This window comes from Pleurodeles waltl, chromosome 4_2, assembly GCF_031143425.1.
Source record: "Pleurodeles waltl isolate 20211129_DDA chromosome 4_2, aPleWal1.hap1.20221129, whole genome shotgun sequence".
Lineage (NCBI taxonomy): Eukaryota > Metazoa > Chordata > Amphibia > Caudata > Salamandridae > Pleurodeles > Pleurodeles waltl.
In genome coordinates, this window is record NC_090443.1 from 503,255,753 (window position 1) to 503,399,931 (window position 144,179).

The window sequence follows — 144,179 nt, forward strand, 5'->3', positions numbered from 1 at the left end:
CCTTCCCTGGCACTGATAGGGGTCTCCCCCACCCCCCACTACCCACCCGAGTCCTCCCCCCACACCCTTCACCCCCCTGCCATCCCCCAGAGGTGGTACGAACCCCCTCCCCACCCCCACCCCGACATGCACATACATGCACCCCGACATGCACACACCCCCAACATGCACATATACACACCCCCTACACACACATACACAACGGGGACACATACCCGCACACATACATGCAGACATGCGCACCTGCCGAACAGCACACATTACCCATAGACACAGCAGCACCCCCCGCCCGCATACACGCACTCACACACCCCCTCTACACACTCACACGCACACCCCCATGCACGCCCACATCACACAACACCCCCCCTCCCCCTCCCCTCACGGACGGTCAACTTACCTTGTGCGTTGGTCCTCCGGGAGGCGACGGGAGCCATGGGGAGGTGACCGCCAACAGAACACCGCCAACAGAAGACCGCCACACAGATATGTGGGTCGTAATTCTGTGGGCGGTGTTCTGCTGGCGTGGCGGTGGAGGTTGACCAGTCTCCACTTTTCCGCCGACCGCCAGTGTGGCTGCTGGCGGTTTCCCGGCGGAACGCTCCCAGCGGTCGGAATGCGCACAGCGGCGTACCGCAGCGGTCGGCGGTCTTCACCGCGGCGGTAACTCGGCGGTCTCGCGAAAAGACCGCCAAGGTCAGAATGAGGGCCTTAATGTTTAAAAGGAAGGTTTAGGCCTGTCAAAAGGGGTTATTCTGACATGTTTAAAACTGCACAGACAGGCTACAATGGTAGGCTGGGAGACAGTGCCAGTGCAGTAGATGGCACTGTGAGTGCTGCAGTCCTTTGTTAGCATTTAATTTACACACCCTGAGTACACGTGCACCGTATACTATGTAGTTATAGACAAATCAAATACACCAATCAGGTTCATACCGATTTTACCATGTTAAAAGGAGGAACACAAGCATTTTACCACTGGTCCATAGAGGTAAAGTGCACAGAGTTCTATTATAGCTGTCAAAACTGGGTTCAGCAAAAAGACAAAAACAAATTGGCCTGACCCCGAAAAAAGGCATATTTCCAACATGAACCCTTCATTGAAACCTCTCTTCAAGTCTCTCAATGCTTTCTTATCTGGATACAAATGTAACCACTTTCTTAACACATTCAGCTTAACAGTCATAACTGTGTTTTCTAGGCACTTCTCTGTCCCTGTCTTCCTGTGTCCCACCTTGTCCACTTCCGCAATGAGAAACTGGGTGCCTATCATTAAACATTTGGGGCCGTATTTATACTTTTTTTAGCGCCGCATTTGCGCCGCTTTTTGACGCAAAACGGCGCAAACCTACAAAATACAATGGTATTTTGCAAGTTTGCGCCGTTTTTGCGTAAAAAAACGACGCAAATGCGGCGCAAAAAAAGTATAAATACGGGCCTTCATACTTTTGACAGAATTTGCATGTGAATAGATAACATACTCCCTTGTTGTAATTACAGTATGTGCCAATAAATTATTTTCCCCGTCTGACTCCCTCACTCCTCCCTCACTGTGATGAGACACCCTGAAAAAAAACTGTATGGGCAGTGAAAACCCACTCACTGTTCAGTGTGTCGCACATGGAGTGTCATGTGTTGGAGACAAAACTAGCTGTCTGTAGACAGGTCGCCTCGACCGCGTCCAGTGAGTCTCCCAACTGGCGCCGTTCGCGCGTATCTCTTGCCTCGCTCCAGCGTTCCCATGGTAAAATGGGAACGCCAGCAGACGCTGCGGGCCCGGACTTCCGGGACCCACCAAGAAAAGAAACAACGGACTGGAAGGAGGCGGAGTTGGAGACGGCATCGACGAAGATGGAGGAAACGAAGATGCCGAACGCCAAGGAAGGAGAAGAAGCGCCGACCCCGGAAAAGGAGTTTTACACCCCTGAAACAGCTTCGGAGACCTGCGAGGCAGTTCCTCTTCGAAGCGGAGTTCTTACCGGCTGCCAATCCCGCCACGACCCTGGAGGGTCGTGGCTAAGTCAGGTACGGTCCTTCTTGGGACGGAAGACTTACAAAAGAAATAGCAGTGCACAAGGAAGGAGAGGCGGGGAGAAGAGGGAGGGGTCGGAGGGGACCCTGGTCGGAAGGGAACAGCCGGGCACGATTGGGGAGCACTCTGGGCACAGCTCTGAATGGTAAGAATAAGAGCGTGCTGTAAAGGTACCTAAGGCCCACAACCCTGACTGGGCACTTCCTTTTCTACCCCCTCACCACTAAAACCCGAGCACCTTCCCTCCTTGCATGCCGACCCCTAAGGCAAACCCACAAAATACCCCACAGCCGACTTACCTGTGGTCTCCTCTGTGTCTTTTTTTTCGGTATCCGAGGGAGACCAGATAAATCAACGTCCACCAAATCCAATAAGAGAAAAGAATACCCGACAATTAAAGGACAAGAAGACTCAGCAAGACCTACAGACAAGAACAATTCCTCTACACTCTTATGAACTGTACTAGATTTAAAATAAAGACAAATTACTCACCGTACCGAAGCCTTCGACTCCTCTGTACCGCCAGTAGCCTATCACACTGTCTAAATCGTGACACGCTTTGCTGGGTTTACGCTCTTCTGTGGCTAAAATTGCTCATTGTATCTCAGCCATGCAAGCACTCCAAAGATAATGATAATGCTGGTATTCTGAACTCACCTATATATTTTCTTAAACCTACAATCTTCTCACATGTAATATTTGCGTAGATAGCGAATGCTGCTGCCCAAGTGTTTTTGTTTGCGGGACTTGAAGTTGACTTGCTAATTTCTCTCTCTTCTGCCTTTGATCCTTATTTGCACCTTGGTTCAAGCAACTTGAACAGGTCAATGTACTTATTCCCCAAATGTTTTCTGTCATGCAAGTCAGACCCTCCAGAACATCTCCCATTTTCAAATCCCAAAGGATCATCCGCCACCCCTTCCTCGTCATTCTCATCCTTGTTTTTCTTTCCTTTGTCCACTTCCCCTATGCTCTGGTCCATCCTTGTCCCTTTGTCTATTACGTCCTGTGTGTCTGTCTGTCAACTCTTTGTCTCCTTCTCTTCCCCCGCCATCTCCTGCTTCCTCTTCCCTCCTGTAAGACCTGCCAGCCTTGGTGTGGTCTTCTCTCAAACTTTTTGCCTATTCCTCTCCTGTAACTGATATTTATTTTTTGTTAACTTTTGGGCTCTGTGCACTTTATCACTGATAACCAGAGCTAAAATGTTTGTGCTCACTCCTTAAAACATGATAAATCGGCCTATATCTGTTTGTCACATTTAATTTACTAATACGTCCCTAGTAAAATGGTACAACACCTAACCATTGCTTGGACATTAAATGCTACTAATGGACCTGCAGCACTTTTGTGCCACCTACATAAGTAGCCCTTCTCAAGCCTGTTATAGCAGCCTGTGTGCAGTTTTAAACTGCCAATTCGACCAAACCAAAAAAAACTTTGGCCACGTCTAAACCTTCCTTTTGACATACAAGAACGTTACCCTAAAGTAGGCCCTAGAAAGTCCGTAGAGCAGGGTGCAGTTTATGGAAAAAGGTTGGACATCTACTTTCAAGTTTTATATGTCCTGGTAGTGAAAAACTTCCAAATTCGTTTTTCACTACTGTGAGGTCTACCTCACCCATAGAATAACATTTGGCTACCTTATTACATTTTGAAGTGATAACGTTTCTTCAGGAACAAGAAGAAATGCCACATTTAGTTTAAAAAGAATCGTAAAGTAAAATTTTCAATAATGGTAAAGTCAGATTGTAAGTCACATTTCTGAAATTTCACTTTTAGAAAAGTTGGCATTTTCTTGTCCTAACTATTTGGTGCCTGCAGCCTGTGCCTTGGTCATATGACTGTAATTAGAGTGCCAGGTGGCCTTTGTGTATTCCTCTCAGACAGTAAGAAAAAGGGGGACCACATGTTGGCAGGATGGTTCACCCTGCCAGAATGGAGGGGGTGAAGCTGTTCCCTGCTGCAGCACATTCACAAATAATTTGACAATATATGTTGTCACCCTAGACCTCTTGAAGCCTGGACAGGGGAGGAAAGAAATTCCAGAACCAGATGTGGGAGGAAGGTTAGAACTTTCTTCCACTTTAAAGGCTGGCACCAGGTAAAAATATTGGGCAGACAGACCAACTTTTCATTATACTCCTAGACATGCGGAGGACATTCAGAAGACCTGGCATGTACTCAAGAGAACTGCTCTGCTGCTTGAGGTCTGCCTTATACCCTCAGAGGATTGCCCTGCACCTTGAGGCTTGCCTTGCTACTTGAACCCAGGACTAGCACAGTGACTCCAAAGTCAGCTGGCTGACCTCCTGTTCTGAGCTACAGGGACACAGCAGGTTCCAAAGGCCTCCCTACAACTGCCCAGCTGACCTGCTCCAACTGGACCTCTGGACCTGCCTGGGCCCTGCTGGACACTGCTGGAGTGAGTCCCTGTTCCCAGTGAGGTGCTGTCCTGGATCATGGAACCTTGGCAGGCATCAGAGTGCTCACCTCTGTAAAGAAAAGTAGAAATCCAGAATTTTTGAATCTCCACGACTGGAAACGGTCTCGTTCGCAAAGAGACTTGCGACAACTGGCAATGCGAAGCTCCAGTGAACCTGACTCTTTGAAGTAAGAGAGACCACCCGTGACAACTGGCAATGCAAGATCTGCACTTCGCGCTACAGCAGGTGACAACCAACGTGAAGTTCCAGCAACAACCATTTGCGACGCTCGACCGGACTTCACACTAGAGAGAGGAAAGTCTGCACCACCTGACCTGCTTGATCATCCGCAACAATCCCCCTGAACCACACAGCCTCCTCCATTGTGAACTGGGCTCTTTGGACTGGATTTTGAGAAGTTAGTTCTTTCTGCTGGACTAATCTGGTCCCTGTCCCTGTATTCGACCTTTGCTCCATCATGGTTGGCCTGAACTTGTGACTTTTCCCTAGTCTAGCACAACCAGATAACCACAAGGGGCGTTTTGAGCCTTTAGGGGTTACACTTGCTTAAACCTTTGGAATTCAATATCTGCGGTTCAACTTATTGGATGTTTCTGGTTCTGGTGTTAAAATATTTATTAAATACTGGTTTATTTTTCTAAATTGGTGTGTGATTTTTCTTGTGTTGTGTTTTCACTTTGTTACTGTTAGAGTGCTTCATAAATACCTCACACGTTGGCCCTAAATTAAGTCTGATGGTTTTTGTGCCAAGATACCTGAGGGTAAATCAATTAATTTGTTAATTAATGTTAATTTAGTGACTTTTTGTAGTTCTCCCTGACAGAGATTGTTGCTCCCCCCTCAACTAAAAACCCAATTCCCTACTCCTCCCTTCTCCTGTAGGGTACCCTTGTGTTCCCTTATAAACTTCCTTAAAGTATTTTAAATTATTTTCCCAAGATTCAAAGAATGTTGTCCCTTCCCTTTGTGCCTCCCCACCTAGTGGCGGCTGGTGATAGTGAGCATGATGGGCTGCCCCCTTGATTCACGTGAAAAGAGGAGAAGAAGGGATGGGAGGCAGGAGGAGCTCAGCCTTAGACTGGGTGTTCTATATTGAAATAGGTTGGAGGTTATGTTTTTCTTGGGTGGGAATGCAACTACTCAGACTCGGAGGAGAACTCTCCTGGCCGTTGATAATCATGCCAGGGCACTTACGTCAGCCGGGGGACATGGCCTTCTTTCACTGCTTTTAATTTTGTCTGCCCTGGGGTGAGGACGGTGTGCCTGGTGCAGAGTCAGCAGAGCATATGCCAAGCATAGACAGGAAGGGAGAGGGCAGGAGGCAGATTCAAAGTTGGGGTGGGTCGATTCTGTGGGTCATGTATGATTGCTGGGATCCGCCCATGACTATGTGCTAATGCTTGAATATACGAAGGGAATGGCAGGTTTCAAAGATTGGGGAGAATGTGAATTCTGTTTTGCAGGTGGGACTGCACTTTTTAATCCTAGCTTGGGCTGACAATCACTTGGCATGCACAGCCAGTGAGTATTTTCAGCTGTGATTATGGCCCTCATTATGACATCGGCGGTCAGCTGATCGCCACGCTGGCGATGGCAGTAGTACCATCGCCAGACTGGTGGTGAAGACCGCCAAATTATGACCATGGCGGTGATCCCTCCCATAGACAGTCAATGTACCACCCGAACTGCCAGTGCAGTCCGTCCACTGACCAAGGCGGTAGGCATCTTCAGGCTGGTGGAAGTCAATGACCCGCCCACCATATTATGACACAGCAGACTGCCAGGATTTCCGGGGCGGGACCACTGCCACCAAAAGCCTGAGAGAAACACATCATATTAAAGGAGACACTCACTTCCAGGTACACAGAGGACTCCGTGGCCACCATGGAACACGAACTGGAAGTACTGCCGATGCTGTACCACGCGTTGGCAGTCCAGGAGCCGCAAGGCTGATGAAGACGACAACGGTGAGTACAGCCGCCTAGGACACAAGGGAGGGGGAGAGAGTGACACGCACAACCCACACCATACACATACCACACACTGAGAACCACCTGTAGAGTTAACATCAACATAACCCAGGAGCAAAGAAAGTCAGGACACGTACCTCTGGTCCAACCACTCCAGTCCATTGTCAATGAATAGCCACAGGGCAACGTCCAAGGCTCAACTTGACTCCTGACAGCCCAAGTCACTCCACTGGGTAGGGGCATCATGATGATGGTAGGCAGGCACCTCAGGGGGCGGGGATGGAGGGATGCGGGGGTTTCTTGGGAGGGGGGTCCTTGGACTTAGGCTTGGGAGGGGGCAGGTCCTTACTCTTTTGTTTAGGGGGCCCAGCAGTGGACTTGGAGCAGGGGGCGGAGTAGTATTCTTGTGTCCCTTACTGCTAGGTTTTGCTGCAGGGGGAGGGACATGAGAGGACTGGAAGCTGGAGGTACTGGAGTGGGGGAGAGGGATCTTACTCTTACGGGGGGAGGGAGGAGGTCAAGGTGGGAAAGGAAAGGTTTCTTAGGTCCCATGGTGCAAGTTGTGGGAGGAGGTTTGGGAGTGGAGGTAGAGGGAGTAGTTGTAGGAGGAGTAGTTGTGCTGGACTTGGGTGCAGGTGCACGGACAGTGTGCGTGCGTGAGGTGGATGGCTGTTGAGTGTATGAGTGGGAGCGTTTATGTGTTATTGGAGGGGCGGACAGGGTGGGAGAGGACAAACTGACCTGTGTTTGTATGTTGTGGTGTCTGCAAGTGAGGTGGGTGTGCTGCATGAGGTTGTGATGGTGACTGCGCATGTTGTGTATGGGGTGCTAGTATGCGTTTCTGCTGTTGTGGTGACTATGTGCAAGGCTGTACAGGTGGCAGGATCTGGGACTGATGATGGAGTGCATGCAGGTGTGAGTGTTGATGTGTCTGTGAGGGAGGATGAAGAGGGGGAGACAGAGGAGGCAGTGGCTGTTGTTGTATGTGCTTCTGTGTGTTGGCTGTGTGTGTGCTTGTGGAGTGAAGTGCGGTGCCTGTGTTTGTCTGTGCGAGTCCTGCCTGTTGTTTTGGGTGCATGTTTTTCAGTTTGTGTACGTGGAGTGGGTTGGGGAGAGTGCTTTGGGACTGGGAACAGGTAGTTGGAGGGGGGGTGGAAGAACCAGGGACACTGGCTGCCGTCAAAGAGGAGGCCAGAGCCTGAAACAATCTCTGTGGGGCAGCCAAGCCACCATGAATGCCCTCCAGGTCGGCATTGCATTACTGCATCTGGGATGCCAGCTCCTGGATGACATTCACTATGGTTGACTGTCCTACAGAGGTGGATCTCAGGAGGTCAATAGCCTCCTCAGTAAGGGCATCAGGGCTGACTGGGGCAGGACCTGAGGTGCCTGGGGCGAAGGAGACGCCCACTCTCCTGGGTGAGCGAGCATGGGTAACTGGGTGGGGGGTACTGGGAGGGTGGTGCTGGTACAGGAGTAGCGGAAGATCTTGTAGATTGGGTGGTCCCAGAGGGGTCCGCCACCACCAGGGAGCTTCCTTTGGAGGAGAAATCTCAGTCAGATGCCATTGCTCCAGTCTCCCCCGTCATGCTCCCCTCGCCCTCCAACCCACTGGTCCCCTCGGTGTCAGTGGACTCAGCTTCCAGGGTCCCTTGGGCTGCAGCTCCCCCACTCACCGGTGCCCCTGCTCCTTTGCCAAATTATGCTAATGCACACAAGAACAGGATGGGAAAAGGAGAGAGGGTGGGGGAGAAAGAAAGAGAGCACGGGGTCAATCACAGCAACAACAACACACATGGCATACACATCACAATCACTCACTGGGACTAACACTGTGCAGTATGGACCACAAAGCCAAACCATTACCTTGGTACAACAGCAGTAAAGAACCCAAACACCACAATCAGCACACCTACTGGGACTCACTAAGCCATGTCTGCCATGGTATGCCAGCTACTTACCAATACCAAATATACCTACCTCCCTACATTGCTAAAAAGCACCACACAAGAATAGCTAAACCAGGGGTCAGGGTCCAACAGGCACCCCTCCCTCATTGGGAGGCCTTCCCCAGATGGGCCTCTGCGGTCTTCCATGCCCAGCGTCTCAGGTCCTCCCACTGTTTCCTGCAGTGGGTTCTCCACCGGCTATGAACCACCAGGGACCGCACGCCCTTGGTGATGGCATGCCACAACCCTTTCTTCTGATGGGCGCTGACCTGCAGAGGAGGCACAGACAGAAGGAAACTAGGAACTCAACACTCCATTCTGTAACAGAAATGACTTACATACTGCATAGAACCCACATTAATCACACACATGACCCGTACCTCTGCATATACATTGCATGCAGCCATCCCCCCCAAATGACACACTGCCAGCACACACATACATCTTCATGCAGCTATGTTGCATCCAACGTACCCATGATGTACTCACCTGTTGGTCTGGAGGCCCATACAACTGCCCATACATGGTAGGACCCTATCCACAAGCTTCTCCAACTCCTTGGATGTGAAGGCTGGGGCCCCTTCCCCTGTAGCACACACTATCGCAGGTTCCAGACACAGGACACAGCAGCACACACAGTGGAGATGCTGAACAATAAAGACCAGCAATCAAGTGAAGTGGTACAGAGAAAATGGCGGTCACGTCCACGGCGGTGAACACCATCACCGCCGGTGTTGATCATCATTGGTTCCTGTACTCCATAGAGCTCCATGTTAGCCAATGAGGAGTTGCACGGCGGTGCAGACCACCTTCTGCAATGACGCCGAATGCCGGCAGAGTGAGGTTACTTCCACCTGACTCTGCATACAGGACGGGCGGTTGTTATTTCCTTATGCTGGTACTTATATGGGATACATTTATGTGCGTCATAGGTGTCGATTGTACACTCCAAGACAATTCCAGTCTTCTACATACAAAAATGCTCTGTGTACTGTGACATTGTGTGTCACACACATCTCATGTTTGGTTTACTTAGATATCTACCACTGCGGAGAAGGAGGCAAGAACCTGTGTACAGACTCCTAGTGGACTTGGCTACACTGGAGGACCGGCACATCATACTCACCTATCGTCTGGACAGGGCCACAATTACTGAGTTGTTTCAACAATTGGAGCCAGATCTGATTCCTGCTATCCGTAGCATTACAGCAATACCCCCTGTAGTACAGGTACTTAGTGATCCACTTCCTGGCAAATGGTTCATTCCAGGTGACAGTGAGCTTGGCTGCAAGAATGTCACAGCCAATGTTTTCAGTTGTGCTTGAAAGGGTTTGGGCTGCCTTGCTCAAACACATGAGCAACTACATCTCATTCCCCCAGAATGAAGATTTGCCCACTGTGAAGGCTGGATTCTATGCCATGGGACACATACTACATGTGACTGGGACCACTGACGGGATACTTATTGCCTTGGTCCCTCCAAGGGCAAATGAGCAGGTCTACAGGAATAGGAAGAGTTCCCACTCTCTAATGTCCAGATCGTGTGCCTTACTAATCAATACATCTCCCACGTCACTGCCACGTTTCCCGGATCTGTGCATGATGCCTATGTATTGAAGAATAGCAGCGTCCCACAGGTGATGGCACGACTACATAGGCAGAGAGTGTGACTCATAGGTGAGCTTGAGTCTTCACACAGTGTATGTCAGTGTATGCCAACTGGAGTTATACTTCATGCCATTGTACATGAGTAATGTGTGTCCCTCACCACTTCGAGGTGACTCTGGTTCCCAAACCTGTCTTGGCTGTTGACCCCAGTGAGGGATTCGAGAACAGGGGCAGAAATTCAGTACAATGAAGCACACTACTAGGAGGGTTGTTGAACGCACATTTGGTCTACTGGAAGCCAGGTTCCAGTGCCTCCATTTAACAGGTGGATAGCTATGCCACACCCCTAACAAGGTCTGCCAGATAGCAGTGGCTTGTTGAATGCTGCACAATTTGGCCCTCAGACGCCATGTGCTCTACCTGCAGGAGGAAGGGGAAGACAATGCAACTGTGGACACTGAAGACAGTGATGAGGAAGAGGAGGATGTGGACAACATGACCCATATCATACAGCAGTACTTCCAATGACACTCAGGTAAGACTGTAATTCTGTTCATATCTCCATTTCAGTTATGTGCAGTGTGCCAGCCTTGTTGTGCCAATCACTACCTTTACATTTCAATTGACTGTCACTTATGCCTTCCCTTTTTGCAGATGTTGCTGTGGTCATAACTGTGTACTGATGTGATGACTGCAGGCTGCTTAAACATATTTGTTGGATGGATTCACACATCACAGGACATTTGCACAGGATAATACAGTTCAATACATTGCAAATTTCTGTATGATAAAGCACAAATACTCCAGTTATGTTCAAGGGTGTTTATTGAAGTGACAAAAAGAAAGGGATAGTGCAATAGAGTGAGGTGATGGTGGACTAAAACTTCAGTGTAGTGGCCCAGATGGTTTGTAGCACAGGTCCAGTGTCCATGGGGCCATAGAAAAAGGAGCAATGGCAGTCCAAAGTTAACAAGATGACTCAGTGGCACACAAGGGGGACATTTTGGAGGGGCTCATTTCCTGGTGGTGGTCTTGGTCTTGGCAACAGTCTCTGGTGTCTGTCTCGGTCGCAGAGAATGTTTGCAGGGTGGTTCACCTTCTGCAGGGGGATGGGTGCTGTTGGCCTCTAGGTGGTGTTGCAGTTCCTCCTGTCCACTAGCTGCAGCAGGTGTTGATGGCTGCTGAGTGGACTGGCTTGTGGAAGTGGATCACTGGTGTGCTCTGTTCCTCCGCACGGTGTTGGCCATGTCACCCAGCACCCCTACAATCGAGGACATGTTGGCAATTAGGCCCTGCAACTGCTGCATGACCTCCTGGTGGTGCACCCCCTGCAGTCGCTGGTTCTCCTGCATGATGGTGATCATCTGGCCCATCCCGTCCTGGGATTTTTGGTATGCCCCCAGGACATGAGTGAGTGTCTCCTGGGCAGTCGGTTCCCTGGGCCTAGCCTCTCCCTGGCACACAGCTGACCTCTCACTGTCCCTGGCCCCCTGTGCCTCTGTCCCCTTAACAGTGAGCCCACTCCCACTTACACCAGGACTTTCACTGTCTTGCCTGTGTGGTGTTGACTCGGGTCCCTGTACAGGTGGGCACATTATTGTTCGACGTGTCCTGGGGGCAGGGGTTTGGTGATGTTGGCTGGCTGCTGTAATGTTGGAGTGGGAGGGGGGCCCTGGCTGTGGGATGTGGAAGCTGATTGACCAGTGGTCCCAGATGAGCCTAGGAGTTCATCTGGCTCGGTCCATCCAGAGTTACTTTCATCCCTGAGGGCATCTTCTGGTGGAGGACTGGGTTTCTGTGGCACCTGCTCGCTGCTGACACTGGCTGGGGTACGTGTGGAGATGTAAGTGAATGGTTAGGGTCATTGTCTGTCACATATTCCGCATTTCTGGCTTTTCCTATGGGTTTGGTGATGTCCTCCCACCTTTGGTTATTGTTTGGTGATGGATTTTGGGATTGGTATTGCTGCATGCTGGCCATGCATTGCTGTTGTGTGTGCATGCAGAGCTGGGAGGGGTGTGTTTGCAGTGGGTAGGGCATGCAGGGGTACACAATTGAGGGTGGTTATTGGTGTGGTGCAGTGTATGGGATGGAGTGGGGTGTTGGGAGTCAGGAGGAGGGGGTGACATGCCTTGCAGGTATCGGTGGAGGTGGGTTAGTAATGGTGACTTACCAATGTCCAGCCTTCCAGTGACACCAGTGAGGCCCTCAGGATACAGGATTGCCAAGACTTGCTACTCCTATGCCGTCAACAGTGGGGGAGGAGGTAGGGGTGCACCGACAGTCCTCATGATGGCGAACTGGTGCCTTGATGCAATGGAACGCACCCTCCCCTGTAGGTCGTTCCACCTATTTCAAATGTAGTCCCTTGTGCGTGGATATTGTCCCTCAGAGTTCACCCTGTCCATGAGCCTCTGCCATAGCTCCATCTTCCTGGCAATGGAGATCTGCTGGACCTGTGCACCAAACAGCTGTAGCTGTACCCTGACGATTTTTTCCACCATCACCCGCACCTCCTCATCAGTGAAACTGGGGTACTTTTGTGGGGACATGCCTATTGTGTAGCGTGTGTGTTGTGCAGAGGGTGTTCGGTGTTGAGGTAGGGTGTGTGATCTGTGATGTGTGACAGTTGTATAGGCAGAAGTGGTGTGTGTGAGCAGTTCTCTAAGGGTTTGGCCTGGCAAGGTGTAGCAGTCTCTTCATGTTCGCAAAGGATTGTGGGTTGTGTGGGGGTGTGTTTTCTAGTGATGTTGGTGGGTATGAACGGTGTGTGTATATGTGCCCAGTGTGGGTTTTTTAATCTGCCCAATGTTGGCTTCTAGTGCTGTTGGGTGCCCAATTCCGTCACAGTGGTGTGCACCACCAATGGCTGACCTCAGTTGAATGTCGTGCTGTGATGATTCGTGGGTCACAATTTGGAGGGTGGTGTATTGCTGACGTAGCAGGGAGGGTGGTGGGTCCGACAGTTTTTCGCCTTGGTTGGGTCTGACAGAATTGTGGTTGTGGCTGGTTTCTGTCAGTTTTGTGTTTGTGTGTCATTATCTGGCAGGTGGATTACAGCCTCTGCGACGGTCTGTTGACGTCCGTCACCACGGTGGTCTTCCGAAAAGACTGCAAATGTCATAATGACCACCTATGTGTCAGGTATTTTCTTAATCCATGATGTAGATTCGTGCACAAGCAGTGCTACAACTGAGCTGTGTCAAGGTAACTGGTACCAGTTAGCCCTCTATTTCTGTGGTGCACAGCAGGCTGCCTTCCCTCTAATGGATTACAGCATGGAGCATGACACCAGGGCAGATACTGCTCTTTTAACCACTGCAAGTCACAGAGCAGAGTCTAGCATTGTGCACTGTGCTGCATATAGTTAGACAAAGGGAAGAGAATCTACCATGCAGGAGGGCCAGGTCTGAATGGCGCTGATGTGTGTGACAGTGTGAGAGTGTGTATGTATATATGAGTGAGTGTGTTTCTGACCCTCTGTGTGTATACTGGGACTGATGGATTAATTAACAAGGAAAGAGTGCCTCTAATAAAGTCCCTAAAATTCAATTACATGAGTGTAGTAAGAGGATTTGGCCTAGGGCCAAAGTTTCCGCCCTTTGGAACTGGGGGAACAAGATTTGAGTTTCGGCATTGGCTCAACATCCTATGATTCCTGGCAAAATCACTTATTCTCCCTGTGCCTGAAAAGACATGAATCTGACTTTGTGTAATGTAACTAATACCCACCTAAAGCACTCCAGAGCATTCAGGTAGAGTACATGCTATATAAAATGAAAAATTAGAAGAGCAAAATACCTTACCAAAGATATGTTTTTCTTATCCCATGTACATAAAGTACGTGGCATGAGTTAAACAATGACCTAATGTGACAATCAGGTGGAGATTGAACTACCCAATGCCCCTTTGTGGCCTCCCAAAATTTTGCATTAAAGTAGTTGTCAGGTCTACACTGCACAGCATCAGCACAGTGTGCAAGTTCCCACACGTAGAAATTCGAAGCATTCCACCAGCAAAGGACGTGAGAGATCCTTGTATTAGTCACCAGTACATGCCCAAACCATTAAATGACAAGTATTTCAGAACAACAATATGTTTTGATTAGAGCTGGCATTGTCGGATTGTGCTTTAAAGCGCACTGATTTCTTTTTTCTAACAACACCAGTTTAACTTGTGTACCCTGGCATTGCCAAACTGTTCCTAGTAGCCTCATGACCCAATTTCCTAGTAGCAGAGCCCTCACAATCACTTAATTCCAATGTCCATGGCACTATTTGCCATCATCTCAATAATTGTCCTCTAGCAACACGTACAAAAAATACAGTGCCTAAAAAACATGAACAGGCTTAAAGTAATCAGACAATTGTGAAATAATACTGGTGGGAAAAATATGAAGTGAATGAAAGTACAAATATCACTGTGAAAACGGCATATATACGAAGTATTCTTACATGTCCCTGCCTAGCGAATGCAGAGACCATACGCTTTACTATTTTTACATTACTCTCTGAAGTAGTTGCATCACTCTGCATAGAAGTTGTAAGCTATAATTTTCTGTTTATTAAAACAAATTCCTTTTACCACAAAGGCTTGTTAGTTACTTGCATGCATTTGTTAAATACACCTGAATCAGTCTAGCAATATGTCTCAACTACTGTACTGCATGTTGAAGTTAGGTGAATTAGTGTACAAGTCTAAATGCAGTTCATCATTTATTTTATAATATTTAATATAGTACTGATAATTTGACTTCCCCAGCCCTGCCAAGCGCCACACATCAGGCGTTGCATTAAGGCCAATGAATTTTAGTTGGTGTCCCCACATCACTGCTCTAAATTGTGTTGTCACGCATGTTTAGCTCCCCTACAGCACTGCCTAAGGTGCTTTTCTCACCTGCAGCAAGGGCCCTCAACTTCTCTTTAAAAGTGTCCGAGGCAGTGTGAGCCAGGCTCAGAGAGAATACTGTGGTGGCCATGGAAACCTGATCTTGAGGTTTCGCATACTACAATGTATTAAACAGTGTTTCAAGAAAGACACACAGCCACCTGTCCGAGTAGCATTCAGCACTAAAAAAGTTTCTAGCTAACGCATCAAAGATTTTCAATTCTATTAAGGACATGGAGCCGAGGATTATGCTTCTCCTTTGCTGTTTATTACACAAAACGCACAGCAGCCAATGAAAATAAGCTTTTAACTTGGACTACATTTGCCAAAAAATTCAACATGACATCACTTTCCTTGCACCAATCACGGCTCATATCAGCATATAAAACATGTTAGTGTCATATTTTGTCCTTTTTCTTTGACTAGGCGGCTAAACACATTTCGACATCCATTTTCTGTTGACTGGATATCACCATAACTGGATAACCACCACCTAACCAAGTAGCAAGAGCTCAGAACTGGAGTCATTTAAGGACCAACTGGTTCCAGAAGACCTTGCAGACCTGGAGGAAAACTCCATCAAATACCCACTCTTCTTAATGGACTCTGAAAGAAAACAGAGAAAGGCATCTGTTTATTAAAACAAATTCCTTTTTCCACAAAGGCTTGTTAGTTACTTGCATGTATTTGTTAAATAAACCTGAATCAGTCTAGCAATATACCTCAACTACTGTACTGCATGTTGAAGTTGGGTGAATTAGTGTACAAGTCTAAATGCAGTTCATAATTTATTTTATAATATTTAATATAGTACTGATAATTTGACTTCCCCAGCCCTGCCAAGGGCCACACATCAGGCGTTGCATTTAGGCCAATGAATTTTAGTTGGTGTCCCCGCATCACTGCTCTAAATTGTGTTGTCACGCATGTTTAGCTCCCATGCAGCACTGCCTAAGGTGCTTTTCTCACCTGCAGCAAGGGCCCTCAACTTCTCTTTAATAGTGTCCGAGGCAGTGTGAGCCAGGCTCAGAGAGAATACTGTGGTGGCCATGGAAACCTGATCTTGAGGTTTCGCATACTACAATGTATTAAACAGTGTTTCAAGAAAGACACTCAGCCATCTGTCCGAGTAGCATTCAGCATTAAAAAGGTTTCTAGCTAATGCATCAAAGATTTTCAATTCTATTAAGGACATGGAGGCGAGGATTATGCTTCTCCTTTGCTGTTTATTACACAAAACGCACAGCAGCCAATGAAAATAAACTTTTAACTTGGACTACATTTGCCAAAAAATTCAACATGACATCACTTTCCTTGCACCAATCACGGCTCATATCAGCATATAAAACATGTCAGCGTCATATTTTGTCCTTTGCCTAGGCAGCTAAATAAATTTCGACATCCATTTTCTGTTGACTGGATATCCCCATAACTGGATAACCTCCACCTAACCAAGTAGCAAGAGCTCAGAACTGGAGTTATTTAAGGACCAAGTGGTTCCAGAAGACCTTGCAGACCTGGAGGAAAACTCCTACATCAATTACCCACTCTTCTGATTGGACTCTGAAAGAAAACAGAGAAAGGCATCGTAACACCCATGACATCACAATCAAAGGCCATCATAAAATTCAATATCAAATACAGAAGGGTGGGAAAATCATCAGCCACATTGCCATTAACAATATAATTACATGAAACTGTATATTGTGACAAAATAGGGTGGGATAATCCTCGCCTCCGTGTCCTTAATAGAATTGAAAATTCTTGAAGCGTTAGCTGGAAAAACTTTTATTCTATGGCAGAACTTTAGGCTTTGGATTATGTTTGTTCAAAGCTGTTGTAACACTTCTGATGCTACGTATAATATTGGTTTGTAATAAAATGTCTTAAAAGTATAGTCAGCAGGCTAATATGCTGCTTTCATGATATCTTGAAGGTGAGAACCTAAGGTAAAAGATTTTGAAGCCATGGCTCCTCTGAGTGGGCTCTGAATTTGGAAGTATCTATGCCAGCTTCGGAAAGAATCCATTTCACCCTACGAGCCAAAGTAGTGAAAGACAGAGGATGGAATGGTTTCTGGAATGCAATCAGGAGCTGGCAGCCATTGAGTTGATGATATTCTCTGGTATGATCCTTGTATTCTTTCAGGCAAGGAACAACAAATAATTTGGGTCTTCTGTAAAACATGGATAAGTGATTTGTCTAGAGAGAATTTTTGTCCTTCTTGATATCGAAAAAGTTACTCCATCAGGAGAAAAAACTCTGCCTGAGATGTCTAAGGCCTTGACATCAGACACCTTTCTGCAGGACAATAAGCATGAAAGAGTAATCAGTTTACCTAAAAATTGTTTCCTGAACAGGTCTGAATTGGCCGGTCATCTCAGAAGGAATTTGAAAATGATGTTAACATCCTATAGATTGGAATATTTCAGAAAAGGAGGATTTATTAAATGAATGGCTCTACTTACCAAAGGGTGTTTGCCAATTGTTTCCCCCCAATAAGGGAATGCCCTGCTGAAATTCCAGACTGCTGTTTATTGATGGAAAAATATCACAAGCCATTGGAAGCCATTTCTGCTAAGAAATTAATGACAGAGATAACTGAGGCTTATCATTTGTGGGTTGAGTCCAACCAGGAGCCAAATATGAAAGTAATAGATTGTCTGGTGGTGACCAATGTTGCCAGGCCATGTGTTGAATCTTGCCCTGAAGAAGAAATGGATGTGAAAAACCCACTAGGTGAATCAGAAGATTTTGAAATGAGGGACTCTGGACTGGAAAATCTTGAGTCTTTAGACATCTCCACGACTACAGGGAACCAAGGCTGTGCTCTCCATAGGTGCGTGATTTAGAATCAATTACACCCATTGTCGGAGTGTCTGGGACAGACCATTAGGATCATCAGAAAAATAGGAAAGGTGAAATGAAGGGGACCGCTCCGGTGCTGAAGAAAGGCGCCAACTGATCAGGTCTCAAAGAGAAGGACCATCCCAGCGACTGCTGAAGTGTTGTCCATTCTACGCACGACACAACAACTGGATTGAGGGGCTAATGTTTTGATTGCAAATGACCAGGCTAAAAGCTCTAAACAATTTATGTGTAAATCTGCCTCTTCTCAGAACCACCGACTTCCGGTGGAGATGTTGCCAAATGTGGCTCTGCCATTCCAGGCTGTCATGTGATCCAGCCACCATTGGAGCTGGGTTCTAGTCTCTGGAGTGAGAGCGAATAATTCTGAGTATACTACGCCTCTCTGGAAATGGTTGACTTTCAGGAAGACTGTTTGGCTAGAGGAAGCCAATAGTCCTTTTACCCTGACGAAGACTCTCAGAGGGACTTTGTCATTGTGGAGGGTGGACCAAATCTCTTTATAGACTGTGCTCAATGTCTGGAAGGGAAGGGACAGAAGGGAAGTAGAGGTGTTGATCTGGAATATGACAAATTCTATATGACGGGTGGAGGAAAGAACAGACTTCTTTGCATTGATGAGGAAACCCAGGACCTGTAGGAGCTGGATAGTCCAGTCCAGGTGTCATAGAAGGCTCTGTTTGTCCTGGACCATGAGGAGAATGTCATCTAGATGGATGATCAAATGTACATCTTGGGATTGGAAATTCTATGCCATCGGGTGCGTGACTCTGGTGAAGCACCCCAGAACAGAAGAGAGTCCAAAGGGGGGACCTTGGAGTGGAATGATTGATCGTTCCACACAAATTGAAAGAACTTCTGATGTGGAGGAAAAATTCAGAATAGAGAGATATGCGTCATTCAAGTCAAGGCCAACCATCCAGTCGCCTTCTCTAATATCTATGATGAGATGAATCCCTTCCATTTTGAAATAACGATAAAGAATCCAGCTGTTGAATTCTTTCAGATTGTTCACCAAGGAGGTGTTGCCTACTCTTTTGGTTATCACAAAAATAATGCTGCAGAATCCTGAAGGATTCAGATGAGGACAGGTTGCATCTTTCTTTAGAAGTTGATTTATTTCTTGTTTGATAAAGGACTGACCTAGGTGGGAAAATGGATAGGAGGAGGAAGAAGGGTTTGGTGAGGAACCCCCTAGAAACTACATCTTGAATCCCATCACTGTCTCCAAAACCCAAGGATTAGATTTCGGAGAGGACCAGTGGGTCAGAAACAGATGGGTCCTGCCCCCCAATACAACAGAGGAGGGCTGAATCAAGCTTACCTTGGGTATTTGCTCCCGTGTTGTAATTGCCCTGGGAGCAGAAGGATCCCCTGACATAACAGGGTCGGTCACCACACTCTCTGGCAGGATAGAATGTGTCTTGAGCTTCTGTGGAATGGCCATGGCCTCTGGCTGCATAGAAGCATTGGGGGCTGTGAGTTGTAGCTCGGCCGGATGGTCGCCCTTAGAAACGGCCAGCCCTGGCAAAAAGGCATTGGTGGAAAACCTTGTGGAGAGATGTCTGGGCTTTGTCAAGAGCTGTGGAGGTGTGGATTAATTTCTCCAAATCCTTAACAAATTAGTCCCCAAAAAGCATACCCTTGGCCAAAGGTCCTGGCTTGGCATTTGCAAGCTCTGTGAGTTTAGGGTCGATGTGCACAAGTACTGAGCGTAAGCACTCCACCGATAGTGCGCAATTGGCATTACCCAATAGGCATAGTGCACACTGAGCCCACCTGCCAAGGTAGCAGGATAAACAGGAGTGTCAGTCTCTTTTGCGGAAAACAGCAATGTCAAGGATTTTGCAAAGTGGCCACCAAAGGTCCAGGACTTTGTCTTGATAGGTCTTCCAGGACCCGTTGATCCCTTTCTTGCGGTCCTTGAGGAAGTAGCCAAGTTGGGTTTGAGATACAGGGTATCTGCTACTCTCTCTGGGATATCAGGGTGGGAGCACTCAGAGTGGAGCTGGCTACAGACCTCCTTGTCAAAACTTTTACGGAGCTGGTGACCGACTTCCTTGTTAAAACCTTTTCGGAGCCGGTCATGTACATAGTCAGTTACTGTAGGAAGGGGAGTCCAGCCTGATGAGCAGGGAGGGACAATGGTGTCTGGATCAAAATCTAAGCAGCGCTTGGCACAGAGGGAGTAAAGGGGGAGAAAATAATTGGTCATATTGGCTGTCACGATGGTATTTGGGGCGATGATAGGAGTCATTGTTTAAATCGGAGGGAGGGGACTGAGTGTTGTCCTTGTTGTTGTCGAGGGGGGTCACAAGGAAGTGGACGGACCACTTGTTGACGGCTATGGAGCAGAACAGGCATGATCTGGAGACTCTGAGCAATCATTATGAGTCTGGCAGTCTTCAGACCGCCAGACCCACGGTGGAGGTTGGACAGCTGCGTTCGTGGCGGTCAGACCACCACATTATGACTGTGGCAGAGCTGCCACAGTCCGGCCGCCGACACCGCCTGCCTGCAGCCTGGCAGTACCGGCGGTTGTAGTCCACCAGGGGATGCTGGGGGTTACAAGCCCCTATACCACCAGCCTTTCCATGGTGGTTACACCACCATGGAAAGCTTGGTGGAATGGGGGCATCTGGGGACCCTTGGGGCCCTCTGCAGTGCCCACGCACTTGGCATGGACAGTGTAGGGGCCCCCATGTACAGCCCTGTTGCGCATTTTACTGCCCGAATGTGTGATGAGTGCTGTTGCACCCGCCGCACCGCCACATTGGCGCTTGCTCCATTAGGAACCGCCATCAATGTTAAGGCCCTGGGGTGAACTCCTAATTAGGCTGGCGGTGTTTAGGCCGCACAGGCGGCCTGATGGAGGAACGAGTTTGGCGGGCGGCAGAGGCCGTCCGCCAAACTCGTAATGAGGCCCAAAGTTTTGACATGCGGGCCAAGGTCACAGCATGGGGCTGATCAGTTATCTGTGAAGGGCCACTGACACGAAAGAGAGGATGTGTTGGGGGGTTCTGGGCCACAAGGTGGAACAGACAAAGCATATATCTTTAGCACATGGACGATTGGTTGAAGAGCGACTGTCAGTGCCCTGTTTACTGATTGGGTAACTGATGCATCTAATGCCTCTTGTGTCATGACAATTTTTCAATTGTTTATTTTTTCCTTTATTATTATTCTTTATTAGTATTTTCGGTTTTTATTATTATTTCCCATTTAGAGTCTTTTTTCTCGTTATTCAACCTGGCAACTGTGACTGCAATCTTCAGATTGTATTTCCCGTCACTGTGCTTTAACAAGCCTTCCTTTTTCCCTCATTGCAAATAGAAGAAGTTATTTTCCTGTCGATGAGGGTTTCATATGTTTAACACTTTGCCGAGTGTTCCGATCCTTGCCGGAACCACATACACAGAGTCTCATGTCTGTTTTCTATGTTTACCCTTTGTTGGGATACTAGAGGGCGGAACCAGGAAGTGCTAGTCGGCTGCCCCGACTGGCGAATTCCTGTGCAACCTTCCCCTCTTCTACCACGTCCTGCCCGCGTTCATTCCTCGGAGTTTGACAACGCAGACAGGTTACACAGTGCAGCAGTTGACTATGATGGCGCTCCAGTGAGTATTTCTCTCCTCTGTACGAGGTATTCTGTTGGTCTTTTTAAAATGATGATGGCATTGTACCAGCCCTAGGCTATTCATTTAGCTTGGCCTGATTAGGACCCGTGTTGTGTGGTACTTTTTTGGTCCCCCTCCTTACATTTTGTACTGATCATATATAGATATTGTGCAAGACCAGAATAGATGCAGTTTATGTAACCTATTCTCCTTTTGTTCACTATGTGCCGCTCTGTTTGGATAGGACTCCCTGATAATATCTACTATTAAGTATTTTAAGTTCCATGTCTTTTTATCATATCATCCCAACATATTTTCATTTAGTTCCTCTGCCATATATATGATTTATTTGGAAAGTTTCTTCTCAATACACCATTATAGATATCCTGACTGATGATGGACATATGTCCTTTCGGAGGTCGTTCCTTCCCGAACCATGGTGAGTAAGCAAGTATTTTATTGAGCTATTTCGAAGAGTGTTGTTGTGGTATTGCACTTCCAGCTATCTTTATGTCATCTTTTATTATTTCTCAAGTGATTTACAATTCTTTTGGCACACATGTGTTTTGTGTTTCTGTTTTTACAGGTTACCAGTAGTTTTTGTGTTAATAAAAACAGAACTGTAGTGAGTAAAAAAATTGTTTTACTCCTTATAAAGTTTTTGATTGAACAAATTATATACATATATGTGATGTTCTGGAGAATTATTACTGTTTAGTCCTGATGAAGCGCCGTGAGATCCTTGTGGACAAGTTTTAGGTGCGAAACATGTTGACTTTTTTCAAGAGGCAGAAGTCATTGTACTTTACACTATGAGTATAGAAAGTGCGGGACCATTATTTCCCCTTCACTTTTTTTCTGTGTTTTTAACCTTGACCGGGTCCTCATTTATTTATTAAATATCTTCTTATATTGAGGAGGTACCCGAGCCAATTTTAATCCTTATTCTCTCCAGTTGTCTCTTAGTAACCTAACATTTTTTAGGGTACTGAGATAACTAAAAAACTTTTTGGCTTGTTGGTCCCATGTAGGACCCTGTCAGACATTGCAGTGCCAGTCTGGTGTGGAGCAGAGCCCGATGATGATGCATGACGGCTATTGCTTCTGAATGAGCGTGTGCCTGTGAGAGGGGTCGAATATAACTCTTACATGTTGGAACAGTGCACCCAGTAACTTTTCATATTGTATATTGGGAGAACGTGCACTGGACCAGTCTATATCCCAGTCCCCCCCCCTTTTTTTTTTTTCTACGTATCTAATGCATCAACAATAGCTCCTGCCAGGAGTAGGACATCCTCATGTTGATCATAAGGCAGGTTAGTTGATTCATTGCATTCTGTACTTTTGGTTGTGTGGATCACCAGCACAGGAGAAAGTGTTGCAGTTGTGTCCAGAGCCTCTCAGGATAACATATATAGCCTCAGTACTTGCCCAGGTGATGGAGGCTAGGGAAGACGATCAAGCTCAACTGCAGCTTATTTGTATAGGCAGGAGCCAGCTCAAATCTGCTGAGCATGAGTGTGCGTGTTCACTGGGCTGATACAAGTCGAAAAAGAGCCTGCTGTGAGTAGGACACGCACTTGGGCTAGCGAGCTGAAAAGAGGACAAGTGGGGTCCTCGTGCAAACACACTCTGTCTCCATGCCTCCCAGCACCCCTGTTGGGTGCTGAAAACATGGTGTATATTCAAGGATAATATTCGCATACACTAGGCAAATTAAATTAAATAACAAATATTCAAAATACTCAACATCCAACTTTGTGCAATATATACACAATGGGAGCACTTAACTGTTGCGAAAGCAGCAAAGAAAGGACAAAATATGGCGCCAACTTGTTATATATGGTGATAAGTGCCATGACTGGTGCAAGAAACATAATGGGTCTGATTACGACCTTGGCGGATGGGATACTCCGTCACAAACGTGACGGATATCCCATCCGCCTTATTACAAGTTCCATTATATCCTATGGAACATGTAAAACGGTGGGCAGGATCTTCATCACGTTTGTGAAGGAGTATCCCATCAGCCAAAGTCAGAATAGGGCCCAATGTCATGTTGAATGTTTTGGGAAATGAGTTAAAAGTTTATTTTCATTGGCTGCTGCGAGTGTTGGTAATAAACAGCAAACAAGAAGACGCTTAATCCAAAGCCTCCTGTCTTGCCACAGAATCAAAGAGCAGGCTAAAAATAAAAATAAATTATTTCCGGTTAGGGGCTGTCGGAAAAATGCAATTGCTCTTGTATCTTTACTTGGGCAAAGGAGCTCCTTTCTCCTGTCTTGTTTGCTGTGTGAAATGGGCAGTAAAAAGAAGAGATTGATAACTGATATGGTCTTAACTGCTTTGTTCTCACTATAAAATATCATTCAACGTCTCACACATAAAACATTAAAATGTAATTGAAAAGAACTTGAGGATTTTGGAAATCCGAAACATAGCGAAAGTGAAAACTTGGCAGCTAAACTTCCCCTTTGCACAGCGATTAGTTTACATCAAAACTTGTGTAGTGGGTTTATGCTAATGTAAAGTCACTCTGAAAACCTTTGCCTGCCTGTTGAATGCAAAACAGTATGCTTTGGCAGCGATATATTTGCCCTGCTTACATATATTACTACAAATCAAAATCGCTCAGTGGAACCTGACTAAAATGTATTTGTTGTGCCTCTGCACCATCGCGGCTTGGTGCCACAGGCTTACATTTACCTCTCCTACTAATTGTAAATCAGTGTCAAATGCCGTCATTTTCTTTAATGTGATTTACCTTTTCAAGCTTAAGATTTTTATTTAAATTGTGTACCAAAATAATCCCCTGCCACTTTCAACCTCTCATGTGTCTCGCTCGCAACTTAAAAGTCGAAAACAAATTTTATGCCAAACCACGTTCAAGAGTTCCCAGCCACTACTGCTCCCACTTTCAATCGACAGTGATTCATGAATCAATCTTTCCCTAGGAACGCCATCAGAATTTGGAAGTCCTTTCCTCCAACCCTCTGCTTGACCACATGCCAGGCTACCTTCAAGAAAATAGCAAAGCTCTTCTCTTCCAAAGACGCTTGGATTAAAATCCCCTTGCCTTTACTTGTTATCCTATATAATCTTTGACTTGTCTCTTTTGCATCTCAAAGTTACCCAGCAACAGACTGCTAGGGAACTTTATCTAAGTACAGTTTATCTCTCTCTTACTCTGATTTCATGCTTTTCATTCTCTTAGGTTGCATCTCTAATGTATTCTCGATGTGATTGTTTGGTAACTGTTTTCGTGTAAAGCACTCTCAGTCCCCTTGGCCCAAGTCCAGGTGTTATCACAAAAATAAATATAGAGAAATAAATAAAAATGTTCTGCCACTCAAACCGTCACATTTACACTCTCTCTCCCTCCCTGTCTTTATCTACTGTCTCTTCAAGGCCTTTGTCAAAGGTGCCTTTTCCCTTCCACCATTCACCCTCATACTCCCTCATGCTCACTCTCCCTTCAGTTCTATGTGCCTCATTATGGCAACGCTCTCCATTGCTTTTCACATCCTCTCCACTGCATTCCTTCCATATTGCATCACAGCTGTTGTTACTTTCCTTCACCCCTCCTCTCGCCCTGAGCTAATTAGGCCCCAGCCACAACTCTCCGTCCTCTTACTCTCCTGCTCCCAGTCTCTCTTTCACTTGTCTATTTTGCGCAACCACTTCTGTCAATTTCCTTCATTTCTGAAGCAGAGGTAATCTCGCCTTTGCTCCTCGTTTTGCTCTCTTCCACCGTTTCGCTCTCCATCTCCTCCTCCTCCTATTCCTTCTCTGCTCCTCTCCCTTCCTGCTTATTCTCACTCTCCCTGTGACTTGAATGCCATCACTGCTGATCTCAAACCCCTGTGTTCTCCTTTGTCTCTCCTTCACAAACCCTCAACCCTGTCAAGTCCCCATCGCTCTTCCTTCCATAGCTCCTCCTTTCATGCTCGACCAATTGCAGGGTGACACACATCCCTTTTCTATGTCCTCAGCACTTCAACACCCTTGGACCTGCTCTTTCAGTTGTCATGTCTGCTGTGGAGCCCATTCTGCTCCCATGCACTCCTACTCGCTATGGGGACACCCCATCCCTCTCCCATTCTCTCCCTCCAGTGCTACTCTCTGATCCATTCCTCCGGGCGCTCTAGGGCTCAGTAGCTACTGGACTCTATCCGATTAACCACTTTATATAGGTTTTGTACAGGGGTTATTGTGGGTGCAACTGCTAGAGACGTCCCTGGTGTCTTCTTACTTGCCTTTTATTTGTCCTGTGAAATAGGTAGACTCGATCTCACCTAAGTGGGTGAGGTCCTCTTTGTTGTTGCTAAAGAAGGCCTACTGTCCCTGGGCTTGCACTGTCTCCTTCACGTCTTGGTGGAGTCTACCTGTGTTAGACCTATCAGCTCTTGGCTTGGTTTCCCATGTCTTTTGGCTTCTATCGTTTTTGATCCTGTGCTGAATTTCGCTTTTGCTGGCTTTAGGACTCTCAAACCATTACCACTGCTGACCAGTGCTAAAGTGCAAGTGCTCTCTTTCTAAATTGTATTGGTAATTGGTTTATCCATGATTGGCATATTTGATTTACTGGTAGGTCCCTAGTATAGTGAACCAGGTGTGCCCATGGCCTGTAAATCAAATGCTACTAGTGGACCCGCAGCACTGAATGTGCCACCCACATTAGTAGCCCTGCAAAAATGGCTCAGGTCTGTCATTGCAGTGCTTGTGTGTGCAGTTTTAACCTGCCACTTCGACATGGCTAGTGCACCAACTTGCCAGGAGCAAACTGCAACTTTTACTACATGTAAGTCGCATAAGGCAGCCCCATGGACATGGTGCTGTGTATTTAAAAGGTAGGACATGTACTGGTGTGTTTTACCTGTCCTGATAGTGAAATACTGCTAAATTCGGTTTTCAGCATTGCAAAGACAACCTCTCCTATAGGTTAACATGGAGATTGCCTTTAAAGATGTTTAAGTGTAATTTCCCATTGGGAGCAGATTGAAATGTGGTGTTTGGGGTCTCTGAAATCACAATTTAAAAATACATCTTTTGGTGAAGTTGTTTTTTTTAATTGTAAGTTTGAAAATGCCAGCATTAGAAAGTGGCCATTTTCTTGTTTAACCATTCTGTGCCTCTGCCTGTCTGCTGAATGCATGTCTGGGTCACGATGACAGTTGGGCTGTTTGTGTATTCACTTTAGGCAGTCACACCAAGTGAGCTGAGGTGTGCCTGCATATCCTGATAGCCCATTTCCAGAATAATGGGTCTTCCTGAGTTAGAGTGGTGGGAGGCGCTGACACCTGCACCTGAATAGGGCTGTGCCTGTCCTCACACAAAGCAGTCTCCAACCCCCTGGAGTGAGTCTGGGGCTAGAGCAGGGTCTTGTGCACTGCAAAGACTTCTCTCTAAAGTTTGCCTAGTTCAAAAACAGAAACGGGTATAAGTACTGGGCCTCTAACCCCACAGAATGACAATCCTTGAGGACTGAGGACATTCTGCCAGGAAGAAGAGCTGGATGCTGTAGGAGGGATTGCCACTCTGCCTGTTGCTTTGCTGTACTGAATGCAAAAACAACAGAAGATGGACGGAATGCAGAACAAATCAAACATTCACCCCCAGTCACAGATCTGAGTTTAATCCATCAGTTTTTTTGCTTGCCATGCCATTCCAGCACAGACCCAGCCATATGCAAATCATTCTTGACCCTGTTCCCTATGGGAACAGTCCAGCCCGAGCTGCCAGGTCAGGTCCTCCCTGGTCCAGAAACAAGCATCCAGGGACCGGTTTCAGGGTATCACCCTTTATCAGCCAGGCTAGCTTGAATCTGGTGGCATGGCAAGCACAGGACCCACGTCTGGGCATACCCTTCCCACTTGGGGCGACAAATGCAAAAAACAACAGAAGATGGACGGGATGCAGAACAAATCAAACATTCACCCCCAGTAACAGATCTGGGTTTAATCCATCAGTTTTTTTGCTTGCCAGGCCAATCCAGCTCAAACCCAGCCATATGCAAATCAGTCTTGACCCTGTTCCCTATGGGAACAGTCCAGCCCGAACTGCCAGGCCAGGTCCTCCCTGGACCAGAAACAACCATCCTGGGACCGGTTTCAGGGTATCACCCTTTATCAGCCAGGCTAGCTTGAATCTGGTGGCATGGCAAGCACGGGACCCACCTCTGGGCATACCCTTCCCACTTGGGGCAACAAATGCAAAAACAACAGAAGATGGACGGAATGCAGAACAAATCAAACATTCACCCCCAGTCACAGATCTGTGTTTAATCCATCAGTTTTTTTGCTTGCCATGCCATTCCAGCACAGACCCAGCCATATGCAAATCATTCTTGACCCTGTTCCCTATGGGAACAGTCCAGCCCGAACTGCCAGGTCAGGTCCTCCCTGGTCCAGAAACAAGCATCCAGGGACCGGTTTTAGGGTATCACCCTTCATCAGCCAGGCTAGCTTGAATCTGGTGGCATGGCAAGCACAGGACCCACGTCTGGGCATACCCTTCCCACTTGGGGCGCCAAATTCAAAAACAACAGAAGATGGACGGGATGCAGAACAAATCAAACATTCACCCCCAGTAACAGATCTGGGTTTAATCCATCAGTTTTTTTGCTTGCCATGCCATTCCAGCACAGACCCAGCCATATGCAAATCATTCTTGACCCTGTTCCCTATGGGAACAGTCCAGCCCGAACTGCCGGGTCAGGTCCTCCCTGGTCCAGAAACAAGCATCCAGGGACCGGTTTCAGGGTATCACCCTTCATCAGCCAGGCTAGCTTGAATCTGGTGGCATGGCAAGCACAGGACCCACGTCTGGGCATACCCTTCCCACTTGGGGCGACAAATGCAAAAACAACAGAAGATGGATGGGATGCAGAACAAATCAAACATTCACCCCCAGCAACAGATCTGGGTTTAATCCATCAGTTTTTTTTGCTTGCCATGCCAATCCAGCTCAAACCCAGCCATATGCAAATCAGTCTTGACCCTGTTCCCTATGGGAACAGTCCAGCACGAACTGCCAGGCCAGGTCCTCCCTGAACCAGAAACAAACATCCTGGGACCGGTTTCAGGGTATCACCCTTTATCAGCCAGGCTAGCTTGAATCTGGTGGCATGGCAAGCACGGGACCCACATCTGGGCATACCCTTCCCAACGAAATGCAGAACAAATCAAACATTCACCCCCAGTCACAGATCTGGGTTTAATCCATCAGTTTTTTTGCTTGCTATGCCATTCCAGCACAGACCCAGCCATATGCAAATCATTCTTGACCCTGTTCCCTATGGGAACAGTCCAGCCCGAACTGCCAGGTCAGGTCCTCCCTGGTCCACAAACAAGCATCCAGGGACCGGTTTCAGGGTATCACCCTTCATCAGCCAGGCTAGCTTGAATCTGGTGGCATGGCAAGCACAGGACCCACGTCTGGGCATACCCTTCCCACTTGGGGCGACAAACGCAAAAACAACAGAAGATGGACGGAATGCAGAACAAATCAAACATTCACCCCCAGTAACAGATCTGGGTTTAATCCATCAGTTTTTTTGCTTGCCAGGCCAATCCAGCTCAAACCCAGCCATATGCAAATCAGTCTTGACCCTGTTCCCTATGGGAACAGTCCAGCCCGAACTGCCAGGCCAGGTCTTCCCTGGACCAGAAACAAACATCCTGGGACCGGTTTCAGGGTATCACCCTTTATCAGCCAGGCTAGCTTGAATCTGGTGGCATGGCAAGCACGGGACCCACCTCTGGGCATACCCTTCCCACTTGGGGCAACAAATGCAAAAACAACAGAAGATGGACGGAATGCAGAACAAATCAAACATTCACCCCCAGTCACAGATCTGTGTTTAATCCATCAGTTTTTTTGCTTGCCATGCCATTCCAGCACAGACCCAGCCATATGCAAATCATTCTTGACCCTGTTCCCTATGGGAACAGTCCAGCCCGAACTGCCAGGTCAGGTCCTCCCTGGTCCAGAAACAAGCATCCAGGGACCGGTTTCAGGGTATCACCCTTCATCAGCCAGGCTAGCTTGAATCTGGTGGCATGGCAAGCACAGGACCCACGTCTGGGCATACCCTTCCCACTTGGGGCGACAAATGCAAAAACAACAGAAGATGGACGGGATGCAGAACAAATCAAACATTCACCCCCAGTAACAGATCTGGGTTTAATCCATCCGTTTTTTTGCTTGCCATGCCAATCCAGCTCAAACCCAGCCATATGCAAATCAGTCTTGACCCTGTTCCCTATGTGAACAGTCCAGCCCGAACTGCCAGGCCAGGTCCTCCCTGGACCAGAAACAAACATCCTGGGGCCGGTTTCAGGGTATCACCCTTTATCAGCCAGGCTAGCTTGAATCTGGTGGCATGGCAAGCACGGGACCCACGTCTGGGCATACCCTTCCCACTTGGGGCAACAAATGCAAAAACAACAGAAGATGGACGGAATGCAGAACAAATCAAACATTCACCCCCAGTCACAGATCTGGGTTTAATCCATCCGTTTTTTTGCTTGCCATGCCATTCCAGCACAGACCCAGCCATATGCAAATCATTCTTGACCCTGTTCCCTATGGGAACAGTCCAGCCCGAACTGCCAGGTCAGGTCCTCCCTGGTCCAGAAACAAGCATCCAGGGACCGGTTTTAGGGTATCACCCTTCATCAGCCAGGCTAGCTTGAATCTGGTGGCATGGCAAGCACAGGACCCACGTCTGGGCATACCCTTCCCACTTGGGGCGCCAAATTCAAAAACAACAGAAGATGGACAGGATGCAGAACAAATCAAACATTCACCCCCAGTAACAGATCTGGGTTTAATCCATCAGTTTTTTTGCTTGCCATGCCAATCCAGCTCAAACCCAGCCATATGCAAATCAGTCTTGACCCTGTTCCCTATGGGAACAGTCCAGCCCGAACTGCCAGGCCAGGACCTCCCTGGACCAGAAACAAACATCCTGGGACCGGTTTCAGGGTATCACCCTTTATCAGCCAGGCTAGATTGAATCTGGTGGCATGGCAAGCACGGGACCCACGTCTGGGCATACCCTTCCCACTTGGGGCAACAAATGCAAAAACAACAGAAGATGGACGGAATGCAGAACAAATCAAACATTCACCCCCAGTCACAGATCTGGGTTTAATCCATCAGTTTTTTTGCTTGCCATGCCATTCCAGCTCATACCCAGCCATGGAACAGGGTCAAGACTGATTTGCATATGGCTGGGTCCAAACTGGGGTGGCATGGTGAGCACAAGAACGATGGATTAAACCCAGATCTGTGACTGGGGCGAGCGTTTGCATTGTTCAGCACTCCGTCCATCATCCTTTTATGTTGCTAAAGCTTTGCTGTGCTGGCCTGCTGCTTGCAGCTTCTGTCCTGGGAGTGAAAGGACTGGACTTTGTTTTATACATCCAGCTTCCAAAGGTTCTCCAAGGGCTTGGAGTGACGTGTGCTGAGGGTTCTATGGATTGTTTTTGTGCAGGAAAGTATTCCAAGTGTTCCTGTGCCTTTGCCTCTGCACTCATGATGCTGCATTACAGAAATGGAAGGAGAGGCAAAAGAGTTGTTAGGTGCTGTGCTGATTGTGCATGCTGATTGTGCACCACATAGAGGTAGCATACAATCTCTCTGCTCACCAAAGATTCCACTTTGAGGAGATGAAAGTGGTCTCATGGACTGCTCACACATAACTCTGCAGGGAGCTCAGTCACTCAATGCTCCTTCGTGAGTGTTCTCTAACCCATTGAAAACTCTTGCACTGAAAAGCTTAAAACAGTTGGTCTATCCTTTGTGAATGCATTGCTCCGAGAACTGGCCCAAGTTTGTAGCTGTACTGGGGCAGCATATTAATATGGTCCTTGGTGTGCCAAGACAAAGTTGGGGCTGCCAGCTTATTTTGCAAAAATGACAATGGGGTAACCGTGTGTCCCACAGAACCTAGTATTAGAAAATATGAAACTACAATGGGTTCCATCGAGGGAATATGATATACTTTGTGTATATAATTTAGACACATCAATTGCCTTTGTTAATTATCATTCAAATACTGAGATTTTCAGAAAAGTGATTTCAGCAAGAATCTTCTTAAAAAGTAACATAAAAGTGAGGTGATCATGCAGTGTGATCAAGTGACTTTAAACAACACAACAAAAATAACATAAAGCAATACCAATCAATATAGTACCCGTTTTGCTACTTGAACAAATGCTGACCAGGCGAATGTCAACATGGCACAATGTCTTCATCTTTTCAATGTTGGGAGGTAAAAAATGATAGGTAGGGAAAGCCACGCTAGGTGCGGTAATTCTTAAAAGCCCCAAAGAGATTCTAGAAGGTCGGTCGCCCCCTGTCCTTTCTAAGCTTTACAGCAACACGAATCAATCGTTGTTGCTCCTATATGTGCTTCTCATAGCTTGGTCCACGTTTTTCCCCCCATCCTGGCTGGGAGGGGTCCACGCTATACGACTAGGCACTTATAATGTGCCCTTCAACTAGGATCTGTACTGGGATCTTAAGTTGTGTTAAAGTTCATATGACTCCAGACTGTATATGGTTTTAGTCCTAAAACAACCCTTTTTGATGTTTTTGAAAAAGCAGGGCTAGGATCGGTCGAAACGTCGACGACACATATATGTTGTGTCCCGCATTTATTCTAAACACAGAGAAAAGCATTCATAATTAATATAATGGGCCGTTGAGAGAGGATCAAGGAACAAAACGGGAAGTATATTGATTCACTGTTTATGTTATTTTTCTTGTGTTGTTTAAAGTCACGTGATCACGCTGCACGCTCACCTCACTTTTATGTCACTTAAGACAGCCTTGCTGAAATTACGTTTCTGAAAGCCTTGCTATAGGAATGATAACATACGAGGGAAATCAGACTCTAATGTTGTTGTGTTATCCATTTAAGGATATGTCTAAATTATGTAGACAAAGTATATAATATTCTGCCGACCGAACCGATTATAGTTTTATATTTCCTTATTTCGCAAGGAATAGCGCTGCTGAGGTTTCTCCCTCAGAAAGAAGCTCGTGTAAACCCTTCGTTGGCATGCATCTTCACTCTAAGTTGAGTTCTAAGTGGGAGCGAAGAGCACACTTACAAATCATCAAGTTATTTAATGGAAATAGTGCGGCAGCATAGTCAACATGATAACAAACATATAACACAGAGAAAAAGCTGCTATTTTCGAAATATAAGGAAACTGCAAAAAAAATCCCACCAGTTTCAAGTTATTTCATTCTGCCTTTACCAAGTCCCTTCGAGTTGACATTTCAGATCAGGTCTGGCAGCATTTTGCGTCCTCCTTGTCGCGCGCTGCTCCGTAGTTCCCTTCCGGCGCCGTGCTTCTAACTTCCTGCACGCGCCCACTTCTTGGCGTATTCCCCTTATTGCTTCTGCAATCTCTGCTCAGGCTCAAAAGCAATACTTTGGCGTAGCGCCAAGTGAAAAGTTGCAATTGTTCATTGGGTTTCGCAAGACGGTGACGAAATAGAAAGTGAGACTGGGGATAGTGAGAGAGAGCAATATTGACAGAACAACACTTTCCATTCCAGTCCCTGCTACGCTACGTAGCAGACACGTGTGGGTGTTTTTCTGCTATATAGCGGCCGGCTCTTTCCAGGGATGCTCAGAGTTTCTCCAAGCTTTCTTCTTCTGCTGGATGGATCCGGGCAATGCTCGCGATTGCTCCTAAACCTTTTCGCTGCACCGTGGCAGCCAGTGGGACTCCCAATCTCTAGTTAAGAATTGAGGGCTTCTACACCACTATAGCTCCTTGGATTTCTTTCTTGGCTACATTGCTGCAGTTCTTTATATTTTTCCCTCTCTTTTGTTACTGTGGCACCTTCAACTTCAGTGTTCACCACACTGAAGCTGCTCTGTGGACTCCTAGTCCAATCTATCAGCATAACCAAACCCGCTCCTAAGTGTACAGCGTGTTTTAGGGTAATTTACTCCCCACATTGCTGTAGCTCTTTCTATTCCTCCACAAATTACATTGTTGTAAATCTTGTCCACTCCTTTGTGAATTGCATTGTTGTGCTGCCTTTCAGCCCTCAACCATTTCCATTGTGCTTCATTTAATTTTTTCAGGTACTTGCTTTTTTCAGTCATTTGCATTATTTTGGCTTCTCCATTCTTTAGTCAGTTGTGTTGTTTCGACTTCATTCCCTCAGTCACTTGTATTGTTGTGGCTTCTTAAACCTCCATTGCTCCAGTCACATCACCTCTTGGTCCACTGCACAGTTTTTGCTCTACCATTCACAACTTTGTACTTTGTACAGGTGTGCGTGCTTGCCCATCCATTGCATTACTGTGGCTCCATCCGCTCCAAAGTCAATTGTATTGTGGCTCATTGGCCACCTTGATCAATTGTGTTGCTGTGACTCATTGGCCACCTTGAGCCATTGTATTGTTTTGCACATTGGTCACTGTAATCCACTGCACGCAGCGCTCCTCTGACTCTCCGTCAGTCGCATGTCTGTGGCTCCTTGCCACCTCTAACCATTGAATTTCTTTTGACGTCTGGAACTCCTCTGTTGACTGATCGTGGCTGCTTTCAAGGAGCCTGGTTGTGCTCCAGGCTGGAGTTCTTTAGCATCCAGTCCAGTACAACCCCTGAATCTGTACTCCTCCCAGTCACTGGGACTTCGAAAGAAGCACAGCTTCCAGATCTTGGCGTGTCTTCAACCATAGAAGATGAGCAGTTCAGAATCGGAGGCAAAGTCCACGGAGACCGAGATCTTTATTGGTCACCCCACTGTGCCAAAGACAGTGCCTGGACACAGATGTCGGATGTTGCTCCTCTCCGCCCTTGTGTCTATGGTCGTGGCCTTGCTGGTATCAATATGTTCCAGCCTCCTTCTGCTTCCAAGGTACAAGGTGAGTGATGCATTTTCATTATATTTTTTTCCCTTACGATGGTAAACTTATTTTTCCTGAAATAAATATTTCTTGTCACTGACCTAATTGCCTGCTTACCACCAGCTATTGTTTAAAATTGAAATCTGCTGTTGAGGTAACCAAAACGTTTGTAAAACAGATCAGATGGTGGCGTTTCTGCTTGTAATCAACTTAAATCAAGTGCCCCTAAAGCAGAGGTCTCCAAACTTTTTAATGCAGCGCCCCCCCCCAGTTGAAAAATACAAATCATTGGGCCCCCCTCAGAATTTTTCACAATTATTTTATAAACATGGCAATGGTTAAATATGTCTAAACCTATTTAAACATTGCAGTTAAGTACTGTTACCTTTTTAAAACTGCAATAACACGCTTCTGCTTAAAAAAAGCCTATTATCTGTATAATATTTATTTTGGCCAGAGTCTGGGGCCCCCTCTGGGATCACTCGAGGCCCCACTAGGGGGGCCCGCCCCCCAGTTTGTAGACTTCTGCCCTAAAGTGACGGGGGCCATTGCTCTTTCCCTTATACTTCATATTGAGTTACCCGCCCTAGAGTAGAAAGGTGGAAAGACATGCACAGAATTAGTCCAACCCTGCTAGTTTTGAGTAGTCCAAGCAAAGCCCCCTGAGAACGAGCCTGTGGACACCCACAGCAGTGCAGCAGTGATTGTGCTTCAGTGGGCCTGTGGGTCAGGAGCGGCGGGTCCATGGGCACAAGAATGAAGTGTGCACATTTTGGTCACTAGATTTAGAGAGACAAAAACAAGAGCATGGCGCACCTTATTATAAGCGGCGTCGCAAGTGTGCCATGGGCCATAATGCAAACAGAGAAAATGGGACTGAAGGTTTCGTTGTGAAATGCAGCCATCATTTGGGTGGCATGGGTCCCTCACAGCCCCTGCTGCAGAAATGAGAGATTGTGTAATGATGACCAGAAGTGCTGCTTCCCGGTTGGTAAAGTTCACCATTTGTGGTAGACTAGTCATTGCTTAACCAAACAATCAAACAAAGGCTCTTTTCTAAATTTAAGAACTGAATCTTAATGTGTGGCAAGATGTTATTTCAAATTCTTGGCGCGTAGCCCGAGATGGCCTACGTCCAGGGTTTGTTTGGAAGCCCTCTTGTTATTATAAATATATTTCACGTATTCTGATTATTAGTCTTCACTGGTGAAGTTCAAGCTGGAGGTCAGCTGTGAAGCGCACTGATAGATCTGCGTTTTTGCTGCATTCCGGGACCAGAATAGCACGAGGGCTGTGATGCTTTGGCGGAGGTGTCGCCTGTGTGTGTAACGGGAATGACGCGCATTGGCAGAGTTGTGTGTGTGTGGATGGCCCGTCTAGGGTGCACGGCCAGAGCTCGGTTTGTGAGAGACTCGACTGAGGATCATTTGCATAACTGAGCGCATGTATGGCGTAATTGGGGTGCATTAGCAAAGCTGAGTATGTGTGTAAGACTGAGGTACATTAGTTGAGCCATGTATGTTCATGGCTGGGTAGAAGTGCACTGGCAGAGCTGACTGTGTGCATGACAGGGCAGAGGTGCACTGACAAAGCTACATTTGTGCATGACTGGATTAAAGCGCATTGGCAGAGCTGAGTGCGCGAGTACCAGTAATGGAGCAGTAGTAGTAGGCGCTGCAGGTCTGGGCTGAGGTGAATTGTCAGAGGTTTGGTACAGGTCCCATAGTACATCACAGGGTGATGAAGTAAGGTTTTGAGGTGCATTAGAACAGTTCAAGTGGCACTGGACTACAAGAACTAAAAGCCAAAGAAAAATAAACTGGCTGAGCAGCTCACACCAGACATTTGAGCACGCGAAGCTGTCGGCTCACTCACATAAATTATGTTTACTTTCAGCAGTGACGCGTCTCGCAGACTGTGTTAGCTTGGCCCCATCACGCCCATTGACTCGGCTGTCAGCGATCATATGGTTGTTGGGTGGATACTTCCCGCTCGTTTTGGTGGGCGTGTACAGTCTTAAGGGGCATGAACTTTAGTCAGTAAATCACTGAACCTTGGGTAGGAGCCAGCTGTCAGCGAGTGCTCCATTCACGGAGGGGAAGGGAGCGGTGGCAGTAAACATGGCTGCGGAGGCGTTGCAACACTAACTACCGCAGGTGCCCACGCTGTGGAAGAGATAGCCACATTATACAGCCTCTCTGCGCTTGGCTGCTAAATTGATGTCAACGGAAGTGGTTGCCATGAGCTGTTTTTAAATCTGATGCAAAGCTTTTTGGAGTCTCAAGGAAAATGATGTTTTGATGTTTGGGCACTCCAGTGCTCTCTCGTCCGTAGCCGCCAGCTGCTATTTTAGATGTAAGTGGGGACACAAATAGATAGCATACTTACTACTTTTTTCAGAGGATGAGGAAACGTGAGTAGAGAAGGCTCAGAACAGAAAAGGGAGGAGGGGAGAGATACTTCCAAAGTTTAGCTGTATTGATAGAAAATCAACGACCACCAGATCTTTAATTGCAAAATCTAGGAATAACCATAAGGTTAACAGAACAGGAGCTCATACTTCTTTCTGGAATGTGATCTTGACGAAACTTCTTAATGAGGCTTGTGGAGATGGGCATAGCACTAGCTCCCTGGCACCCTGAAAATGAAGCCGAAACATTGCCTTTTCCAAAATGCCAAAATGATACTGCAGAATGAGTACGCCGAGACGTTTGGTCCTGTGTGTATTGGACTAACCAAAAAAGGCTTTTGATGGTTCAGTTCTGTCCAGTTCCCCGGGGTTGCATCCTCGAGTCTTCCTGAGACTTATCATGGTGTGTAAAATTTCAGGCAATCGCACCAACCAAGGGAAAGGCCACAACTCCCCCCCCCCCACCAAGGAGTATCATTTCTACCATTGACTGTAGTGGAGCTTCGTATAATAATTAACAAAGAGCTTCAACGCCTTGTCAGTGTATTAGCACTATGTAAATGTAATATCAATTTAAACGTATGACATTGTGGGAAACTGCCCCCTTGTTGCAGTAACCCCCCCTACACTTTTTTGCATGGTTCCTGGATGCAACTTGGACTAGAGTGCACTGGGATCCTGCTAACCAGGTCCCCAGTGCCACAGTTCTTTCCCTAAAATTGCAAGACTGACATGGCACAGAGCCTGTGTCCCCTGTCCACTACACACTTTATGCAATATAAGTAGGTCACCCCTTTCTGGCAGGCCTTTCAACCCTAAGGAAGGGTGCACTATACTGCATGTGCCCAGATTTTAGAGGGCCTAGCACCATCTAACTACACATTAGTATTTTTTTTTTTTACAGTAATGGGGTGTTAGATGGGCAAAAACGCCACACCATATTTACAAAGTGGTGCAAAGCATGCATTGCACCACTTTGTAACCCCTTGCTGTGCCAGGCATGATGTGTGCAAAAGTAGCGTTTCCCTGTTAGGTGGGGTGCAAAAATAGCACAAAGAAATCTAAGTGGTTTCTGTGCGTCATTTTTTTCCGGCATTTTTAATGCATGCTCAGAGCAGGCATTAAAAGGGGGGCATGCCATTGTTTTCAATGACCCCTATGTACTGTTCATGGTTAGAAGCAAAATTCTGGTGCTAACCTTGAACACTACATCAATTGTGTCAGAAATTCTGATGCTATTGCCCCCTACTCTGCATCATGGCGCGCCATATTTTAAATACAGCACACACATGGTGGAGGTAGGGGGCGTAAGGGGCCGCAAGAAAAGCGTTCCTACATGTAATGTAGCATCACTTTTCTTAAATCTGGCCCTGAATTTGTAAGATTTAAGGTTCAAAATAGCATCTCCTCAGCTTTGGAAAATGGCCACCTGGATATGGCACCACAACCAAGGGTCCAGGAATGGATGGAGACCTTTTGGGGGTTCAAGACTCACTCAGGCTGGGTCGAGGTGCAGGTTTAAGATGGTGAGTGCCTGTTATGTCCCTGTGGCTTGGAAAAAGAAACAAGCTTGGTGTCACTTCTGAAGTACTGGGTGTAGAGTGTGATGCAGGCAGAGCGCTACAGCAAGGCTGGCCTCTGAAAGTTCCAAGCAGCCTTCATGCAGCAAAGCAGGCCTTCCAGGTATTGCAGCAGCCTGGCAGAGTGCACAGCAGGTCACAGCATCAGGCAGTCCTCTGAGAGTCCTTCTGCAGGCCCAGTAGTGAACTGAATAGTGGGTCAGAGAGCCCTATTTTTATACCCGGATGCCCTACTAGGACATGTAAAATTAAAAAGTACATGCCCTACCTTTTAATTACACAGCACTCTGCCCTATTGGCTACCTAGGGCGTACCTTAGGGGTGACTTTTATGTAATAAAAGGGGAGTTTAAGGCTCGACAAGGGGTTTTAAATGCCAAGTCAACATGGCAGTGGGATACTGCCTTCAGGGTGCAATGGCAGGCCTGGGCCAAGTTTTAAAGTGCCACTTAAGTGGGTGACACAATCAGTGCTGTAGGCCCACTGGTAGCATTTAAGTTACATGCCCTGGGTATGCGGTATACCACACTACAAGGGACTTACTAGTAAATTAAATAGGCCAGTCAGGTAAATGCCTTAGAACCATGTTTAGGGGAGTGAGCACATGCACGTTAGCACTTGTTTGCAGTGGTAAAGTGCACAGAGTTCTAAGGCCAACAGACTTAAAATACAAAAAAGATGGAGGCAAGCAGGCAAAAAGTTTGAGGGAGGACCACCCTAACTAAGGCTGACAGGTATAACAAATACCCATGGCAAACAGTTTGGGAACACTAAGGTAAGTGGCTTTTTTCAACTTCTGCTAAGTTAGATTAGTTGAATAAACACATCTGACAACCCTGATTCTCCACTAAATGTCAAACCTCAAAAGAATAATGAGGCAGAGCGGATGGTGTGAGTGACAACCTCACACCAAATGTCTGGATGTGAGGTAACCACAACTCATCTGTAGTTTCACAGTACCAGGAAGGCCATACTGCTACATTAGAGTGTGCTTCAGGGACTCTATAGTTATCTCAGAACTGGGAGCCCGGCCACTAGACAGAAAAGAAGAGCAGAATGTAGTCAAGATCAGATGGGACATCTGCAGCAACTGATTTAATGGGTCATTGTATAGGAAAGAGAAGAACAATGTGAGAGAATTCATAAATTCAGATAATCTACCCATAAGTACTGGAAAGTATTGCATGCCTGGGGAGTGGTCTCAGCACAGATGCCAGAAACAGAAGAAGCACAGTCAACTGATTGAATAAGCAGCACTCTCCCACCTTGGCAAACTCTGCCTGTGCGATGGTCCATCATTAGTGCTTTTGGAGGGCAGGTAGGGGCCGGGTCCCTTGGAATGTTGGTCCCTGAACAATTGCCCACTCTGTCCATGTCTTAAAATAGCTCGGCAGTCGGGCTATGCCTGAACCAGTGGTCTTGCCTGAAGCAGTGGCCCGTCTCATCCCTAAGTGCCAAAGAGCGTACAGAACCTTCAAAATATTTGAAATGCAAATAACACACCAAACAAAATTTAAGAACATAATAAAGACTTAAAATGTATAAAGTGTTTCTTTAACACATGGAAGTGTTTCATTTTAGTATATCACAACAATGCATTGACATTAATTTGAATTGGAAGCTTCTAAACATGAACTTTAAAACATCTATTAACCATCCTCCTGACAAAGCCATGAGTGAACAAAGCATACAAATTGTGAGGTGTCCATCTTGAGCTGCATTACTTGAATGTCCTCTCAAATGTCATCATCAAGTAAACTAGACATAATGTGATGGGTCACTCGAAGCACGACATGAGTCTGTATTATGTCATGGAGATTTTATTCATCCAATACAAAATTCCTTTTCCTGCTCTGACAATGCGGGACGTACGCATAGAATTATGACTTACCATGGTTGTAGTTGTCTACTGAATGATAGCATATCCTATGCTTCAAACACCAAACCTACTGGATTCTAAATTGTCCTGGATATTGGAAATTGTCAGCATTCTTGGAATTTGTTTTATACTTGTACATTGGCCTTGAGAAAGTCATATTGATGAAACACGTGTCGGCTGTTGTGTCATTGGACTGGCTGTTGTTTCCATTGGATTTATTTTGTATTGGATGAATACAGTCCTCATGACGTAATACATACTCATGTCGTGCTTCGAGTGACCCATTACATTAAGGATTGGCCCTTTTGAAGTATTGTGGTGTGCCTTGGTACATATCTTCTGATTGACATGTGCTGGTTGATTCTCAACTGACACAATTCAATCAACCAAACAATTTATAAAGCGCGCTACTCACCTGTTAGGGTCTCAAGGCGCTGGGGGGGGGAGCTAATGGTCGAAAAGCCATGTCTTGAGGCGTTTTCTCAAGGCCAGAAGGTCTTGGGTCTGGCGTAGTTGGAGCGGTAGGGAGTTCCAGGTCTTTGCGGCGAGGTAGGAGAAGGATCTTCCTCCGGTGGTGGAGAGGTGAATGCTGGGGACGGAGGCGAGGGCGAGGCTGGCGGAGCGGACCGGAGCTGGCGGCCGGGGTTGTGGAAGGTGAGTCTGTCGTTGAGATAGGCCGGGCCTGTGTTGTGGAGGGCTTTGTGTGAGTAGTTTGAAGGTGATCCTCTTCGATATTGGTAGCCAGTGTAGTCGTCTGAGATGGGCTGAGATGTGGTTGCGGCGTGGGACTTGCACCTGAAGTGGTTGGGTGCTGTACCAGTTGGGCACCCTTGGTTGTATTATCTGCAAAAAGTGGACATTATCTTTAAATATATACATAGGAGGTGTGAACCATTAGCATAGCCACTGTGTATTTGTAATACAAGTAAACTAGACATATGAAGTTAGTTGATTTGACTTAAATCATACAGTTCAGTCATGCGGGTGAGCTGGAATTCGAACCCACTTTTTCCGGTCACAGATAGTGCAATTAAACAACTGACTGGATTACTTTATTTTTCTCAAGCCTCATTTAGCAACCAGGGGACAGTGTTTTTGTACAATTCTGTCAGATGAACAGTACACTGTGTTAAGTAAATACAGATCATAGGTTACTTTGACATAATGTCTAAAAAAAGGTGCGTAGTGAAAGTGAGGGACTGCAAGACACCATATGAAAACATCACTGGCTTTTCAGTGGTCAAAGGGCATTAAGAAACATATGGATATTATCATCCTGTAGGCCTGATACTATCATCCTCAGTGAGTGTGGATGTGGAATCAAAGACATGGCTTAAAAGAGAAAAATATTCTGTGGCTATTTTTTTATCTTTCACAATCAGGTAACTACATATCAAATAATGCACACCTCGAATGAAAAAGAAATGCACTTTGAAAAAGCCAGTGGGAAATAAACTATTTTGATGGAAACTCTGTTGGTTAATGTGATCCTTGCAGATGCATGTGTGAGCAACCAAAAGCCCATAAAACGCAATTGTGTTTGGTGCAGCAGGGAATAGTGACCTGTGTATTTCTATGGCTAGTAGACCCCTGTTTGTCACAGAAAGCACTGTGAACTGTGAAAGCCATTATTTTATATTTGCATTACACACAGTATGAGATAGTCTGCCACAAATGTAGACATAAAAGTAGATTAAAGACAAAAAAATGTTTTCAAAATGTAGAGTTTAGTAATATGCAGATTGGACCAACTGCAAACAGTTTTACAATTGCCCATTAAAAGCAGGCACACCACAACCCAACTTGAAACCCCCTCACAATACCTCTCAAAAATAATAATTGTTGTCTTCAGAACGCCTAAAGTGTCCCCAACAATTAATGCCACCTCTAGGGACTCCCAAGCAGCCTTTACATTTATTTATAAATTAACCTGCTGCACAAATCCACATTTCTTTTCAGGCAGCCAGCACCTTGACAAGAAGGCTTGTTTATTGATTGTGTGTCTGCCCCTCCCTCTGGATCACAGCCTAGTAGGCCTCACTTAGCACAAAGTCTAAAATTACAGACTAATGCCATAATTTGAACTCCATCACGGACAACAGACATTAGGGTTAATTCAGGAAAGTCCTTGAACATGATTGACGGGCAGTCATCATAGGTTCCCCTGCAGTTGCCTACGTTGTTATAATAGAATGAGCTCCATCATAGGGCCTGATTACGAGTGGCCCAAGATTAATGCAGTAATAATCCCATGCAATAAAAATCCTACACTGAGGTGTTCAGAATTTTCCAGATGAAATAATTATCACGTTTCCAGTTTCCAGATTTTAGTGCCCACCACACCAAAATACACACATTACAGTAAATATTGTTTACCCTTTTAAATTTCAGCTGGTGTGACACGCCAGAATTTAATGAAGGATGAGGTCTTTAATATACCCAGTAATTACTTAGAATTCTGCCCACTGCACAAACAGTTGTTTGCAATTGTGCTAGCAAAATCCATCCACTCATTAACAGGACTTTAGCCTAAAAAAAATAGAGAAGAAAGGTTTTTGTACAGAGTACACCCAGAACTGAATATTTCCAAAGTGCTCTCACATGTTTTGTTCAAGAAAAAGGAAACGGCTTTGTGTTGATTCTTGGAGAAGCTAAATTACTACACTGTGTATAAACAAAATATATTACTTATTAAACTAGGCTAAGACACAAAAACAGCTTTTCTACAAAATTCTACAAAGTTTAGTTATAAGAAGGCAGAGCATTCTCTTTTTACGCTATTACAAGACTTCCCTTGACTTAGAAAGGGAATCTATTTTCACAATGGTGCAAGCCCTTGTCTCAAATAAGGACATTAGCCGTAATATAAAAATAAAGGGGTTTCGGAGATCCCACAGAATTACAGGTCTTCACTAAACTAGAAGTGAAGTCCAGAGTTCGGATACAGCCAGCCTTTCATACAAGCTGCCATGCATCAGTATGGGCTTTTTAATACATTTTGATGATGCTCCCGGAGAGACTGGATTGCCTAATAGTTCAGATGTGCTGATTGGGCTTTTTTGCATTTTCAGGTCCCGCTTGAAACAGTGCATGCGCTGTCTCTAACGAGATCTTTTGTTAACTAAAAGGGGTCATAGAGCCCGATCATTACCATTGGTTGGCTTCATCTCACTCTTATTTCCTTGCGTTTGTTTATTAGTTAGCGCATGCTAGTTTCACTTTCTGTTTGTGTGGTTGTCCCTTGGATGGAGTATGGACCAAGTACTGATTAATTTCTTTATTAGTGTCCTTTAATAGCTCAGATTGAGATACTTTTTTTTTATTGGTCGTTCCCCCATCGTCATTATTTCCTCATTATCATAGCTTCCCCTCCGGTATTGCTTTCCTGTCCCCCCTCTCACGTCATTGCTTGTTGTTGCCCCCTTCCTTTGTGGAACTTGAGGGGTCATCATGAACAGAACATGGAGGGGTCGCCCTCGGGACGCACACAGGATTCCCATGCCAGGGTACTGTGCTCAGGGGGCCGCCTGGAGCTCAGGGTTCCCCACCCCTGCACCACAAGGGCTGTGAGGGCCTTTGTTATACCACTGTGCCCCCCTCTCTGGCATTCTTGTTTTTTGTTGCTGCTGTCCTTCTCACCTTGTTGCTAGTAGCCTGTCACTCACACCCTGATGCTTGCTGCCACTTCCTCCTACCCCCTCGCTCCCTGATGCTTGTTGTCCCGTCTGTACTCTCCCCTCGCTCCAAGGTTGTTGCTTTTTGCTGACATCCCTCCCACACACCACCCACTCCATTGCATTGTGTTGTTGTCCACCCCACCCCTTTGCTTGTTCCCAAATACCCCACCCCATTACACGTAGCCATGTTGCTCTCGCCCAATTGCTTGTTGCCCTGTTCATCCTGAGCCCTGTTGCTTGCCCTGTCCCATTGCCTTTTGCCCCGCATCTCCTGCCTTGCACCCTGTTGCCCCGTCCCTTCCCCTCCTGCTCCGTTGGTTGTTGCCTTGTTTGTTGCTTGCTGCCCCATTATTCCCACCCTGTCGCTAGCTGCGCTGCTGTGCAACATGGCTAAATTGACAAAGTCAATAGCTTCCCATGGCTAGAGCTGCATCACAGTTGAAAGTAAAAAAAAAAAAAAAAACAAGCATTTGCAATGCACTAGGGTCTCGCATTTGTCCGAGTTACAGCTATTACCAGTTGTAATCTCTCAACCTGATTTTTCTTGCCACGTTAAAAGAAAAAAACAGCGCGATCGCGCTGCTACAGTTCACTTGTAATAATACCTATCGGCAAATACTCACTCACATAGCACTTTGGAATTTATGACCCAGGAGATTGTGTGAGCAAATCGGTGCCGTTTGTTTCATGTACTGTGCCACATGAGTTCTAAATCTGCACCCAGAAAGGGACACAGAGTATACAATCAAGTGACAATTGACTGGAAAGCCTGGTTCAAGTCCCTGTAAAGCTGTACAATTCCAAGGAAATCTTGGAACACAAGCAGGAAATGAATTAAACAAAGAAACACAGTGGTAATAAAAGAAAAATAACAGCAAGCAGATAGAATGTTAAATCCAGAGCGGAGTGCGGAACACAAGAAATTCTGCAAAAATAAGGCTGGTGATGAACGAAAGCATACAATGTGAGTTTGTTGGTAATGTTCTTTAAGGGAATGTATTTTCCGTCTTAATTTTATTTTCTCTTTGCAAACATTCCAAATGAAGGCAAACACATTGTATAAATAGTATGCCAACACACGCATTATTTTCAATGAGAAAACATAAATAAGATAGAAAAGATATGCAACGGTCAAGAAAGAAAACGAACAGCAGACTGATAAAGTACGAATTATGAAAGGGAGCTTGGAACATGAGCAGGAAACAAAGTAAACAAAAAAATGCGCCGGTAAAATGAAAGAAAGAGGCAGCCGCCATAATTAAAGATAAAGCGCGGGGTGACGCGCTGCAACAATGAAATATTCTTACAACTTTAAAAGTGTCAGTCATTGCTAGAATGTGCTTACTAATTGGATCACTGATGAAAAATGTTACATGTTTAACCATAATGACTCTTTGCACTTGTTCTAATGGCGCTGTGGAAATCCGTCTTAAAAGGTACTTTTAAACATTATTTCCGGGCGTGGTGTAACGTAAGCTGCTTGAAACAAGCGGGCAGCATCACAAGTCCGCACCCATTTGGATTCATGCCTGTACTGCGCTAACGTTCATGATGCGGCCCGAGATCAACAAGTAATTAAACCAGCCGTGCTGTGCACAATGAAAGAAAGGTGTGGCTGCCTTAATTAAAGATAAAGTGCGGCAAGCTGTGCTGCAACAATAACAAATGCTTGCTGTGCTGCAACAATTACAAACTAAACAAGCAAGATCGCGCTGTGAACTAAATGTAATAAACAAGCGAGATCTTGCTGTGAACTAAATAGAATAAACAAGCGAGATCGCGCTGTGAACTAAATATAACAAGGGAGATCACGCTGCGAACTAAATATAATAAACAAGCGAGATCGCGCTGTGAACTAAATATAAAAAGTTGTCCCCAAACCTGATGGGAAACAGCAAGCCTTGCATGTTTTCTGTACTTGGTTGCTGCGCTCGAGGAAGGCTAACCACCGGAAAAGGCATGACGTATGCGTGCCTTCCACTAATCAAAGCAAGCAGATTCTAACATGCAAGCCAACGAACCAATGAAAGACACTGATGTGACGTCCACGGGGCTCCGAGCCCTTTCCTAATTCCTAAAGCGTCTCGCTAGCGATATGCAGGCGCGAGCGCATGCGATGCAGGCTCGACCCTAAAAATGGTATGACGCAGCCAGTGTTGACTGCGTCGTGGCGCTTTTTTTACTTTCACTGTAAACCAGGCTGAAAATCATTAACTAATTAAGAGGGTACTGGCAGCTGCTAACACGTTGTGCTTAAAACATTTGCTAGCCGTACAACGTTATTCTAGACGAAATGCGCTGTAACTGTTTTCGCACTGCATTTAGGGCTATAAAAATGTTTGAACTCGCCTTAATATCCCCCAAGTTTTACCCACGTTGTGGAATCCTCGGTTGGCCATGTTAGGGGGTGTAAGTCATCACCAGGTGTATTGAGTGTACTGTTATTGTATAGTTATCATAAAATTACTTGCTGCCATGGTCCATGGAGGTCGCTGTAAACAGAAGGATTACTTGGACGACCCTACGTGTTCCAACCCATGACATACAAATACACTCAGATATCTGTAGCTGATGGATCAATTCACAGTAATTTTTAATCCTCCATGAGAAGAGTCAAACTCCATGCCCATTCAATCTTTGGACATTAAAGATTTGCCAGCTTCAGGAGACCTGCTGATATTTACACTGTAAGACAGTGATAGCATGCTGCGGTACTCTCAATGGACACAACCCTGGCATGAGTCATTTTCCCTCTTCTGTGGGGCTGTCGTCCATTGCACATGGATGGCCAAATCAAAATCCCTTAACTGTGTTTTATGGGCTCAGTGATGGTGGTTTTGGAGTCTGTACAGGCAGAAAGCACCATGAACGAATTCGCCTCTAAGCGGGCAATCTCAGTAAATTATGAGGCTTATTACTCATTTGTAAGCACAGTAGGCAGTAGCACTTGTCAAACCGTAGCAGTATTTAAAGAGCAGTTGCGTGGGGTTATGGATTCAGGCCCATAGTTATACTTTTTGCCGCAAAACAGCGCAAATGCAGTTTTGCAGCAAAAAGTATATCACCAGCTTGTGTCGTTCCAGGGCGCCAGCCGGGCGCCAAATTTATGGAATGACGGTAAATGATGCTAGGCTGGTTAGAGGCAAAAAAAAATCCATTAACCAGCCTAGTGTCATTTCCTGATGCAAAACCATCCATACCACATGACTCCTGTCTAATGAAAGACAGGAGTCATGCCCACCACCCCAATGACCAGCACAGGGGACCAGGGTCCCCTGGGCATGGCCATTGCTCCCAGTGCCATGCAGGGGGGCCCATGTCAGGGCCTACAATGGCACTTATTTTTTTTAATTTTAAATACTTACCTATACTCACCCTACTTACCTGGGATGGGGTCCCCATGCACTGGTGTCCCTCTGGTGTGGGTGGGGTTGTTCCTGGGGCTTGGGGTGGGCACCTGTGGGCCCATTCCATGGTGTTTAACTATGGAAATAGGTCCACAGGTCCCCTAACGCCTGGTCTGACCCAGGAGTTAAATCATGGTGCAAAGCAAGCTGTGCATCATTATTTAGTCCCTCCTGAGAGGATAAATATGGGGCTACGGGGTTAGCACAATTTTTTAGATGGGAACGCCTAAACTGCATCTCTTTGACGCAAGGTAGGTACACGCATCCAAAAATGGTGCTAACTCCAACATTTTGACGCTAGATGTTTCTAGCGTCAAAATATAAATATGAAGTTAAGTTTGCGGCAAAAAAAATTGGCACAAACATAGTATAAATATGCCCCTCTGTCCCTCCAAGAACATTCTGATTCATTGGGTGGCAAATGAAGCTTGGGCCTACTTGCTCAAGAGATGGGGCAATGTTAATTACACGTTTGAGATTACTGATTAGCAAAGTACTATTCTTGGTAGAGTGATTATTTACCGCTGGCAGCATTTCTGACAAAGTAAAAAGTCTGTAATCTGTTGTCATGTTTCTACTCAGGGTGTGTAAGAGCCCTGACGCCATTGTGCTTCTCTTTTCAGACCCGCCCCGTCTGCCTGGCCCGATCCGTTCCTATGTCCGGTAAGTCCTTGCACATAATTTACATTCTTTTCACTGTTAATCATGTTGATACAATAGATTTACTTTTTGTTCATGTAGATAATGCCTCCAGCTACGTAGATCAATTCTAGTGATATAGTGTATCAAAGAACTTAAAATTCAATGTGGATACAGATGTATGTCATTAGGTATGCAGGCAAATATGTAAGTAGTATACTGTAAAAACTGTATTTGTATTAGAGTACATATGCAGAGGAATATTCAATAGGTATTTTAAAGTGTAGATACAGATGTATGTCCTATAATTGAATACGTAATAAGTGCACTGTAATATAGATACCGTTATGCTACATTGATCATACTGTAACATATCGTAGTTGTACTAGAGTACACCTAAAGATGTAGGTCGTTAGGTCATATCCCTTAATACACTGTCATTCTACAGTAGTGCAAAAGCAAATATATGTGATACACTTAAAATACTCTGCACTTATACAAGTGTACTGATACAGAGGCCTGTCCTGTATTGTAATACACAGTAGTGGTACTGGGAAGCAGAGAAAGATGTAGGCAATATACTTGGTACCCTGTAAATATCCAGTGGGGGATAAAAAGCTGCATGTTTTATACTTTCATACATATGGGATAATGTACTTCCAACTGCAGGGCTTTAAGTGGGCCGGGTCCTGCCGGTGGTCAGCACCAGCAGTTCTAAATAGCAGGTGTCGAAACGGGTCCCTTTCGGGCTCTCCATTTTTATCCTCACCTCCAGGGTGAAAAATGATCTCATCTCGCCAGCAGTGCCACTATTCATGACTTTGATGTAACTTCAAGAAACTCCTTACAGTTCTTTCAGTCTCCTCATTCTAGAACTGAGGCAATTATGAAAGGACAGGAAGAAGAAGCAAAATATGAGTCGGGAGGCATTTTATGCTATGTACAGATTTTTAGCTTAGGTGTTTTTAAGGCACGCCCTAATTACATCGACAAGTCTCTTTGAAATATCCGCCCCATCCCCTCAGTTTTTTCATCCTTCCTAAACCCTGTCCAAATGCGTCCGGGGTGGTATATGACCATATAGGCATGAGATATACGTAGTACATTATATAGGGCTTTTAATAGCACTAACATTAATCAAGTGCCCAAGTGCGAGTGTACATTTTTGGACAACACTTTATTAGTTTTATTATAAGCACACAATACTCACACCCATCACAAGACCCCGGAGAATATCGTTATACATAACCCACTTCTCCCCTTGGATCACCCACAGGTACAGTCCCCAGTCCGTAATGCTCCCACCATTTTCTAATGTTGCCACCATTTGCCCCATATCTTCTGGTTCTTCCTGGGGCAGTTTTGGCTAAATAAATTGTTCATCTAATTTTTCGGAGCAGTCCATACAAGCCCTCCATTCCTTCATTGTTGTGACTTCTGGTGAAATCCAGTGTTTAGCCGCATTCTCTTCGTGATTAATGTGCCCAGTCCCACTAGGGTTCAGTCCCCCTTGGAACTCTCATGTCATCTACCAGACCAAGCAACACAAATCCTGGTTCTGCCTCAAGGCTCTAGCCCACAACCGCTAAGAAGGCCTTGAATATAGAGAGCCAGTACTTCTGGATGTTGAGACACTTCCAAACCATGTGATAAAAATCACCCCTCCCACATCTACTGCGGGCAGGGTCGGGACGTTTGTGGACTCTCCACAAGTGCTTGGGTGTGTAGTATGTACAATGCAGGTGATTCCATTGAACAAGATGCAGCTGAGCTAAAATGGCTAAGGGTTGGGTGCCATGCAGCCCTCCCTTCACTCCTTCTCGTCCAACAGATCCAGCCACACCACCCAAGCCCCCTTAAGTGCATCACTGTACATGGAGAGTGATTCACCAGTGTTCTGTAGGTCTGGGAGCTGCCTCTCTTGGGTAATGAGCCCATCAGTAACTGCGTTCTAAGGGAATATATTCCGGAGGTCTAGCTAGTGCCTCCCTATATCCTGCAGCACATGATGGAGTTGGGGGTATAAAAAAGTGTGATTTGTTGAGTAAGTAATTGTGGAAAAATTCCAGTCGGACCTAAGTGTTTTCACACACAAAATAAACGAAATATGTAAAAATAAATATAGGTAAATACAGATAGAACTGGCTGAAAAGTAAATACCATAACAACGGGAGTCCTACTTATAATACACATGGTTGGGTGGATGTTAATCCATATAATTCATACTGGCATTAGGCAATGGTGTGTGGGAGCTGGCAGGGCAGCCTTGTGAGATCTGTCTTTTTTGGGCCAGCGGCTTTGCCATACCAGGTCTCTCTGAGATGGGCAGTGGTTCTGCCATGCTCAACCGCTCCGTGTAAGCCTGCGGCACCCCCGTCTGGGGCCTTTCTCTGGATTCTGTGGAACCTGGGGCACTGCCACGCAAGCGCTCTCTGTGAGTGCCCAAGGCAGCACCGTATGAGGCCTCTCACTATGAGTCTTGTGCCGCTATCCACGGCCCCTCCGTGCAGTATTCGGCGCTGCTCTAAGAGGCCTTTTAGAGAGGTCCTGCTGCCTCATCAGTGTGCAGCCTCACAATGCATGCTGCTGTGCGTACTTTCATGGGCTCATTACTCCTGTTGTTGAGGATGCGTTGGGGAGATAGAGGAGATAGCATTGCAATGGACACATGTGCGACCACGTCCCTAGTCACTTTTAATGAGTTATTACAGGCAACTAGTGGCCTTTTCTTATTTCAGGTGCATTCTGATTTCAAAACACACTGATGGTAAGAAAACAATTCACATCTTTTAATAAGGAGATTACTGTTGCCTATGAATTTAACATTAGTTATACCTGAGTGCAGATACAGATGTAGGTCTTGTACTGTAATACACTGCACAGTAGTGCAGATGCAGATGCATGCCTTCTACTTCAAAACACTTGTTACACAGGAGTTCAGATACTGGAGAATGTTCCATACCTAATTACACTGTAATCATACACCAGTGCATGTAATTACCCAGGAGTGAAGCAGTTTTCTATCGGTGAGGGAGTATACAATTCCAATCTAATTGAAAGTAAAAACATATACATTCTAGCGGCTGAACTAAACCGGCTCGAAACACAAGCAAATTCAGACATGTTTGGGATTTAAACCTTCAAGAGTCTACCAGGTTTAACTCTGTTTTAAAAAACTTGTAATCTCATACAACGTTTGGTTTGTTAGACCCCTCATTAGGAATGGTGGAGCCTTTTCCTGGGTTTTATATGAAATTGAATTTACTCCAACTATCAATTCATCTTTTCATAGGGAAATTGTAATTTGTAATTCAGTAAGTGATTCGGGGTAGTCCTCAATTGGGCCTTAAGAACAACGTGTATGCTGGACCCACTATCAAGCACTTAAACCATTCCCATCTTCCCTTTATGACTTTTGACACTGTATCCAATTTGATGTCAGTTTGGATTTATAATTTCAACCATTACAATTAACGGACATAATTGTGACCCTGTGCATCTACTAGATAAAAGCTCTTAAGGGATCGAATGATTACATAATTTAACCTTCTTAATCACACAGTTATTCACAGCACAAATTAGTTTTTCTCAATGCACTCTCGGTGCCCACAAGCTCTACCTCTTCCCTTCCCTCCGTAAGACTACCCTGTAGGAAGCTGGCCTGGTGTGTGGTGGGTACCTAAGGTACTTACACCTGATACCAGGTCCAGTTATCCCTTATTAGTGAAATGTAGTCAGTGTCCAAAAGCCAGACTCTGTAGAGGTAGCTGTGGTGAGCAGCCAAGGCTTATCTAGGAGACATGCAAAGCTCATGCAATATCACTGTAGTCACACAGCACTGACACACATGAAATAAAACACTCAATGTTACATAAAAAGGTACTTTATTTTAGTGACACAATTATCAAAAAGTACTAGAGAGGCAACCCTCCAATAGGAGGTAAGTAACACACTACATATGTACACTAGTACAGAAATAGGCTTAAATAGCTATAGAAAACAGTGCAATAGCAAATAGGCAATACTGACCCTAGGGGGAGCCTAAACCGTATACTAACAAAATGGAATGCAAATGCAGGACCTCCACCTAGGCAAGTGGAATGTGTAGAGTGGAGCTGGAGGTACCTGGAAACCCCAAAAGTAAGTACCACAGTGCCCCCTAGCGACCAGGAAGAAATGAGTATGTTACTGGATTTTCCCGCAAACTACCTAAAAGGAAGGAAAAGAAGAAAATGCAACACCCAGACAAGACTGCAAGAACCAGTGATGAATTCCTGAAGAGGAAGACCTGTGGAAGAAGGGGACCAAGTCCAGAAGTCACAGAAGAGTCCAGTGGAGGCAGGAGCCACTACCCACCCAACTGTGGTTGCAGGAGTTGGTCGACAATAGGACAAAGACGGTCAGAAATGCAGCCCTGGATCAGGCAAAGAGTTTCTGGAGGATGCAGTCTACATCCCACGCCGGATGGATGATTGCAGTCAGTCAGTGGCATGGAAAAGCCACCAACAAGCCGTGGTAAAGGCAGAAGTTGCTGTGAACAGAAGTGAAGCTGCCAGAGACCAGCAAGGTCCAGGAGGACTCAACCCATGGGGGAGTCTTAGGGAGGCTCTCAGCAAGGCAGAGACTCTACAGAAGAAAAGGAAGCCCCCACAGGAGACCCACTGAAAGAGGAACCAGGAGTCGTAGAGGAGCCCACGCAGCACAACTGGAGAAGGGTCCCACACCGTAGGAGAAGCAGACAGAGGGCTGTGTGTCGCAGGAAGGAGTGGTGTGGGTTGGGGCTATAGGTAGCCTGAAGGTCCCTTGGAGGAAGTGCTAACACGCCTTGTAGCTGCAAGAGACACAGTGCACGGGGTACTGTCCTGCATGGGAAGGCAAGGGCTTACCTCCACCAAAGTTGGACAGCTGGCAGAGAGGACCAAGGGGACTACTCCAGCCCACCGCCAATGATGCAGGATTCATGTGGCTCAGGATGAGAGGAGATCCACGCAGCCGGTCGTCGTTGCAGTTGGTGCCTGCAGATGCAGTGACTCCTTCACTCCAAGGGAGATTCCTTCGTCCTTCTCAAACAGACTGAAGACTTGCCACCCTCAGAGGATGAACAGCCAGGGACATGCTGCAGAAGCTGGAAGGAGCCGTGGAAACAATGTTGCAAGCAGAGTCTTCATTGTGGATGCAGATTGTCGGTTCCTGGAGGGTCCAGTCGTGGTTTCAGTGGCTAGAATTTGAAGTAGAGTTTGCAGAGGAGTCCTACTGGAATCTTGCAAGCCGAATCTGAGGACTCACCCAAGAGAGAGACCCTTAATATCCCTGAAAGTGTGATTGGTCACCTAGCCAGGTGAGCACCTATCAGGAAAGGGGTTCTCATGTCACCTGCCTGACCTGGCCACTCAGATGCTCCCAGAGGTCCCTGCCAACCTTGGATTCAAGATGGCAGAACCCAGGGACCCTCTGGAGGAGCTCTGGGCACCACCCCTTGGGTGGTGATGGACAGGGTAGTGGTCACTCCTCTTTCCATTGTCCAGTTTCGTGCCAGAGCAAGGACTGGAGGTCCCTGAACTGGTGTAGACTGGTTTATGCACAAAAGGCACAAAATGTGCCCTTTAAAGCATACTGGTGGCTTGAGGAGGCTACATCTCCCAAGCCATGTAACACCAATTTCCAAAGGTAGAAGGTGCTACCGCCCACTCCAAAAGGAAATCCTTTGTTCTGCCTTCTTGGGCTTGAGTTTTTCAAGCAGCAGGAGGACAGAAACCTGTCTGAGGGTGGCAGCAGCTTGGGCTGCCTGGAAAACCCCAGAAAGCTTGTAGGAGCAATGCTGGGGGACCTCTAGGGAGCCACCAGAGTGCATGGAATCATACTTCCAAGACTGGCAACAGTATTGGGGTATGATTCGGATATGTTTGATACCAAACATGCCTAGGTTTGGAGTTACCATTATGTAGCTGGACATAGGTAGTGACCTATTTCCAGTACATGCATAAAACACACATACAATGGCGTCCCCACATCCACGAAGTCCAGGAAAATGGAACTGGAGTTTGTGGGGACAGCTCTGCTAGTGCAGGGGTGCCCTCACACACTGGTACTTGCACCCTTCCCTCTGGGCTAGGAGGCCCTACCATAGGGGTGATGTACAGTGACCTGGTGCAGTGACCTGTAGTGAAAAGGGTGCATGCACCCTTTCACGCAGGCTGCAATGGCAGGCCTGCAGATACTCTTTGCATGGGCTTCCCATGGGTGGCATAATACATGCTGCAGCCCATGGGGATCCCCTGATACCCCAATGCCCTGGGTACCTTGGTACCATATACTAGGGGGCACCAGTATACCCAATGTGGGATGCAAGTGGGTCAGGTAACCAAGTTTGAAGGTAGAGAGCATAATCACTGAGGTCCTGGTTAGCAGGATCTCAGTGAACGTAGTGAAACACACTGACAACAGCCAGAAAATAGGGGTAACTATGCTAAGAAAGAGGGTACTTTCCTACACATCTCCAAAGCCTCTGTGACCACTTTGGAAGTGATGTTGTTAGCCAACACTGCTTCATGAATGTACTTCTGTAGGTGCAGTTTTGTTCATCCTGATTCTGGACGCCACCTGGCTAGCAAAATCTGCTCTGATTATTGTAGTTGAAAAACTATTGTTGTTGTATTCAATTTTAGTCTGGCTGGTTGGAATAAAGTGACATGAATAACAATCTTTTGAAACTGCGAGATTAGCTGTTTTAAAACCCATCTCTTTTTACCCGCTTCCGCGGACATCTCTGAAAATACATATAGGGTATATATTTATTCCCTATTTGAGAAGATCTCTTGCCAATAGCCTCCTGCAAGATCTGATCTTTAACTCAATAATCTGCAAAATTGTCTTAGTTTGAGTTGAGGGGCCTAATCTTATGGCGGGCACCCGATGTGCTCAAGTGAACATAAAGTCTTCAGGGAAGTTGTGACGTACATGGACTTTCTTTGACCAGCTTAGTAATGAGTTTAATCATGATTGTTCACTTCCATCTGAAACGCCTATGAACTTGAAGTTTGACCTCCTGTAGTGATTTTCCAACTATCCACATTCACTCCACAGCCAGGAGACCTCTTTTGATAATTTTACCGCCTCAGCTGAAAAGTTCCTTTGTTGATCCTAAGAATCTAAAACCCTCAGTTCAAGATCAGACGGTTTAACATCCATATGAATAATTTTGCCATCAATTTGCTTAATTTTAGTTTGTAGTAGAGTGGTTGTTTTCATTCGCACATTTTTTAAATCTCTGTTACTTCATTTAGAATTAGGTGACGCATTTGAAATGGTCTGTCAACTTTTAATGCTTCCTGCAGTTGTATCTCCTGTTTTGTCTGAAAGGATTGACTGAGAAATGCTGCCATTTGATTTAGTACTATGAAGCGTCTTCTTAGTCATTGAAGTAATTTGTTCTACATGATCCTCCGTAGAGCGTATGGAGAGTAGGAAAGTGGCAGGACATTGAGATCTCCTTCAAGCCAGTTTTAATATTCCTACAATTATCTATGGAGTAGTTCTTACTTTTGAAGTCCTTTAGTGTTTTGGGGGTTTTGCTTTGACTTATAGGCTTGATTTAAATCCTTAGACAGGTTTTAAGCTTTCCTGTCTTTTTCTTTGTCTTTTTGATTCTGGCGGAGGTGAACTGCAACTTGGCGTTTACAATCTGTAGGAAGTTTTTCACAGTTCTGCAACATTTCAATTTGGATTTCTTTTTTAATGCGTTTGGGGTCTTAAAATAAATATATTCTTTGGGCTTTGTCCCCAGTTCCAGAGGCAGGCTGTATCTCCTGTTATTGAACTGAGGGTACAAATCTGGCCTCATTGACCATTTATAATAATGTAAAGGTGGAGGAGAAATTGCAAATGAAAATTATAACTATAATTTTAGAATTTTAAATGTTTGTGTCGTTTAAACTTGGTTTGTATAGGGAAAATACGTTTTCCTAACTATAACTAATCATTACCCTTTGGTTCTTTCATTACATTTCAATGTTTTTAAAATTTTTAATAAATATGTGTTTCAAATCATAGAGCCTAGTGTCGCAAGTGGACAATTGTTATGTGGAGTGTTGTACAGTACAGTGGAGTTGAGTGTTGTAAAGTCTATTGTCATAGACTGAAGTATTGTAGATGGGAATCGAGTGTAGCAGAGTATAGTAAAATGTTATATAGTGTAGTGACATGGCGCCTCATATAGTGGAGTCAAGTATCGTACTCTGGAGCAGTGAGTGGTACCGTGGAAGGGCATGTTGAACAGTAGAGTAGGGTGTGGTAGACTGTCAAAAAGTGGAGTAGAGTGTTTTAGAGTGGAGTAAGGTGAAGTAGAGTGTCATAAAGTGAAGTATTGTCAAGTGGCATGGCACGTCATAGAGTAGAGCGGAGGAGAGTATCGCAGAGAGGAGTGCTCTGTCATCAAGTGGAGTATCATGGAGAGAAGTTGGGTGGTGTGTCATCGGCTGTCATACAGTGTAGTACAGTGGCATGGAGTAGATAGGCATAGAGTAGATAGGCATAGAGTGCAGTAGAGCGTCATAGAGTGGCACAGCTTATAGAACAGTGTTGTAGATTGGAGGTTTATTCAATGGAGTGGCGTGTTGGACTGTACAGCGGAGTATAGTACTGTGGTGTAGAGTGGGATAAAGTGTAGTAGAGTGGATTATAGTTGAGTGGAGTACATATCATAGAGTGGAGTGGCGTGTTGTAAACTATACCGGCGTGGAGTGCAGTAGAGTGGCGTAGCATACAGTTGAGAAAAGTGTCATAAATTGGAGTACTGTGTCGTACAGTAGAGTTTAGTGGGGTCTCATACAGTACTGGAAAATTATTTAGACTCGAATAGAGTAGAATGGCATACAGTGTAGTTGATTTTTGTTGAGTGGAGTGGTGTACAGTACAATGTTGTAGAGTGTGGGACAGTGGATTAGCCTACAGTGTTATAGAGTACAATGACATGAAGTGGTGTACAGTGAAGTTGTGGAGTACAGTAGAGTACTTTGTCAGAGTAGAGTGGAGTAAAGTGGGGTACAGTGGCATATAGTCTGACAGTCTATCACTACCATCAATGTTCACTGTTCACAGCTCCCTGTAGGCTTTGGCAGGAGATATTCCAATCCTCAGGTCTTGTCTGTCATGAGCACTCATCAGCAAGGCTTTTGTGTGGACAATAGAGGCTGCTTACTTAGGACGGCCTTCCAATCTGTGATGTACCCAGTCCTTCAGGGTAGGCCGTGCCCTATTGGAGTAATTGAAGCCCCTGTTATAGCATTGAACACAGCTCTCTGTCAAATTGTGCTTGCCACTTGCTTCCAGATCCATTTATTTCAAATTAAGAAATCTCTATAACATCTTCAGCAGTATAGCAGTGGCGTAACATTAGCCCCATAGCCCCCCTGGTACTGGGGGGGCCTCAGGTTCCAGGGTTCCCCAACTGCAGCATGCAGTCATGCACCGTGCAATGGCTGGTACTGTGCACAGGCTCCTGACTAGTTTGGAAGGGTGGAGGGGGCCCTCCATGTGCTTTGCAGGGGGGGGGCTCAAGTTTCGTTATGCCACTGCAGTATAGACGTCCTGCGGTCATTCAGAACCTGACTGCAGAGGAAAGGAGGATTTAAACATGGTCTATGGTCTAGAATGCATGGTCTGCAGTCTAGGTTGCAGAAAAGAACTGCATGGTGCAAAAAGAACAGAGGTTATCCCTTGTCTTATAAAAGAGTTAAAACCTTCTTATATTCTGTTGGTTGGCTCATCTTAATTGCCTTTCCCAACTTTAGACAAATAGTTGCAGCTGACTGGACATTGATTTTGTTGTGTGTGATTACTCTGTCATGTTGTATCTGATTTGCAAACCTGCTATTACCTCCTGGAATTAAGGCTTGAGATTTTAGTACAAAAGATGTACTTGATTATCCAATTGGAATTTGAAGTAGATGAAGTTTTAAGTTGGAGAGAGCTAAAATAAACAAGCATTTGCAATGCAATAGGTCTCGCATTTGCTCGAGTTACAGCTATTAGAGTTGTAAACTCCTAACGGGACTTTTCTTGCCACATAGGTTGAAAATCAAAAGTAAAGCGGTTTCACATAAGCGAGCCGATTCACAGCCCCCTGGCCGCCATGAGCATCAGCGATAAGGAGAGACACAAAAGGAAAAAGAAGTTCGCTCGCAGTCAAACTTATCGGCAAAAGTGTAATTAGCCATGTAACAGAGTCGATAGCCAAGGCGGTAACAAAACCTCCCCAAGGAGGGACAAACATAAACCATTTACCAATGTCATCAAAGCATTTTTGAAGGGCAAGCCCCTGAACCAGTGACTGTGATGGGCGGGCGGTGGGCGTTGTTAAAAGCCGAAATACATACCAACACGTCGGAAAAGCAGCACGCATGCGCTGCTATGCTCGACCTAAAATTGAGCGCTCTCCCACCTAAATCAGTGTTGGCACATATGAAGAACAACAACAGATTCTGCACAGTATCCACTGGCTTTCCCACGGCCTAGATCAAAGACCTCACAGTATCAAGCATTCACAGGAAAACCATAAAAAACATTCCTGTGGTTTAACCGCGGCCGCTCCTGTGCAAGGACAGTTGAAGGTTGCCATTCCAGCATTCATCTTCATCTCTGAGGACATTTCTTGCAATGTGATTTCCACATATGAATGCGCCTTAGGACTGTTGCCTGCATTGCCAGTGATGTAAACTTGGCACTGACATTAGGTGCTTACCTATGAAACCTGGGCTGTGGAATCTTATAAAGCCGCTTGGCTCACACGTCAGGATACAAAAACTCTTAAATGGAAGCATATCATGGCGTGATTCTGTAAAGAAGCAGGGGAAGAGCCAAGCTAGATATAACACTCGAGTAGCATTTGAACAACACTAAAGTTAGACTGTAACCTGCTTTATCGTGGACTTTCGCCGAATTACACTTAAAGTGCTTAGCATATGCTTGCCGATTTTTTTCCAGGTTGTATGTGAACTAGAATCTCGCAGGTCGTGTCTCATCTACCTGTAATATGTCCAGATACTTTCTTAGCTTGATTCTTGCCTGTCGCCAGGGTCGGGCACCACCTCCCCCAGGCCCGCTTCCGCTTTCTGCTTCAGTTGTGCTGACCTGGAGGGAAGAGGGATTTCACCTGTTCCTTCTCCTCTTTATGCCGTTCTTATACTTCATATTCTGCATCCTCGGAAGTTGGTCGGAGAAGGCCCACATTCAAAATTCTCCTCCTTCATTTTGTCTACTGGCTTTCCACCTCAGCACCTATTTGCAAAGTCATTGTGCCTCACCCTTCCTTCTTTATTGTTTGTTCTTTGCCGCTTAATTCCCCACATACTACTTGTGATTCTTCGCCAACCCTGCCCTCTGCCCCTTTGTCATGATTCTCGAAAAAAAGACTGCAACCCTAAAATATGTACTTGCATTTCCTTTTTTTTTTTCTTAATTTAGATTTATTTGTATAGTAGATGATGTGCATCATCCTTCAACTACTTTTATTGTAGGCAATGTAAGAAGATTTAGTGTAGGATTAAAAATACTTGGTAAATGGCATTTTACTCCCTTTACTTACTGTTTTCTCAGTTTGTTAAAAAAAGCTTTTATCAAAACCTTATTTATCACTCTGGTTTTGAATTTGTTTAAATATTTTTAGACCACATATACCCAAGCTGGACTAATGCGCAAGGCCTAGCAATACTGAACCCTTGGACTTTTCATTCGATGCTCAGAATGCTGAGACTGCAGAAATATACTCTAGTATAGTTGCTTTGCTCTGTAGTCGTATAATCGTAGGACCAGTTTTTCAAATCTGTGCATGTAACCAGCACTTAAAAAGAGCCCAAATATTGTTTAAATTCTTGATTGACTGCACGATTTAAAAAATGACACGAGTTTAACAGCCATGATCCATTTTGTCGGATCTTCAAACACTTTCATCATCCATTTTTTAAACATTTCACATCTTGACAATAGTATCTTACAGAACAACAAGTACTTTTCTTCAAGTACATTCTTGCATTCTGTCATGTTATCCGTGCCAAACATTAAAAGGACGTTTCTTACGTTGATGTATTGACATAGTATATTTGACATCAGTATACTAATGCCAAAATGCATACAGTGCGGGTTAGGAAGTATAACATTTGTGGATCATTAACAGCTGATGAATCACATTTGGTTTCCTCAATCTGTTTCAACCACCTGGGTTTCCACCACAAAAAGCTTACAATGCACAACCTAAGATGAAACTTCACTATATTCATCAAAGGGTCTATTTATAAAGGTAAATATATACTGTTATCTTTATTCATGTGTATAATTACGACTACACATAGGTCTAACTCTACAATTTTTGCTATTCACCATTTCCTAGTGTAAGTTTTCACTTAGGTGTAGACTTTCATATCTCCTCCTCAAATTAGGGGGTGGAGTCTCCTATAATAGGATTCACGAGTGTAAGTAACTTTGCACATGGATGTCTTCACCACTGTGGCAGAGATGTCCCTATGTTGAAAATATAGGGAAACTTATTAATGTTTATTATCTTTTAGAAAAATAATCTAAATTCTTTACGGTGAAATATAAGTGAGAATTAATTGTAAATATGTGTTTTAAGCTAGAACTAATAAACACAGGATCACATGTACTCAAAGCAGCGTTGCAGAAATCCGTTTTATTTAATGCAAAGTACTTTTAATCAGCAAATCATCTTCAATTCATTGTCAGCAGAAAGAAAACCACCCTACACATTTCGGCACATCCGGCACCTAAATCACGCCACCCGCACACACACATATATATATGTGTGTGTGTTATTTTATTTTCATTATTTCCTCGCCTCTGTTGTTTCCTATGAAAGAGTTATGCAGTACTAGTAAGACTTACTAGTTTTGACATATTTAAGGCTGTAGTAACTTTAGAAGTGTTGTTTGTGAATAGCAATGGGCTTACACTTTTGTGGTTGTGCATTTGTATTACTCTGTCCATCCCTACACTGTTGTTCAGCGAACATCTGTACATACAGATGCTTCTTCGTTAAAACAAAAAAAATGAAAAAAGTATATTCATCCCTAAACCCGACCTTACATCTCCCTGAACTACTCCCACTTAGTAGTAAGTATTCCCCATTTTCCAGACACTCATGGAATAATCGTGGCTCAGAAGACACTAGCTTGCCTCTGCCTAGGAAAAACAGAATGTTGTTAATTTAGGGCCAATTAGAAGGAATTAACGATTTGGGATTAGTGCAGGACAACTGGCAGAACAAAGGGCAGCCTTGAAAAAATCTTCATTTTAGTTGAAGATCCCAGAGAGGGTCTGTCCTGCTCATCCCCTGTACCCTCCTAGTCAGGTTTGCTCCAGTCATACCTGGGAAAAGAACCAGTTTTGATCCTGCCAGGTGGAAGGAGAGTTATTCTAAATAGGAAACTGATTAGGTAGCTGTAGAAACGCCTACATGGTGGCAGAAGGACTCTGTCAGCCAGGCAAAGAGGAAGTGCTGCAAAAGGAGATGGGCCAAGGGCAAGAACATAGCTTGAAATTGGTAAGGAAAATTTCTCAGTAACTAGCTATTACACAGTATAAGACTGTCACCTGACAACCCCCTCCGTAGATGTTTCTGGGACCTTGGAACACTCCAGGTGAAGAAAATGGCCCTACTGAAAAAAGTAGACTCGACTCCTGCTGGAAGAAGAAGATTCAATAGCTCCTGATGCCCTGGAACTCAGGGAATGGAACTGCTCATGGAGGGTCAAGTAGTTGGCCTTCTATTTGCCTTCTCCACAGACACAAAAAGCAGGACACCTGAATCCATGATGGCCCAGCCTACCACAGAACACTGGACTCTGGCTGGCTGTAGAGAGATCTAGTGCCCAGAAGCCCACCATAAGGTCCTGGGGTTGAAGGTATGAACAGAAAGAACTTTTATTAGCAGTTGGAGAAAAGTGGAATTTAGTCATTTTTCCTCCTCTGGAGGATCAGGAGAGAGTGCTGAAACTTACCCAAGCAGGGCACATGCAAGGCAGGCAATAAAACCAGGTTTATCCACTCAGAGCTTTTAGCTGCTGCAAAAAGTAATTCAGCCGAACCTTCCAATGAAGGTATTCATCCTTCTGGAGTCCTGATCAGCTACAGCTTCCAGCCTTGTTCCCCTGGAGAATTTGACAACTACAAAATTCACTGAGTCCAAAGGTAAAAACTTGAACTGGAGAAGGTGACAAATCTATCCGCTGCAGTTAGCAATCCAGCTTTGTCCTACTCCAAGCTTTTGGTGCCATAATCAATAGCTTCAATGGGAGCTTGATGACATCATATCTGAGTTCAAGGGTCTATGCCATCCTCAGCCTGGGACCCTGTCTATGGATAGATTTTGATTTCCAATTCAGAGACATTGGCCCTCATTACAAGTTCAGGAGTAAATTCTGCTCCTTGTGCAAATGCTTGTTTGCACTGGGATCGGAATTAAAAGATGTGTGATAATTATCTCACACTTTTCCTCTGGCAGATTTTGCCAGGTCAGAACTGCCAAACTGTATTGGGGGAGGCCTGAAAAAAAGGCAAAACATGCAGAAATTGATGTGCTAAATAACAACTTTCCATGTTATGCCTCATTTACAAGTTGCAAACTTTGAATAGGAGGTATTTACGACACATGGTAATTACCTCACCCTATTCCACCTATTTCCTAATGAGGGCCTAGGTCAGAAGTTGAATATTTTGACTTTGATCATCCGCTTAATGTATCCAATCTCTGCTCCATTGCGGTCAGACGGAAATCGCACCAAGGCCCTGGCCAACCACAAATTACTGTTTTTCATTGGTGTGTGCTTTTTGTCTTTAAAGCTTTAAAATTCATATCTCCACTTCTTATACATTTTTGGTGTCTGTTTCCTCATAAAAAAATGTTCTTTGTTTTACTAAATTGGTTAGGGAATTTTATTGAGTTGAGCTCTTGTTTTAATTTTTGTTGATACTTCTTGAAATTAACATGCACTTCTCTGGCGATTGCCAGCTGCTTGATTCCTAGCTGCCAGGGGATGAGCAGAGATACTCCATGAACTGTGATTTAACCAGATTTTTATTATTAAATTGGTAGGCTTCCTGTCAAACCAAATTAATAGCCATATTTATGTCAAAGTCCTGATCTCATGAGTGTCAAATCCTGTTATTACACCCTGCATTCTGTTTTAATGACTGGCACACACGTGACGAGAGCGCAAACATACACATGGATAAACTGGCCCACACAAATAGATGATCATGAAACACAAACAGTCACGGGAACATACATAAGCACAAATAACCCACCCAAAGGCACACAAAGTTGCTGTCTAAACATAAGCACAGACAGCCACACAGAAAGTATTACCAACACACACACACAAACATACACATACACACACACACACGAACAAAAACACAGGCACACACAAACCAACACACAAATATGTAAAGCTACTGTACCAGAATAAAAGTATATGCCTCATGTGCACTGCACAATTTTACCTCTAAAACACCAAGGCGCAGCTCTAGCTCTGAGAGAGCCGTTAGTGAAGAAGGACGGGGAATTTCAGGTGAGGATCTCCCTGCTTCGATGCCTTTCCTTGCGCAATAGGGCACGGAGCACAGGAAGGCTGGAAGGTCATTGCACCTTAGTTGGCTATAATTCCGTAGCAGTGGGCAGCAGCGCACCAGGGGCAACGAATCTGGGGTGTGTATACATTTATCAGGGTCAAAGTTAGAGCGTTGCTGCCCTCGGTGAAGTGCCCCCTCCACCACAGTATGTAACTTTGCTGTTTTATATGGCCGTCATCTGGGCTATTTTTATTTTTGTGTAGAGTACTGACACAGCCAGGGCATGATCGCCAAGGTGTATGATCCCGCATGAGGAGGATTTGAACTTGGGAAGGTTCAGTACAATGCAGAGTGCAGTTTTATGTAGTAACCGCAAACAACTAAACAGCTGCAAGGGATAAGGAAGTAGTTGTGCCCTCCTCTTCTCATCCCAATTCCCTGTCACTTTGCCGAAGCACGATTACCAGATGATGAAATAAGGTCAGGCACTTGCCTTGTCACTCCACCATCTCCATGATGCTTCTGATGGCTATCCATCTAATCCATCCGAGGTTGGAATTCCTGCATTGTCGAAGTTGACAGCCATCTTACACAGGGATCAGAAGTCCTGCTTAACTACCGGCTCTGAGGAGCAAAGGAAAATTATGCTCCAAGACAGCAGAATGCAGCACTATGCATGTGTGATGGATGTGCAAAACTAGCTAACTACATCACTATAGAGCTGCTTCGGCACTATGGACAAGGTCATCCTCATACACTATTTACTCCCTACAGGTAACAACTGTATGCCACTCTAACATTTACTGACTTCTTTGGGACTGAATGTCCTTGTGAGGATTGAAGGTTATGCATCCGTACCGCCTTTCATGTTTGTCACCTCTGTTTCCTCCGGAGTGTATTCTAAAACCTGTGAGTCCGTTTGTAATGCTGCATGTTTTGTTGTGACATTCACCCAAAGGCATAAGGCATGTCTGCAGTGTGGTAGTCACATTGCCATAGACCTGCTTTGGCACTGTGACCCAGACCACCTTCATAGACTATTCCCGACTGGTCCCATTCTATCCCGCACCAACATTTAAAGGCTTGTGTAGAAATGAGTGCCCTTGTTGGGAATCTAAGGCTGTGCGTTTCTGCCGCCACTGACGTTTGTGGCATGCGTTTCCTCTCAAGTGTATTTTACAACCTGTGACTCCTCAGAAAGTGCTCCATGTTTTGTTGTAGAGCTCTCCAAAAAGCATTTGTCTCTCTTCGTAGGGATGTCTCTAAAGTTTGGCGTGAGCTGCATAAAATGAACAAGGACCTTGCACCCCAGGTTAGCACCTCTGGGTTTGGCAGATCCAATCCACAAACATTGAAATCATGAAGCAGTTGGGTCCTGCAATGATCATTCCAGAACTGAAAGTGTGATGACCCTGCTTCATCCCTGAACCATCTTGCTCCAACTTTGGCTTTGTAATAGGCAATATATGCCACCGTCTAGCATGAGGGAGACACTGAGGAAAGTCCACTTCGACTGTAGGTCTTATGGTACTGTCCAATCGGCTGCAGATGGTATCCTTGAATGTAGAACCATTGAAATGAATCATTTAACCCTTACAGTTCCAGAATTATCACATTTTAAATCAAAATTAGATCGTAATGTTAAATCTTGTGTGCCCAGTTCCAACAAATGAGTTATGTTTGTCAGGATGGATTATCACTTTTAGAGAGTTACTTTGTGACTAATAACTTAAGGCCTTATTCAGCCCTTGGCCATAGGATCATAGTGCCACCACAAGGGAGGGCCTCATAACCACCACCACCTTGGCTGAGGCTGTCCATCATATTTAGAGATCCTCACCTGCCTGGTGGAGATCTCATTGCTGTGAAGAAAGCTGCTGCCACAATAGCTCATTTTACAGCAGTGAAGTTTGTTGACCCCGCATGCAGCTCAGCAAACTTTTCTGCTTTTATGAAACAAACTCCAAAAGCTCCAGTTTGTTTCTTGAAAAAAAAAGAATGGTAAAATACACAGAGAGCTTTTTCCTTAAGCATGGGGGCCTTTAATGATTTTTCCTGCCTGTGTCTATAATGCATTATATGGAGAACGGGGGGAGAAATAAATAAGTGACAGTCGTCCCACACTAAGGCCCTCATTATGAACATGGCGGGTTGTCCCGCCATGCCGGCATTGGCAGCTGAAACCGCCAGCCAGCATGGCGGAACAACCCGCCGCATAATGGACCGGATGAGGGCCGCCATCGGCAGCCCTCACTCATTGCCAGGCTTCCGCCGTCAGGCAGCCTAATGTTAATGATAATGTTCCCATTTCCACCAGCCTTTTCCTGGCGGGTTCACCCACCAGGGAAAGGCTGGCAGAGGGGGTGTCCCTGCACTGCCCATGCACTTTGCATGGGCAGTACAGGGGCCCTGGTGCAGTGCCCCGTCGCGCAGGTCACGCGATGGATGCAGCTGCACCTGTTGCACAGAGGCATTGACGGTGGCTCCAATGTCCCGGCCGGGCCTTTCTGTGAGCTGGTGAGTGGAAACAATGTTTCCACCTGCCGGCCCACAGAAATGTTCATAATTTGGCCGGCGGGGTTCTGGGGTCGCTGGCGGTCAGTGCTGGGTCAAGGCTTCCCCCCAGTGGAACTAGTGGATACTCTTCTTGCAGTTACAAAGCAGTTTCCTCAACACTCAACAGAATGTGGGTTTGGCTGTGCAGGTGGAATGCCATTGTACGCCATTCCTTCCACTGTGGCAAAACGTATGCAAGCCCCTTAGTGACAAATTATTCCATGTCATTCAGTAAAGCATACAAATTCAGGTCTAGATGATTAGTGGACAACCCTAGATCTGGTACATGAATACTATCGTTTAGAGCTTATAGAAGACAATCAATTAGGTTGGAAGTTGTTGTCTGTTGAAAAATTGATCTTTGCTTACACTATAATGCAAGGATTAACCCTCTTCAGAAAGCACTGGGTTTGCTGAAATCTATTCCTATGTGTTGAGTCTGGATAAAACAATCACTGAGATACTCAGTGTAACAGCAATCTTATGTTGGTATGATATCCAGCAGGCAACTCATGACACTTTGATGCGGATTCTGACAAGAAACTGTGATATTGGCATTTTTCTACCAGGATCTGAGAAACTGATCTCCAATCTTGATCTCCAAAACGTATTTATCACTGATTTTGTGTCCGTGATAATTTTCCTTAAATGATTCTAAACTAGATAAACATGTCAGACCGGAATTACTTTAGCTTTTTAAAGTCATCCAATTATAGATCAGATTTGTTATTATATGCTTATTTTATGATAATATTCAAGCCGTCATACAGATTATATATATATATATATATATATATATATATATATATATGTATATGTATATATATATATATATATATATATATATATATATATATATATATACACACACACACACACACACACACATATATATTGATGGGAAAAAAATGTTGCTTTTATATATGGTTGCAATTTTTTGCAGAGTTTTATTTCTGGTTTTTAGACTTTGGAAACGGCGGTACTGCCGTCCATTGCACAGTGAATGTGCTCTGACTCCTAAAACATGTACAAATTAGCTAATCCTTAATTGCTTAATTTACAACTCCTCTAAGGCCACAGAATATAGGCGGTCATTCTGACCCTGGCGGTCAGTGTTAAAGCGGCGGCCAACCCGCCAACAGGCTGGCGGTCCAAAAAATTGAATTCTGACCCTGGCGGGAACCGCCAACCCAGGCCGCCGCTTTAACACTCCGACCGCCACGGCGGCACAAACAAACAGCGCGGTGGTCACCGCCAACAGCCAGGCGGCAGACAATGTACCGCCCACACTATCACAACTCACCAATCCGCCACCTTTTCCGGGGCGGGAGCCCCGCCGATAAAAACACGGCGGAAACAGACTACGAACAGGAAAACGCTCACCTATACACACTCCACGAGGACGGAGAACAGCATGGAACCCGAATTAAACATCCTACCAGCTATTGTCTACCTGCTCATCTACCACGAGTACAAACGCCGGCGCAGACGACAACGGTGAGTACTGCACCTACGACACAGGGGAGGGGGGAGGACGAAAGCTTACGTGCACACACATATGCGACCCCCCCCCAACTATCTACACACCAATGCAGAGCACCAAGTCACAGTGACACCACCCAAACCCCCCGGAATAATCCAAAGACATAATTAAAGTGAGAATCAAAATTTATGTATAAAAGAGGGTCATTGAAGTCATGGTAAAATAGCAATATGAATTCAATAAAATCAAGTAAGAACCTTGCGAAACCGATAAACATAGGCAATAAGTCCTGCACAGTCACTTAAATTTCCACTGTCCGTGGGCCAAAGTGTATCAACACATGGGCAAAGCCCACACAGGAGACCTGAGTCCGTTGGAGAGAACACTGCTGGGGCATCAGATGACAAAACTACAGGCTCCTCAGGGGGAAGGGAATGGGGTGCACCTCAGCCACATGAGTCCACGACGCCAGATCCACGAAGGGTCCACCATGGCCACTGTGCCATCCTGGGGAGTGCAAAGCCACAGTCTCACAAGTCTCTACAGTGGGTGGTCTGCCCACTGTGCCATCCTGGGGAGTGCAAAGCCACAGTCTCACAAGTCTCTACAGTGGGTGGTCTGCCCACTCTGCCATCCTGGGGAGTGCAAAGCCACAGTCTCACAAGTCTCTACAGTGGGTGGTCTGCCCACTCTGCCATCCTGGGGAGTGCAGAGACACAGGCCATCAGGTGGATTACAGACTCCACAGGTAATGGAGGAGGCAGGGTGCCCCGAGTGCAGCGTGAACACTAGCTCGACACAGAACCAGCACTGTCAATGGGCCAGCGGTGCTTGACAGGAAGGGCCCAGCGGAGCGGTGCTTGAGACGGCGGGGCCCAGAGGAGCGGTGCTTGACAGGAAGGGCCCAGCGGAGCGGTGCTTGAGACTGCGAGGCTCAGCGGAGCGGTGCTTGAGACGGCGAGGCCCAGCGGAGCGGTGCTTGACAGGAAGGGCCCAGCGGAGCGGTGCTTGAGACGACGAGGCCCAGCGGAGCGGTGCCTTTCTGCCCGGCGGGGCCCTCTTCAGCGGTGCCTTTCTGCCCGTCGGGGCCCTCTTCAGCGGTGCCTTGCTGCACGGCGGGGCCCTCTTCAGCGGTCCTTGTCCAGTCAATCAAGGGAGCCAGACCTGGCCAGGACTCCCTGCTTAGTCGCCCTCCGACCGTGCAGTTGCTGGACCCTTCTGTGACGGAGTCCTGGGCCCGTGGGTGTCCTCCCTCATACCCGGGATGGGGCTTGTGGGTCCCTCCTGGTCCGCGCCCCTGCTGGCTGTCTTCTCCGCCCTGCTGCCCTTGCCCTCCTTCGATGAGGCTCTCTGGCCTTTGCCTCCCCTGGATGTTGTGGCAGGTGACGGCCCAGGACTTTGCTCCTTGGGGGCAGCCGTGTCAGTCTTCTCGTGGGGGCCCTTGATTTTACGGGTCCTCTTTCCAGAGGGGGGGCTGGCTGTCCCCTTGCTGCTGGCCGATGTATCAGTGCTGGGAAAGGGTGGACTCCAAAACCCGTGCACAATGCTGACACTTGAAGCAGGGCTGGTGGTGGCTGAGGTGCTCTTGGGACTCTTAGCAGATGGAGGGGGTGGGTCAGTTGGGGCAAAGAGGTTAAGTTTGGAGAGGTAAAGTTTTTTAGGACCAATGTAAAGGGTAGGTGTAGTGGGTATGGGAATGGAGGAAGAGGATGTGTTTGTAGGAGGTGTGCTGTCTTTGGGTGCAGGTGCTTGTGACGGAGGCTGGCGTGAGGTGGATGGCTGTTGGGTGGGTGGCTGTCTGCGTTTGTGTGTCTTGGAAGAGGGGGTGACAGACACAGTGGGAGAGGACACAGGGGACGTGTAAATGGCAGTGGGGGTGGTGACTGCACGTGTGCGGACTGTACTGGAGGGTGTGCTGGTTATGGAAGTACTGGCTGATGGTGGTGTGCATGCAGGTGTGAGTGGAGACGTCACAGGGAGGGAGGAGGGAGACGAGGAGGAGGGGGACACAGGGGTGGTAGTGACAGTTGGCATGTCTGCATCTGGGTGTTGCTTGGGTGAATGCTTGTGTGATCTGTGGTGCTTATGTCTGGATGAACTGCCCTTGGGTGTTGAGGTGTGTGCAGGCTGGTCTGATGGTGTGGATGGGATAGGCTGAGGAACAGGAGACAGAGACAGGGTGGAGGCAGTCAGAAGAGGGAGGCTGGAAACAGGGACAATGGCTGCCGTCAGTGCTGAGGCCAGAGCATTGAACGATCGTTGATGGGCAGCCTGACCCGCATGAATGCCCTCCAGGTATGCATTGCTCCGATGCACCTCCCTCTCTACCCCCTGGATGGCATTCAAAAGGGTAGACTGCCCAACAATGATGGTCTGTAGGAGGTCAATGACCTCCTCACTGAGGGCAGCAGGGGTAACAGGGGCAGGGCCTGAGGTGCCTGGGGCGAAGGAGATGCCCGCCTTCTTGGGCGAGCGGGCACGGAGTGAAGGCTGAGGGGCTGCTGGGAGGGCGGAGCTGGTGCGCTGGGTGGCGGCTGTACCTGTAGAGGCGGGGGGCCCGGATGTTGCCGCCACCGCTAGGGAGATCCCTTCCGAGGACGTGTCGGTGTCGCTGGTGTCACCACGGGTCCCCGTTGTGGTGCTCCCCTCGCCCTCCGTATCACTGGTGACCTCGGTGTCTGTACCATGGCCCACCGGGGCCTTGTGACTTGCAGCTCCCTCGTGCTACGATGCCAATTCTCCTCCGCCTGATGATGCTATTGCACACATGCACAAGAAGATAAAGAAAAAGGGTGGGGGGAGAAATAAAAACAGGTTGAGTGCATGCATTGACAACACCGTTGGCGGAGAGGACAGACACAGGAGCCTCATGCACTACGCCGCGCAATCGGGGTACACTACTCAGTACTTGTGACTAGGCCAACAGGTCTATGGACAACAAATGCGCACATGGGTGATGCTGGACCATGGATTGCCGTACTTGGCACCCTACAGAGGTGGGGGGCGGGGGCACAGGGCCATGCCTAAAGGAGGGGACTACACTACAGAAAGCGCCCTGGCCTAATGTCACCCACAGCCCTCCTCCCCCACCCAGACGCCTCCACTGCGTGTAAAGATAGCAGAATGTGCTGGTACTCACCCCCTTGTGTCTGCTGTGATGTCCTCACGCGCCCATCCAAATCGGGGTAGGCCACCACCAGGATCCGGGACATCAGGGGGGTCAAGGTACGACTGGCACCCCTCCTACGTTGGGAGGCCATCCCCAGCAGTGACTCTGCGGTCTTCCTGGTCCCGCGGCGGATGTCCTCCCACCTCTTTCGGCAGTGGGTGCCCCGTCTGTTGTGGACCCCCAGGTCCCGGACTTCCTTGGCGATGGCACGCCAAATGTCGACTTTCTGATGGGCGCTGACCTATTTGACATGTATAGGGTGGGAAAGAAAATTTCAACATTTTCTGCATGTTAGATGTGATTGCCCCCCCCTCCCCAACCCTGCCATGTGGCACATGCTCTCATCTGTCGTGCCTTGCACTCCTCATTCGCTCCCCACCCCTCCATCTTACATCCACCATACACAACCCAGGCATAGCCCATTCAACGTGCACCCAGTGGACTTACCTGTTGGTCTGGAGGACCGTAGAGTAGCGCATACTGGGGCAGGACCCCATCCACAAGTTTCTCCAACTCTTCTGAAGTGAAGGCAGGGGCCCTTTCCCCAGTCGCAGCAGCCATTGTCTCTTCCAGACCGAGGTCACAGCAGCACTTGCAGTATAGGTCCTCTCCTGTGGATGATCAGGTCTCGAGTGATTAATCAGATAGAAAATGGCGGTCACGCCCGCAGCGGTGCGTACCGCGGCGGAGCGTACCGCGCCCGCCGGCGCACATCGTCATTGGCTCCTGAGACCCATAGGGTTCAATGTTAACCAATGCTGCTTTGCGCCGCGGTCTTCGACCGCCTACCGCCACGGTGTGCCATGCCAGCGCAGTGACCTCACATCCCCCTGTCACACTTCACAGGTCAGGCAGCCGCCATTTCAAGGGCCCTCATATCTTAATTTCTACTGCGTCACACAGGCCTAGGCCTTGCATTGCCACTCATACAAGCCTTTCAATGCATAGCGATTCGTGTACTGTGCAAGCTGTGTGAACGAACCTGTGGGTTGCTTGACTCTGTGCTCCATGTTGTCCTTCCTAGGCACCGTCCGCTGGGACTTGCGAGGAGAAGGATGAATCCTCCCGTGTACCGACCGCTGGTGGACCTGTCGACAATGGAAGAACGACATATTGTACTTCGATACCGACTTGACCGAGCCACTATACATGAACTGTGTGCCCAGCTGGAGCCTGACCTGATGTCCCCCATCCGCCAACCCACAGGGATTCCCCCTCTGGTGCAGGTTCTGTCAGTACTCCATTTTTTGGCAAGTGGGTCTTTTCAGACAACAGTGGCCATGTCATCAGGGATGTCTCAGCCTATGTTTTCTAAGGTTTTGTCCAGAGTGTTGTCTGCCCTGATGAAATACATGCGGAGATACATTGTTTTCCCTGAGGAGGGTGATTTGGCCACTGTGAAGGGTGATTTCTATGCCCTTGGACATATCCCCAACATCATTGGTGCCATTGATGGGACCCATGTGGCTTTAGTACCCCCAAAAGACAATGAGCAGGTGTACAGAAATAGAAAAAATTACCATTCGATGAATGTCCAGGTGGTCTGTTTGGCTGACCAGTACATCTCCCATCTAAATGCCAAGTTCCCGGGGTCAGTGCATGACGCGTATGTCATGCGAAATAGCAGCATCCCTTATGTGATGGAACAGCTACAGAGACACCGTGTGTGGCTAATAGGTGACTCTGGTTACCCCAACCTGCCTTGGCTATTGACCCCAGTGAGGAACCCCCGGACCAGGGCAGAGGAACGGTACAATGAGGCACATGGCCGAACTAGGAGGATTATAGAACGGACCTTCGGGGTCCTGAAGGCCAGGTTTAGGTGCCTCCATATGACTGGTGGATCCCTAATGTACTCACCAAAGAAGGTGTGCCAGATCATCGTGGCCTGCTGTATGCTTCACAACCTGGCTTTGCAACGCCAGGTGCCTTTCCTGCAGGAGGATGGTCCAGATGGTGGTGTTGTAGCAGCTGTGGAGCCTGTGGAGAGTGAAGAGGAGGAAGACGACGGGGACGACACGGACAACAGGGACACAGTTATACAACATTATTTTCAGTAGCACACAGGTAAGAATCACCCACGCCATTTTACATTTACTTCTGGCCTCCTGCATCTCTACTTTCTGTGTTTCCCCCCAGTTCCTTTTCACTGATTTTTGACTTTCCCTTTCCTTTTCCGAGCTGTATGACCCACAGCGTGACCTCTGCTTTGTTTGCCCATGGACTAATGCTTATTGACACTGGTATGTTGTCATCACAATGTAAATGAACATTATTGCACCGTTATGTGTAATACATTTGTAAAGAATACAAGCAGACTCCTGACATTTGAAGTGCAATTGGGGATTTATTTAAAGTGCTGCGTATAGATCCATGATAGTAAAACGGTGATGGGTGGGGGTGGAGTAATGTCCATGGCAGAGTCCAGTTCTAAGTAGCACAGGTGCATTGCCCATATGCCTGTGGAAGGATGGAGCAGGGGCAGTTCAAGGTTGGACAGGGTGACAATGTGGGACAGTGGGATGACATCAGGGGGTATCTTATGCTGGCGGGGGTCTTGGCATCCTACTCTGTCTTCTTGTGTGATCTCAGGTTCCGCTTGCGGGGTGGTTGATCTTCAGCAGGAGGTGGGGTTCTGGTGGCCTGTCGTGGTGTGGGGGCCTCCTGTCCACTAGCGCCGGCGGAGGTGGTAGGCTGTTCGTCGTCCGGGCTGGTGACAGGGGCCCTTTGGGGTGCCACATGGTCCCGCAATGTGGTGACTATCTGGTTGAGGGCCAGGACGATGGTCCCCATTGCGGTACCGATGTTCCTGAGTTCGTCTCTGAACCCCATGTACCGTTCCTCCTGCTGTGCCTGGATCTCCTGGAACCTGGCCAGTACCGTCGCCATCGTCTCCTGGGAGTGGTGGTATGCTCCCATGATGGTGGTGAGGGCCTCTTGGAGAGTGGGTTCCCTGGGCCGTTCAACCCCCTCTCGCACAGCAGCCCTCCCAGTTGCCCTGTTTCCCCGGGCCTCTGTCCCCTGGACGGTGTGCCCACTACCACTGCCCCCAGGTCCCTGTTGTTGTTGGGGTGGTGGGTCAGCCTGGGTGCCCTGTAGTGGCGGACACACCGCTGATTGACGCGTCCGCGAGACAGAGGCTTGGGCCCGCTGGGTGGGAGCTGTGCTGGTATTCCCAGAGGAGGTTGGGTCTGCTGTGGCCAGTGTCTGTGTGTGGAGAACCGACTGTCCAGAGGTCCCTGATGGTCCGGGCTGGTCATCAGGTTCTAGGTCGACAGAGCTGCTGTCATCACTGGGGGCCTGTTCTGGGGGCGGGATGGACAAATCTGGACCCTCCTGGCCGGTGTGTTGGCGTTCGGGCCCTGCAGGGGTAAAAGAGTATGGTTATTGCTTCTGTGTGTGCCATGGCGTGCGATTTGTGGGTGCCCTTGTCCCCCAGTGCTGGCATTCCCTTGTGGGAGGAGTTGTGAGGGTGGTTTGTGAGGGGGGATGGGTATGTGCAGTGGTCATGCTTAGGTGATGGGTGTCCATGGTTTGTGGTGGCATTCAGGGATTGGGGTTGTGTTGGGTGGGTTGTGCTGGTGAGACATTGGCAGGGAGGATGTGTGCTGGGGGTTGGGGGTGAGGGCGGGGTGTGGGTTGGCATGCTGGTGGGTGGGGGGGGGTGAAGTAGTTGAGATTAGACTTACCAGAGTCCATTCCTCCGCCTACTCCAGCGAGGCCCTCAGGATGCAGGATGTTCAAGACCTCTTGCTCCCATGCTGTGAATTCGGGTGGAGTGGGTGGGGGTCCGCCGCCAGTCTTCTGCACAGCGATGTTGTGTCTTGACACCATCGACCGCACCTTCCCCCGTAGGTCGTTCCAGCGCTTTCGGATGTCTTCCCGGTTTCTGGGATGCTGTCCCACAGCGTTGACCCTGTCGACGATCCTTTGCCATAGCTCCGCCTTCCTAGCTATTGTGGTGTGCTGCACCTGTGTGCCGAATAGCTGGGGCTCTACCCTTATTATTTTCTCCACCATGACCCTGAGTTCTTGGTCCGAGAACCTGGGGTGTCTTTGGGGTGCCATGGGGTGGTGTGGGGTGGTGTTTGTGGTGATGAGTGTGGTGTGTGTGTGGTGGTGTGTGGTGTTTTGTGCGTGGATGTAGTGTGGGTGATGATGTTGTGTTCCTGTGTGTGTTGGGTTTTTCGATAGCTGTGCTCTCTCTCTCTCTCTCTCTTGCCTTCTCTCCGAAATTCTAGTAGTGGGGGTTTGTGGGTGATGTGGGTGTGTGTTTTATAGTTGATTGGATGTGTGGGAGTGGTGTATGTATGTGTATCAGGTGTGCGTATTTCGAATTGTCCAATGTGGCTGTGTTTTGTAAAGGTGTGTGTATTTTGACCGCAGCGGTGTGTACCGCCAATGGAATACCGCGGTTGAATGACCGCCGCGTGGATTCGTGGGTCGTAATGGCATGGGTGTGTTTGTGTTGGCGTGACGGTGGAGGTTTGGCCATCTCCAGTTTATCGCTGACCGCTGATGAGGCGGCCTTCCGTGGATGTCGGGTTTTTGGCGGTTTGTCAGTTGTGGGTCAGAATGCCCGTGGCGGTTTACCGTGGCCGCGGCGGTAGAATGGCGGACTTCTGACCGGCGGTAAGGGACTTTTACCGCCGAGGTCAGAATGACCCCCATAGTGTAGAAACTTCACCCATAACATGGAAAGGTAATGACACCTGTGGACTGCAGCACGTGTTATGCCATCCACTAGAGCAATGGTTCCCAAACTGTGCGCCGCAGCACCCCAGTGCACTGCCAAAACCAGCCAGGGGCGCCGTAGTCGCAGTGTCTGAGCAAAGTCCATTCCGCAGCATTAGGTGATCAACCACCCACTGTTCAACCTCCTCGGGTAAGTCTCTTACTACACTGTACAAAGTGCATTCCACAACGATTGCACAAAGGTGTCCAGGTGTTTCAAATGAGCTGTGCAGAGTAACAGTACTCATTACAAAGCCTCAGTCTTTGGAGGCTAGCTCCGGGGTCTGTCTATATGGGAAGAGGGAAGCTGAGACATTCTTCAGAACTGCATCTGCAGACCATGGCTGTACAGGCCAGAGATTCCGTGTTTAAAAACGCAACCCATACAATTGAGGAAAAAATAGTTCTGATGGTCATGGCAACTGGTAGAATTGGCTTTTACAAGGCACCGAGACCTGCAGCCTTTTTTGGAAAATACTTTATAACTGCATAGGCATACACACATGATTTTTGTTTCCTATTGTAAACCATGAATACTTCTCTTCAGTTTTTTGTAGTGGATGACCATTTGGCAAAACTGAGAAGCGTTTACGTTCACTGGAAAATATATACATGGCTTGATGGCATACATAGCTGTCTGCTTACATATTGCTATACACTTTATTTTGAAGAATTGGCATGGAGTGGACTTTAACACCATCCAGAGTTTTACCCATTAATCACAGGCTACATGAAATCATTCCACTTTCTAGGAAGTCTTTATATTGGAGAGCATGATGGGCCAGTTTACATCTGAAAAGTAACTTGAATCATCACGGTTCATCAATTTCAGTTTATCTCCCCTGTCCATGTGCAGAAAAAAACAATTTTGCTGCTCCCCAGCCATTACCATAGTAAATAACATGGGTGCACGCCGCTCATGAGTACAGATTTTATGAAAGCCTTTGGCACTTTGACGCCAGTCCTGTTGGCTTTGCAATTGTTTCTGTTTTCTACATGGGTATAACTAATAGTGCCGTGGTTTTCGTATTACATGGGGTTCTTTGTTATGCTAATTAACAAAGTACACTGTTCCAGAACAAACACGACAACACCCAAAAATTTCAGGTGTTTCAGGTATGGGTAAATTCAGAAGCAGAGTCCCTCATGTATCATAATTGGGCTTGCTCCACGTCAGACTGGTGCTGCAATGTCTGATGGGACCCTTGGCAGGGCCTCTTTGCCTGAATTTCGAGAAAAAACAAAAAGCTGAAAAAGACTGGTGAGAAAGAAAAGTGTTAAAATTGGCTCTAACTCTCCCATGAGAACCAATTTTATTAGAACAAGGAAGTGTAGGTCAAGATTAAAAATAGAATTAGAGTAATGGAGGTAATGGACCTATACTCTAAAAAATGAGTGGCTCTAAAAGTTATTACTTATTCCACTCCAATAAGTCAACATGTTTTGCACCTTGCTATGTCCATACAGATCAATTGGTGCTTCTTAGGGACTAGATAAATTCTTCTCCAGGAGTTATAAGATAATTCATACGTTAAAAGGCAAAATAATATGAAAAAAAACAACATCTATGTGAGACTCTACTCACACCAGTTCCTGTTGGTTTTCTGAAGAACTGAGCCATACCTATGGGAGGATAGAAATAACAGAGAAAAAAATAACTTAACTCATATCACAACCCTATTCGGAGAATTACACAATTAGTGTTTATCAGTGGGACAACAAAAGAAGTGGTGATCATGGCCATACTGGCAATAGTAAGAAAGGAAAAAATATTGATAGGTGTATATATAAAAAAATGCTTACCTGCCTAAACTTAGGTCAGGTTTAATTTGAAAGCTCGGACTCTCAATCTCTTGTTGGGTCTATATTTACATAGTAAAAACAGAACTTGCATAGCATAATAGTCAAAACATGAATTCTTATAAAGTAGAATGTCTTTGGAAATACATAAAAACAGTACTATCAAGTATCACAAAACCAAGGAGTCATAAAAAATATATATATAGAGGGAAAGTGAGGGGAATCCATGGGAAGCATAAACTCGTGCCCACCTGCAGATCCAATTATAAACTCACTCGAACCCTACTACCTGGTCAAAAAAATGGTTACTGAATGATGCTTTACTTTTTTCTTTGTGCTTTTCACCTTAAATCTTTAACATTTCAAACCTCTGGTTCCCCTACTAGATTTTTGTCATTTTGATACACTTTTGGTTATTAAGCTTCACTCAATTTTTATAAATTTTTATATTCGAGTTGGATTTTTATTGTGTTGTGTGTTCGACTTTGTAGCTGTTTTGATACTTCTAAATGCTTAACACGTTCTCTCTAAATTAAGCCAGTGTGATTTGTGCAATAGCTAGCATAGTTGAGCACAGGTTTAACTTACTGAAACATTTGTCTGGACCTAACAGGTTAGTGACTTTATCACTTGTGGTGGTCCCTAAGTAATAAATCACTTTCCTAAAGCTGGTTAGATTGAGGTAGCTCTTATTTCATAAAATGTGTTGCAGGAATGATTGTTTTGTGCATGAAGGCACACCTTCCTGCACAAAAACAATCAATGGAAGTGTTTTACACCTTTCTGTGTGCTGCATTCTGCAGCACACATAAAAAGAGGAAAAACGAGGAGAAATAAGGATATTTCTCTAGGTTGTGCCTTCCTTAGGCTTTAGACACATTTCCAGGTTCACGAAATCTTGTAAATCTGGGAATGCGTCAAATCCATGGATGTTTCATGGGAATACCCACTGCAACACCCATAGAAGGCCTCTTTGATGTAAATTAAGGCAACTCAGTGACTTGTGCTTCTTTGCCTTACTCCAAATCTAAAAAGCTATGGAAAGCAACGCAAAGTGGCTTAGGGGGTCATTCTGACCCCGGCGGTCTGAGACCGCCGGGGCCAGGGTCGGCGGGAGCTCTGCCGACAGACCGGCGGTGCCCCGCAGGGCATTCTGACCGCGGCGGTTCGGCCGCGGTCAGATGCGGGAAACCTGCGGTCTCCCGCCGGTCTCCCGCCGGTTTCCCGCCGGTTTCCCGCCGGTTTCCCGCTGCCCTGCAGAATCCTCCATGGCGGCGGAGCGCGCTCCGCCGCCATGGGGATTCTGACACCCCCTGCCGCCATCCTGTTCCTGGCGGGACTCCCGCCAGGAACAGGATGGCGGTAGGGGGTGCCGCGGGGCCCCTGGGGGCCCCTGCAGTGCCCATGCCAATGGCATGGGCACTGCAGGGGCCCCCGTAAGAGGGCCCCGCAAAGTATTTCAGTGTCTGCTATGCAGACACTGAAATACGCGACGGGTGCCACTGCACCCGTCGCACCTTCCCACTACGCCGGCTCAATTCTGAGCCGGCGTCCTCGTGGGAAGGTTGATTTGCCCTGGGCTGGCGGGCGGCCTTTTGGCGGCCGCCCGCCAGCCCAGGGCAAATCCCAAAATACCCTCAGCGGTCTTTCGACTGCGGAGCGGTATTTTGGTGGGGGAACTTCGGCGGGCAGCCTCCGCCGCCCGCCGAAGTTAGAATCACCCCCTTAGTCTGGCCTTGTAGATATGGGCCTTCAGCCTGCGCTGCTGGTGAATGACAAAAAGTGATGCACCAGCAGCGCAAGTCGCTTGTAAAAAAAGCCCCTTGGAGATCTCTTGACCACCTATATCATCTGTCTAAAACTGTGTCCCCCCATACTCCAGTCACTGCCCACCACAGACTAGGTGGCCTCTTTTAGTGGACATCAAAACTTACTTTGGACGATTGATTCTTGGCACTCTTAAACCATCACCATTGTGGGTGGAAATGCACAGTGTTTCTATTAGAAATGTTCCTTAAATTCTTCAAATAAATACGAATATAACCCCTAGTTCCCGTAGATAGATGTTATGGAGGTTCACTGTTGGTGAATCACCGTTGCCTGTGATAATCCATCTGCCCACCTAAATGTGATCATGATAGAATTCCAAAGGAAAATGCCTTTTAGTTAATGTCTGCCCTCTAGTCCACGGCCCCCCCTATAACCCTGGAGCCCCTTCACACTCCCAGAAGAGAAGTCTCCGCACATAAATAAATTTTCCTTCCACTTGGTTGGCTGCTCTTATACTCCCTATAAACTAAACGCATTGTAGGCAAGTCTAAAAGGAAACGTAATATTACAATACTTGAAGGGCATAGCAAAGTAGTACCCAAGTACATTATTTCTCACCAGCAGCAAATCATCTGTGTGTCTATCAGAAATCTGTGTGTCACTCCGGCTGAGTAGGTTAATAATGTCTCTATAACTGTGGCAAATGTTGGATTTCCTACCCTTGTGTTCTTCTCATAGATTTTGTGAGCAAATATTGTTATGTGAATGCAACGTCTGAGAGGTTGCCGAGACAAGGCAAGCTTTTGTACGCAAGAGAGTTGTGTAAAGTGAAAAAGCGTACATTTTGAAGCACAGTGTATTGTGTGAGACGGATCCCAATATATATCTTCTCTGTTCTGTTTGGTAAGTGGAAGTTCCTTAACTTGATGTGGGTCTGTTCTGGTGTCTCACCCCACAACCAAGAATTTATATGGGTACACTACAACAAAATAGAACAGTAAGACCTATCAGGTCCACATGTGTATGAGTGCATGTTCCATAGCACATCTTCAAGTCATCATCACTGATGTGGATTTTGACCCTTTTATAAACATTGACTGAACATTGAGTTGAGGAGTGATTCGAAGAATGGTGTCCCGCAGTTGGGGGAGAGCAAAGGGGTGAGTTTATTGTTAGCTGTGAAAGTTAGCTGTGAAAGTTATCTCTTCATAGATCAGGTGAAGGGGAGAGAGGCAGTGTTTGTAGGTAGAAATGCTGAATGGCTGCTGGGGAGTAGTGGTATGGACTTGGAGTGTGGATTTTATAAACTTTCTTTGAAGAATTATGTTTTCGTGGGTTACCTTGGTATTTAGGGAGAAACTAAGGGGGTTATTACAACTTTGGAGGAGGTGTTAATCTGTCCCAAATGTGACGGATATACCACCAGCCGTATTACGAGTTCCATAGGATATAATGGACTCGTAATACGGCTGGTGGTATATCCGTCTCTTTACCGTCACTTTTGGGACGGATTAACACCTCCTCCAAAGTTGTAATAACCCCCTAAATACCTGCATATATGCAGATGTAGGCAAGTTGTATTCCACGAGAATAAAGAAGAATCCAAACGTATATGACTCTTATATTTTCAACTATTTATGCGTAAGTTATGAGGTCATAACGCAAGTCCATTTTCTCTTTACAGCTGACAAAAATTCTTGGAATTGGACCATGGAGAACTGCAACGACCACTTTCGAATAGGTGACCAGAAATTGGAGATCCTCAAGCAAGGGGTCTACGTCATCTACATACACGTGACCCACAAGCCCATGGGAAATGGGCCATACAATGATACGTTTACAGTTCAGCTCAGAAAGGAAAGCAATGGAGGAAAAGGGATCTTGCACAAAATGACAGAGTATGTCAATGGCATCAAATGTGATTCATGCCAGCCTTATATATCAATGGCTCACCCCTACCAGCTGCAGAAAGGTGAACGTCTATATTTGGAATTCAACGCTTTGAGTAATATAGATATAGATATGACTTTTTGGGGGGTTTATGAACTTGCGCCAATCACAGTCTCTTTGAGCGCTCTATTCCAGGAATCAGCGTGAGCTGTGTGGTGCACATTGACTCATCACTTTTTGGGTGCTTCTGAATATGAAGTACGTTTTGCACTATTGCAGATGTGCAGTTAAGACTTCGGCCTATAGAACTATAAAACTGTTCACCCACCCTCATTACCTTTCCTTGGATATTTTCTCAGTGCGGGGAAAGAAAGGTGCTTCATCTTCTACATGAAGTTAAGAGATGCGTGAATAACAAGGTGCTTGAGTAATTCGGTTGTGATTATTAAGTTACAATCCAGTGGTTCCCGTGTTGATTTCAATGAGAGAACAAATGCTAAAATGGCGGGACGAATAAAGCACATCGCCCGTGCCAAATACGTGTCACAGTGAGGACGCTATTGACATCAGTCTCGTCAGTCGCCCCTACGATCCCAAATATTGGCATTGGAAATGAAGGGGTGCATCTTTTTCGTGTTAAACACAAACATATCTCCTCTAATGGCTAGATATAAGTCTCCTCTCCTAACATACTCTTAGTTTTATGACTGGCACTGATGCTGTTTTGGCCCAGCGCAATGAGATTTTAGCTCAGGGCAAAAAAAAATGCATTTGGGCCTTCGCTGATTTGGTGGTCAAATTGAACTTACAGCAGCCATGATGAGTCTGACTATAAGTAGGTGTCTACCTACTGGCTTCTGAGAGTAGCAACCCACAGTTACAAATAGCCAGTGAAGGATTTCCCTTAGCTTACCCATCCGAAGCGGTGTGATTTCGATGAGCTATAACCTCTGTCCGGACAACTAAAGTAACTCCCTAAAAACTGTAAAATAATTTAATTGTATATATTTATTTATTATTATTTTCCATTTGTTATTAGAGTACCAAACCTCCTAAACACTCAGACCTGCTGTCAAGTACTACACTTTTGTCGTGCTCTGTCTCCTTCCCAAATGGGTGGGAGTTACCTGCCCCGTAGGCAGAAGGGGGAAGTGCTTTTTTTAAAAGATGGTGTCAGTTTTATACTTTTAACACATGGCCTGTGCTGTCCTCCTAAACTTGTGCCAGGCCTTGGCCTTTATCAATGTCAATAACCATCTCATCTTGGTAGTACCCAATACTGATGTTTTTTGACTACCTGAACAGAGCATTTTTCTTTATAGAGATGTAGTGGTGGATTGTACAGGTTAGTCCGTCTTTTACGTCTCAAGGCCCATTGCCATTAAGCCCCACATGGGCCACACGAAGAATCGAAGTTCCTTTCGCCACATATAGGATAAAACGTGCAGCTTCATTTTGTAAATGTACAGTTTCAGCAGAGGTGAGGAAGGCTGCTACACTGTTGTAATGGGTGCTCCAGGAATTCGGTTTTGCCTATGTAAATACTTAAGGAATGGTTGGTGGATCCGTTCGTATAGGCTTGGATTAAGATGTGGTTCTTGCATGGAACAAGCCTTAGTTTGTGAAGCAAAAACGTTAATTACTGTTCCAGGCGAATTGAATTGACTAATGCTATCTCTGATTTACTTTAGATGCTTTATTTGTGAATGCACAATTTTTCAACTTGGCATGCGTTTGGTTTGGTTTCCTGTTTGCTGCGTTCATATACTCCAAATTGCTTTACCTGAAAAGTTCCCCTCTAAGATGCAATGGCAGGTTTCCAGAAAAGGTGCCTCTGTCTACCTGATTCCTCGCTGAGTTTCTTGATTGAAAAGTCACTCCAAAATTGCTTTGGCCAGATTGCTGTGTAAATATGCGGCCATCTTTGGCTAGTGAATGTATCTGCAGCTAACTGTGCCCTGGCCAGTGCTCCTTCTACACTGCATTACGGTACTTCATATATCTCCCATTCACTAATTTTACATCCTCATATTGAACAATGTATTTAAAATTGTCCAAAATAAGGCCGAGAGACCAGCATCGCAAATATGTCATTGGAAGAGTGCTACTCCGAACTCATTTATATGATTTTATTTAACATTGTAAGTCTGATGAGTTGAGAATGAAATGTACCTGTTGCAGTTACATCTTTGGCAAGACCGTGGATCCTGTGTGTTTCTCCCAAAGATTTTGTCAGAAACCTGCAGAACATTTCGGATGAAGCTCCGGGCACAAATGAGGAACAATCCAAGACTCTTACTCGGAATTTCTGACCCCCAGGTAATTCCTTATTTCTAAGGGGTCCTACTTGTGATCCCTGGTAATTCTAGCCTCTGGGTAGCTCTGATAAGGGTAACTCCTAGGTTCTCAAAGTGGGAACCTCAGAATGAAACTTTTTTTACTTAACCATGCATAAGACATTCTCTGATAGGCTACTTGTCACAAAATCAGATGCTAGCATATTAGCCCAAAAAGCATGAATTGTCTTTTTCGTTTTTTTGGTCGAGACAATGGCCACGACACATCCTAGAAGACGATGAAAAGAATAACTTTGCACAAAACAATAATGGATGATGTCAGTGTGCTTGAATATGTGTATATAATGTACAGTTCTTATAATAATAATAAAGTTATATGGATACTATTAATAATACTATTAATATACTATGTAATGTAAATTCAAATGTCAGACACAGTTACTTAGCTGGAGTTATGTAAGGGGTTAAATAAACGTATTGACAACACTGGAGTGTGTGCCTAGTTTAACAATGAAACTGTGGACTGACTGTATTGTGAGGTATTCAAAAGAAAGACAACAGAAGAGCAAGCGCTGCTATCATAAATGAACTCAGCGGGTCTGAACATTGACTGTTGTCATTGTAACAACATGTGATGTGGTGAAAGTTGGACTTGTATTCAACAAATGAAATATACAAAACCGCAAACACCCACATGCAGCATGGAGGCAATGTTGGCGCCTGTGTAGTTACAGTGATACTGACTGGCAGGTAAAGCCCATTGTTTTTCTAGTGCATCTGGCCCTGATATAGGTGGGGATCGGCTAATTGTAATTCCTGTAAGAAGTTTTAAAATGTTCCTGGAGCTCAGTTTCCTTTCTATATATTATCATCATTGATGTAAATCCGTTCGTTAGTTTTTCTGTCGTTTTTAAAAGAATGTGGGGGTTATTCCAACTTTGGAGGAGTGGTAATCCGTCCCAAAAGTGACGGTAAAGTGACGGATATACCACCAGCCGTATTACGAGTTCCATAGGATATAATGGACTCGTAATACGGCTGGTGGTAAATCCGTCACTTTTCCGTCACTTTTGGGACGGATTAACACCTCCTCCAAAGTTGGAATAACCCCCTCTGTATATATGGTTGGCATAGTGCCTGAAGTCTGCAGCTGGCTGCAGACATCACAATTTTATGAATCAACTTGGAATCTGATCGTCCGTCCAAAGCTGTACATTTTGCACATGCCATTTTCATGCTGCGTGGCGTCATTGAACAGCAGCAAAGTTTCAAAACATCGATCTGGAAACAGCGTTTGGGGGTCATTCTAACCCTGGCGGTCCAAGACCGCCAGGGCTAAAATGACGGGGGCACCGCCAACAGGCTGGCGGTGCCCCGCTGGGCATTCTGACCGCGGCGGTTTGACCGCGGTCAGAAGTGGAAAACCGGCAGTCTCCCGCCGGTTTTCCGCTGCCCATTTGAATCCCCCATGGCGGCGCAGCTCGCTGCGCCGCCATGGGGGGATTCTGATAGCCCATACCGCCATCCTGTTCCTGGCGGTTCGCCCGCCAGGAACAGAATGGCGGTATGGATTGTCGTGGGGCCCCTGGGGGCCCCTGCAGTGCCCATGCCAATGGCATGGGCACTGCAGGGGCCCCCGTAAGAGGGCCCCACAAAGAATTTCACTGTCTGCATTGCAGACAGTGAAATTCGCGACGGGTGCCACTGCACCCGTCGCACCTTCCCACTCCTCCGGCTCCATTCGGAGCCGGCGTCCTCGTGGGAAGGTATTTTTGCACTGGGCTGGCGGGCGGCCTTTTGGCGGTCGCCCGCCAGCCCAGTGCAAAACCCAGAATACCCTCAGCGGTCTTCCGACCGCGGAGCGGTATTTTGGAGGGGGAAGTCTGGCGGGCGGCCTCCGCCGCCCGCCAGACTTAAAATCACCCCCTTTATGGAGGTCAGGAGCACCGATCATGGAGGTGATGAGGGGCATTGATTGATGGGGAGAGGGCACAACTACTAGCGAATTCACTCCTTGTCCCTAGCCCATCTGCACCCACAGCTCACTGGGCCTGGCTTTTGTCAAAGCACTGTGCTCTGTAGCCATGTTCCCTGGTTTCACAGTGCCTAATGGACTCTGGGTGCAGGGTGTGACCTTCGACCACAGCACTACACATTTATCATGACACCAAAACCAGAAATCTTCAGCCGAGGTCAGTGCCCAGTCCCCCAGAGCCCAGTGGGCTCTCGATGGAGGAGACCACAATTAACTATTCTTTCTGCCTATTCCTGTGTACCCAGAGCTTGCAGGGCAAAACCTTTAGTTAAGGCCATTTCTACTAAACATGCCATGCACCCCCATCATTTTGCTGCGGGTGGAGGACTTTGTCCAAGCCCCACTCCCGTTCTCCTTGCAACTGAGCCTGTTCGACCTTGTACAGGGCATGGCCAATGGCCACAACAACCACCCGTCTCCATGTACAGAACCTTGAGCCATGCCGTTTACCCTGTCCCTGTTCCCCTGGAGCTGGCAGAGCAAAATCATAGACCAAGGCCAGCACCTTGTGGGTGCGCATCTTACCATCCTTCACGCAGTGCCCATTTGGTTAGTGAGAGAGGCTACTTTCTAAATACACCAGTCCTGTGAATTTCTGGTTTGTGAACTGGTCAGCAAAAAACACCTAATTCACCTACTTACTGATCTGAATCACTTTTGGTGTTTACGGACCCAAAGAGAGACCTGCAAACCATGTTTTGCAATTTATTGTTTTATTTTTTTCAGAAAAAAACAATTTTACACGCACCTGAAGTTATCCCTTGAACCCCTTTAGTGAACTCCCTTTTCCCCAGACCACCCGCTGTTTTATTCTGAGACATAATTTATATCTCGTATTAAGACCATTTCCAATCAGTATCAGATCCGAAATTTCGGCACATCTGTTTTGAAGTTCACAAACTCCAAAATAAACAACGGGCGAAAAACGTCTTCGCCTCTATGGTTCATTCTAAATTTGAATTTGTGGTTCACAAGGTGGCACATAAACTAAAGTTTGTGGATGGTGTGAAGACCTACAGATCAGATAAACATACATATGACATTGCCTAATATATGTTTTGCAGGTCAAAAGTACTCAACCTATTTACACCAAATTAGGAAAAACCACACCTTGGAATCTGAGCTCTGTGCACGTGTTAGCTTTGGTGTTGTTCCACTCAGTGTTATTCTGTAGCGCATCCCATAAATTCTAATGAGAGTTAACAAAAGGTCCCGCTATATCCTCGCTATGTGGCTTCCTTCGCTATTCGGCACAAAACTGGATGGACCAAAGCTGAATTGCATGATATTGTAAACTGTTTAATGCATTTCGTCAATCTGTGCCAAAATTATTAGCAAAACAAAGAAATCAATTTCCTATGACCCAAGAAGCCTGGAAGTAACTACAAAGGCAACATTGGCAAAATGGGCTCATGTCTACTTTGTCTGAAATGTGTCTTCTTTCATATGTGGCTGACACTTGGGATGTTAACAGTTAATATGATAGCAAGGGGAGCATGAAATTCTAATCCTAAAGCAACAGGAACCTATATGTTCAACAGTCCCACATGTGCTTCCAGCATCACTGGCCTTACAGGGACGTTTCACATCATAGTCTAGTAGAGTCCTAAAGCGGTGTTCACCCTGGATATCAACCCCAGAATGTCGATGAGGCACAGTATTGAAGACAACATATTGCATAAAAATATAAACATTAAAGTAAGTTTAGATTTTCTATACCAAACTCAATATACATGTACCTATGTGGTACATATAGCTTCAAGGTACGTAGACTTGGAGTTAAAAATAGTAAATCTATACTTCCCTATATGCACTTATCTTTTCAATAAATTGTCCTGCTATATTCTATTCTCGATATTCTTGCACCACAATATTCTGGAGTCGATATTCAGTAGATCAGTCCCCTAAAGCATGACATGAAGTTGGCAAGTTTGGTTCTTTCAAATACATCAGCATCATAACTGGGATATCTCCATATCTGGCAGAGAAATTAATTACATCAGGGGACAGTATCATAATAGAAGCCAAGACATCACTACACAAGCCTTTTCACATATGCCCCCGGTACCTGGAATAACAACTCCATCAAAATCAGAACCGCTCCAACTCTTCTGCAATCCAGATGATGACTCTCCTAAAATAGATCATTACATCTTCAATATAGAATTCGCCAATCACAAACATCCTATTTGCCAATCACAAATATCCTATCTGCTGCTGCTGGCTTCATCACAGAGCCTACCGGCTGTGTGTTCGAGGCGTCTGTCTGGTTAGTCTTTTTTCCCTGTTCCACTTTGCCTCTTTTTTCTCATTTGTCTCTTTTTTTCTCATTTACTCTCCCTTTCACTCCTCCTTTCACTCTCCTTTTGCTTCTCTCTCGCTCTGGCGCATCCCCTGCCGCTGCTGCCCACACTCCCCTGCCCCTGCCCTTGTAGCGCTTCCCGACCTCCCTTCCTCCCGCCTCCTGCCTCCCAGCTGACCAATTCCCCCCCTTCTTAAGAGTGGCCGCTTTTCAGTGAGGGGCGACTGAACTGACCTTTTGGCCAGCTTCTGTTGCTCCCCTTGCATGGCCACTGCTGCTGCTGGCCTCGTCATAGAGTCTGCAGGCTCAGTGTTTGTGTCATCTGTCTGGTTAGTCTTTTTTACCCTTTGCTTTCTTTTGCTCCACTTTGCCTCTTTTTTCTCGTTTGTCTCTTTTTTCTAATTCACTCTCCCTTTCACTGTCCTTTCACTCCTCTCTTGCTCCAGCGCTCAACCTGCCACTGCTGCCCCTGCGGCCCCGCCCTCGTATCGCTTCCCGCCCTCCCGCCTCCCATTTGACCAATCCCACCCCACCCTCCCCTTCTTAAGGGTGGCCGCTGCGCAGTGAGAGGCAACTGAACTGACCTTTTGGCCAGCATACGTCGATACCCCTGCATGACCACTGCTGCTGCTGGCTTCATTACAGAGCCTGCAGGCTCCATGTTCGAGGTGTATGTCTGGTTTGTCTTTTTTCCCCTTTCCTTTCTTTTGCTCCACTTTGCCTCTTTTTCTTCTTTGTTTCTTTTTTCTCATTCAATCTCCCTTTCACTCCTCTCTCGCTCCTGCGCTTTCCCTGTTGCTGCTGCCACTGCAACCCTTCCTCGTAGCGCTTCCCAACCTCCCGCCTCACCAATCCCCACCTCCTTCCCCTTCTTAAGGGTGGCTGCTGGGCAGTTGCGCAAAAGGAAAGCCTGTTTGCGCCCATCCACCCCTGGACCACGCCCAGCGCCTCAGACCCTGGATCTTGCACGACCCATTGATACAACACCAGGACCCTCCACACCTGAATCCAGGACGCCAGAACAACTGTCACCCTGCCTCCCCCAGGAACACCCATGCACCTTTTTCCTGCTACCACTGCCACTGCCACCTCACTTTTGCTGCCCACCAAATGCCAGCCCTCACAGCACGAGAACCATCTCCAAACCACCTCAAGTGTATCCTCCTGAACACCTGGACATCGCCACCCGCAGAGACTATAATCTGCTATGCAAGGACCGCCTTTCCATACTAGGAGGCGGCATAGCCATCACCCACAAGTCCACCCTCCAACTGACAATAAACACAATAATTCACCTCCCTCATGGAGCACCTGCATTTCCAAGTGCACACTACCCTAAAGACCACCAACCGCGCACCCTCATCTACAGACCACCCAGACCGCGACCAGAGTTCAGTGATACCATCATTGACCTCATAGCCCTCCATGCACTCGCCTCCAGTAACTACTTTCTCCTAGGCGACCTCAACTCTCACAATGGACGAGACCATCTCCATCATGAGCAGCATCCACTCTGGAGCCCTGACCGACCCCTGCCCACGCTACATCTTCAACAAGGCCAGTGCTGCTATCGCACCAGAACTCCGCAAGACCATCGACTGCTCCCTTGAAGCAGCAACCTACTCTGAAGACTGGAAGTACGCTGAGATCTGCCAACTTCTGAAGAAACCCACAGCTGACTCGACCAACCTCAAAATCTACTGCCCCATCGCACTGCTACACATCCCTGCTAAAGTTGCGGAGAAAGCAATTAACACTCTACTACACCAATACATTGAAGACAACGACATCGTAGACGTCTCCCACTGTGACGCTTTTGCAGAAACCACCACAGTACCAAAACCACCCTACTCACAGTCATTCGCTCCCTCCTCGACCAACGTCATACAGCAGCCGTCATCCTTCTCAATCTCTCTGCTGCCTTCGCTACAGTATCTCACTGTACACTATGCGCTAGAGTCCACGCAGTATGCATACGAGGCAAGGCACTTCAATTGATTCACGCCTTCCTGACAGGCAGAACACAGAAAGACAGCCTCCCACCTCACCGGTCAGAACCCACCAATATCAACTGCGGAGTACCCCAAGGATCATCGCTAAACCCCACGCTGTTCAACGTCTGCAAGACCCCGCTCACCCCCATCGTCAGGAACTAGAGATGAATATCGTATCCTACACGGATGACACCCAGCTGATCATCTCCCTGTCTGAAAACCCATGACAGCCAGGAAGAATTTCAGAGACGGGATGGAAGCGGTAGCCACCTGGATGAGGGAAAACTGCCTCAAGCTAAACTCCAACAAAACGGAGATCCTCATCCTGGGACCCTTATCGTCAGCCTGGGTAGACTCCTGGTGGCCTTAAACACTCGGCAAACCCCCCACCCCACAGAACAACCTTGACGTCATCCTCAACTCAATGCTCAATGCCAAGCAGGTCAACTCCATCGCCTCCACCTGCTTCCATCCCCTCGACTCCTACAAAAGATCGCCAGATGGATACCAACTGACTGCCGAAAAACTGTGACACATGCCCTTATCACAAGCAGACTAGACTACGGCAATGCCCTCTAACCTTGAAGCTCCATAAAGAACCTGAACAAGCTGTAACAGATTCAGAACGCCATCACCAGGCTCGTCCTGGAAATTCCCCACAGAGAACACATTACAGAACATCTGAAGAACCTCCACTGGCTCTCCATCGAGAAGAGGATGAACTTCAAACTCCTGGTACACGTCTACAAAGCTCTCCACGATAACTGACCCAACTACCTCAACAGCGGCATCAACTGGTACTCCCCCTCCAGACCTCTTCGCTCGTCCCAACAGTCACTCGCCTGTATACCCCGCATAAAGAAGTCCTCAGCTGGAGGAAAATCTTTTTCTTACCTAGCGGCAAAAGGCTGAAACAGCTTACCTCAGTCAGTCGCTATCGCTGACCGAGTTCAGGAAGGACCTCAAGACCTGGCTCTTCGACTGATCTCCGAGATCACTCGCACCAGAGCCCTGAGACCCTATGGGTTTGTAATGAGCTCTACAAGCTCATGACTGATTGATAGCCCATAAGAGTGTACCACAAACAGATAATGGGTATCATTAAATAAGATAGGAGTGTCAGGCCACACTTCCTTTTTATCCTATTTCATAGCGAATGACTCTGAATTGTAAATCCGAGCTCCCACCCTTGTTCACCGCTCTATTGCTGTCTCGCTAGATGGATATTCTACAAATACACATACACACATACGTACATAGGGGACCCTGTCACGCTCCTGTGTAACGTATTACTGGTTCTGATACATATGTACTAAATTTGTGGAAGACATCTTGAAATGTCATTGCATTTGTCCAAGTTTTAGCCCCTTTCAAAGTTATATTCCAGACACGAGTGGTTCTGAATCACACAGCCTGGCTCTTCGCCATCACTTTTCTGATATGTTACAGAAATGTGGTTCATTCGTCCACAATCCTCCTCGACTCCCAGAGTGGCATCTGACCATGATCTGATTCTTGCCTCCTCTCTGTGTCAAGCCTAGAACCTGGCTGACTCTGCCCCAGTGCTAGCCATTTTAACAACATGTTACAGAGTTGGTCTGGCAGATGACTGACTCTGCCAGCCACTCCACCCTTGTACGGTTGACAATTACCCATTCTGCACTAACCAGGCAAGCCTTTCGGACTCACTAGCCTGTAACCTACTAACTCTATCACAGCCATATCATCCTTTCAAAAGCATCTGCGTGACACATAAAGAACAGACATGTTACTGTTTCGGTCCAACAGAAAGAGGTGTTTTATAGGCCAGGTGTGCCATGATTGACATAGCCTAAGCTCTTCCCTTCTTTTGCTGTCCCTGTTCTGATGCACGGTTGGCACTTCAGCAACAGTACTTAAATTAACAGAGCAAGGTGTGTTCCCAGAATGTCCCGTAGGTGTTAGCTTTTATAAAACTTTGACCAGACTCGTGGCTAACTTTGCCTGGCTTAGAGGAAAGACCAACATGTGGTTGATTGACTGGTTCCTAGCCTCATCATCATTTAAGGGAGCACGCTGGCATGAATGACCTGACTCTCTCTGCTGTCCATTCAGAGGTAAGCCGGTTAAGTTCCTGATTTTGACATATGCCTATACCTGCCTAACACGTAATGTTCCCTCAGCCCACCTTTCCTGTGAAGTCTGCCTGAGAGTGGAGTGAACCACTAACTGGTCGTGACTTCATCATAACTTTTAAGTGACAGTTGTTTGCAGGTTCTGTCCTTTGTTTAGCCTCATTTTTACTTTACAGAAATACACATTTCACCCTATAAACCTCCAAAACCTCTAAAATATTCATCCTGTCCAGGGCACCACAATGTAAAGTTCAAGGTGTTTCAGCACTTGTATGGCACATTATCAGTGTTGGCAGGATGGAAGGTAACTGACCACAAATCTAGGGGTAGCGGAAATGACACTGTGTGTTCCTTAACCCCCCCCCCCCGCCTCAAAAATTTTATCACATGGTTAACTCTTTGTCAAATTCCTTGTTCCATAACAACTTCCTGTTTCTTCCTGAGGTGCTATTGAAAGGGGTAGAACATAAACTGCTACTAGTGCCCAGTTTAATATCCAATGATGAAGGTATCATAAGTGCAAACGATGCAGTGGCACCGGGGTCTAGAAGTGTGGGTGACCCCCTGCACCCCACTCATGAATGTCTTTTACAACCCAACAAGAGAGAGAAGCAGTGCAGTTTCCCTACTTGTATAATGACCCTGCGCACCCTTGCTACACCACTGTTACTTTCTGTTTATTGCAGCAGCTGTTTCTGATCGAGGGCGTCAGGGCTCCACCCCTTTTACTTTCAGAGTCAAAATAAAAGCAGTATTATTAAAACTGCTTATCTTTCAAAAAAGAAAAACGAAAAACACATACACACACAATCTTGCTTGGAGTAGTTGTGCACTGCCACTCACCACAATTGTTGATGTGATAGCAGTGATTATTTCCCTAAACTGTCTGGGCCAGTGCTTAATTTGTGCTTGTTGTTTCAGGTGCGGAGCACCAGCACTTATTTTTGAGGGCCCGCGCTTCTTTTTCTGCCTCAAGCATTTACTGCGAGCAAAAGACATATATGGGTAAGGAGGAGGAAGAGAAAAAAGAAAAAGCGTCACAATGGGGGAATGCAGAGCCCTGCGAGATTGAGCTGTAGGGGCAGGGAGCGGCTTTAAATGGATTGAAGAGGCCAGAGATGGCTTCAGGATTACGCAACTAATTGCAACAGCTGCGTGTTTAAGAGGAGGGCTTTGGGCTTTGTTTACAAATTAAGCAATAGTCTGGGTGGACCAAAAGTCTACAATAATTTCTGGAATGATGAGCTCACAGTCTTGAGGCCTGTGAGGTCATCAGCTCGGCAAAGACATAGGGGGTCATTCTGACCCTGGCGGCCGGTGACCGCCAGGGTCACCGACCACGGGAGCACCGCCAACAGGCTGGCGGTGCTCCCGAGGGCATTCTGACCGCGGCGGTTCAGCCGCGGTCAGAAAGGGTAAACCGGCGGTCTCCCGCCGGTTTACCGCTGCCCCATTGAATCCTCCATGGCGGCGGAGCGCGCTCCGCCGCCATGGGGATTCAGACACCCCCTACCGCCATCCTGTTCATGGCGGGAAACCCGCCATGAACAGGATGGCGGTAGGGGGTGCCGCGGGGCCCCTGTGGGCCCATGCAGTGCCCATGCCAATGGCATGGGCACTGCAGGGGCCCCCGTAAGAGGGCTCCGCAAAGTATTTCAGTGTCTGCTTTGCAGACACTGAAATACGCGACCGGTGCAACTGCACCCGTTGCACCCCTGCAACTACGCCGGCTCAATTCTGAGCCGGCGTCCTCGTTGCAGGGGCATTTCTGCTGGGCCGGCGGGCACTCTTTCGGAGAGCGCCCGCCGGCCCAGCGGAAATGTTTAAATGGCCGCCGCGGTCTTTTGACCGCGGTGCGGTCATTTCACGGCGGTACCTTGGGGGACGGCCTCTGCCGTCCACCAAGGTTAAAATCACCCCCATAGCCTCGAGGAACAGTCTTCGCCACTACTGATGTGGGGGTAAAGTTAGCCCAGACGCTTCAGGCTGAAGCTCTGTAGTGCCAGGGGCTTCACATCAATCAGGGCTTGGAGAGCATGGTCACCCCCCTTTCCCAACTTGCCACAGACAGAATGCTTTTACGAGTTGGGTAAGATTGGGGTAGACTCAGCAGGCAGATGGGAAGCCAAGAAATCAAGTCTGCGCAGTTTGTCATCAAGACTTTTGAAGACACATTGCACACACTCAAGGCGTCTTCTTCCAGCGCTGCAGTTAAGGCAGGACGCCATTTCAGCTACGACACTTGTGGCACAGTTGTGTGTGTCTGTGTAAAAGAGTTGGAGCCTAGTTTGAAGCGTCCTTCTAGTCCAGATGGTGCCCCACAGCTTCCGACTCTGTGAGTGAACAACTAGGTGATGTAAGTAAAAAAAGAAACTTAGCAGGCCTATTGCCGTAATGTATTCTGGGTATTGTAGCCCTAATTTCACATTGATATAACACATTTGAACTAAAGGAAACGATATTGTGTCATCCATGGTTAGAGTCATTTGGAAAACTTAGCTTCTGTCATGTTCCATGCACTTTCGTTGAACTGTTAGAAATAACTCGTCCACTTTTTATTTAAAAAAAAGGAATCACCATGTGCAGCACTGGGCCCCAACCCTTCCGAGATGTGCACACAGTCCTTTCCAGATGCATGGGTTTGTTAATCTCTCTCGGACTTTTATACTGTCGGCTCCAAGGAGTGTTTGGAGGGTGCCCCAGAAGGAGTGTGCCACTCCCTAAGATTATCCGAGCCTATTGGCTCTTCTAGAGCTGGTGTGTGGGAATAATAGAGTCTGGCCTCTTAAACACAAGCACTAGTTGTTATATGGTCAACTGCTTAAAGAGAGTTGAGTTTTAATCCCGCCATTGTTGCTTATGAAAATGTGATCATGGCCTAACGCCTTTATTTCCTACGCTTTGGTTCCCTTTGCTGCAAATAGCAGGGAGCCATTAACAATAGGATACACACTATATGAGAATACTATATAAGATATATACCAGTCCTAGTCAGAAGCTGTGTGCTCAAAATGTTTGTTCAACAATCTGGAGGCCACCGCTGCTTCTGCTGGGGTGCTAAGACCACAGACGAAACAAGCATTTGCAATGCAACGGGTCTCGCGTTTGCTCATGTTAGAGCTGATAGCGTTGTAAACTCCTAACCCAACATTTCACCTATCGGCAAAAGTGCATTTATGTACCTAACCCGAAAAAGTGCAATTAACTATGTGAAGCGCTCAACTTCTGCCCAGCGAAATCACGCTAGTAAATTAGAGAAAAAGTAGTCCATGAGCCGGACAGAAAACAGCGAGCCTCGCATGGTTTCTGTTTTCTGTACTTGGTCGCTGCGCTCGAGGAGGGCTACCCACCGGAAAAGGCATGACGTATGCATGCCTTCGACTAATGAAAGCAAGCAGATTTTAATAGGCAAGCCCACTAACCAATGAAAAAAACTGACGTGAAGTCGACAGGGCTCCGAGCCCTTTTCTAACTACTACAGTGTCTCGCTGCGATACGCATGCGCAATCGCATGCGCAATCGCATGCAACGCAGGCTCTACCCTAAAAAGGGTTTTCTTACCTTTTTAAATTCCTGATAAGCTGATGATATGGCACATCCCTACCAATCACTGCAGTCACTGAATTTGGTACTTTTAGTTTTGACTTTTCAATATAAAACCATGCATACAAGAGGCAGAGAAGAAGAAAAGAGAAGTGGACGAGTAACGCACATCTGACATGGGACCACTGAAGGGCTCCTGTTTGACACTTTCATCATCCCTTACTTGTTAGCCAAAAACATTTTGTATTCTGGGACTTGTATCTTTGGGATTCTTCTATAATTTAGGGTCCCACAAATGTCATAATGCAACGTGGGGTTTGGTTAGCGGCTAGAACTATTAAGGTTTCACGACAAGGGGCTAATTGTCAGATAGGAGAAATATGAAGAAGTGATAATAAGGGTAAAAATATGTCATTTAAAACTATATTGGGCGCACGTTAAAATGAATGCCTGTTTAATTTCTTGATTGTTCATTATCTCTTTCATGCTGGAAAGCGTTATTCCTTATTTGTCCTATGTGGACTTTGCAGAGACATTTGTTCAAGTTGGTATGTTGGACTCAACATAAAAATAGGGTCAGTGGGCCCCAGGCCATGAACTGGATAAATAATTGGGAAGCTCAAAGAAGCAGAATAGGGATAAAATAAATTGCACATAGTGTGACTCGTGGGAAGCGCCAAGTAGCCTGCCTCAGGATAGAGTTCTCTAACAACTATTGTGTAAAAAAGGTTGTTAAACAACATTTAAATGATCATAATTACTGGCAGTGTGTGGGGGTGGTGGTGGGAGCCTTGGTGGATACTGGGACTGTCCGGGAGCGGCACCAGAGTCAAGGGTATGCACTAGTCTGGGAATGTCCTAGAACAGTGGTTCCCAACCTGTGGTCCGGGGACCCCTGGGGGTCCGCAAAGCCTTCTCAGGGGTCCGCGAGAGCCTAGAAAATTAAAAAATATTAACAAATATTGGGAAATTAGGTCCCCAGCTTCCAGAAATGACTCAGGCGGGTGTCCCTGGATTCCCATGATGATTCAGTGGGGGTCCCTGGGTTCCATTAATGTTAAAGTGGGAGTCCACAGAAATCAAAAGGTTGGGAACCACTGTTCTAGAAGGAAGACTTACACAAAGCTGACCTCACTTAAGTAGTTTCTGGGTGAATTCAAACTCTACTCTTTACTAAATCAACGAGGATTTAAAACGGAGGATGGGGATGGCATATAGGTATTGGAAACATTTGGCATATAAAGACGACTGTGGTCTGATTTCACTGTATACTGTGCCCTACGGACGCACCACAGTCTCTGCGTGGCTTTACAGTGGGCATCTGGTCTTGCTTAAAAATTCAGAATTAAGGAGCATATTTAAGGAAAGTGGCGCTGCACCTAGATACGGTGCGGCATGGCACAGGGTCGGAGGCAATGGCGTCATTTTTATTGACGCTATTAACCCCTTAGCTGCTGGGCCTTTTCCCCCCCCCCAGTGCTGAGCCCTTTTTTGGCTATTTGGGGTAGTTCGCGCTTAGGGCTTCATAACTTTTAGTCCACATAAGCTAACCACGCCAAATTTGCGTCCTTATTTTCCAACATCCTAGGGATTCTAATGGTACCCAGAGTTGGTGGTTTCCCCTGGAGGAGACCAAGAAAATATCCAAAATACAGTGAAAATTTAGTTTTTTCCAAAAAAATGGGAAAAAGGGCTGCCGAAGAAGGCTTGTGGTTTTTTCCCTGAAAACGCCATCAACAAAGGGTTTCTGGTGCTGAAATCACTATCTTCCCACCTTTCAGGAACGAGCAGACTTGAATCAGAAAACCAAATTTTTCAACACAAATTTGGCATTTTACTGGGACATACCCCATTTCTACTATATTTGGTGCTTTCAGCCTCCTTCCAGTTAGTGACAGGAATGGGTGTGAAACCAATGCTGGATCCCGGAATGCTAAACATTTATGAAAACTAGACAAAATTCTGAATTCAGCAAGGGGACATTTGTGTAGATCCTACAAGGTTTTCCTACAGAAAATAACAGCTGAAATAAAAAAATATTGAAATTGAGCTGAAAACAACAGCCATTCTTCTTTATGTTTTACTCTGTAACTTTTTCCTGCGATGTCAGATTTCTGAAAGCAATATACCGTTTTGTCTGCTGGACTCTTCTGGTTGTGGGGATATAAAGGGCTTGTAGGTTCATCAAGAACCCTAGGTACCCAGAGCCAATAAATGAGCTGCACCCTGCAGTTGGTTTTCATTCTATACTGGGTATACAGCAATTCATTTGCTGAAATATGAAGAGTGAAAAAGAGGTATCAAGAAAACCTTTGCATTTCCAAAATGGGATCAAGATAAGGTTTTGAGGAGCAGTGGTTATTTGCACATCGCTGAATTCCGAGGTGCCCATACTAGCATGTGAATTGCAGGGCATTTCTCAAATAGACGTCTTTTTTACACACTCTCTTATATTTGGAAGGAAAAAATGTAGAGAAAGATAAGGGGCAATAACACTTGTTTTTCTATTCTGTGTTCCCCCAAGTCTCCCGATAAAAATGATACCTCACTTGTGTGGGTAGGCTTAGTGCCCGCGACAGGAAATGCCCCAAAACACAACATGGACACATCCTATTTTTTTTTATAGAAAACACAGCTGTTTTCTGAAAACTAGAGACCTAGGGGAATCCAAGGAGGGGTGACTCGCGGGGCTCGGACCAGGTTCTGTTACCCAGAATCCTTTGCAAACCTCAAAAAGTGGCTAAAAAAACAAGTTTTCCTCACATTTCGGTGACAGAAAGTTCTGGAATCTAAGAGGAGCCACAAATTTCCTTCCACCCGGCGTTCCCCCAAGTCTCCCGATAAAAATGATACCTCACTTGTGTGGGTAGGCCTAGCGCCCGCGACAGGAAACGCCCCAAAGCGCAACGTGGACACATCCAAATTTTTGGAAGAAAACAGAGGTGTTTTTTGAGAAGTGCCTACCTGTAGATTTTGGCCTCTAGCTCAGCCGGCACCTAGGGAAACCTACCAAACCTGTGCATTTCTGAAAACTAGAGACCTAGGGGAATCTAAGGAGGGGTGACTTGCGGGTTCTCGGACCAGGTTCTGTTACCCAGAATCCTTTGCAAACCTCAAAAAGTGGCTAAAAAAACAAGTTTTCCTCACATTTCGTGACAGAAAGTTATGGAATCTGAGAGGAGCCACAAATTTCCTTCCACCCGGCGTTCCCCCAAGTCTCCCGATAAAAATGATACCTCACTTGTGTGGGTAGGCCTAGCGCCCGCGACAGGAAACGCCCCAAAGCGCAACGTGGACACATCCAAATTTTTGGAAGAAAACAGAGGTGTTTTTTGAGAAGTGCCTACCTGTAGATTTTGGCCTCTAGCTCAGCCGGCACCTAGGGAAACCTACCAAACCTGTGCATTTCTGAAAACTAGAGACCTAGGGGAATCTAAGGAGGGGTGATTCGCGGGTTCTCGGACCAGGTTCTGTTACCCAGAATCCTTTGCAAACCTCAAAAAGTGGCTAAAAAAACAAGTTTTCCTCACATTTCGTGACAGAAAGTTATGGAATCTGAGAGGAGCCACAAATTTCCTTCCACCCGGCGTTCCCCCAAGTCTCCCGATAAAAATGATACCTCACTTGTGTGGGTAGGCCTAGCGCCCGCGACAAGAAACGCCCCAAAGCGCAACGTGGACACATCCAAATTTTTGGAAGAAAACAGAGGTGTTTTTTGAGAAGTGCCTACCTGTAGATTTTGGCCTCTAGCTCAGCCGGCACCTAGGGAAACCTACCAAACCTGTGCATTTCTGAAAACTAGAGACCTAGGGGAATCCAAGGAGGGGTGACTCGCGGGGCTCGGACCAGGTTCTGTTACCCAGAATCCTTTGCAAACCTCAAAAAGTGGCTAAAAAAACAAGTTTTCCTCACATTTCGGTGACAGAAAGTTCTGGAATCTGAGAGGAGCCACAAATTTCCTTCCACCCGGCGTTCCCCCAAGTCTCCCGATAAAAATGATACCTTACTTGTGTGGGTAGGCCTAGCGCCCGCGACAGGAAACGCCCCAAAGCGCAACGTGGACAAATCCACATTTTTGGAAGAAAACAGAGGTGTTTTTTGAGAAGTGCCTACCTGTAGATTTTGGCCTCTAGCTCAGCCGGCACCTAGGGAAACCTACCAAACCTGTGCATTTCTGAAAACTAGAGACCTAGGGGAATCCAAGGAGGGGTGACTCGCGGGGCTCGGACCAGGTTCTGTTACCCAGAATCCTTTGCAAACCTCAAAAAGTGGCTAAAAAAACAAGTTTTCCTCACATTTCGGTGACAGAAAGTTCTGGAATCTAAGAGGAGCCACAAATTTCCTTCCACCCAGCGTTCCCCCAAGTCTCCCGATAAAAATGATACCTCACTTGTGTGGGTAGGCCTAGCGCCCGCGACAGGAAACGCCCCAAAGCGCAACGTGGACACATCCAAATTTTTGGAAGAAAACAGAGGTGTTTTTTGAGAAGTGCCTACCTGTAGATTTTGGCCTCTAGCTCAGCCGGCACCTAGGGAAACCTACCAAACCTGTGCATTTCTGAAAACTAGAGACCTAGGGGAATCTAAGGAGGGGTGACTTGCGGGGCTCGGACCAGGTTCTGTTACCCAGAATCCTTTGCAAACCTAAAAAAGTGGCTAAAAAAACAAGTTTTCCTCACATTTCGTGACAGAAAGTTATGGAATCTGAGAGGAGCCAGAAATTTCCTTCCACCCGGCGTTCCCCCAAGTCTCCCGATAAAAATGATACCTCACTTGTGTGGGTAGGCCTAGCGCCCGCGACAGGAAACGCCCCAAAGCGCAACTTGGACACATCCAAATTTTTGGAAGAAAACAGAGGTGTTTTTTGAGAAGTGCCTACCTGTAGATTTTGGCCTCTAGCTCAGCCGGCACCTAGGGAAACCTACCAAACCTGTGCATTTCTGAAAACTAGAGACCTAGGGGAATCCAAGGAGGGGTGACTTGCGGGGCTCGGACCAGGTTCTGTTACCCAGAATCCTTTGCAAACCTCAAAAAGTGGCTAAAAAAACAAGTTTTCCTCACATTTCGGTGACAGAAAGTTCTGGAATCTGAGAGGAGCCACAAATTTCCTTCCACCCGGCGGTCCCCCAAGTCTCCCGATAAAAATGATACCTCACTTGTGTGGGTAGGCCTAGCGCCCGCGACAGGAAATGCCCCAAAACAGAACGTGGACACATCACATTTTTTCATAGAAAACAGTGCCTACCTGTGGAATTTGGCCTCTAGCTCAGCCGGCACCTGGGGAAACCTAGCAAACCAGCACATTTTTGAAAACTAGAAACCCAGGGGAATCCAAGATGAGGTGACTTGTGGGGCTCGGACCAGGTTCTGTTACCCAGAATCCTTTGCAAACCTCAAAATGTGGCTAAAATACCACATTTTCCTCACATTTCGGTGACAGAAAGTTCTGGAATCTGAGAGGAGCCACAAATTTCCTTCCACCCAGCGTTCCCCCAAGTCAACCGATAAATATGATACCTCACTTGTGTGGTTAGGCCTGGTGCCTGCGACAGGAATAGATCACACAACGGTCAATGTTGGTCCTTACGTGATGCAGCTGTTGACCCTGGGGTGATCCATTCCTGACACAGGCACTAGGTGTAGGCACTCAAGTGGGGTAGTGTTTTTATCAGGACAGGTGAGGAGTCACTGGGTGGTAGGAATGTTGTGGATCCCAGCATATTCCTGTAGTTTGTGTGACAGAAATGCGAGAAAAATAGAGTTTTTTTTCAACATTTCAGGTTTGCAGGGTATTCTGGGTAAGAAAACTTTGGGGAATCCACACAAGTCACACCTCTGTGGACTCCCCCGAATGTCTAGTTTCCAGAAATGTTTGGGTTTAGTGTGTTTCTCTATATGGCCGCCGAATCCAGGACCAAAAACACAGGTGCCTGCCTTACAAAACCAGTTTGTTTTGCCATAGACAATTTTGATGTCTCCACAATATGATTTGGGTGGTGGAATTTGGGGCTGAACTAAATTGGTGAGCTCCCAAGAGAGCACTCTCTCTCTGCTTGCCGCCGCATTCACCTGCTCTCTGGGTTGGCCTAACCCACTATTACCCAGTTGCACAAACAGCTTGCGAAGGGACAGTAGGACTGTCCTCATCACCTCCCTCATAATGTACTGGAAGAGGAGTTTTCGAATGGGAATCCTCTGACTGAAAAATCACTCCCAGAGTCTGCGCCATTGTCCTATCCCTCAGATGCTGTCTCAGTATCTGATGTCTCAGTCTCTGATCCTATGTCAGAGCGGTCCTCTATAACCCAAGTGCAGGCAGCAGTCATCCATCAAGATGCCATCTCTGCTATTGGCTAAACTGTTGCTCTAAAACACTAGCCTACGTAGACAGTCACAAAATCGATGGTGTGTGTGAGATACGTGCAACAGTAGAGGCCACCTTACCTGCGCTTCTTCCCTCAATCAGCACGTACTTTCAAGACACTCAAAAAACACCTTGTCACATACCATTCGTCACAGTCTTTAGCACCTCCTGCGCCCAGTCCAACAATCATTATTGGTGCTCCCACTCCCTCCTCCTCGGATTCCCTCATTACCACCCAGCAAAAGTGCCCTTCATCTCTCCATAGACTTTACTAATGTACTCAGCTATTTACATAAAATACAGACGTGCTCTTTGCAGTAGGCATATAAACCTTCTGCGCTCCTTTATGGCACTAAAACTGCCACTAGACAAGTCGGACCCTTTTCCCCCCAGGGAAACCACACACATATTGACAAAAGTGATGTATATATGACAGCCAACCACCTGAAACTCAACTCAAGCAAAACCAAAATAATCCTCTTTGGCCCACACAAAAACACCTGGGACCCCCCATGGTGGCCCACCACGCTAGGCCCTGCACCCACCCCCGCCAACTACGCACGCAACCTCAGCATCATCCTAGACTCCTCCCTCTCTATGACCCAACAAATCAACGCTCTTACCTCCTCATGCTTCAACAAACTCCGTATACTGAAAAACATTCAAATGGATCCCCACAGAGACCAGAAAAACTGTCACTCACGCACTCATCAGCAGCAGGCTTGATTACGGAAACGCCCTCTACGCCGGCACCACTCTAAAACTCAAGTGCAAACTACACGCATCCAGAACTCCGCAGCACGACTCATCCTTGACCTCCGCCGACACGAACACATCTCTCCACACCTCAAATCCCTCCACTGGCTCCCCATTGACAAAAGGATCACCTTCAAGATCCTCATCCTCGCACACAAATCACTCCACAACACAGGCCCTGCCTACCTCAACGAGAGTCACCTTCCACACCCCCACACGAAACGTCCGCTCAGCTGACCTCTCTCTCGCCTCTGTCCCCCGCATCAAACACACCACCACCGGGGGCAGATCCTTCTCCTACATTGCACCCAAAACCTGGAACGCACTCACAACCCACATTCGCAAGACCCAAAACCTACTTCTTTTCAGGAAGGGCCTCAAAACCTGGCTTTTTGAACAGTGAACCTCCTAGCCCCTTTCCCTCCCCCTGTCCCCCCCCCCCCCGCAGCGCCTTGAGACCCTCACAGGTGAGTAGCGCGCTTTATAAATCTCTTTGATACAGATCTACCTATATATATATATATATATATATATATATATATATATATATATATATATATATATCTCTACATAGATATATCTATAGATATATCCATGTACCTAGATATATCTATCTACATAGATATATATATATATATAGATATATACATATATATTTTTTTTAGTTGCTGTATGGTTTCCTTGGGGGCCAAAATGGCCCCCAGGGAAACCCTACAACATCTAAAAAAAAAATTGCCCCCACAGGGGGTCACCCTGCCCACGGGCGACCCCCTGTCATTTCATTTTTTTTTTTTTGAAAAAAAAAAACAAATCCCCTGGGGGGGCGCGATCGCGCCCCCCCCCCAGGGGGCACCTACCTTTTTTTTAATTAAAAAAAATGATGCCGGGGGGGGCGGCCCGTTTTCCAGGGGGGCCGCCCCCCAAAAGTGAAATCCCTGGTGTCTAGTGGGGTTTCCTGGCACAGCTGCGATCGGGGGCCAGAAACAGTTTCAGAAGGCCTCGTAAGAAAGGGGAGAGTCTCCCCTTTCTTACGAGGCCTTTTCAAAATGTTTCCTGGACCCCCGATCGCAGCTGTGCTGCGATCGGGGGAGCCAGGAAACCTGAAAGTGTTTCCTGGCCCCCGATCGCAGCACAGCTGCGACCGGGGGCCAGGAAACACTTTCAGGAAGGCCTCGTAAGAAAGGGGAGACTCTCCCCTTTCTTACAAGGCCTTCCTGAACGTGTAAAAGGCCGTTTTCCCCATGAAAGCAGGAAGCGGCCGCAAGGCTGCTTCCTGCTTTCATGGGGAAAACACCTTTGCAACGTCAGCACAAAGGGGCGGGTGGGGGGCGGGGGGAGACACGGTAGCTTCCGTGTCTCCCAGGGGTAGTAAAAAAAATAAAAATAAATCCTCGGGCGCGACGCACCCGAGGATTTATTAATGCCCTTCCTGGTGTCGCCCACTGGTCGTGACCCGCACCAGGGAGGGTGTGTGGAGGGTGTGTCGCCCGCACTCAAGCGGTTAATGTACTCTGCAGGAGTAGCACCAAAATATTAGTGCTACTACTGCAGATTACATAGGGGCCCATTATAAATAATGGAAGCCCCCTTTTAAAGCCTGCTCTGAGCAGGCGTTAAAAGTGCTATTAAAAATTATGCAAGGATTTCCTTGCGCCATTTTTTTGCCCCTCCCCCCACACGGGGGAATGCTCCCTTTGCGGTTAAAAGTGAAATCCCTGGTGTCTAGTGGGGTTTCCTGGCACAGCTGCGATCGGGGGCCAGAAACAGTTTCAGAAGGCCTCGTAAGAAAGGGGAGAGTCTCCCCTTTCTTACAAGGCCTTTTCAAAATGTTTCCTGGCCCCCCCGATCGCAGCTGTGCTGCGATCGGGGGAGCCAGGAAACCTGAAAGTGTTTCCTGGCCCCCGATCGCAGCACAGCTGCGACCGGGGGCCAGGAAACACTTTCAGGAAGGCATCGTAAGAAAGGGGAGTGTCTCCCCTTTCTTACGAGGCCTTCCTGAAAGTGTTTCCTGGCCCCCGATCGCAGCTGTGCTGCGATCGGGGGCCAGGAAACACTTTCAGGAAGGCCTCGTAAGAAAGGGGAGACTCTCCCCTTTCTTACAAGGCCTTCCCGAACGTGTAAAAGGCCGTTTTCCCCATGAAAGCAGGAAGCGGCCGCAAGGCTGCTTCCTGCTTTCATGGGGAAAACACCTTTGCAACGTCAGCGCGCCTCGCGGCGCGCTGACGTCACAAAGGGGCGGGTGGGGGGCGGGGGGAGACACGGTAGCTTCCGTGTCTCCCGGGGGTAGTAAAAAAAATAAAAATAAATCCTCGGGCGCGACGCACCCGAGGATTTATTAATGCCCTTCCTGGTGTCGGCCACTGGTCGTGACCCGCACCAGGGAGGGTGTGTGGGCGTCGGCCAGTGGCCGACGCCCGCACTCAAGCAGTTAATGTACTCTGCAGGAGTAGCACCAAAATATTAGTGCTACTACTGCAGATTACATAGGGGCCCATTATAAATAATGGAAGCCCCCTTTTAAAGCCTGCTCTGAGCAGGCGTTAAAAGTGCTATTAAAAATTATGCAAGGATTTCCTTGCGCCATTTTTTTGCCCCTCCCCCCACACGGGGGAATGCTCCCTTTGCGGTTATAAAAGTGGCACAATGCATGCATTGTGCCACTTTGTAAATATGGCGTGAGGATTATGGCCTCATTGGGCCATTTTAGCGTAAAAAAAAGACACTAATATGGCACAAGGCTGCGCTATGGGCTTGTAAGTATGCCCCAAAGGGCCTGATTTATGAAAAGTTAGCGCCACCTTTGCATAATTTTTTGACGCAAAAGCGGTGCATACTTACAATATATAATAATATTTGGTAAGTTTGTGCCACTTTTACGTGAAAAAATGACGCAAAGGCGGCGCTAACTTTTCATAAATCAGGCCCTAAGTGCCTTAGGGGTCTGAAGTTCTTAGCAGTAGTATGAATTCCTATAGTAACTGCCAGTGCCAACATTTCACACTAGCCACTGATGCCAGCTTCTCACACTATTCATGTCCACGCCCATTCAGTGCATGGCTTCTTTACTGCAAGTTAGGAAGATCCAATGCTGTTAGTATGCTGGGAAAATCTCAGCTGTGTCCACTCAAAAAGGAATTTTAGTTAATCTGCAGTCTTAGAAAGTGTGTTCACATTTTTTTTCTCTGTTCACCATAATTAGTATTCACTGTTGACTCTTGAACAGGGCGTGAGAGCATGTCTCTGTTTGGACTGTACAGTTCCTATACATTTCTACCGCTCCAGGTATAACGTGCGGGTGCCTTCAGCCGCTTTGCATTGAGATGCATAGTCAGTTTCCTTGGATGCCGTGTGTACCTGGTCACTGGTTTGTGGTTACAAGCTGTGCGTGCTAAAACATAAAGGACTTGTTTTTATTTAGCTATGCTTGCCGCATTTTCCCTGAGTCTAAGCGACAAGCATGGTTTCACTGTACATTATTGTCTAAGCATACTCAGTGTGTACCCAGTTGATTGTATTGGCATACTGTATGTTTACATGTCCTGCTTGTTCAGCATATTGTTTGCAGTATTAGCGTCTAGATGATTTTCCGAGAGTATATATTATGACAGTGTTATTCAGATGAACTTCGCTTAGTCCCCACGCACGGGCTGTGTACAGTATATTTGTGTGTGAGCTATGCATGAGTACAGTATAACATATTCATATTATTAATATACAGTTACTTTGAAACCTTGTCTCTATTATATTTAGGGGGTGAACAGTTTGTGTTTCGCATACTGTGCGTGTACATGATGTTTGCCAGGGAAATGGCTACTGGCATCCCAAAAAATACAGTGATCCCTAAGGAGCCCCCCCCCACCCCGACCCTTCGGCCAAGCCCAGCCCCACCCCTCTCAAACTTCACCAGGTGCCGCTGGTTTATTGTCCTGTGAGCAGAGGAAGCCAGGGCTGTGCCAGGGGCACTTAAAAGAGGTACTAGCTGCTAACCCTAGCTGCCTCCAATTGATGTCCTTGACTGATGGAATGAGGACTGTGCGTCTCTGTGCCAACACACTTTGGACACATTTTATGTTTGCAGGAGAGGGAACTCTGCCAGAACAGCAATGGTATTCCCCTCCTGCCAACATTATGATCCCCCGTCCAATGATGCAGGAGGACCACGGTTTGACAATGGCAGAGACTTCTGTTTTCCCACCGTGATCAACCCCTCCAAGAGGCTGATGGAGTAAGGGCTGTCAGAGGTTTGGCTATGTGTTCACCCACCTAATTTAGAGAGTGGATATACAGCCGTTTTTCAGTGTCCATCACCTCTAGGAAAAACCTGGCAGCAAAGAGCATTGAGAAGTGGTGAATGCACCCCTCACCATTGAAGGGAACCCCCATGGGAAGGGGGGCATTTTTTATTTTTTATTTTCAAAAAGAAAATCTCGCTTTGGGATTTTCTGTTTGAAAAAAAAAAACTTTGTAAGTTTGCCATAGGCCTAGAGATGTCTACTGTGGAAACAGACAATTTTAAATTTACCGCTGCACATCTGTCAGGGTGACAGAGTAATTTACTCCAACACCCTGGCAGGGAGCGGGCTACCTGCCAAATAATAAATCAAGGCTCACATGCAGAAGAAACTGGTGCATCAGTACGGATGCACCAGATTTCTTGCCACCCCCCCCACTGCCACCTAACTACACAATGGGTGCACTGTATTTACAATACGGTGTGCCATGGCGCCCATTAGGCCAATAGCGTCAACATTTTTGTCACTATTGTAGCGCTTTGCTGCACTAGCATCAAAAATTCTGACGCTAGTGCAGCAAATTGCTTTGAGCATCTTGTAGATTTAATTCCACCATTTTTGCCGGCGCTCCTAATGCTGGGACAGCCACCTTGCATACATTATGCCTGACGCAGGCATAATGTAGTGCAAGGGGACACAAAGTGGCATAATGCATGCATTGCTCCACTTTGTAAAATGGCATTGCGATTTTTGCCTTGTTGAGCCACATTAGTGTAAACTAATTATACTAATGTGGCGCAAGGATGCGCTAGGACCTTGTAAATCTGGCCCCAAGTCCCATATGTCTATCTCCACCCCTTCTTACAACGTACACCATAGTATTTTCTAAAGTTTGCATTGAATGTGACCAGTGTTTCACGATTTTTACATCATAGGAAATGAAGCAGACAGATTCTGCTTCAAGTGTAGCTTGTATCCCTCATTACTAAAGCTAGAGCAAACAAATTGAGCGTGTTGACTTTACTCATTGGGGAATGTAGCAAACGCCTTATTCTTTAGTTTCAAATGTGAAAGAAGTCAATACGTTTCAGGAAAAATAGGTTATTCAGTTGTTTAATACAAAGAAGCAAAAATATGGAAATAGGGAAAATTCTAAATGTTTTTTTCACAGCAAACGTTAGAGGTGCTAGGTTATTTTGTTAGACGCTCTCTTAAGCAAACACAGTTAATTAAAAGCAGCAGCTGTGTTGATACTTTAGTTTTACATTCCCTTGCTTTCAGTTTGGTCCTTTGTCCACTAATAAGTATAAGGCATGGTCTAATGCCTCTACATCAACAGAACTGAGGAAGTAAGGAGTGGTCTTGTTTCCAGCATGTTCACTGTTTCTCAAATAAACTAGCTCACGAGAAGAGTCTTCTAAGTCATGCGTACCACAAAATAGATTTTCTAACATCTAAGGTTCACAGAGAACCTAAAGGCAACCAACTGCCTCTGTTGCTATGTCATGCAGGTACTATGGAATCAACCTTTACCATAGGGTCTCACTTTCCTTACTAAAATGACTACATAGAATCTCTAAGAATCTGTAAGACAACTGCTATATGCTCACCCTTGTGACAACATCTCACCAACACCAGAAGTACATTAATGGCTACCCACAGATGTAAACCTCTCGAGATTCTGTACAGCACTAGAAGTGCATCAACGGCAAAAGCCCACATTTCATCAAAGAAAAGCTCAAAAGATGCTCACAGAAGAGAACATTGCTCAAGGACAGCACCAAAGTTGACTCTCCTGCCCTGTAGGAAAAAAATGCCTCAATGTAACCAACTTCTCTATATTAGGTCACAGTCAACAGGTCCAGTCATTTTCTGTTCTTCCTCAGGTCCAGGAATGTTCTGAAGTGGGTGCCAGAAGATGCCACATTTATGCGTTGCACTTGTTAGTAGGTGGGAATGGCTCCCGGGCACATTCTAACCAATGGGGTCCTGGGGCCAACCCAACCCACTTTGGGCATTTTTAAGATGGCAGATTTCTTCATCAACACTAAACCTGGTGATTGGTGCTTGGAAGGGGGTGTGGGGAGGGTACTATAGTAATTCTAGTGTCTTCTATGGTAATCCAAGTGTCTTCCCACATCTAACACCAACATCAAGTTTGAAGCTATGACTGTAGCCCCAATTAACACCCTGAGACAGAAGTCTGGTAGAACAAAAGTTGGGTTTCCCATCAACCAGACAGTGAATCCACAAGAGTTTTCTTAGTAACCTGTTCTCTGCCTTTCAAGCGTTACATGTAGCTCAGCTGAGCTGTCTAGCAGGATTTGACGCTGTGCTTTCAAAAGAAGGCCCCCAACACTAGCCTGCATATTCTATGAGCTTCCGAGGGCTCATCTCTGTTCATTCAGGTCAGCCTATTGTTTTCTCCTATGAGGCCTTTCACACCTATTGAAATGCTAATCACAGGCTGAGACAAGTTGGAGAGCAAATGTAAATTAGCCTTCAGGGACTTCAGGCAGGGAAAAGGTAACTTTCTAAAAGTTACTTTTCCTTAATACTTTTTACAAATTCCAACTTCACCAGTGAATTGGAGTTTTAAGAACTATTAAAAATAGCTGTTTAATTATTTTTCTAGCTAGTCCCATTCCTAAAATACAGTATATGGATTATAATCTATACCTTGGTTTTCTACATAGGAAGGCTAGGCCTGCTAAGGTGAAAATAGTTTTTGAGCACTAGTCACTGGAAGGAGATGTTAACATTAAATTTCTACATGCTGTACTCTTAAATACCATTCACCCTGCCTTGCATGCTGCAAGGCCTACATAGGTGTGACGTATTAATATTTCAAAATTTGAAAAGGAGGTTCTAAATTGTCAAGGGTTTATTTTGACATATCGAATTGCAGTTTCTACGCTGCTATAGTCAGGCTAAAATGGTAGGCCTGTGGCCATGTTTGCACTGGCATTGTCGTAGATCTCACAACACATAAAGGGGACTGCTCTCGATTGGATCGCATTCTACCTTCAAAACAGAACAAATGTCATCAATGCTCCTCCTTATTCATCCAAACCCTACATCATAAAAGTAGGGATCTCTCAAGGTTCTATCATCTAACCTGTGCTTTTCAACATCTACATGAAGTTATTTTCGGCAATGACCAATGAATTTCTTCTCATGTGCTATAACTACGCAGATGACACACAAATACCTCTTAAATTGGAAAGCTCTAAAGATATTGGAAACTCCAAAATCTTAAATTGCCTCTGAGCCGATGGTCAGTGGATGACATAAAGCCATCTCAAATTGAATGCGTCCAAACTGAAGTAGTTACCTGTGGCGACTGGAAAAATTATATCCCACTCTCTGCCTGGCCTGATGATCTGTGTCCACCTCCTAAAGTATCCACGCAAGTAGGAAACCTTGGAATTACCATGGATTTAAGCTCTCAGTGAATGCCCAAGAAGATAAATTAGTAAGATCAAGCTCCATTACAATGAAAACTCTGCGACACAACTTTTCCCACCTTGGATTTCCACACAAGGTCCAAACTAATATCTGATGACGATGATGAGTGTATGCTTATGGATTCACTTTCCAATAATAACATATATCTGTTACAATGTGTAAATATTATTATAGCAATTGCATCTATCAGTGCTTCACTAATGAAATACTGGGGGACAAATATAAACAATAAAAACATAATAATAAAAAAACTCAATTTATAGCAAAAACATTAAGCCTGAGTTGGTGAATGTTTATCAATGCATGCACATTTGGGACTTTATCCAGTACAGTTTTATATCTCCTGATTTTTTGCATATGCATATCATGTTAAAATCTCTTTGTGTATATATACGTCTTAGATGTGGTCATAGATCTACTTATTTATATATTTTCCTCCCACTGCAAAGAAAAAAATAACTAAGCGCAACCAAATCTCATCAAATCACCACTTTATGACTCATCCTATGCCTTTTTCCAACATTTCCCCTTCCTCCACTCTCTGCTTCATCCCAAACCTCTTTTACTACTATGAACCCCCAAAGAACTCTTTCCAAACTCTTCCCTCCTCTATCCATCCTTTATCCTATTCATCCACCTAACAGACTCCCACGACTCCCAATAACAATTTAAACGTCCCCCTACTAATCCACCACTAATCCACCTTTGGTTTCTGGAGTAGCATGCTACTTGCTGACAAGTGCTTCAGTTCCCTGTCAGGGGTGGTGAGTGCTATATAAATACAATTACAATTACAATTTATAGGGGCTAAACTCTAAAACTCCCTTGTGGTGAAGATAGGAAGTATCAAATACCAACCAGAATTCAGGCAGGCTGTGAAGGCCTATTCCTTACCAAGATAGTGCCCCAAAAACTAAACCTAACTACCCCTTATGATTAGTTAGGAGAAGCAATGGTGTCCAGTGGATTTCTGGGTGGACTTAGCAGGGCATTTTCTACAAATGAATTACAAACCCTTAAACAATATGCATTCTTAAGATGTTTACTCAAACACTTGAGACACCCACAGGGTGTTTTCACACTTGCATGATGACAAGCTATACAATGAAGCACTTCACTCATCATCCATTCTTTGTTTTTTTTCTAACACATTTTATTGATTTTGCATATCAAGGTGAACTGTACAAAATATGACTCCTGCGTCATTGGCCTTACCTTCGCGTGCCAGACTGTGAGCCTGCAAATTACAGTTTCTTTGGAAGCTTTATATAATACCCATTTCAGCATCATAAGGATACAAATATAGTGCAAAGTGCATGTCCCTCTTATGCGATTGAGTCATGGTCAGTGCAGGAACTCTTTGTAATGTGTCCAGGGGATCCATATCCACTCATGTTTCTGCGGGACACCTCAGGCTTTGAAAAACAGTTTTTCCTTTGCAGCACACTGGTCCATGCCCCTAGCCCATTCCTGTAGTGTAGGAGTGTGTTTTCCTCTCCAATGCCTGGTCAGCTCTCTCTTGGCCACCAAGTAGGCCATACCAATGAACACACAAGTTGCTCAGGACCCATCCATTGTATCCATGTTCCCCAGCAGTATTATTTTGGGGTCTAATGTCCTTCCCAATACCCGCCCAATCATTCTGTTGACCTCCTGCCAGTAGATTTGCACAACTGGGCATTCACAGATTATATGATAGAAGGAGCCTGGAGAGTGGTGGCACCAGAGACGCACAGTTCCCCAGCACGCCTCATGTACATTAGTAGAGTCAGGGAGCAGTAGATCTGATAGAAGTACTTAAATTGTATGCGGCAAAAGGGCATTGAGATAGCTAGCAGTCTAGGAGCCATTTTGCCTCAATCCAGTCCTCATCGCCAGGGTCACCAATGTCTACCTCCCACTTTGTCCTGAGTGTCGTCAGGGGGTTCAGCGCGTTCATGACTAGGGATTTATATAGGTGCAAGATGCCTCCCCTTCCCAAATCATCTGTTACCAATTTGCTTTCTATGGGGTTGAATACTGGAAGCATGTTTAGTTTCTCCTTATAGCCTTCCAGGGTGTGCCACAGTTGAAGATATCTATATAACTGAGAGGAGTGTAGATGGAAATAGTCGCTAGTTCCTTTAATGATCTTGGTTGCCCGTCCCTGTGTCATCTCCCAATGTAGATATACCTATGAGATCCCAAGATTGGAAATCCCACTAGACCTGCTGTTTCCAAAAGCACCATCCTGTGTCAGAGAGGCCCCCATAAGGGTAGCAAACCATTTCATGTGGCGGAGAGCCACATACCAGCATGTGATAGGGACTTGGGTGACTGGTGGTAACAAGTGATGGAGGGGGACTTACTGTACAGAAATTTGAGTGTACAATTTGGAAGTGGCAGCTCCAGTTCCAGTTTTTGGACAGGGTCTCCTTTGTCCGTTCGGATCCAGTCCTGGATATTGACCAATTCCAAGGACAAGTAGTATAGTTTAACGTCTGCCCAACTTAACCCTGCCTCCAACTGGGATAACTAACACTTTTCAAAGGATACCCTAGGTGTTTTTTCTGCCAAGAGGAAACTTGTAATTTGTGCCTGTAAGTCTGTGAAGAAAGTGGGTAGGGATAGTGCTGTAAGACATACATGAAATGGGGGAGAGACACCATTTTGAAGAGGGAGCCCCTTCCCGCTGTCAAGAGAGGCAACCTGGGCCATTCCCCCATGTCCCGTCTTGGCCTGAAGTAGTGGGGTGATATTGAGTACCCAGTATCTCTTTTAGGTGAGGGCCACCATCATTCCTAGGTTTTGGACCTTACTGCCCACAATCTGCAGCAAAGAGTTTTTCAGCGTGTGGCCCTCTGCCCCTTCTCCCAATTAACGTTTAGCCCCAATGCTTCTCCATGGATCTTTAGGATTCCCATGAGGAGCGGGATGGTGTCCTAGGGTCTCTGAATGAAGAGGAACATATCATCTGCATACAAAGAGATGTGATCTCAGCTCCCACTTCCACCCAAAGCCTCTAAGACTGGCATCCACCCTTATGAGCTCCACTAGCGTCTCCATTGCTATTTAGCCTCTGACAAGAAAAAAAACAGTCTATGCTCTGAAATGTGCTCAAGTGTTCAATGATGCTTACACCATTAAATCCTCTGATGGCTACCATGAATTGGAAGACATTTGAAGTTCTGCTCAGAGTAAACAGCCCCACAAGAGTCAAATGTAATTGCTGTATTACTTCTGTTACACTTCCTAATCTGTTTAAAACCGTCTTGAATTACAATTGAATATGATCTGCACGTGTGGGTGAACGTTGCCAGTGGCTTAAAGTGTAAGTGGTTGTCATTGTAATCAGGGAAGGCTTTAGCACTGGTGGCACCCTGTGCAACAATCTGTTTTTGGCACCTCACCACCAGGATCTTCTCCTTGGATTCCTACTCTACCAACCGGTAAAGGTCCCTCCCCCCCCACCAATCTCTCCATAGTCTCTCTCTCACATACATTTCATTTCTTTTCAAGCTCTGGCAAAGCGTAGCTTTACTAATCTACACATCTATCCAAATAAAATGCAGATCTGTTCTTTGCAGCAGGTATATTACCCCTCTGCACTACTTTATGGCGAGTTAAAACTGCCACCGGAAAAACTAATTTTTCTCTCTGTCAGGAACATTATTCACAAGACATCTTGACATATTTATTGTTGCCTGACAGCTGGATGCACAAGCAACTCTGCAGCAGGAGCTTTTGAATTGAAAGTTATTGCTAAATACAGCGCCCCCTCCCCTGAGGTCAGCGCCCAGTGCGGCCGCACTCCCCTAAAGGCGGCCCTGGTTGTAATACATTATTAAACTGTTTTGACATGTAGTTTTGGATTGCCTGGATTTGTGCTGTGGTGCTGACTGCATTATGTAATTTGTTTGAGGCCTATTTACTGAAAGGCATTTGAGCGTTATGTTTTTTTTGTGTAAACACCCTCAGTGGTGCAAAATATAATTGCTGTACTACTCTCATTACGCTATCTAATCTGCACATATTTGTGTAAACTAAGCAACCAGACTAAAGTGCAATATCTTGCACTTCGCTTTCTACGAGGGTGTGCACAATCTGAGTAGTTGGCGATCATGTATTTACGTAAAATGTTGCTCAAATTACGCAAAATTCTGTGTAATCACGTGAAATGAAAATCTGTTATTCAGTGCAAAATGTTTGCCTGAAACGCGTCTTTGTGTCAATTTTTGACGCAATAATGTGTTTCGTGCTAAAATAAAAACGGAGGAAACCAATTGCTGCAAGCAACATTCCCTTACCTACTGGTTGTTTGTTGATCCTGTACTCCCACGCTATAATTGTGCAGTAAACGGCAGTGTCATTACGCAATGTGGTGTAATGGTGTAATTTGGGGAATTTCGCATAAAAAGTATAGTACAAAATTAGGTGAATTACGCTGGCGTAATTTCAATTTCACCTGGACTTTGTTTTAAATTAATTTAGTAGGTGTACATCTCTCTTACAGTATGATTTGTGTAACTGCTAGGAATGTTCATCTGCAACTCCTGGACTAACCTAATAACATACAATGACTAGTTGTTTATTGCCAGTAAGGGGGAGTATGTATACCTTGCCTTGCACACAATAACTTCGCCTCTGTTCCTACCAATTGGACCACTCAGAGCACATACAATGGTGGGGCAAGCAATGCCCATTCCTATTGGGTACTCCGCTGCCACTTTGGGGAACCTTCATGCCAAATGCTTGGACTGGTTACATAATGCCGCTGAAATGGTTGCTTCTGTACCTCACAGAGGTATGTTATAAATCCTATTCTACACTTGACCCTTTTTAGCACCTCAATGGGCGCCATAGTAAACTGTCATAAATCGCATGACAGAGACACATTGACAGATGGTAGGTATAAACGGGCATGATTGTGTCTCTCCTCACGCTTTCTCATTCACCAAAGCTTAGGCGCAACTTATCTCCTGCAGTGACTCAGTCAGTACAGACACTGACAGAACACACCCCACTTGTGGCACAATGCCATCATACACGTCATGTCCATCCGGCACTAGTACTTAATTCTTATGAACCATTTTCACTTCAGATTCACGTAGAAGCACAGTGAAAAAACACAATCAGAGCACATGACGAACCCTCAGTCGTCTATATATAGTGCTCATGGAGTTGTGTGCTACCCTTAATGTATGTTCTTCAGTGCATCACCAGTGATATGGAGAACTATTGAAATGCAACTACAGTACAGTACAAAACAATCTGCTTGCTACATTACCATTTGCACAAATAACAAACATTTTCTTAAATATACTTGTTAAATTTTGGGCATCAGTGACCTCTATGGAAAAAAATCTCCAAGTAGTTCTAAGGACGGAAGCATGACTGGTAGCTGGAAAGAAATTCTAAGACTTAAAGAATATTTAATCTACCCTTTTCAGCACTAGATTGAGAATATATGAAGACACTTTACTTTTTGCCTTCTTTAAGACTTTCTGCACTATCCACAATGAATGGATGGGAGAGTAGCCCTCCAACCACTTATGGGATGTTACACATAGGTTTGGGCTTCACAAAGACCATTGTTGTTCATTTTCTTGTACCCTTAGGACACTTTCATATTCAAAGGGGCCACAAGTGCTAACACAGCCCATTCTGTAATACCTATCACATGGGTACGCATTTTACGGCTGCATGATCTAAAGAGGTTGTTTCTTCATGTGCATAGAAGCGTGGACTCATGCAAATGATGGACTGCCTACATCTTTGCACCCACAGAGTATTACGGACACAAGTGCAGAGACAAACAGGCTTTTAGGAGGCGCACTGATTCTACATCACGTGGGAGATGGAGTAGTTAGTGTGGCCGGAGGGTGTCACTTGGCAAGAGACACAGTGGGTCCATGGGACTTCCCTGGATATTCTAGACAGGCAGGTGTAGTCATACACTGCACCCACCTGAAGTAACTTTTTCACCCACTCTTCAAATTCATGAAGGTCCATCTCCATTAATAGACCAACCCGCGATTTTAAAACTCCTGTCCGTTTTCAGTGTTACACTGTCCCAAGTTAATGCAAGATTGCACATGTAATCAGGAGAATACATTTTTTGTGTGTAACCCAGTGCATGGTCCCGGTTTGCATTATACCACATTAGTGTGAAAAAAGTGCTATAGTTCTAGTGCCCCTGGTATTCTTGAGCGGCAATGCCTGGAAGAGGATGGAATTCTTTGTTGTGATGGGGACAGGCCGCGGTGGAGCAACCTGTGTATGCAACAGAAGACATTTTCCAGTGCCTGAGCAGTGGAGACCGACAGTGTGGTATATGTAAAGTGTGTGCCTCCCAGCTCACGTGACCCCCTGGGGATCAGAAATGCACCCAGTTGTGGTGCCTCCCCTCTGTTTAAAAACTACAAAGGACCAAACAAGGGTGCACAATAAGTACCACAAAACTATGTTGCTGGGACAAATATCAAGGGGTGAACACAGTGAAAGTTAATCCCAGGCGAAAGGAGGTCCCTTAAGGGGATACGTTTGACATGAGGCATTTAGCACAGCTCAGGATTTGACATATATAAATACATGAGAGCTCAGTGATACTCTCCTTTATCCTTAGCACTAGTGACCTCTCACAATGCTATGCCCAAACCACGAGGCAGCGTTTTAATTCGTTCCTGCTGGAGAACGCGGATCTCTCTATTCTTCACTCCTGGAGGCCAACTCTCTGCATAAAGAATCAAGGGCATCACCCAGCTCCCACTTACCTGCAACATCGGGCCACTCCTGTGGCAACAGCCTTTATCCGCAGTGGCACTTGGGCATGTCCATCCTCACAGCACCTGTAAGAAAAGATATAGAACGTTAATCGGATCCAGATTTCACGCATATCCAGAAGTGCACTGACTTACCCAGGAAGGACAATGCATTTGATTTGAACATTTTCTTTTTGAACAATGCTTATATTTGAACATTGTAAGTGATACGCATTCATTTGAAGACTCTTGGGCAAAAGATATTTAGAACATTGTTTCTAATCTACAAGTTGGACATTTACTCAAAGAAAGTCAGCACTGATTTGGCATGGGGATTCAACCCTGATTGGGTGGGCCCTGTTAGAATTGGGTTTTCTAGCTGGCAATGGTTTGCACCCTGTCCAAGGAGGGACACTCACACTTGTCAGGGAAAGGGAGTCACACAGCTAAGACAAACCCCTGGTCACCCACTTGGTAGCTTGGCTCAAGCAGTCAGGCTTATCTCAGAGGCAATGTGTAACACCTTTGTTCACACACACACACCACAAAAGAACTCCATACCACTTTAGAAAAATAGCCAGTATTTACTTGAGTAAAACAAGATCAAAATGTTGAAAATCCAACATACAAAAGTAAAGATATCACTTTTTAAAGGTTTCAATGATTCTTATTCCAAAAGAATCAGTGGTTGTATCTTTTTAGCACAAGGTGCATCAAAAACAAAGGCCATGCAGGCCGCAGGGGAGGTGAGGCGTCGAAAAGAAAAGCAGCATGTCAGTTCCTCATGGCGCATGGGAGGTGATGCGTCGATTCTTTCTTCACTGGAGAGGTGATGCGTCAGTTCCTTACTGGCAGGGGAGATGATGTGCCAATTCTTTCCTTGTAGGAAAGGAGATGCATTGATTTCCACAAACTCAGCCTCAGTGCCTCACTGTGGTACAGGGTCGATGAGAAATTGCTGCCCGGGGGACGATGCGTGGGAAATCCAGGCGCTGAGTTGATTCTGCAGCTGCGAGATGGGCACTGTGTCTATTCTTCAGCCACGGTACAGGTGCTGCATCAATTTTTCTGCTGCTGGAAGTCGGTGTGTGGATTTTCTCCTTTAGGTCACCAGCTTACACTTCCGAGGGCCCAGGGACTGGAGCTGGCACCACTTGGCAAGTCAGGACTCTCAGCAAAGGAGCGCAGGCTCTGCCAAATGCAGCTTTGATGTCCCTGAGACTTCTTAACAGGAGGCAAGCTCAGTTTAAGTCCTTGGAGAACCTTGGAAAGCAGGATGTAGAAAGCAAAATCCAGTCCTTTCGCTCCAAGGACAGAAGCTTCAAGCAGCAGGACAACACAACAAAGCCACAGACAGAGTGGCAGTCCCTCCTACAGCATCTAGCTCTTCTTCCTGGCAGAATATCCTCAGTCCAGAAGTGTTCTACAGTCCAGAGGTCCAGTACTTATACTAATTTCTGCCTTTAAAGTAGGCCATCTTCAGGAAAAACCTTTATACTGCACAATACCCTGCCTTTCCTGCCCTGGCCCCAGAAACACTGTAGGGGGTTGGAGACAAGTTTGAGTAAAGACAGTCACAGCCCTATTCAGGTGTACGTGTCAGTTCCTCCCACCACTAAAGCCAAGCAAGACACATCAGGTTATGCAAGGCACACCTCAGCTCCCTTTGTGTGACTGTCTAGAGTGAATTCACAAACAGCGCAACTGACAACCTGTCCCAGACGTGTACTCCACAGACAGGCAGAGGCGCAGAAAGGTTAAGCAAGAAAATGCCCACTTTCTAAAAGTGCAATTTTCAAACTTACAATTTAAAAACCAACTTCACCAGAAGATGTACTTTCAAATTGTGAGTTCAGAAACCGAAAACTCCATATCTCTATCTGCTACACTTAAAAGATATTTCAAGGCAATTCCCATGTTACCCTATGGGAGAGATAATTCTTGCAATAGTGAAAAACCAACTTAACAGTATTTCACTGTCAGGACATATAAAACACACCAGTACAAGTCCTACCTTTTAAATACACTGCACTGTGGTCATGGGGAGGCCTTGGGCCTACCATAGGGGTGAATCATGCAGTAAAAGGGAAGGATTGGGTCTGGTTTAAAGTGTAAATCTGCCCACACAGACACTGCAGTGTCAGGTCTGAAACATGTTTACAGGACTACTCATCTGGATAGCACAATTAGAGCTGCAGGCCCACTAGTAGCATTTGACTTACAGGCCCTGGGCTCACATAGTGCACTTTACTAGGGACTTACCAGTAAATCAGTGATGCCAATCATGGCTAAACCAATCACCAATACCAATTAGACAGAGAGCACTTGCACTTTAGTACTGGTCAGCACAGTGGTAAAGTGCCCAGAGTCCTAAAGCCAGCAAAAACTAAATTCAGCACAAGATCAAAGCACAAGGTCAAAAGCCAAAAAGAGAGAGAAAACGATCCCAAGAGCTGACAGATCTAACTCGTGTCCCCTCCAGCTGAAAATGGGGAGAACTACCCAACCTCTTGGGAGTTCTCATCACTAAGGCAGAAAAACCTGGACAGACCGTCAGCATTGGCGTGCTCTGTGCCAGCCCGATGTTCCACCGTAAAGTCCATTCCCTGTTGGAAGCTAGACCACCTCAACAGTTTAGGATTTTTACCCTTCATATGCATTAACCATCTGAGGGGCCTGTGGTCTGTCTGAACCCAAAAGTGATTCCCAAACAAGTAAGGTCTTAGCTTCTTCAGCGCCCAGACCACAGCAAAAGCTTCCCTTTCTATTGTGCTCCACCTCTGTTCCCGGGCGAGTAACCTCCTACTAATGAAGGCTACAAGTTGATCTAGGCCCTCTTTGTTTTGCTGTGAGAGCATGGCTTCCACACCATGCTCTGATGCATCTGTCTGCACCACAAATCCTTTGGAGACGTCAGGAGCCTTGAGCATGGGTGATGTGCACATGGCCTCCTTCAGAGTGTCAAAAGTGGTCTGGCACACCTCTGTCCAGTTCGCCTGACATGACTGCTTCTTGGAAGTCAGTTCTGTCATGGAGGCAACAATGATACTATACCCTGTGATGAATCTTGTGTAGTACCCGTCAGACCTAAAAATGCCCTCACCTCTGTCTGGGTCTTGGGGGGGTGCCCAAGCCATCATGATGTCAATCTTTGCTTGTAGGGGCACCACTCGGCTGCTCTGTACCTGGTTTCCCACATACACCACAGACCCCTGCCCTATCTGGCACTTACTGGCCTTTATAGTGAGGCCTGCACTCTGCAGAGCCCTCAGCACTTGCTGCTGGTGGTACAAGCGGTCCTCCCAGCTAGAGCTGAAGACAACAAGGTAATCCATGTAGGTGACACTGAAGTTCTCCAATCCAGTAAGGACCTGGTTGACCACCATCAGGAATGTGGCAGGGGCGTTCTTCAACCCAAAGGACATAACAGAACTGATAATGCCTCTCTGGCGTTGGGAACGCTGACCTCTCATTTGCCCCCTTGGTTAAGGCAATCTGCCAGTACCCAGACATTGGATCAAGTGAGCTGAGGAACTTGGCAGCTCCCAATCAGTCGATGAGCTCACTAGCTCGGGGAATGGGGTGCACGTTAGTCTTAGTGACAGCATTGAGCCCCCAGTCATCATCACAGAACCTCAGTTTGGGTGTAACACAGTGTGGAGCTGCCTTTGGGATCAGAACCACTGGCTGGATCAGGTACTGTCGGAGTGCTCAATCACCCCTAACTCACCATCTTAGAAACTTCTTTTTTGATGCTGTTTCTCAATCTATCAGTCACCCTGTAAGACTTAACAGGTAAGCTGTCCCCAGTGTCAATGTCATGGGTGCACCATTGGGTGAATCCCGAGGTGAGCGAGAACATAGAGACAAACTGTCCCAATAACTGGAAACAGTCCCTCTGCTGCTCTAGGGTCGGGTAGGGTAGAGGTTCACACCCTCCATTGACCCATCCTGCTCTTTGGAAGACAGGAAGTTGGGGAGAGGTTCCCTCTTCTCTTCCACACCATCATCCGTGACCAAGAGCATGGTCAACTCAGACCTCTCAAAGTGCAGCTTGAGGCAGTTCACTTGTAGAACCCTCAAAGGTTTCCTAGAAGTCTGCATGTCCACCAGGTAGGTGACATTGCTCTTGTGCTCCTTCACCTCAAAAGGCCCAGACCAGTGGTCCTAAAGAGCACGGAGCTCTACCGGGGCCATTGTCCACCCTTTCTGGCCTGGATGAAACTCAACCAGAGTGGTATTCTGCTTGTACCAGCATTTGATATCCTCCTGGCTAACTTTCAGATTCTCCTGAGCGAGCTAAGGGAAGTGGGCTGTTTGGTTCCTGAAGACCACCATGTAACTGAATACTTCCTGGGGTGGCTTCTGGGGAGCTTGCTCCCAGCTCTCCTTCACCAAACTGAGAGGCCCTCTCACAAGGTGCCCATAAATAAGTTCAAAAGGGCTGAAGCCAACCGCTTTCTGCGGTACATCCCTGTAGGCAAATAACAGTCATGATAACAGGACTTCCCACTTACACCTTATGGGTTCTGAGAGACAAATTATCATGCCCTTCAAGGTACAGTTGAACCTTTGAACCAACCCATTGCTTTGTGGGTGATAAATCATGGTAATCTTGTAGGTAACACCACACACCTTCCACATGGCTTTCATGTACAACAACATAAAATTGATACCCCGGTCAAGTACCACCTCCTTGGAGAAACCTACATAGGTAAAGATCCCCATAAGTGCCCTGGCCACTGTGGGCACACCCAATGTCATCAAGGGGATAGCTTCTGGATACTGGGTGGCATGGTCCACCTCCCCCAGGGAGACTAGGGTCAACTCATCTGGCTCCCCACCTCTAACTGGGGCCAACTCCTCCCCAAGCGCTACACTCGCCATCCCTAGTGTCTTCCCACCAGTGTGGGGCTGTGCCCACTTGGGACACTTGGGACTTCACCTGAAATGCCCTTTCTTGCCACAGGTGAAACACTTCAGGGTTCCCTTCCCTGCAGGCTTTCCTGAAGAGAAACAACTTTTCTCCTCAACAGGGGGTTTGGAATCCTTACTCTGGGAACTGGTTTTGGGCCCTTTTGAGAACTTCTTGCATTTATCCTTGTCCCCCATCCTTCTTCTGTTGGGGACCCTGTCCACCCTTGGCTGAGTCTCCCACATAAAACATCTTTTGGACCCTGGTGCTGATCTAGTGGTCCACCTCCTTGGCAAGCTTCCAGGTGTCAGTAACCTTGCTCTCAATCAAGTGCTGGTGCAGCTCTGAAAAACAATGACTAGATAAGTGCTCCCATGCAATCAAATTGTACAGCCCTTCATAGACTGTTACCTCGCTGCCCTTCATCCAACCATTCAGTGCTCTGCAGAAAGAATCAACATATTCCACCCAAGTTTGGGGCCCAAGCTTAGTACTCTCCCTAAACTTTAGCCTGTAACTCTATGTGGTGAGACCATACATCCTGGTTAGGACATCCTTCATGGCAGGGTATCTCTTCTGATCCTCTACTTCTAAGGCCAACAAGGTGTCCGTCCACTCCACTGAGAAATACTTCTACACACCTGCCCCCAAATCTCTCTCACTGACCCTGTGCATAATCAGTGCCACCACATAACCCCTGAACCACTGCTATATGTCATTCCCTCGACAAAATCATTCGCCACATCCTTGGGTATATGTACCTTCTCCTCAGATCACACTGGGGAACTGCTGTTACCAGCTGTAATGGTTCTGCTCTTTAGATCCAGCTCCTTCAAGCTTAGCTCTTGTGCTGAACACATTTTAGTCTCTTCTCTGTGATTTTCTCTTTTTCTGCCTCTCTTTTGAACCTGGCTACTTCCAACCGAAGCTCCATCTCATGCTTCAGCTCGAATTTCTCCAGCACCATTTGAATCCCCTAAGCCTCCATTCTGTTCTCCAGCTCCTCTGGGATCAGCCCTCTTGAGAAAACACTGCTGCTTACCCTGGAAGGTGCCTTCCTCCCAGGCAGATCCTGATTCTCCATCAAATCATCCCGCAGGATTTGCGTCTCTCTCTCCATAATAGCATTTTCCTCCTGTGTGCTCATCAGCCTCCTTTCCTGCCAACCAGGCCCTCTGCGCCTTTTGCAGCCCTTCTTTTTTAGTGAGACCTTTAATAAGAAGTTTGAGCTCCTGGCAGAACTTTTAGAGCTGAGGTACCAAATAAGTCCCCAACTTCTCCTGCTCAAACACCAACTCAGCAGCTTCAATTGATGGCTCACCAGACTGACATGATTGTAAATCAAACTCAAAAGTTGCAAAAAGAGAAACATCAAACCATTATGTTGGGGTATAATGGTCTGCGATATGGAATTAGTGTACACCAATTACTGTCTGTAAAGTACAAATACAAGTCCAATCCTCACCACTGATCACCAATGTTAGAAACTGGGTCTTTAGTTGGCAGTGGTTTGCAACCTGTCCGAGCAAGGATCCTCACTCTAGTCAGGGTAAGGGAGACACACACATGAGATAATCCCGCTCACCCCCATGGTAGCTTAGCTCAAACATTCAGGCTTATCTCAGAGGCACTATGTAAAGTATTTGTAAACACACACTAACACAGTGAAATCACCACAAAAGTACTCCACACCAGTTTAGAAAAATAACCAGTATTTGCCTGAGTAATACAAGACCAAAACAACAAAAGTCCAAAATACACAAGCAAAAATATCACTTTTTAAAGGTTTTAATGAGTCTTATTTCATGGGAATCAATAGTTGTACCTCTTTAGCACAAAGTACCTGGGATGCGTCAAAAACAAAGATGATGCAGGCCTCAGGGGAAGTGAGTCACCAAAAAGCAAAGCAGTGCATTGTTTCCTTACTGCGCAGGGGAGGTGATGCATCGATTCTTTCCTCGCATGAAAGGAGATGTGTTGATTTCCTGAAACGCAGCCTCCTTTTTTACTGCGGTGCGAGGTCAATGAGAAATTGACCCCCTGGGGATGATGTGTGGAAAATCCAGATGCGCTGTGGTGATGGAGCCACAGTGAAATAAGTGCTGTGTCGATTCTGCAGCTGAGAGACAGGTGCTGTGCCGACTCTTCAGTCGCGGGACAGGCGCTACATTGATTTTTCTGCCGCAGCTCGTCAGTGTGTGGATTTTCTCCTTCAGGTTACCAGCTAACACTTACAAGGGCCCAGGGACTGGACTTGGCACCACTTGGAAAGTCAGGACTCATAGCAGAAGATCCCAGGCACTGGCAGATGAAGTCTTTGAGGTCCCTGAGACTTTTTAAAAGGAGGCAAGCTCAGTTCAAGCACTTTGAGGACCTTGGAAAGCAGGGTGTAGAAAGCAAAGTCCCATCCTTTAATTCCCAGGACAGAAGCAGGAAGCAGCAGGCCAGCACAACAAAGCCACAGGTAGAGTGGCAGTCCCTCCTACAGCATCTAGCTCTTCTTCCTGGCAGAATGTCCGCAGTCTTGAAGTGTTCTCAAGTTGTGGTCTCAGAGGTTGAGTACTTATACTAATTTCTGCCTTTGAAGTAGGCAAACTTCAAATGAAAGACTTTGTAGCGCACAAGATAGAAATGTTCATAAACAGATATACTAAGCAGGGTAGAATCAATATTTTGTATACAATGGCGTCTCTGCCAGCAAGAGACAGAGGTAGTTTGATTTAGAAATCTATCTGGGATGATAGGTGGTCTGTGTCTAGGCCATAATTAGGGTGAATGGTTGTCTCTCTAACCCTATGGAGTATGAAGCCTAGATACTTCACACAGTCAGTCATTCACCTGATGGGAAATTTCAGATCTGCTTGTGTGGTGTACTCTGTCAGAGGAATCAGTTCAGACTAAAGCAAGTTAACGGAGAGGCTGCCAAATCGAATCATTGTGCAGACTAGGGGGGTAAAGTTCTTTGTTGGGTTTTTGACAAACAACAGTATGTTGTCCGCTCACATACACAGTAGGAGGAGGCTTGTGTGGAAAGTGATGTCTCCGTGTAAATGTCTTTCCAGCAAGAGCCGTGCCAACAGGTCCATGGCCAGGGCAAACAACAGGGGTGAGAGGGGGCACACCTGTGAGTGCCCCTGTAGATGGGTAAGGGATCAGGCATGAGCCCTTTCACCTGAAGCCTGGCAACAATTGTGTGTATAAAGTTGCACCAGTTCGGCCAGTTACTGCGACACACCCACCCTGGGTAGTATTTCCATTAGAAACATCTATTTCAGTTAATTAAATGCCTTTTCGGCATCTGTGAGTACCACTGCAGCCTAATTTCAGGTTTAGTTGATTGAAGAGTACGAAAACTGTGCAGGGCTTAACTGCTGTTGATCTGTGGGTTACAAAGTCAGACTGAAACGGGGAGAGCAGCTGTTCCATTAAATGACAGATTAGTGGCTATCACTTTCCTGAGTATTTCTATTATAGATCAGGACCAACCATGATAGTTTGAAACTCATCCACAAATTAATTTAGTATGTTAGGAAAAGAGATTAAAGAATGTACGAACGATTGCGCTATTACTTTTGGCATTATTAACAGGTGATATGTTTAAATGCACACACAAATGATGAAAAAACAAAAAAGAAGACCCCCCACAAACGTCTGCACAAGTTCCCTCCCCAGGACCTATGACTGTCTACTTACAGATCACCAGAATATCCTACTCCAACCTAAGAACGAGTTACCCCACCATTACAGCCATGCCACACCTTTTTGCTTTTTGGCAGCCACTTGGTGGGGCCTTAATCCAGAGGGACTCCGTAAACTGCAAATTGATGGTCTCTAAAAATCAACTTTTGGGTATTTAGCAGGGGAGACCTACCAGTTCACTCTCTGCATGTTTGGGCCATCAATTGATTTCCAGGAAAATCCAATGATGGTCATCTGTCCAAAACTCAGCAGGATGACTCTTCTTTGACTTGGCCTCCCTTTGGGATCTGTTTCTAATTCATAGTACATGATAGATGAGAAATCAAGTTTTTCAATGATTTAGGACAACAATGTTTTGTTGTCCATCTTGACTGTGACACCATAGTATACCAGGTGACCACATCTGCTATTAATTTGCTGTAATAAAGAATTGTAGGCTTTCCTATGGAGGACAGAGACTTTACCAACTACAATGAAAGAAATGTTCTTTCCAAGAACAGTTTGACTGTCCTGGAAAGTATAACATATCATGTAAGGAATCATGTTGTATGTCTGGACTCTGGGAACACTTGAGTTTAAAATAGTAAAATGGTGAGAGATTCTCTGGATGTATTATATAGTAAGTGTATATTTTTGCGTGTGTCTTATTGGGGAAAAGCCTGTGAACTCACGTAGTGAATGTGTGAAATCCTTTGTTTACAATACTAAAAAGTGATGTGATTTTACAATGCTGGGGGAGACTCTTTCCCCACTTTAAAAGGCAAATCTATGCTGGATTGCTACTTTAAGAACTCTTAAAGTACTTATTAATGATTTGTATGCTTGTTGAGCTACCTGATTGATAACCCAGCTTACACATTTCTGTAACTAATATTCTTTAAGTAAATCTTTAACTTTAGAACTTGTCTGTCCTTTAAACAGAAATGTTTCTAGTGTAAATCCCATGCATGATTTAATTAAAAGAGAGATCCATCTAGCGGGCTACACGGCTGCTGGTCCACCTGTTGGCCCATATAAGAGGATAAATTGATACAGATTTACACGCTGACCGAACTGGTAGCAGAGGATAGCTCCGACTTGGACCTATGTGAATGATGGTAACTGACCTTAGAACTGACTACTGTACCTTCATGGTTCAGGTGGTTTTGCCCCCAAGAGTCAAATTAACGCAGCCCAAGCTCTGATCCTGACTCCTGAAGACCAGGGAGAGACAAGGTGACTGATCGGGAAACCCAAAGACAACTTAAGTATCAATAGGGACCACTGTGCGTGAGTGAAGGAAGTGGCAAGGCAGTATATGTTGGGATTTGTAGTCGAAAATGGAGTTGTGAAATCCAGTGGACAGAATTTAAATTCAACTACTATGTGGGATTAATTCTTGGTCTTGTGGGGACAGAATTTATTGGGTCACTGACAATATTTTTAGAATTTTGAGGATGGTAGTGTATACATTGTTTTTGGTTTAAGGACATTTGTGGTAGAGTGTTGTAGGAAGGTACCTCAGTCACTTGTAGTTTAAGATTTGTTGACTTGTCAAGTTCTCTGCCAAGGAGAGGTGTACTGTGAGGTACCATCAGTCACACCAGGATAGCGACTTAACATTACTTTTGTGCAATTCTATTAAACAAGCTCAGCAGTCATTCATTCCTTTGTGCACAGGAGTGAGCACACCGGTTATAGCCATCTACTGCAAGTCAATAGTCTGCTTCTGTGTGAAAGTGTATCGCATTCTTTGTATGGTAGAAAAGTTCAGTTAGAAAGCTAACAATATTAACAGTGTGGAGGTGTGGAGAGAGTTCAGGAAAGATTACAAGTAAGTGGGCTGCTTAAATCATTGAGGGGCAAGCTGGGATTGGCTGGCTGACACAGGAAGCCATGCTGTGATTGGTTGATCTTTGCTTGAGACACGCTGCTACTGGTGGATGAAACGTTAGCTCCATGTGACAGGGAAACAGTGTGTGAAGCTGGAGCAAAGGAACGATTGTTGTCTTTGGACAAAATGGGGAACCCCTTTTAGAAATCACAGAAAGATTAAAAAAAGGAAAGGAAATTCTAGTGCGAAAGTACTACAGCTAGGGAAATGGAGGCAAAAAAAGGGGTTCACACATGTAGGTGGGTCAAACGGGGGCACAAATATACTGCAAAGGAATTGGAATTATGGTTGCCATCGAGTGGCATGTTCCACATACCTAGAGCTCAGAACCTGAGAAGAAGAATGTATGATTTATGGTTCCAGCCTAGACTCACCCAATTCATGGCCTTGAATCTTTGGGAAGAGGTTGCAAACAAAAAGGATAGGATGAAATTTGTGCCGACAAGATTTATTTTTATAAGCGCACACAACAATGATAAACAGAGGCGATGGTGAGAGGACGTGATCGACATAGTAGGAGCTTACCCTTTAATAGATATCGAGGCTACATTTTTTGTAGCAATTATTTTTATTAGCAAGAATAAAGCACACAAAAAACATCTAAAAGTCTGACGACATGTAAGTCCAACGAAGAACTATAGTGTAACACAAATGGTGATACAATACGACCAGCACCACCAATTAAGCGAAACAAATGAAGAAGAAGGAAAATAGAGGCGTGCAGAGGAGGGTGAACTATAAAAGAAGAAGCGGAGAGAAAAGGAAAAAAAGGAAAGAAAAGAAAGGAAAATATAACAAACGAAAAAAAAAGAAAAGAGAAGAGAAGAGAAGAGAAGAGAAGAGGGGGACCGATAGGAAAGGGAGAAAAAAGCAAAGTATGAGACAGAGAAGAAAGGAGGGGTAGGGTTAGGGCAAAAAAAAAACAAAGGTGGTGAGTCGGTTAGGCAGAGCCCAAAAAAAAACCAAAGTATCACATTAATAAGGGGGGAGGGGAAAAGAGGAAAGGGGAAGTGCAACGACATACTGGAGGACAGCAGAGGAACGAAGCAAGAAGCGAGAGTCAAAGTCATGGCAGATCATGAGGGGAAGAAGGGAGTCATCTTGAAAAAAGGTGGACCATGTGAGAAGGAAACCTTGTTCATCAAGCTGCAAATGATTTTGTTACAGGACGCAACTTTAAACATCGCCGCAAGCCATTCCTCATGGGATGGTAATTGTAGGGAGTGCCAGTGCCGTGGAATACAGATCTTAGACGTCGTGAGAACGGGTGACGAGCAGGTGGCAGGTATGATGAGCCAGATGAGAAAAGTCTGCCAGGTCATGGAAGAGAACCAAGGAGCTCGGGAGCAGCAGTAGTAAGTCTATAGATTCCCGGAGCGTCGATCCCACTTCTGCCCCGTAAGAGCGGAGGGCAGGAGAATTGAGTAGTGGATGAACAATATCACATGTTGCATAATCACATCTGCAGCAGGCAGAATAAAGGAGCACTCCCACAGCCTGAAGCCGTGCCGGGGACCAATGCCCTCCTTGGAGGATCATAAAAGAGAATAAGCTTCATCCGAGCCTCTCAGATGCTTCGGTTCAGGCTTTTCAGGAGTACAGCCCAGTCTTCCTCCTCGTACATCACCTAGTAGGTCCAATTGTCCTGATGCTAGTCAGCTGCGGCTGCGAGTAGGAGGTTATAGAATCCATGGTGAAGGGTAGGGGGCAAAAGCGTCATTTTTATTGACGCTATTGATGTACTCTGCAGGAGTAGCGCCAAAATATTTGTGCTACTTCTGCAGAGTACATAGGGGCCCATTATAAATAATGGAAGTGTTTTGTAAATGTACAAAGGTAAAATATTACACGTCAAGAAGAAACAAATCAGAACATCAAAAATTATGAGAAAAATCCATTATAAATGAGAATACTTGTAAATAACACTGATGCACTTTACGTTCACTTATTCACTTTTCACTGCGCCATCACTTTGTAGGTGCACCTCAGTCTCATTCTCATTCTCCTTTTTAATGGATTTTTCTTGTAATTTTTGATGTTCTGATTTAAGTTAGTTCTTGATGTGTAATATTTTACCTTGCAAATTATTTACAAAGGAATCTGATTTTCAAAATAAAAGAAGAATTTTCCAAATAAAATCAATCTATAAAAACCTTACCTTCTGGGACGGTGTACTATTGACCTAATTAGTTAAAATTGTTGCAGGCCAAACTCTTCTTGTAAAGTCGTAAAGGACTTAATTTCGCCAACAGAGATCATCTGGTAAGGTGTAGGACCCCCGCCCTATGACAAGGGCTCCAGTAATCCATAACCCCTCTTATGTGGAGACGAGTATTGTTCCATAAGGGAGTCTTGTCATGAAGATGAGTGTCCACTGAAAAGAGCTTGTGGGCCTGTATCCAGGTGGCATATGTGGCTTTCAGCATGGGGTTGGGGGGCTGTGTGGTGGCTGGGCTAGGAAGATAGAGGGCCAGCAGTCCTTTTGAGACATCCTGGAGCCCACTTTCGATCGTGAACCATAATGGTAGATACTGGTCCTGCGGGTGCATGTACGCCATCTGCACTAAATGAAGGGCCAGGCCGTAATGTTCCACTGATGGCAGACCTAGTCCACCTACTAATCCAAGGGCCATAAGCTTCCGGATCGCCAGGCGAGGCCTTGGTGGACCCCCAATTGAAGGCCTTGATAGACTTGTAAATCTAACAGAGGGTTGATAGGGGTATTAGCTTGGGAAGCATGCCAACACGTAAGTCAATTGCACTGCTTGTATTCTGCCCCATAGAGAAAGGTTAAGATGGGATCATTTTGCGAAATCCACATGCATGCATTAAATTAGGAGGTCTAGATTGTCCGCCACCATGAGTTCCTGGCCTCTATTGACAAGGACCCACAAATGCCTGAGGTGGGAAGTCTTTCACTGGAAGGGATAGCCAGCAATAGCAGCACACATGGTGTCTATGGACAGCGGTAGCCCTTCTCTTTTTCCCCAGTTCACTCTATATCCAGAAATTGCCGCAAAGATGTCAATAATCTCTAGTACCACAGGGATGGACATGGGCAGGTCTGTCAGGGTGAGTAAAATGTCATCTGCATATAAATTGAGTGTCGATGGTCCACCAAGCGTGGGGATCTCTGTGATTCGATCAGATTGGTGTAGTGAAGTGGTCAAGGACTCCATTGTAAAGAGAAAGAATAGGGGGGAGAGTGGGCAGCTCTGATGGGTCCCAAGGGCCGTGGTCACGGGGGGGGGACAGCACCCCTATATTTGTGCCTGTCCACCGAAATTTCAGGCCAGAACGTTGTTGAACCTTTATGGGTCTTCAATTAGGTATTTGTTTGTATGAGCCAACCTTTTCCTGTGGCGTTTATGGTTTACATTTCTATGTGAGGATTTGCATAGCTTGAAATTGAATCTATTTAGAGAGGGCGTCCTGCATGTGATGTCTATTGTAATACGTGGTGTAGTGGCTGGCAGGCGCTATGGCGCCACGACTTCTCTCAGGTAGTGAGGCTAGGACAGCATCGCGGTGGCTGGGGATCGCTTCATTGCTCACTTCTGCTGTGCTGGGCCCGGTACTAGTTACAATAAGCTGACAGACCACCACCTCCCTCAAAAGGGCCCCAAAGAGGACAGAAGCACAACGTGCGCAGTGTGTAGTGAAGCACTGTGCGGGCTCTGATTCGCTTGTCTGAATCTATACTTTTCTCCGGCCTGGAATGGCAGCATCAATTTATGGGAGTAAAACTGGAGCCAAGGCCTGTCCTTGTAGCATAATCTGCTCATCGTTGAAAGCATAACTCATGCACACAGGAATGTAGAGGAATCCTAGTTTGCTATTTGCGAGGGGAAATGTTCATCTAAAATTATACTTAACTCAAATATCACATAGTGGTGGGTGGCCTGAATGAGAATCTGGTTTGAGGGTGAAAGGAATGTTATGGAGGGTGAAAGGGAAAAGGGTTCTCAATCAGCGGCAGAAGAAATTCTGAAAAGTAAAAACTAAATTTGTAGAAGTCCTTTACATCCGTCTAAAAACGTCACTGTGTGCACAAATTGAAACTAAGATATGCTTCCAATAAATCAATGTCTTGAACAAATACCCTGGAAACTGTCACATTAAAATTACAAACACCAGAGGCAATAAGTAAATTAAGAAGGTTTAGCACCTGCTGCTGTAATCTCTGAGTAAAATATGGCTCATATTTTAATATACCAACAAATGTGTTTGGTGTTTTAATGCACACGCTGCATAGATCTGAGTATTTGGAATATCCACCTCTCTTTTTGTGTTATGTATTTTATACAATGTGAAGCCAACTTCAAGGAAAAATGAACCACTGCAGAAAATATTTTTAATGTCAAGGCAGGTTTATTTAAATTTAGAATAGAACAGGACAACGATCACCAAAATGTATCCCAATATAGATCTCATGTAACCTGGAAAAAATGCCACTGTTTTGAACAAACCCAACAATTAAGCAGGTGAGAAATTAATTAAACAGTGCTCCGCGTGGTGACCCCATTATCAAAAATGCCTACCAAGAAATTCTGGAAGAAAACAAAAGGCAAGAAAAGGGGGAAAGAGAGAAGTAGATAATGCAGGGAAAGGAGGGAAAGGCTGAAATGAAGGAAGTAAAAGCTGGGTTTTTCAGGAATGCAGGTGGTGTAAAAGGAAAGAGAAACCACTTCAAAATACCACCATCCTACCATTGCTATTAACACATCTCTCCCCCAATAGCCCTGTATGCCTACAAGGGGAATCACATGATATTGCCAAATTCATTCATAGAACCTCAACTGCAAAATGACAGCCAGAGTTCACCACTTCAGCATCTTCCTTGATGCTCTCTATCCTCGTCCTCCACCTTTTGCCCTGTGATTTACATTAAGGAAGATATGACCCCTGAGTGTTGTTGTGCCACAGTCTGGAGCACTTTTGTATTGGCCTGCATCGTCAAGCTGGTTTACAGAACAACATGATCTTCCTACATTCCACCTGCAAAGCATTAATCAGTAGCACAAAGTAGGAAGCTGGCTCTCTATATATACTATATCAAAATGAGATATAGTGTGCACAGAGTCCAGGGGTTCCTCAGAGGCTTGACAGAGGCTGAAATAGATAATTCTAATGTTCTATTTGTGGTAGTGTGGTCGAGCAGTTAGGCCTATCAGAGGGTAGTACAAAGCATTTGTTGTACGCACAATAGAAGAAGCACACACTCAATGACTTAACTCCAGACCAATTGTTTTTAAATTGCAAAACTATATTTTCTTAATTTATTTAAAACGACAAGATTCAAGATGTAGGTAAGTACCTTAAAAGTTTCGTATTTCACACAGGTATCAACAGTACCTGGTTTGAAATAGGTAAGCAATACAGTTTTTGAATTATTGGCAAAAAGCCATTTTAAAAATGGACCCTGCAGTTTTCAAAAAGTTCCTAGGGGGAAGAAAAATTAGATCTGTTTACAGGTAAGTACAACACTTACAGTCTCAGTCTCCGGGTTTTAGGAAGTCCATTGGTTGGGGTTCAAGATAACCCCAAACACCCACCACAAGCAACACGGGCCGGCCGGGTGCAGAGGTCAAAGTGGAGCAAAATTAACATGGGCTCCTGTAGAGACAGGGGTTCTCTGAATCCAGTCAGACAGCAGGGAAGTACCCGTTACTCGGAGGGCAGACTAGGAGGTATTAGAGGGGCACTGAAGGGGCCACAAGTCGGCACCAAACACACACCCCCACAGGAGCGGCCAGGTGCAGGGTGGAAACAGGACATCGGGTCTTTAATGCTAGTCTATGAGGAGACTTCGGTGGTCACTCAGAGGCTGCAGGCGAGGTCTGGAGGGTGTCTCGGCCACACCACCGGTTGGACAGGGAGGAGGGCTGCCTTCTGAACGTTGGGACACCGGGGGTCCGTTTCTCCAAGGCCTGGGGGCTGCGGGTGCAGTGTGCCCTCTAGGCGTCAGATATCTTTGTCCAGAGCTTCGCGCTCAGGGGGATCCTCCGTATTCCCTCTGCAGTCGTCGTCGTAGAGGGGTGGGGAGGTCAACCCAGGGTAGGCACTTGCTCTCAGTTGCCTGGGGACCCTCTCTTGCTGGGTTGACCACCTGGACACAGGCTGTGGGCGTCAGGTGCACAGGGGTCAGGACTCACTCATCCGGAGTGAGGTGAGAGTCCTTGGTTGTAGATTGCTTCAGACAGAGCTGCTGTCCTCAGGTGTTCTTGGTCCTTTTGGGTGCAGGGTAGTCCTCTGGAGTTGGCAGAGATCGCTGGGCCCAATGGACGCATGGCTGGTCTTTTTGCAGGTTCTCTGAAGTAGGAGACAGGCCGGTAAGGCTGGGGTAAAAGCAGTTGTCGTCTTCTTTCTTCTCTGCCTGGGGTTTCAGCTTAGCAGTCCTTCTTGAAGGTTGCGCGGAATCTGGTGAGCTGGGTTCAGGGAGGCCCTTAAATCCTAGATTTAGGGGCGTGTTAGGGTCAGGGGGCAGTAGCCAATGGCTACTGTCCCTGTGGGTGGCTACACCCTCCTTGTGCCCACTATATTTGAGGAGGGGGCACATTCCTATCCCTATTGGTCCCTGTCCTCCAAACCAAGATAGAGGATTCTGCAGGGTGGGGTCACCTCAGCTCTGGACACCTTAGGGGTGGTCCTGGCTGGGGTGGTCACTCCTCCCTGTTTTCCCTAATTTTCCTGCCGGACTTGCTGCCAAAAGTGGGGCTTTGTCTGGGGGACGGGCATCTCCACTAACTGGAGTTCCCTTGCTTACTGTAACCCAAGGCTTGAGCATTTGACGCTCACCGCCAGGTGTTACAGATCCTGCAGGGGGAGGTGTGAAGCACCTCCACCCAGGACAGGCTTTGTTTCTGACCACAGAGTGCACAAAGGCACTCACCCCATGTGGTCAGGAACTTGTCTGAAAGTGGTATGCTGGCACAGACTGGTCAGTCCTACACTAGCAGTTGGGCTAACATACAGTGGGCATCTCTAAGATGCCCTCTGTGTGCATTTTTCAATAAATCCCACACTGGCATCAGTGTGGGTTTATTGTGCTGAGAACTTTGATACCAAATATCCCAGTATTCAGTGAAGCCATTATGGTACTGTGGAGTTTGTAATGACAAACTCCCAGACCATATACTCATCAGGGCTACACTGCACTTACAATGTTCAAGAATGGACTTAGACACTGTAGGGGCATATTGCTCATGCAGCTATGCCCACACTTGTGGTATAGTGCACCCTCTCTTAGGGCTGCAAGGCATGCTGAAGGGGTGACCTACCTATGCCACAGGCAATGGTTTATGGGCATGGCACCCTGAGAGGGGTGCCATGTCTACTTTGTCTTTTTCTCCCCACCAGCACACACAAGTTACAAGGCAGTGTGCATGTGCTGAGTGAGGGGTCCCCTAGGGTGGCATAATACATGCTGAAGCACTTAGAGACATTCCCTGGCCACAGGGCCCTTGGTACCATGGATACCTTTTACAAGGGACTTAACTGTGTGCCAGGGGAAAGAACAGTGGTACTGGGGCCTGATTAGCAGGGTCCCAGCACACTTTCAATCAAAGTTGGTATCAACACTAGGCAACAAGTGGGGGGTAACCATGCCAACAGTGGCACTTTTCATACACACAACCTTTTCAATAATAAGGAACATAAAGTCATCACTTTTTTTATGAAAAGCCCCCTCTCAAACAGGAAATCTGTACACTTTCTTAATCAGAGTACAGTAGGCGTGCTAAGGGTTGGAAAGGTAGTTAGAAAACACTGCAATTCTCTTTTCTGTCACAGACACACCAGCCTGATATCCCAAAATCATAATGTTTGATGGTGTCTGTGATTTTCTAGTGCCTCCATCCTCCCTTCTACCACCACCATCACCCCAGTCATCCACCTCAAACTTAGCATATATCCGATGTCTTCCTCTAGTCCATGGGTACTCGCAAACATTTTCCCAGGGGCCAGAAAGTTTGGTCTGTGATGTGCTTGGGGGCCGCATTGAAGCCAGGGCGGTGGCGTGACTAGGGGGATTGGTGGCCAGGTAGGTGTAGGGGAAGCAAAGGATATATATCTAGTGGCTGAAATAAACAATGGGAAATTAGAAAACCTGGAATTAATCCCAGCTTACACACTTTTCCAAATTGTGTGATCCTAGGCAATTGTTTAGTGTCACTTTCCCTCCTTTTTCTGCATTATCACATTTAGGATGACCTCAAAATACATGATTCATGGTGTGCGCTGCACAAAACCTGCTTCTATGTTTGATTTAATAAATTAGAATGTTGTTTATGTATGATAGGAACCCAGGCCACCCATAAAGTGCACATAACAAGTGACTTGCCTCTTTAATTTACTATTGGTGGTGTTCTCAGAGTAAGGGAAATAATTAATGTATCCAAATTTATGTTTGAAAACTATCACTTTAAAATGAATACATCTCAGTGCACTGATAAAATAAATTGTAGTAAGGCGAAACGGTTCTGCATGTTAACTAAATATTTTGAAGAGACTGTCTTACTTTTACACATATGCTGCAAGATGTCTTTAAAAATGAAGGCGTTTCTAAAGTTAAGTGCAGGAGTCCCGAGTTACTTCCTTTCTTTAGCACCAATTAAGTTTGAAATAAATGATTGTGTGAGTATTTAATATTTTTGTTAGTGCGGAGTCGAGCAAACAGCTCCCCAGTGCTCCTGTTGCCACAGGGGCCGCATGTAAAGGTCAGAGGGGCCGCATGAGGCCCGCGGGCCGTACTTTGAGTATCCCTGCTCTAGTCTGTCCATCTGACCTTCTGTTTGCTATGTTTTTATTCTCATACCCTTCATTGTGGTGTCGAAACCTTTCATTTTAGCCTCAGCAAATTCGACTTGTCTCTAAGCAGCTGCAAATGAGTGTTTTTTCAATAGTGTCTAGCGTTTTTTTGATTTAAGACAGGGTTTGACTGCTGGCTTGATGTCACCAGTATTTCCCATATCTCTTTTAGGGAAAGGTTGGAAAAAGAGGTATTTTCTCCTTGGGATTTTATCAGCATTATGTTGTTGTAGATGGGGTACACTGCTTTCAAAAGGGCATAAAAAAACTCTTGCTCTCTCCCACCTTCAGCCCATTAAGCTGTAGAGGTTTGAGCTGATCCCAGTTAAAGCTGTATCTATCAGCCAATCACAAATCACCCACAACTCCATTAGTTGCTGGCAGTGTGTCCTGTCTAAGGCTACACCAGCCCTTCTCTTTCACAAGTGCCACTGGTGCCTCCTGCATGGTCCACTTGTTCTAGATTCCATTTAGACATCTTTGCCATCTTCAAGAGAGAGACCTTCCAATCCTGCAGGTTTCCTAACCTAAGGCCCGCCACTCCTTGTGGCAACTGTTTTGGCCATAAGGGTTACATTAGCCAAACAATGGGAATGACGTAGGAAGATCAAAATGCAGCAACTCAACACCCCACCAGACTCAGCCCACTCCAGAGAGCCTTTTTTATGTTAGTAGGAGCATTTCATACCCCCACCATGGCAAATAGATTTTGATGCAGTATTGCAATTGCTTTTTCATCATGGTTCACCACATTGATAAGGCACCGACGCACACTGGCAGACAGACAGTTCATGCGCTGCACCGTTTGAAAGTGCTTGTTTGGAAGCTTGTTGAACTGCAGTGTCGCCTCTGTAGAAAGTGCTTTAAACTTGTGTTTGAATGACAAAATTAGTACTCTAAATCTGATTTGGGTTGCAGGCCCTAATTGCGCAAAAGAGAGGAGACAACTGAAGGATGGTAAACATGCTGTATATTAATCTAGAGCTCTAGCTGTTTGAAAGTATTTGGTTTGAGGGTGGCCTTGGTCGAAAGTGTTGGTGTGCGTGATTAATAACTGAAATCGTTCCTTGTGTTGCTGCACTTATGACTGAAGTGGAATGAAGTAGTGTCAGACATAGACATCTGGACTTTCCAACCATCCTAGTCAGAGCAAGGGTTACAGTTCTTTGTTGGGTTTTAGCAGCAGAGGAGAAACCCAAATGAATGAACTGGATTACAGTGCAGCCATAGTAAATGCCTATTCTACTCGACCCAAAAGCAACAAAGGCAACCTTAGTGGAATGCACTGGGTAAAGGCAATCACAGAAAATGGTCTGCAGTGTCCTCTCAGGAGTGACAAAGGGGGAAACAGAATAATTCAGCAGTTTACAGGCAGTCATGGTAAATGTTTATGCAGCTCTAGCCATAAGCAACAGCGGCAACCCCAGGCATGCAAATGGTACAAGCAGTATGACAGTGCACCTGAACAGTGCACCTACTGGAAGGATGTTGGTAATTAGGTAGTTCAGTGCAAGGAATATGACTAATAGGTTAGAAAAGGTGAAGAAGGGGGAATTTCAGGTAGGAGCCCTAATATGCCAGCATGCCATGAAAGGCCCATACATGGAATATGCTGGAGGAAGATGCCATTACCTTCCAGGTCTTCGTGTGCATGACTGGGCTGGACAGAAGTGAGAACAGAGATAGTTAGTGGTTTGAGATGGTCACTTGGTCCCTGCCGAAACAATCAGGTAGGAGGTTAGAAATGCTCGTACAAAGAAGAAAAACCTTAAAGTAAAACAAAGAAGGAAAACAAAAATTCAGACAGAAACAATCTAAGTTGAAACCTGCGCAGAACCATATTTAACACAATTATTCAGTAGATCGGTTGCAATGTCAACATTCTTTAATTACTTTCATTGAAATATCCTAGTGACGTATGTTACTGTCAGCATAAGTGGCATCTCTGTGCTAGAAGAAGGCAGTGGAGGATTTGATGGTGGTCCTAGTCGCCTCTTCTCTCTACCTTTCTTCTAATGATCAAAGTAACAAAAAACAAATGAACACCTTCTCTTAGGGGAGAAAGGCTGAGAAACATGGTTTTTTAATGTGGAAATGTTTCTGCATCAACTCTTGCCGAGCCATCAGGTATCACTGCATGTTTATTACTACATTCATATTCCCTGCACGGTGTGCAGGAGTAAGTGTTGGTCTGAAGGAACATTTCAAAGGATTAAAGTTTGCCTATTGCCACAACCATTAAGTAATGGTCTGAGGAGTGGCCATGGGGCACTAACACCTTCTCTTTAGGTGTTAAGCTGCCTGGCGGTGTGAGAATGAACAGGCTCTACACAAGATAAACAATATTTGCATCTTATCACAAAATGATAAGGGATAGGGTAAAAGTGGCCATGTGATAAAGGTGTAGACAACGGGAATTTATATTCTGTGTTTTGTGGTTAATTTTTTCATATAAAAAAGAGATACTTAGGGCCATATTTATACTTTTTGACACAAAACTGAGCTGATGCAGTTTTGTGTCAAAAAGTTTAACGCTGGCTAACTCCATTTCTTAGCGCCACACGGGCGTCAAATTTATTCTTTGACGAACGGCGGCGCAAACCACTGGTGTGAGTCATTTTTTTTACTCAAACCAATGCATCACGTTGTAAAGAAAAACGACGTTAACGAGGAGAAAATTACTTTGATCCGGTTTACGACATCGCAAACCGGATCCGCGCCTTTTTTTTTGCTGCAATTGCATCAAACGGCATTGCAAACACTTCAAAATGTGCAAACGAGAGCCAAAATGGATCCCAGAAATCTTGAGAGACCCCAGGAAGATGACAACCGACCAGGAACTGTTACGACTCTGTCGTCCCATTTCTAGGGGGTGCTGTAAAAGGACTGCCGGAAGCCTGGGAATCACCTTGAACACTTATCTAGAGTCCCTTGTCGACCCCTGTTTGTTTCTCTTTTGGCCATGGTATACTTTTGTACTACTACATTTGCTTCCTGGGACTGCAAATCCCATAATGCACAGCCTGGTAGTCAGGAAAACCAGGATTCTGTTTCCCATTGTTTTCTACGGGAGAAGTCCAGTTGCTCCTTTTCACCGGATCCTCTCCTCCAGGACTTGCAATTGTCTGAAATTACACACACCTGAGACCTCTGAGTCGGTTAGGCAGAGCCCAAAAACCCCCCAAAGTCTCACATTAATAAGGGGGAGGGGAAAAGAGGAAATGGGAAGTGCAACAACATACTGGAGGGCAGCAGAGGAAGGAAGCAAGAAGCGAGAGCCACGGTCATGGCAGATCACGAGGGAAAGGAGGGAGTCATTAGAAAAAAGGTGGACCGTGTGAGAAGGAAACCTTGTCCATCAAGATGTAAATGATTTTCTTACAGGACGCAAGTTTGAACATCGCCACAAGCCATTCCTCATGGGATGGTAATTGTAGGGAGTGCCAGTGCCGTAGAATACAGATCTTAGACGTTGTGAGAACGGGTGACGAGCAGGCGGCAGGTATGGTGAGCCAGATGAGAAAAGTCTGCCTGGTCATGAAGGAGAACCAAGGAGCTCGGGAGCAGCAGTGGGTGCACAATCAGTGCTGCAGGCCAATAAGTAGCATTTAATATACAGGGCCTGGGCACACGCAGTGCACTTTACTAGGGACTTACTAGTAAATCAAATATACCAATCATGGATAAACCAATCACCAATACCATTTAGACAGAGAGGACTTGCACTTTAGCACTGGTCAGCAGTGGTAAAGTGCAGAGAGTCTTAAAGCCAGCAAAAACTAAATTCAGCACGGGATCAAAGCAGGCGGTCAGAAGCCAAAAAGACAGGGGAAACCATGCCAAGAGCTGATAGTTCTACTCCAAGGGCAGAATATTGCAGTTGCAGATTTAATGAGTGCAGTAATGGATTCCTTGACTGTAAGTACTGAGTGTCATTACATTACATACAGATTGTGAACCAGGTGTATGACTCTTGTATGTTGGTAACACACTTCTTGTTTTCTTGTCAAATACAGATATATACATCCCCCCACAACGAGATGAACAGAGGTCTGAGTGAAGACCCGGTAGAGAAGAACTAAAGGATCTCCTTAGAAGACCCCATCGCAGACCTGGGGATTAAAAGTCTCCATCTTTGTTTGTTTTCTCCCAACCCCCCTTCCCTTCTGGAGCATCAGTTGATCAGAGGTTTTACCTCTGTCGGATGCTGCTTTAGAGGTGAGTAGTGGTCCAACATCGTCTCTGTGGACAAGTACTCTAGGTGAGTGGCGTGATACATGGTACCTTCGCTTAGGGATCATAAGGTCTTCTGCACTCAAATATAACTATGTTTTACTACAAAAGCAGGTGGAAGGGTAGCCAATTTTGTTTGCTTGCATAATGGTTGGTGGCATCCTTGCTATGCCCCTGTGTTGCGAGGGTTACCTACAATTTCATTCCATTACTGTTATGTGGAGTCAGAGTAGTATTACTCAGGGGACCAACACAAGTTAGGCACACAAGGCACTTACTACTGATTCAGACATCTGCCTTTGATTCACCATTTGAATGAGGTCCTCAAACAAAAAGAAACAAGTTGTTGTGTTACCAAATACAGCACTACAATCCCAAATACTCACTGCCTTTGTGTGCTGAACTACTACCACAAATGGACAGTTTCAGCTTTATATGACTACAGTATAGATCACTTCACGTGCCATGCTGAAGGCACACAATATGCTGAACGTTTCTAGTAGTATGCTAGGGACAGCATTTTACTGATATTTTGAGTCTCCATGCCCCTGGCACTCACAATTGCCAAGAATTACTATCATTAAGCCAAGGCCACCATCATTCGACGTGTGCCACCAACAAATAAGAAGATACCACCGTTATGCCATATCAGCATTAAAACACGTGTGAACCTTCATGCTATGGATCCTCACAATGTGTCAGGCATTACTATTAGGCCAGTATCAGCATTTTACAAGGGTTGGACACAGTAAAGAAAAAAGTACCCACATCTTCATCAGATATGCTATATGAACAGGTTCATAGGCCTGTCCCAAAATATCTATGCTGCCTTGCTGACTTAACCTGCCTTGCACACTCCCTTGCCTGTTATATTAACTTTTGTGGTTCTGGTTCTGTTCAGTTTTGAAGAACACTATTTTGTTGTCACACAAAGGTCAGGGGCAACCATTTTTATTAGTTTTTTTATATATAACAATACATAGAATACTATATTCCCAATTTATAGATTGACGCGTTCTCGTACAGTGGTAACAAAAATGTTAAATGTCTCAGATAGAGTATTCAAATTCAGTACAGTGAGAGGGATACAAATGTAGACATGTTGCATATCATAATCATACAATGTATACAGTGCGTTAGTGGTGTTGAATATGATACATGTACCACACGGTCTCAGCTTCAATCCGGGTGGAGTCGTGGTAACTCCTTAACTGCCATCAGTTCATCAATGAAGTAAGTAAGGAGCCTGACAGAGACTCTTCCACATGACCCAGTAGGCCATCTTGCATTGGGGGGGGCGATCTCTCATCAGTAGTAACTGCAGGTGCGTAGTGGGACCCAGATATCCCTGGGTCGGGACATTTGTGGGCTGCAACTTAGCATATATTTCACATTCGGTATTACAGAAAGTCAGATCCGTTAACCAGTCTTGAGTGTGAATTGGTACTCTCCCAGCACATGAGGATTCTTCTCCTCGCTAGTAGGAACACCAAGATGCCAATCTACACACCCCTGGCCGGATGTCCTTCAGTAGTTCAAGAGGACATTCAGTGGTTGTAGTTCAATGCGATAGCCTAGTACATCTGACCGTCTATCAGATACACCCTCCAAAATGTCTGCATGGTTTGGTACAACCAAGCTAGGTGCATGAAGTCTGCATAATCCTAGCCACACCTAGGACAGTTGTGTGCTCTAGTGATGTTTATCCTAGCGTGTTTGGCAGGTGTAGAGTAGGCATAGTCGATGAATTTGAAGAACAGTAATTTATAACGATGGTTCAGAGAGATAAGTTTGGTCTGCATGCAACAAAATTGCTACTGGGCCTTTGTGATAGTAACACCTATACCTTGCTCCCATGCTATGCTAGCTGGGTCAGTGTGTAATTTTTAAGTGATGCACAAGTCAAGTATAGCCTGAAAACTCTGCGGGGTTGCATCTGTGGCTCGAATAAGGATGGACAGTGGAGTGAAGTCTACTGGTTCCCCCAGGAACACGGGGATTTGTTCTTGGGCCATGTGTGGGGATCTACCATATAGGAGCAGATCTAGCAGAGTTGTCCTATGGGCCGATGTAATGTGCTCTACAGACAAGAATGGCCCCTGGTTATACATGGTACCAAGGTCACCCAGCCCCCTCAACCCCTGCTGCAGGATATTAGGTACCGGAGTGTCTGTGGTCAAAGACAGAAGAGGTTTCTGTAAACAAGGGAGTGCAGGAGAGTAAAGGAATAAGTAGCTCTTTCACTGGATCAGCCTTTTCCATGCACAACAGGTCCCAGCCACAGTATTTATCTATTTGTGGTCGAGAGGCATGTTCTTGGGTTATAAAGCCTTTTGGAGGACCCCATTTGGTCATGTTTGGGTTTATGGTAAGGTAGTCTGCCATCTGGATGGTACCAGTTCCTGGCAAAGTGGGCCTGTGCCACCAAACAGTACAGTTCAAAGACAAAAAGGTTTAGCCCGCCCACCTCCTAGGATAGTGTAAGAATGTCCCAGTTGATCCATGACTGCTTGCCTACCCATACTAATTTTAGTAATGTTCTCCGAGGCATATGGAAAAAACGTTGCATAAGTGGGATAGAAATGTTCATAAACAGATATAAAAAGCAGAGAAGAATCAATATTTTTTCTACAATAGCGACTCTGCCAGCAAGAGACAGAGGGAGTTTGATTTAGAAATCTATCTGGGATGATAGCTGGTCTGTGTCTAGGCCATAATTAAGGTGAATGGTTGTCTCTCTAACCCAATGGAGTATGAAGCCCAGATACTTCACCCAGTCAGTCATTCGCCTGATGGGAAATTTCAGATCTGCTTGTGGGGTGGACTCTGTCAGAAGAATCAATTCAGACTAAGGCAAGTTAACGGATAGGCTGGAGAGGCTGCCAATCATTTTGCAGACTCGGGGGGTAATGTTCTTTGTTGGGTTTTTGACAAACAACAGTATGTTGTCCGCTCACTTACACAGTATGAGGAGGCTCGTGTGGAAAGTGATGTCTCTGTGTAAATGTCTTTCCAGCAAGAGCTGTGCCAACAGGTCCATGGCCAGGACAAACAACAGGGGTGAGAGGGGGCACACCTGTGAGTGCCCCTGTAGATGGGTAAGGGATCAGGCATGAGCCCTTTCACCTGAAGCCTGGCAACAATTGTGTGTATAAAGTTGCACCAGTTCGGCCAGTTACTGCGACACACCCACCCTGGGTAGTATTTCCATTATAAACATCTATTTCAGTTAATTAAATGCCTTTTCGGCATCTGTGAGTACCACCTCAGCCTAATTTCAGGTTTAGTTGATTGAAGAGTACGAAAACTGTGCAGGGCTTAACTGCTGTTGATCTGTGGGTTACAAAGTCAGACTGAAACGGGGAGAGCAGCTGTTCCATTAAATGAAAGTTTAGTGGCTATCACTTTCCTGAGTATTTCTATTATAGATCAACCATGATAGTTTGAAACTCATCCACAAATTAACTTAATGTGTTAGGAAAAGAGATTAAAGAATGTATGAACGATTGCACTATTACTTTTGGCATTATTAGCAGGTGATATGTTTAAATGCACACACAAATGATGAAAAAACAAAAAGAAGACCCCCCACAAACGTCTGCACAAGTTCCCTCCCCAGGACCTATGACTGTCTACTTACAGATCACCAGAATATCCTACTCCAACCTAAGAACGAGTTACCCCACCATTACAGCCATGCCACACCTTTTTGCTTTTTGGCAGCCACTTGGTGGGGCCTTAATCCAGAGGGACTTCGTAAACTGCAAATTGATGGTCTCTAAAAATCAACATTTGGGTACTTAGCAGGGGAGACCTACCAGTTCACACTCTGCATGTTTGGGCCATCAATTGATTTCCCAGCTTCAGAATGCCATGCCTCGCAGGTCGGGCCTGGCTAGGAAAATCCAATGATGGTCATCTGTCCAAAACACAGCAGGATGACTCTTCCTTGACTTGGCCTCCCTTTGGGA

General features: G+C 46.0%; 1 protein-coding gene and 1 long non-coding RNA gene across 2 annotated transcripts; one reads left to right on the forward strand and one right to left on the reverse strand.

The window, feature by feature from the left end:
- Nucleotides 1-15,136: 15,136 nt before the first annotated feature.
- Nucleotides 15,137-32,892, reverse strand: LOC138293014 (uncharacterized). Its single transcript, XR_011202874.1, has 2 exons — nucleotides 32,619-32,892; nucleotides 15,137-15,496 (listed from the first exon to the last, which is right to left on the reverse strand). It is a non-coding gene; the product is annotated as an uncharacterized lncRNA (long non-coding RNA).
- Nucleotides 32,753-83,618, forward strand: TNFSF18 (TNF superfamily member 18). Its single transcript, XM_069231974.1, has 3 exons — nucleotides 32,753-34,279; nucleotides 47,837-47,876; nucleotides 80,631-83,618. Exons 1-3 carry the CDS (start codon nucleotides 34,097-34,099, stop codon nucleotides 81,041-81,043), a joined length of 636 nt encoding a protein of 211 aa, XP_069088075.1. The 5' UTR covers nucleotides 32,753-34,096; the 3' UTR covers nucleotides 81,044-83,618.
- The last annotated feature ends 60,561 nt before the right edge of the window (nucleotides 83,619-144,179 follow it).

Coding starts and splice junctions, on each gene's coding strand:
- TNFSF18 (XM_069231974.1), top strand. CDS start 34,097: ATGAGCAGTTCAGAATCGGAGGCAAAGTCCACGGAGACCGAGATCTTT. Junction 34,280..47,836: donor TTCTGCTTCCAAGGTACAAG/GTGAGTGATGCA, acceptor TTCTCTTTTCAG/ACCCGCCCCGTCTGCCTGGC. Junction 47,877..80,630: donor CCGATCCGTTCCTATGTCCG/GTAAGTCCTTGC, acceptor TTCTCTTTACAG/CTGACAAAAATTCTTGGAAT.